The following is a 121,896-nucleotide window of genomic DNA, read 5'->3' as shown; positions in this document are numbered from 1 at the left end:
CACATACACAGCCTGGGCGCATCAAGAAAGGCAACACTTGATTTGAAGTCCACCTTGTCAACAGTATGGTTGTCCTTTTTTGACAAACGGTATTTTTAAAAGAGCGAGGAGAGAGAAATGATACTAGTTGCTGCGCCGTGAAAGAGAACAGAAAACGTTGGGCCCTTGAGTCAGTCACACTTATTTCTTCTTTCCTCCATCGATATCTATCGATGTGTCAAATAATCGCCATGGCTAGAAGCTTGAAACGTTTTTTGCTGAAGCTACAACAGCTTTAATTTTATAGCATAGCAACACTGGAAATTGTCATCTGTCAGATCAAGCTGTCAAACATCCTTTTCTCTCTTTTCGGTTTTCTGTGCTGTCAGATCGGAAACATGGCTGAGGTTAGCTTATAAATTCAAGACTAAAATCCGTTTTTGCTTTCACAATCGTGTTACCAAATGCGTTACTAAGTGCAGTGTATTCTCAGATGCAATAAACATATTAGTTTCAGTGGTTATTTCACGGAAGTGATCAACAATGTTTACGTTTTCCAGGTCGACGAAACTCTTAAGAAGAAGCGTACCTTCAGGAAGTTCACCTTCCGAGGGGTTGATCTCGATCAGCTTCTTGACATGCCCAAGTAAGAACACCCATAGAATTACATATATAGTAGTCTGAATCCGATCTACCTACCAAAACATGATTTATAAATTCGCCGCTGATGAGTGTCATATTCGTGGTGATTTTAAACAATATTCCCTGTTACTTTCTAAATGCAGAGGCTCCTATTAAAAAAAATGCTTTGTTGTACTTAAAATAGCATCATAATCATTTTTTAACCTAACCTCAAAATTATTGTTTTTTAGTGAGCAACTTATGGAGCTCATGCACGCCCGCGCCCGCAGGCGGTTCGCCCGCGGCCTGAAGCGCAAGCCGATGGCGCTGGTGAAGAAGCTGCGCCGCGCCAAGAAGGAGGCACCGCCCAATGAGAAGCCCGAGATTGTCAAGACACATCTGCGCAACATGATCATTGTTCCAGAAATGGTTGGCTCCATAGTTGGTATCTACAACGGCAAGACCTTCAACCAGGTAATATTCAATATTGTTTACATACCACCATTGACAAAGATAATGGTCGCATTTGTGATAATTGTAGAAGTTCCTAATATTTTTGATATTATTACCTTTACTTACCAGATTAAGCCCTCGTATGCTGGAGTGCGGATCCGCGTACGAGGAAAATAGAAAAAATAATGAATGAATGAAATTAATTTATTCCAGAATGTGAATCCATATGTGATTAAAACATTTAAAACTAATTACATAATAAAATATTATGATTAAATTAAATTAAATTAAAGACGTACACAAACACAACAATTAATTATAAGGACTGGAGTCTCGGGTCACCCCGACCCCGATACGACAGGCTCAATGCACCCGAGAGGTTAAGACGGATTTGTAGCAATCAATATACATTAAGTATTAACTCTGCTATCCCCATAAACCCTGGGGGGGTTTGTCTTATTGCAACTGAATAATATGTGCTAATCTCCAATCCCAATGTTGTTTGCTGCTGTAGTGCAATGAAAAACTGTCCTGCACAATTTTAATTTTTTCATCACACTTGCTTGAAAAATATCTTTCTTCATGCAGGTGTACTGAAGGGTAAAGGCCTATATTGTTCCCGCGGGAGTTATGCATTATGAAAAAAAAAGCTATAGCTCCCTAGGGAGATATAGCTTTTGATTGCATATTATATTGAGGTTGTTAATATGACTGTTATTTATACATCATAATTTCATAGAAGTTTGACGTTTAAAATAACACTTGCTGTATGTGTGCTATCAAAATCATCTTGGTCGAACGCCACCACTAAACTGTCTAAGATACAGCCAAACCAACCAACCAACAGCAAGCTCAGCCTTTTTGTGTATCATTTCATTAAAAATAAATCACTTATTTCCAGGTTGAAATCAAGCCCGAGATGATCGGCCACTACCTGGGCGAGTTCTCTGTCACATACAAGCCTGTCAAGCACGGTAGGCCCGGTATTGGTGCCACCCACAGCTCCCGATTCATCCCGCTCAAGTAGAGTGGCTCCCCTTTAGGTTAAGTGGAAAAAATGTACAAGGGATTACAATAAAGTATCTTTTGTACTAATATATGTTTTATTTTACAAAATGCAAGCTTTAGATGTACATAGTTGCTAAATTCAAAAACTACAAAATTTAACCCTTTCAACACTGAAAGCCAAAAGGTATACCTTTTTGTAAGGCAGTGAAAGTCCTCCAGTTAACGGAAAAGCCGAACAGGATTACTCCGATTGTCGAGAACAAGTAATGTTGTTGTTCCAGGAGTCAATTATGCTTGCTCCATAACGGATTTGCCAAATTCAGAGTGCTTTTATTTACCTTTTTTTCGAAAATTCATTAAGTTTCGAGTTATTTCTACTCAGAATCATGAGGACTATTGATTTAACCTTTTGGACGCCAATGACTTATATATATTCGTACCGCAGATCCAACGCCAGATTGATTAATCGGTCACAGACATGGATGTAAGTAAAAAGAGGTCATTGGTCACAGACCACAGAGCAACATGGACCTACGTGCATATGCATAGTATAGTTCAATTTCAGTTTTGACATTTCGGTGACGTGGCGTCAGTGGTGACAGCTTTTGTACTTAACATGGCGTCGAAAAAGTTGTCTAAAAAAAACAGTCGAAATCGCATTTTCACATACATTTTGTGTGGACCGTTACAAAACTGATACCCAATATTTGTATGAAAAACTGGGGACACTGGGGATATTAACGTCTGTTATGACAATAAGGATCCTGTAGGCCTGGAGACACTTGTGCCGCTCCTGTGCTAGACCTGCTGACTGACTTGACCATCTTTTCTGCTCTATACGGCACAACAGAGGTTCGTACAGTACCCGGCGATAAAGATTGCCATCAAGAATTTCGGCTTCGTAGTGTTCTCTTTCTCTCTCGTTGTCTCCAATATTCCCTTTAAGACCGATGTGCAATCTTTATCGCCGGGTACTGTACCCACGATTTTTGACCACCACACACATGACATGAATGAATTCGTGAAACTTTTGTGACCAATGGAAAGGTTGTAAATAATAACAAATTTTTAGTTTTCGTTTATTTATTGACAATAATTTCAAAATTACACAGCTCTCACGTAATAAAAATAAATTTAACTTAAGAAACAAACAAAGGTCCACAGTAAGTCCTGAGTAATCTATCTAATATTCTAATTAATTTTTGGGAACCTGAACATATCTAACCCACAAAGTATGTTATTAATAAATCAGTTTGTTTACACTCCCATTTCTGCCGGATCAAAAACTAAATCTGATTTGTATGCTGTCCGATTTTAAAGATCATGATTGGACATGACAAAATTCATCATTATCAGACAACATTATCTTATACCCAGACTGATCTCCCTATTCAAACATAGTAACAATTTGTCACTAATAATAATATTTCCTACATACTTGTAGATAAAATAGGGATATATTATATATATTTGAGAAATATACAACTTACAAACTAAATCTAGAAAATCATAATGTAAATAAAGAAACCAACATGCGATCTCGTCACAGAAGGAACTAAACGTCAAGTCAATACTGCATACTGCAACCTTAATAATAAGCACTCTGTCGCCCTCATCCGCTTGCGGCGGTCCAACTCCATCCCACGACGGCGCCGCGCGCCGCCGCCATCCTGTCTCGCATCCTCATACAGACTTACTACCTAATTACATTAATACGAGACTAAAATTCTATCTAATTTTAAAACACTACAAATATTTTGGGACTGCTATGTTATTTGTGTACTTTTTGGACAGATCTTCACTGAAATATATATCGAAAATAGTGTTACTGACAATTGGTTTAAAACGATATTCTAATCTGTATAATTTTTATCAGTTTACTTTGAATCAGATTATTTTTATTGCTATGTTAATGGTAGATCATACGACAAAGCGCGCTAGGTCGCAGTCAAGTCGGAATTATATAATATAGTAAAGATAGATAATGCACAAGGATGTTAGGTGCGTGTAATGTCGTATGAACTAGATAGAACATGTGTATGTCAGCAGCAACACGCGTCGTCGCGCTTACTTGGCGTTCGCGGCGGTTTCGGAGGCGTCCATTTTTTCTTCCGTCTTTACTACTTTGCCCTCACCTGAAAGAGATTAATAAAGTTTATAAATTGAAATAGATAGCATATTGCATTCAATAAGTGTACAGGGAACATATATTTTTTTTTGAGAGATATTGAATCTATACGTACAATTTAGTATTTATGTAGGCAGGCACATTGTTTTTAAAAGTGTACAGTTGTTACAAGACTGGTACTGGTAGTAGTGTGGTAACAGGTAGAAGTGGGAGTAACTAACCGTTGGGCTGGTCGGACTCGGCGTCGGTGTGAGAGCGCCTGCGCTTGCGCGGGAACTTCCACGGGCCCGCCGGGTGCTTCAGCTTGGGCAGCGGCTCCATGTCCAGCACCTGGATAATACAAAACACCAAGCTGAATAGAAGACCATTTGGTTACAAGTTGCTTCATTATCAAATCCTATACCATGCTTATAAGGTCCAAAGTGCGGACCTTAGTAATAGCACTGATGTTAAACTGGTTTAAACGAAGAAATTGTCGTCGTCAGTCTTGCTGGAACATTGTTACTTATTTCCACTTACACCAATATAACTAACCTAACCAAATGAACTATATTGACGGAAACAGGCGTTAATTTCTACTTTTATTTACCTTGTAAATCTGTCTAAAGGCGATCTGTCTAAGAAACTGTTGCGCCGAAGCGGTCAGGTCCTCACGCTTCTGCGCGGGCAGATTTCCGAGAGCATCCTGTAAACACAATCACATGATGCTATTAATACATTTCTCAGCATAGTTCGCCAATGTGGTAAGTGTCGCTCCCACAAGGCGCATGTAAGGTACTTGCAAAGGTTATATGCATCATGTAAATTTTTATGAGTAAATATTTTGGTGAATGAGGGTAAGTAGGTACTGTATCTTTATGTAACGCACCACTTGCTCCTTCTCGCAGGGGTCGCGCAGGCCGGGGCCGTGCTCGAGCAGCAGGCCGCCGGCGACCGCCTCCATGACGCGGCGCAGCGCCTCGCCCGGCGACAGCGCCGCGCCCGCCGACTGCATCACCCCCGACACCAGCAGCTCCATCGCCTAAGTGGGACCATTCACATACAGTTAAACTTAACCTTCTAGCAATGGGATAACTTTCTGGTAGACTGAATTAGTATATTACTAGCAATTAATGATTTAAAGCGATGCTGCTACTCCATTAAAATTAAACTGATTTTTTTTAAAACCCCAGGCTTTAGGCTCAGCTGAATCGACGCCGTACTACATACACAATACACATGTTGCGACGCGACAACAAATTCATCATTCTTGCGACCTACAGTCAGTATTGAGTTGTCCACCTATATTTTATTTCTAGTGCAACAAAAAAATAGTTATTAGAAAAAAAAACTACATAGCAAACTTATTCTTGGAGAGACCTAGGCACGACTGTTTGATAATAATAATACTCTAGCTAGGCATTGAAGAAAAATTGACTTACGTAGGGATTGAGCGGCGTCCAGTTGGGAATGCGACGGCAGAGGTCGCGCATTATGCGGATGATGATCACGCACGACTGCAGAGTCGCCGCCCTAGCCTACGCACAGAGAAAAGTCAGAGGCGTCCACACACCACATTATTTATTGCTCGCTCTAATGCACAAACAGAGCAATAAACGTGGCACAACTAACGAACTAAAGCTCAAACTGCGTTTCTTTGTTTCTATCACCTCCCATTTTCGGCTCAGTGCAATATCAACGGAAACGCAGCTTAATCGGCCGAGCACTTGTAGCCACATGTTCTAGGGAGTCGAATCAATCCATCGAGTTACTTTTGAGTAAAATTAAAATACTACATATCACAATAAAATAAAACAAACATGTGACTAAATAATAATACGTGCGCACTCCAAGCGAGCCACAAAATAGGTTTTATTAAATTTTTTGAATGGATCGAGTGAGGTCAATAATGGGTAAAAAATCCAATAAATTTTATAGGCCACAGAAATGATAGCATAACAAATGATTGTAACGGTGTTTAGGGAGCGACATCATTTGATGTGACGCACCATAGTCGACAGCGAGTCGGCATTCGAGTTATAATAGAATGAAAAAGAAAAGCTTTATTGGATAAATAGGGTAGTGGAGTGCGCACACGTTCAGTAAATGTGGGCGAATGTACCTGGAACCACTTGGCGTGCCGAAGGGCGGCCAACGCGTCCAAACACTTCTGCCGCGGTAGCACATCCTTGTCGTCTCGCTTTATGTCGCCACCCTCTAGCGACAACAACACAAAGGGTGTTTGACCATCAGAACATCGACGAAAACGGGGCAAACATGACACACTGCGCCTTCATCGATCGCGTTGGTCTTTCGAGGTGCGATCCACAGTGGATCACAGCCCGACACAAACGCTCTACTAACACTAACCATGACAGGGGACAGATATCATAACTCAACAATTAATCCATAAACTCGGAAAATAATAATCTATCATTATCTAAATTATGAATGGGTAAAATTACAACTTACACTATGAGTGCCCTAAAACAGTGGGTAGATGGAAATAGAAAAATAAAGATAATATATACTAGTATAAAATAAAGTATTACTATATAAAATGTTTGCTCCGTTTCAGTAGACAGAAATATACCACTGCGGAGACTGCGCACGTGATATATCATACGAGATGATCAAAAATCCTTTTCTTCTCGGCGCTTCTTATGCTATTCACACCTAAAAATAAGCTCAACACATTGCTCGGCGAGCCGAGCGGTAAACTTTGAACAAATTATCTTTTTTTTTCTATAAAAATCATGATCATCAACGTGTGCAAACAAAAATTTCGAATAATACATATATAATACAAAAATTATGTAGCGCATAGATAGTTTGTTCTTAGAGTTCGTCCTCGAATGTATGACGATTTCGACGACCAATTTCAACCGGCTAGGGGCGCGGTCGGCCGGGATCGTCAACGTCAATTGCCGGAGATGGGCGAGCGAGATAAGTATATTAAGTAAGATAAATTGGCAAGTGGATCGAGAGTAGAATAGCTGAGGGGGTGTGAAATTGGCGCAGTCGAAGATCGCGGCGGGACCTCGGGGGACTCACCTGTGGGCTCGCGCATCACGGCCGACGTGAGCGACACCAGCACGCTGCCGGTGCCGTCCGACACCTGCACGGCGCCCTCGGCCGGCAGCAGGTCCACCTTGTACTTGGGCTCGTCGCCGGGGCCCTGAGAACACACGAATGCACTCCCGTAAGGATAACGCTCTTCAATGGTGTAGGAGTGCGTAAAGGCAACGTAGAAGGTGTGAAGGTCACCTTCACTTTGGCGAGATGCGCGGGCAGGTCGTGCGCGACGCGCTTGAGCAGCGTGACGGTGGGGCGGTCGTGGCACAGCACGACGAGGCGCACGTCGCGGTCGCCCTTGAGCAGCAGCCCCTTGGCCAGCAGCCCCACGCGCATCACGCCCTTCAGCGCGCGCGCGCCCTCGCCGCCCGCCGCGCCGGCGCCGCCCTCGCCCTCGCCCAGGAACGAGAACCTGAATACCGAAACGACATTTTATTTCATCCTAGTTATCATTTTAATATGCTCTAGACCTGGAGAATAAAGTAAAATCATCTATGACGACCCCTATTGACTTAGCAATCAATTCCAAAATCTACGCCGGCCCGAGTACAATTTTCGTTAGTCTTGAAAAATACGATAAAATAACACTGATTTAAACTTTCATGATTATTAAACATTATCAAACTTTCTACGGTTTTTTTTTCTTTCGGCGGATCGCCATTTCTACAGTAGAAAAGTGCGGGAAGCCATTGAAATAAAAAAAACATTGCAATTTTAATTGGGACGAGGGTTTTAAGATCTCATCCACATGGAATCCAGTAATCAGTAAGCGGAAACGAATATCGACAGTCGATATATCGAATATCGTTAGTGTTGTATGTCGACAGAGTAACATCCCTAGTGCGCAAAACGTTCAAACTGATAAACAAGACCAAGTGCGGGTAGTTCGAAAAACTCGCGCGGCTAGAAGATGTTGATGTCAACTTGAACCAGTCTTCTCCGAGACAACGCCGTCCTCGAAACGTCGAAGGTAAATCTTAAAACTTAAATACGCGATTAAGTCCCGTTGTGCAGTTTGATAATAATTACGGTAAAATATTCTAAAATATTGGATACTTCTGTATATTTTTCTCACAATCGAAGTGAAAAAGTAGAATATATCGATCGAGCTACATTGGTAAATTGCATCCGATAAAATGGCTTGCCCTAGTTGCATAATCTACCTACTATTTATTCAGAATTTATTCCGTCCCGGTCTCGAAACCCGTCGCAAGTTCAATATTTCATATGTATGTAACATCCAACATGTTGAATATTACATATGATGAAGATGAGACCCAGATATTAGAAACATATCTCAAGTTGTCGAACTCCACTGAAAGATTTTTTGAAAATGGAAATATAAAATGAAGTGGCGGTCGCGGCTATCAATCAACGGCATTTCTTGACTCCAAGGCTCGATTACCAGTTAAATTTTCAGAAAACCTTTTCTTAACTATTTAACTGGTTATTAACACTTTCGCAACCAGACAAAATTTCAAACAATACCCCAGAAACCGACAGTACTCGCTAGTCGGGCAACGACGTGCAACTCAATGCCGCACGCCGCGAACCCGCTAGTCGGGCAAGCGGCGGACGCTCAGGGCTGTGCCAAGTAACTTTCGTATAAGTACGTGGATAAAATTAAATCTGCTGTCTCATCTGTTTAGGCTCCCCGTTTTGTTCTTCTCCTAATTCTAACTCCTATTGATACATACCCGTGTATGCAATTTCACGTAACCAACTAATAAGAATTTTTATTTTGTAATCGCATTAGGTAAAGTAAATAAAAATACAAAGTGAAGTAATAAAATATAATAATCAACTGTACCAACTTTTCGACCACATAATAATCAGAAGACTTTTCTTCTGTTAGTGGCAGTGGCAGCCCTGAGGTAGTGAAGATGCAATGCTTGCCCGCCTGTCTGGCACTTCGGCGTCGCATGTAGGTTTATAGCTCTTGCCCGACTAGCGGGTATGCCGGCATCTGAGTAAAGTTTACGAGTGCCCGAGAGTCGGGTACGCGGTGTCGAATGTGTTAACAATTAGCAACCACTCCCCTGCTTATAAAATAACACGGTTCGGTTACGCCAATGACTAATGATGAGTGAGAACGGTTGCGTTGTCAAGTACGGAACGAAACCGAAATAATCCGGTATTTTTCGGTGCATTCCAAACCCTGCTCGGCAAATTAAATGTCCCTTCTTTTTATGTGTAAATAATAATTTCAACTACAGTACAATCTAAATATCGACGACACTAACTACATTCTCCCAAACTACAACTACAATACATATGTATATAAATGTACTTTTCCTACTCTACATGTGACTCACTTGTTCTTCCTTTCAATACCATCATCTCCCATTTGATCTATCTCCATCTTTCTATCTTCCAGTTTAACTGGCCGCATTTTGAAGTTGCGACCTTGTTTACTGTGCCAATAGTGCAACAAAAAATAAATAAAAACAAGCATACTCGACTATGAAGGAAATGAGGAACTAGGTATTACATAAAATCTGTGCCTATTTAAAAACAAATAAAACAACCAGTGTTGCCAGATGGTCACAAAAGTCACATTTTTCGTGACTTTTCGCCTTCTCGTGTGACATGTGCGTGACTTACGATCTTGAGGCAATTTTTGTGACTTTTGAAGTTAGTCGAATTTTGGACAAGTTTAGTTCTGCAATTCGTATTATTTAGGAACCCAAGTTGACACTTGCACTGACACCTTGACGTTACATCCACCATCATCACAGAATAATTAATAGTACTACCGTACAGAAAGGAAACTTCCTACAAAAACGAATTTTGACAGCGGTTCAGGGTCGAATCATGCTGTCCCTTTCTAATATATGGCACTATCCCTTTCGGCTATTTAGGGTTGTCAAAAATCAAGTGATTATCTTATCTGTGGTCGTGCACGCAAAAGGAAGTCAAGTGGTGCCAACCCTAATAATTGCTCGGAGCAATGCTGAGCCGAGCGGAGCCGAGTTTGACCGAAGTCAGGAGTTTCGCACCCCTGCCATCATGTTTATTATAATAGTCGTGGCAAAATGAGACTTGTTACCTTGATATGACGGTGTCATTTAGTTTGATAGTAGTAGTTAATTTTTTTTAGTGTAATGATTCATTTCTTTTAGTCTGTATCTATACTAGTCATTGCACTGCATCAGTTATTTTGAGATTTTTGAGCGCTTAAAAAACATTACTGTGCTATTTTTATCCGGGGGTAAATTATTTACGCATATACTTTTTTATTTTCTTTTGATTAAGTTTAATGAATAACCGCAAGTTGAGTACGGTCTTGCAGTCGCGCGAGCGGTGAACAATGTAAACTGTGACTGGGTCCGGCTATTTCACGCTTCGCGCTTTTATTTATTTACCTGTGAAGTTAACAGTGTTTTATCCGAATTCGTTTACGATTCGATAGATAGGTAAGTAAACTTTGTTAGGGTTCCGTACCTCAAAAAAGGAAAAAACGGAACCCTTATAGGATCACTCGTGCGTCTGTCTGTCTGTCCGTCTGTTACAGCCTATTTTCTCGGAAACTACTGGAACAATTAAGTTGAAATTTGGTACACATATGTAAATTAGTGACCCAAATATGTTCATGTTTTTTTTATAATTTTAAAATATATAGGTTCAAGTTATTTAAGAAAATAGCCAAAAAATGACCATCCCCCCCCCCCTTAATCTCCGAAACTACTGGGTCTAAAATTTTGAATAAAATACACAAAATAGTTTTTTACCTATTGACTACGACTCACGCTTGACTTCACATTTATAATGTTTTCCTGTCATCTATATGTAAAGAACTATATTGTGTATTAGAAAAAAAAATATTTTTATGGTGGCTGCCCTACATTAAAGTGGGGATGATTTTTTTTCGCTTCCAGCCTATAGTGTGGGGTGTCGTTAGATATGTCTTTTAAAACGAATACGGGTCTTCACGAACCATTTTTTGATCAACTTAATATTTTCGGAAATAATCGATCTGAAAGAAAAAAAGTTTTGTTTTCCCCTTTAGTTCCCCTAACTTTTGAACCATGGGTCCAAAAAATATGAAAAAAAAACATAAAAAAAAAACATAAAAACATAGCATAGTAAAGACTTTCAAGGAAAAATATCTTTTTCTTTCCCTGTTCCCTTTATTTGGGGTCGGGCCTCCTCACTCTTCTGCGCCAAGCTACTCTGTTTTGGGTTGTCTCTTTTGACATCTGGAATAGTTTGAGGTCTTTGTCTACGTTTGACCATGGTCACCGGGAGGCGGCCTGGGCTCTTAATTTCAGATGTTGTTTGCCCGCTAAATGGGCACTTTAAATACTCGGTTTACTTCGGCTAACTCTAAGACCGTATGTTTCCAATGAATGCGTCCACGTTCAAGGAAAAATATAGCGAACCTAATCGATATAGCTGTTTTTGAGTTTTTGCAAATAGTCTATTTTGACAGACGGGTAACTACGGAACCCTACACTGAGCATGGCCCGACATTCTCTTGGCCGGTTTTTTTTATATTTTATCGACAGGTCGCTTAGCTTGCTTACTCTAAACTAATTTTTTTATTTATGATGAACAATTACGTAAAAACGAAGTTTTCTTAAATCGTCTATTTTTTATCTCTTATTTAACTTTAACAGCCTGAAGCTCCTAAAGTATTGATCGTTTTACTCTAAAAATAAACATAACCAAATTTGTAGGAAATTTTATGATAAAACTTTTGTCTGAAGTAATTATAATGCTATTGGTATCTTAGATATTCGAGATATGAGCAAAAATATGAAAAAGGTACCTTCAACCCCCCTGCACCCTCAGCACACCCCCTACCCTCAAGGGCTTTCAGTATGTTTATCTGGACACCATAAGGTATACCTGTACCAATTTTCAAAACTACACGAATTATTTCCGCAGATTTTTCTAATTTGCTTAGGTTATGGAAAAACTTTATTTTTTAACTTTCTCATTGATCCCCCAAAAGTAGCCCCCATGCTTAAAATTCATTTGTTTACGTTACATGACTTACATGTCCGTCTTTGGGTCACTAATTTACATATGTGTAATACCAAATTTCAACTTAATTGGTCCAGTAGTTTCCGTCAAAATAGGCTGTGACATACGGACAGACAGACAGACAGACGCACGAGTGATCCTATAAGGGTTCCGTTTTATCCTTTTGAGGAACGGAACCCTAAAAAATCATATATAAGGTTAGTAGATTTTTTGTGAAATGTATTATTTTCTGAATTTCTTCTAACAAAATCGATTTACCTACAATAATATAAAAATGTGACTTGGGCAGCAAAAACGTGACTTTTAGGGAAACGAAACGTAACTTATGACTCCAGAGCCCTGGCAACACTGAAAACAACGAATAAAGTAAAAATTAATGAACCCGCACAGCTGTAAGTGACAGCAGGAGTCTTGCAGCATACAAGAAAATTAACCTTATTTTTGTAAGTAACAAGTACTTTTATTTAAATCAAGATTCTCGCTGCCACTCTAAAATTCTGTACTAACAAGAACAGTCGCCACCAGATATAACGGAGCGGGCAAAGTATCTATTATCCAAACCTTAAAATGCTTGTTCGGATATTTTGGAGCACCTTGGGCGCTCTGATATATCTGATGACGACTCTACATGTCACATTTTGTTGTAAAATTCCTCACCAACGGGATAAAAAAACTCGGAATCATCTATCGCAAAAAGGTGTATACTTACAGTTGGTTGTCGCGGCCATCTTCCTTGCCATCTTTATTCTCATCTTTCTTGTCCTCGGTCTTGACAGCCGCTTTGGCAGCACCAGCCTGTTATGAAAATAATGTTGGGTTTTAAACTAGTCACTTTTGGTAGAGTAGCTTTCGGGGTTGATTTTTGCCATTTGATTTGGATGATTCATATGCTGGATGAGGATTTTTTATCGTGCTCCTTCAGCCTCGGTGTTTAATCGGAGACCACCTACACAATCTTCGGTGAAATTCAGTATGTGTAATAGTGAGTTAAGGCTTACCTTAGGCTTGGCCTGGTCGGCGAGCGCGTCGGAGAGCGACTTGAGCGCGCGCTCGGTGTGGGACACGAGGCGCTGCGTGTCGGCCAGCTGCTGCTCGCCGGGGTAGATCTCCGCGTGCTTGGCCACCACGTGCCGGTCGTCCGAGGTCTCCGGCCGCCGGCCCACGGACCCGTAGCCCATGCCCATACCCTGCCAGAGATAACAGCCGATAAGTCAGGTTAAACTAGCCAGTCCACCAACCAGAGTTATGGATGATAATCTAAACTAAATCATCTACACACAAATCGTGTTAGAGTCGGTCCAAATTAACTTTGCAATAACTTGGTAACAAACAGCGTCAAGGCTCATGCCGCCCACCATACAAAATTATAGCTAAGAAAGTGTGAATCGATCTAGTTGTATTTTTAATCTGGTTGGATTTAATTTGATCGAAAATTTTACGAAACAAAAACGCTACTCTATATTAATGAAGGTGGCAATTCCATTGAAACATCGTAATGTACAGTCACCTGCAATATTATGTTACACAACGAAGGCCGCAAAATTATCTGACACGATCTTATTAGTAGAGTCATAAGAGCGTGTCATATATTTTTGCAGCCTTCAAAGAGTAACATATTATTGCAGGTGACTGTACATTGAGCGGAACGAGGATAGGGGTGCCACCATATACATACATTTCCTAAAGATATGGCGTAACACCACGCTGCAGTGTGGGATTTTCGATCAGTTTTGACTATCTTCATTTTTTTTAATTCATCGCATTAACCTCATCAAATTAATGCTCAAAGTGAAGCTTCAAAATTTTTATCATGCATAGTTTTGGAGATAATCAAAAACCCGAGAAAAGTCCATAGAAATCTAAGAAACGTAATTTCTCATTTTATGTTCACCTTTTTTAATTATTCTAATTTATATCTATTAGGGATGTTTTGAAGTATTCATTTCATCAAAAAAAAAGTATGATCCAGAATGGCGATATACAGGGTGGAAAGGCACGACGATCCTTCCCGGAAGTATTAGGTCGTTTAAGTGATACAGAGACTATTGGTAATGGTAAGAATCGTTAATTGAGTAAAAAATAAAAATTGCAAAAATACTACTTTTTAACTGTACTTTTTTCCGATCGTTGACAGTATCGCAATGATGTATGAATGACGCATAAATGTCAAATAAATCAAATGCATGCAAAAATATTACAAACAATTTTATTACTTTCTTAGATAATTACTTTTTTCCAATATTTAATACTATCTTCTTTTCACATACGGTGTTCAAATGTACCTCCGTGTATTACAACGCCGCCGCAGCCCGTACCCGAGTATGTCGATGCATATGCGATATAGTGTATGCTCTTCGTCATTTATCCTCCGCAGAAAGCACCAATTAGCCTTTGTCTCATTTCGTCCGCAGTTTCACATTCCGTTTGGTTTGGTACACCATATCTTTTACACAGCCCCACAAATTTAAATAGCCACGAGCATCTAACATTTTTATTTGAAGAATATGACATTCAATAAGTATAGTTCAATGAAAATTTAATTTCAAACATCAGACGTCTTGTCTATTTCCTACCACGCAAGAAGGTTTGTTAGTTTGGTATTGAAGAAGTATTTATTCTTGATTTATTCTTAGTATTTAATTTTTGCAAGTTCATTTGGTGCAACTAACACAACCTACTTGTTATTTTTAATTATTTTAGATAGTTTCCAATTATTCGAAAATAATTTTGTGAAACGTGTTAAGAAACTAAAACCTTTTTATCAGTCAAGGAAACCAGAGATATTTATAAGACGATTGCGTACTTTTGAGTGGTTGTCAATGTCACCATTTGAACTGTCGTTGTAAACAATGTTGTGGTTAGTATTATTAATATTAAGGAATAACATAACTATTTCATTCAAGTATTGAACAAGTGGAACCACTAAGAAAGCGAAAATCCTGCAATGATTCTTACCGTGCTGTAAGCAGACCTAAAAATGGTTAGATGGCAACAAATTAGCATAATTTCCTGTCGAATACTGATTGTTTACAAGTAAGTTCATTGACCCTGTCACCTGTTAGGGTTAGAACAAAGTAGTTTTTTGCGTGGATGTTTAAAAGGTCATAATTTAGAAACGGTTGCCCATATTAACATAGTTTCTATGGAGAAAATATAGAGCTTAGGCTAAACTATCTCCCATTTCCGGAAAGGATCGTCGTGCCTTTCCACCCTGTATATATTTTTTAACGTATTGAAAAATATTTTTTTTTCTGGATAATCCTACAATTCTAGCATTTTATTTCTAAATAAAACGGTTATGCTACGAGAGGCAGTACTTACTGAAAAAAAAAAAATTAACGAAAATAACGGAGGATTGAGATATGTATTTTTTTAATATTTGGGTCAGGGCTGTCACCTTTATCTCCGATGGTGTACCTACATAGTTAAAATGTCTGTAAATCCAAATGAAACACAAGCGGCCGTAACTGAAAACCGTAGTAACACAATAAAATATTTATTGTTTTAATAATTAAGCATTTATTTGGTACATCAAGTATTTAGATTGTTTAGTGTGTTTTTGTTGTTGTTTGAGTTTAGAGTGTTTTGTTGTTAAGTTTGCCTGAAAAGCATTAACTCTATAGTAGAACGAACGGCCACATGAGCACTGTGATATATCTCTGATGAAGAATATCATGTGGTATTGGGAAGGGGTCCGCCCTCGTCAAGCAAATGCTGAAACCCAATACTTATACTATACATGATATCTGGATGAGCGAGGTTGGGGCGTCATGGTGCCGGTAAAGACCAATGACGCTGCAAGAGCTGACCCATTCTGCTGGGGGATGTCCTTCCGGGCCTCGACCGGAGGACTTAATGCGAGAGAGGCAAGAGGGCGCCAACCCTCTTGTTGGTCACCGAGTGGCAAATGCGGATTACTCTTCACCCTCCAGAAGTATCTTGAGACGGCAACGCGACTTGAGGTTTACAAATCGTTGATTGTGGCAGCAAAGTCGTATGTATCAAAAACAAGGCCGACAGATATCCATATCACAGAGCGAATCGGTGTCATTTTAAATTTCCTGTACCCTAAGGGGATTCCGGAGAAAATTTATCTACACAATGAAGAATTTAAAAAAAGGTTATCAAGTTCACACGTCTGTGAAAAACGTTACACAAACATGTCATGGTTTTGTCAAAAGCAGCAAGATTGAAGAAGGAATTCTTATTCATTTGGATGATGATGATAATGATGATGAATTATGACGATTCTCAATAAAAAGTTAAATTCAAAATTTTCTTTGTCAAAAACTATACCTATTGAAGTATTATTTCTTAAAGTCAAACTTGACAACCCTATTTCCATAGAAATCGGAAAAAACTTAGAAATGTTATAAATCCTAAATCCCACAAGATTAGCTTTTGAAAATTTGAGGAATTACAGTTTACCTTATTTTAAATACACCTTATAAAAAATAAAATTGGAAAATATATCAGAAATAAAAAAAAATGTTAAAAAACTTAGCATCTTATAACTTTTAATTTAATGGCACTAAGATGCTGATTTTTTGAACAATTATTGAGTATCTCTCACTTAAATTCAGTAATAAAACTTGGAGCCATATTGACAATACTTTAGGAAATAAACCAATAAACATGATTTCTTAAGGTCATTGACCTAATCTACAAAAAAAATATTTTACGAAAATTTAGCAAGATAATCACACTGGAGTTTTACAGTGGGATGTAAGATATTATAATGCTAATAATAAAAATATAAAACGATGGTGGTCAAAATCCCACACTGGGCGCTGCGCTCAAAAACCCGCATTGCTGACATAGGCGAGAAAACCGCTAGGCTCAAATGGGACTGGGCCGGTCACGTCTACCGCATGTATCCGGAAGGTGGGCTAGCTTAGGCACCAAGTGGATGCCGGTAGAGGGACGTGGCCGCGGTAGGCCCAAACGGAGATGGCGAGATGACCTGGACAGCTTCCTGAACAACTGGCCGGAGGAAGCACCAAATCAGGAGTCGTGGAAATTAAGGGGAGAGGCCTTTGCCCAGCAGTGGGACACTCAAATAGGCTAGGAAAAAAAAAATGGCGTTTCACACTTTATCGCTGAAAAGTAAGTGTAAAGTTAGCTTAGACGACCTGTCACGGTCCGCGGGAATTATAGAATGGTCTAGCCTCAGCAATTCAGTTACTTCATTATAAAGTGATAAATAAGGTGTTGAAGTTCATGAAGTGCTGAGAGTAGGTGGGTGTGGTGAAGTACCGGGTGGTGGTGGTGCAGCGGCGGCGGCACGGGGCCGCGCGGCCACCACGGCTCCATGCCGCCCTCCCAGTACGCGCGCTCGTCTTCCTCCATGCCCTGCACATAACAACAACGGGTGAGCGGCCGTGAACGAAAGTCCGAGTGTCGCACTGACGGAATCACCACACTTCCGAAACCGAATGTGCCGAACGTCAACTTTCCGATCGCTACAATGTTGGATATTCGCTTGATGTATTCCAATTATTTTCAAATGGTATTGGTAGTATTCAAGTTCGGAGATAATTTATGTCATCGACTCGAGTCGATCCCGCGTCGATAAGTGTGGTGATTCTAGCCCGCCCCAGGTTCGATTCTATAGAAATACTTTAAACCATAGATCAGATTATATTAAAGTGTATTTGAATTTTGACCAACATCAAAAACACTGAAACTATGCTTTTGTATAAAATTTAAATTATAGTAGATCAGATTTAAATTTTGAAAAATGTTGCACAGCATCTAATGTATCATACCCTCTGCCAGTTTTGAAGAAGTCTCAAAAGGTTATTATCAGTTTGTATACTATCATATTATGCTCTCACCACACTACATGTAATAAAAGTGAAACTTAATTTTTTTTTGGGTTTGGACTACACAACTCGACATCGACATCAACCGACAATGATCGCATTTCGTGCTACTATGCGACACTTTATCCGATCCAATTTTGGCAGGATGCACTTGATGGCTTTCAGCAGATTGAGTAGAGTGGTGCGACCCTGTTACGTTGTCAGGCAGTACTTACGTCATGCATGCGGCGGCGCGCCCACAGCTCGTCGCGGACCAGCATGCGCTGAGCCTTGGCCTCGGCCAGCTTGCGCTGGTGCATGGATGGCTTCACCTTCACCTCCAGGTCGGGTTGCACCTGCAAATAATCAAAATATAAACACATGGTTTGTAAGTGAAGTACCTATGATAAAAGAGTTTGTGATCTGACACTGTCCTTTAGAATATGTTATAATGAACTACTTGACCATCCTCATTATGCTATTGTAATCATCCAACGCTCGGATCTCTTGGCAGCTCCAAGTAGCCGCCAGGCTCGACAAGCATCTCAAACCTTTTACTAAATAATCACTGGATGGGATTCATTACTGTAGTAGATCAGTGGTTTTGTGAATTTGTTACATTTTAACACGGGCAACATTAAAAAGCTTGAACCTAGCCTCAAAAGTCTGTGATGGCATACCTTCTTCTTGTACTGCAGACGATGGCGGCGGCCCTTCATGTGCATCTCCTTGGCGTTGGGGTCGTTAAACTTGCAGTCGCACAGCTTGCAGTTGAAGGACAGCGCCTTGCCGTCGTCGCCGCGCAGCTCCTCGATGTAGTCCTGCCCCACGGGCTGCACCTCCGGCTCGTCCGCGCCATCGTCGTCCTTGTCCGAGTCCTTGTCTTTGTCTCCTTGGATGGATTTTTGCGGATTGGTGCCGGCCACCGTGCTAAGTCCTCCGGAAGCCACGAACGCGATCTTGGGCGTTCCGGCGACCGTCTTTTTGGCTGATAGATCGGAAATGTCAAATTTTCTCTTAGAGAGCGAGCGCTCGGCGTCGGCTCGACGGCCCCGATTCGGGAGCGAGCGACTGACGTTCTCTAAAGTACTTTACTTGGCCAGTTGTTTACAATAAATAGGGGTAACATTTATACATGTTGGGCCTTTTCTACAGTTTTAAGAAATTCAATTTTGATTACATGGTATTTCAATTTGATCAGTTAGTGGTGCCGAATAGACGTTTACGGTATAAAAAAGGCCCATAATAACTCACACTCCATATCTGTACCGAGTGTCGATCGTTACGCATACTTTTTTGCATTGTAAGAGAAAATTTGACTAGAAAATCAATCTAACTGCCGACTGTTCGCGCGTGGATACAGATATGACATTGTGGCTTCGAGAGGATTTAGCACAGATGCAAGACAGACAAATATGTTCTCCATCCGACCGTGTATAGTCTCTGGAGATCATATCTGAATTTCATCCATAACAATTATAAATGATGGACGCAATAATCAGTTACATAGTGCAAAATGCAATAAGAAAACCTATAATTTTGAAAAAGCCGTAATATAGGATGACCAAATGACGGTGAAGCATGTTTACGACCTTTTCCGGAAACTAAGTCAAAATCAAGAGATTTAAAGCACACATGTGATAAAATCATAGACTACCAAAACGTAAGTTATATTATTAGTGCTCCAAAAAAAATCGAGCCGTCAAAATTGCATTTTGACAGTGGAGTTTTTTAGTCAGGGGCCGATTGATTTATAAAACCGAAACATAAGTGGAACAAACGTCACTGTCACTACGCCATAAAGTGAAACTACTTTTTATGGAAATCATTTTTATCAATGTCATTCGACTAAATTAGTGTAATATGGCAAGTGGATGAATGAGGTTCAATAAGTAAATCACTCAGATACAGAGAGACAAATTAGGGCTCTTACCCACTGAACATCTTGTTTTTTGCGTAGGATAGGTACGGTTTTCTGCAGAATTCCGTTTTAGTAGGACCCGCAAAAATTGATGTTCAGTGGGAAAGAGCCTTCAGTCGTCAAAGACCTTTCAACGAAACTAAGGTGTTTCCAATGAATATTATGTTAATTTTGGTGGATTACATTTTTAAACAGGGACTACAGCTTGGCAAGGCTGTATTAGTATGTGGGTGACGTGGTCTGGCGGTGCGGTGGGGGGTGGGGGTGAGGTAGACACTAACCTCCTCCCAGCTTGGTGGGCTCGGTGGAGGGGATGGGCTTGCCGAGCATGGTGTGCAGCTTGACGACCTTCTGGTGCTTGATGCCGCGCACGTGCGCCGCGTAGGCGTCGGCGCCGGTGCAGGTGACGTCGCACAGCTCGCAGCGCAGCGCCGAGCCCCCCGCCGCGCGCCCCGCCGCCGCCGCGCCCGCCGCCGCCAGCTTCACCGCCGCCTCCTTCTTCTTGTGCTTCTGCCCCTCCAGGTGCTCCTTGTACGTCTGTGGTGTGCGACATAAAACAATAACACGCGTGGTAGAGGCCTACATGCTTGGCGAGCGTAGGTGTATCACATACGTTCACAGTGGAACCGGTAGGATAAATATTTGCGCGCACTGTACTTGTGCTAACGCCGATTTCGAACCGATCTAATTAAATTAATAGGATTAGGTAAGGACATTACGAACGATCGAACAACGGCAGTTCCCATCCCAGAATGTATCAGATAATCCATTGAGTAAATTTAGATTTTAACAAATATATTCCAGGCTGTTTGGTGCAGGATCCAGAGAAATGAGGAATTACCTGGGGTCCAGCGCACGAGATACGGCACACATCGCAATAATGCAGCTGCTGCGCCTTTGGAGGCGGCTTAGGGCGCCGGGCCTGACCCGCGCCTACTCCGCTCTTGTTGTAATTCTTCCACCCGCTAAACAACACATTTAATAGTACATTACTGCAGACGCCGGGAAAGAAGGGCTTGCCGGGTGAGTAGGTATAGACGGCCGACCGTAGGGAGGCCGGATAGTGATACGACGCCGGTAAGACTAGGCATGTATAGTGCTTTTCTCAAACATGCAATGAAATAATAATAAAAATTGATGATTATGATGATGATTGTTTCATGTCCTAATGTGGAAGGTTGTTCAGTGCGTGTGATTCTGAAGGGGAACGAAAATTTTATTATTTTTGCGCTACGACGCACGGTTTAGGAGATACAGCATTATAAAGTGTTTTTTTTTACGACAGATGGGCCAAAATAGCCACTAGCTGGCATCCCCAGGGTAGTCGAGGCAGAGGCAGACCGAGAAAGAGATGGCGGGACGACCTGGATGCATTCCAGCGGGATTGGCGGGATCTTGCTCAGCACAGGGAGGACTGGAAAGGGAGAGGGGAGGCCTTTGCCCAGCAGTGGGACACACACATGGGCTAGTAAAAAAAAAATATTAATTAGGGGTTTCCTACAGAGGAACGAACATTTTATTATTTTTGCGCTACGACGCACGGTTTAGGAGATACAACCCTAGAAACATTTTTCTTTCTTTTTTTTCTTCTTTTTCGTGTTTTTAAAATATTACTTGTGGGTTTTGAAAGGGGAACGAAAATTTGATTATTTTTGCGCTACGACGCACGGTTTAGGAGATACAGCCCTATAAAGATGAAAAATAAAGAAATCGTACCATAAACCAAATACTGCCTATAGTTTTTTTTTAAAGTGGTAACACACTTTCTCGCTCTCACTTATGGGTGCGACGCTCCAAGGTCGCGGTGCGGTGCGATAGTGTGTTACCACTTTAATGGCTGAATGCCACGATGGTGTGTCACAAATATCTGTGAATATAAAGAAAATAAAAAAAAAGTTACTTCCCGGCCTAGGCCTTCAATTTTGTATGAAATTCCTTTATACTCGGTTTAGACTCTCGCGCGAGCCACGAGAGGAGCCGCGAGCCGCGCCACGAGACGCGAGTGTGAACGGTAGGCTCGTGACTCGTCTCGCAGCTCGGCTCGCGCTCGCCTGGCTCGCGTGGAGGAGCGGTTTTTTGGGCACGAGTCAAAGGGGCTCGCGCGGGACGCGCGCTTGCGTTCACACTCGCGTTCGACTTGTCATTCGATTATAAACCTTATGCCGTGCCGTTAGTGTTTAAAATATATTAGCTCGACGAGCTTACGCGCCATGAGACGAGCCTCGAGCCGAGCCACGAGGTGAGAGTGTAATTATTAGCTCGACGGGCTCATGCGCTCACGGCCACTCGAGGCGAGCCACGAGACGCGCTGCGAGACGAGCCGCGAGCCGAGAGTCTAAACCGGCTATTACAGTTCTCTCGAGTTGCTCCGCCCGAAACGTGATACTTCGAAGCCTGTTATAACGCCCGGAGCGACGACATTTCATTGCATGTTTGAGAAAAATAAGTTGCTATCTTTGTAAATAATAACAGTGGGTAAAAACTGATTCAATTTATTTATAAAGTTAAGATGTTGAAGTTTTATTTTAATGAAAATTTAACAATTACAATATTGTAAGTACCTTATTCTAATGTTGCGCCAAACTGTGAAGCAGTTTGTTGTTGGCGGAATAAGTAGTAGTAGAAAAATATATGTCCAGTAAATCTGAGTGAGCTGCTTTGCTAAGATCACCTAATAAACTTGTAGCAGATTTAGGCACCTAAGTTTACTGTTTGAGGGATGGCCGAACTCAAAGGTGTATTCAAGCATGAAAAAATAACCTAAGCAAGATTGCTCACTCAGTCTTAACTTGGCTATTGGATATCAATAAAATAGTGTTTATTTCACTCACCCGCCGCCTCCAGTTTTGTTCTGCTGGGCCACGTACATGGTAGCGGCGTTGTAGAGAGCTGTATCATAAGCAGAGGTGCCCCTGTTAGCCGTCTCTACAACAACCGCAACGCACACATAGTCACTGACGGGTCAAGCCATGCCGTGCTAGCGTCTACCATGGACTCAAGGGATGTTTAGGGAAACAAATTAATGAACTATTATAAGGAATATATGAAGAACAACTCTTTCTAAGAAGATGGTTAGTAGATTGCCACATATTTGAACATAATATAGGCACCTTGAGTTCACCATGGCAGAAGGAAGATTATTAGAAATAAAGGACTAAATTAAACTAATGAAATTTTATGTAAAATAATTCTCTACAAAATATTATGAGCAGGAAAAATTTAAGGTTAAAGGATGTAACTAAATGGCTAAATAACAAATAGGTACAAATAATGGAGCAAACCAAATATTCCATGTTATGTCTGACTATGATGGTGTGCATTGTGGTTGTTACAATATTATATGTACTCTATAAATATCATATAACTATAATGAATAACAAGAGTAGCACAGGTGTTATAGTAATATATAATACATTAGCTATGTAACAATTAATATTTAATAAATATTGGATCGGATCAGACAATAAATTAATGATGTATTGAAAACATACCATTATTTAATAACTATCATTACTAAATGAGCTATAAGTCTGCTAAGAAACTAGTCACTCTAATGTTCATAAGTAAAACAAATAAATGTGGTAAAAATATGAGTTTGTCCATTCATTTTCTTTTTTCAGTTTGACCATATTATAACTTTGTAACTCTCTTGACTATCTTGCATTTACTACAGATTTGGTACCATTTATATGTTTCAGACTCAGTCCATGTAGACTATGTAAAATAATTAGTTGTGGTGGTACTTACGTTTAGGAGTCTGAGCGGCGGGCTGCGTGTAGGGCTGCGTGGGGTAGGAGGTGGCGGGCGTGGAGGACGAGTACACGGAGCCGTAGGGCTTCGCGCCCGCCGCGCCCGTGCCGCGCGCCCCGCCCTGCGGCCACGCCAAATGGCCACACACACGTTACGTATAATTAATGTTGCAAAACAAAAAATAACCAAATAAACAATAACCATTGCTGGAACTGGTGTATTTGCTAATGCTTATCATAGGCAGTAAACCATTTTTTCTTTCATAAGATTTTTTGCCTGTGGTGAACACCAACATAATCAGGTCTGATTTAAAATTAAATAAACAAAAATTGGATAGTAAATAAAGCAATAAGGAGTAACACAATAAAATTCTACTTTCAGTTGCTGAGAATCAATTCTCTACCTAGTATTTTATTCATAGCTCTCATGTAGCCTTGTTGTGTTACATTTAGCCCACTATTCATCCCTGTAAAATGACAACATCATATAATAGCAACTGTATAGCAGGTCTTTGCCGACGTTGCAATTTATAGACTCCAAAGAGGTTTGCGTTGCCTTAAGCTCTCACATAGCAACTCTTACACTCACGGTTGTACATAGGTACAATAGAACAAGTCTGTAATGAGCTTTTGGAGCACTAGCAACTTCAATCAACAGGGGCCTATTTTATATACAAAATCAGTATTAGCTTGTATTTTATTCATTTTATACGACAAGTCTCTGAAAGATAAATGATGTCATGTGGCAGTCTTACCTGTGCGTAAGTGGCCTGCGTGGAATAGGTGGGCTTGGCAGCCGAGGTGTCGTACGTGGGCTGGGGCTGCGGCGGCGCGGCCGTGGGGTAGGCAGCGGCGGCCTGCTGGTAGTACGCACTCTTGCTGGCGTCGTAGGCCGACGCTGCCGCCGCGGCAGCGTGAGCGTGCGCGTGAGCCGCTGCTGACCATACCATGTGTTATTGTAGAACAATAATAATCAATGTTGGTAATAGAATAGGCTGCAATTAGGTCAGCTGCCTACCTACCTATTTCTACCACCTGCTAACTTTGACCTACTGATTAATTAAATCATCTGATAATCCAAATTAGTTACAGTAGTTACATTTTGTAGCAACAATAGAACGGTAATTATTCTCAATTAGTTCTGCATAAGCTATGCATTGAGTATGGTACAATATTTCATACATACAGGTAGTTTAAGGTATTATTTGTTACTTATTCCACAATGAATCATAACTTCATAACGTTATCAGGGCCAATTGACGATTTTAATCACGAAATTATACACGAACGTCAAACCGTGCGGATCGGCCCGGTCTTTAACACATGTGAAATACCGCAGTTACAGTATTGATTGGTTATTACCTACCGGAAAAAAAGTTTCATTGATTGTTTAAAATTGGCTTCAGAATTGCACCCATACACTTTATAAACAAACATCACAACAACGTGAAATCAGAGTTTTTAACGATTTTAGTAAATTAAATTGCACCAACCTTGTGTAGCGGCCGCTGCCTGGTATGCCGTGTCGTATCCTGTAGCAGCAGCGCGTTGGGTCCCGTACGTCGCGGCGGTCGCAGCCGGGGCTACAGCGTACCCTGTCTGGCCCCCGTAAGCCGCTCCAGCAGTCGCAGCACTAAAATCACATCATCAAAACTTCACAAAACTGAACACTCACGTATCCTAGAAAAGCCCCACGATCAATACATACGAGACGCCATTTTGATTGGAAACATGAGCGAGCACAAGGCCGCCCATCAATCAAATAGATCTCAAACCTAGCTTAATTTCACACTTGATCTAATTTATTAATGTTAAATACACTATTATACATACCCGTACTGTGTTCCGCCGTGAGTAAAACCAAAATAATTATTTGCTGCCATCATTTACCAATTCTCCGCGTTGAAACAACAGACGCGTCAAGACGGAAAAGACCGGCAAGACGACGTAAGTTTTGTCTTTGACAAATATGGCGGCCAATTTGCCACAGACAACAACAAACGGATGCGTTCAGAATTCAAATATACAATTTTACCATTTTATGTAAAATTACTAATGTTAAATAAATAAAAGAAAAGAGGGCTTTATATAACCCAAGAAACGGAACCATTTTAGAAAAATAATTATCGTAGTAAGTATCGTAGTTGGCAGTAGGATGTCTTAATCGGGAGCAAAGAATATAATTGATCGGGAGCTTGCGTAAACTGGTAGAGGGCAGCACAGTTGCCCTCTGAATGCCTCTGAGCACAGTAGTCACTTTTTGCCAATCAAAATTGAAGCATATCACCGAGCATGACAGCTGATTATAGGAAACTAGAGAAAACGGTTTAAACGAGAGCATTAAACCCACCCAAGAACTGTGACTCGCTTGGCCCGATTGTTCCTTTTCCGTCTAGTCATAACTGTCATAAGCCCGCTACACATTCGCGTTCGCGGCTTCGCGCCGCGATTTGCACACGTGTTTGAGCAGGCTATAGAGAAATATGTAAGCTCTGCTCACTCCATACATCAGTTTTCTTACCAAAACGCTTATTATTTTCGTAGTCGACATCTAGCGTCAAGTAGCGGATTTACTGTACTTCTACTCGACAATAGATGTCGCGACGAACAAAAAAGGCTTCCACTCCCTTGCCCCTAGTGATAGTATTATATTATTTTCACCACACCAGCTCGGAAAGGCTTACTTTGCACTTCAAAAACTGATAGCAAAGTTGCATTTTATTCACATGTGAGGCAAAGTAATCAAATGCAAATTTTGAGTTGTTTTCTTATTGTTTGCTGGTAGAATTGACTTTTAAATGATGATTTTGGATGATAAATATTTAATAACATTCATTTGGATTTGATTTGGTTTGATTTTGTTTGATATTTTACATTTAATATTTGCTTCGGGTTGGTGTGGTGAAAATTTTTGTGTTTCACTCGGGGGCAAATTTTGTTTAACCTTCGTGCTTTGAAACCCTCGCAACGCTCAAGATTCCATGTTTCGAACCACTCGCTACGCTCGTGGTTCAATTTTGGAATCTTTCGCTTTCTCGGGTATCAATATTAGCACGAGCGGTTAAACAACAACTTTGCCCCCTTGTAAAACAAATAACTATTGCTTCAACTTGTAATTGTAATATTAGTTGTAAATTGTTGAGCAATGCTTACTTATTTCTCTGACCTAGTTAACAAACAATTAGCGTGGTACGACTCTACGGATAATAAATATTAACACGGAGCGGCTGATCTTAGCTGGCATTTTGTTTTCAGAAGTAGGATCTGATTGGTACACGGAATGGGATTAGGCGAAGAACCCATTTAGCGGCGTGGCGATACAAAATATCACGCCGCGCCATCGCCGGGCCGCACATCGCAGCGGTACCACGCCGCTACGTGGGTTCTTCGCCTTAGAGTAAATCAAACATCATTATTTTATCCAAATAAATATAATACAAGAATACAATCCAGTTCATATAAATAACAATTGATTCTCACTCAAATGATAATCAGTGGAACACTAACCAAATGCATTTATGGACATAAAATCTATCACATTTGCAGATCATAGAATGCTACATTGATTTATAAAAGCGAATATATTTAAGTACAAAGTAGCTAAGTATGTATTAAAGTAAAATATACAACCAAAATTAATTACGTAATTCAGACCTTATTTTTTATTTAATTTTAATATTCAATACTTCATGGAACCTAAGGTTTCAAATAAATCAATTATAAAACTCATAATAAGGAACTATTTTCTTGTACTTAAAAATAAGTTACACAACTTCTAGGAATATTACCTACCCGAAGTAGGATTTCACTGTATTTTTAACAGCTATTTTGAATAAGGAGGCAATCCAACCTGTTAAATTATAACGAAATTTGCATAAGTATGTTGTGATTCATCTTGCATTATTTTTGCAGTTGTATAATTGTATTAACCCTTTCAATGTCACTCTAAAATCTACAATATACTTATACTCGTAGATGTTCTGACCACATGTAGTATAGTTTACTCTCTTGTGGGTATAGATGTTTTGTACAGGACTAAGGGTTCTTAATAAACGTACGTACCGAACTACGACTTTTGTGCGATCCGAGGCATGTTCGATCGAGTGGACTTTGGTTCGCCGTACGTCCGATAAGGACGCAGCTATGGGTTAGAGTAAGAGCTATAGTCTGTATCTTTAGGTATTTAAATAAAAGTACACAAACAATTTGTAAATTTTCGGGTAGTTATAACATTTATTGGTTAACCAACCAAATACAAAACCGCGTTGATCAGTCACTGTACGACTTGACTTTAACCTACATTATTTGATCATGTAATGTTTTCATCTACCCTCAACTGGCTTAAGGAGCCATTTGTGGGTAGATTTTGTTTACTTTTATTTAAATACCTAAAGATACAGAGTATAGAAAGAGATATACGGAGCAAACTAAGATCGTGGTTCAGTACGGTACGTACGTCTATTAGTACTTTAATAGCGATCAAAAAAGGTCAACCATAGTGTGTTCAGATCTAGCGAATGTTTGCTTCAGGTTGCACGTCGTATTAGTGCTCCCATAAATAACGTAATCTATAGAAAACTTGCGCACTCGAGGTTCATTCGCTAGATTTGAACGCACCTTTAACTAAAAATACATTATCATCTTCCTCGCGTTATCCCGGCACTTTGCCACTGCTCGTGGGAGCCTGGGGTCCGCTTGGTAACTAATCCCAAGAATTGGCGTAGGTACTAATAGGTTTTACGAAAGCAATTGCCATCTGACTTTCCAGCCCAGAGAGTAAACTAGATCTTACTGGGATTAGTCCGGTTTCCTCGCGATGTTTTCCTTCACCGAAAAGGGATTGGTAAATATCAATATGGTTCCGAAAAACTCATTGGTACGAGCCGGGGTTTGAACCCGCGACGTCCGGATTGAAAGTCGCACGCTCTTACCGCTAGGCCACCAGAGCTCAAACTCAAATACAACAGATCAAATATATTTTGCAATCTCTTAAGTCTTCTGGCGGACTGTAACCCCAATTTAATATTAATGGGTATCTAAATTAAAACAGTTAAAAATTTGCTTTATAATAGAGTTCTTTAACATTCCATTTCAAAGGTTGCATTTAACTTCTTAAAGGCAAGATGAAGAAAAATATATCCTGAAATATTCAGGTCAAAGTATTATTATATGTATCTACACAAATATCTATACTGGTATTAAGAAACAACACTTACGAAAATAAACATAGAAAATGTAGAAAATTATTTCAGTCTGGAATACATATACCCTCGTTTCAAACTAAATATCTAAATCCGTAATAAATACAAGTAAGAAATGGACGTTGAAATATTTTACCTAATGAAACGCAGCTGTGCAAAAACGTACAAAAACTAACCTAACCTAACCAAAAATAACTTTCTTTATCTTTTTCTTTTGAAATGTCGCCACTAGAAAGGATATGAAATATTGTTTACAGAGCATATGGTCCTATTTTCCCGCACTAGTGCGAAAAGGTAATTCCCAACTCGTGTCGATTTAAAACACTCCCTTTGATTTTCCTCTTTTCCGCACTTGTATCGAAAATAACTATTTCATATGGAGTATTTTATATATGTTCTCAATTTTATAAAGGCTACAAATATAATGACCACCAAAAAATACTTTGGTACCCTAAATAAAAAAATCATTCTTACCAAAAAAAATTACTGAACACCAAAAAAATAAGGCCTAAAAATACAAAAGTACCACCATTTTAATTACGACTGCACTTCAAATTGTATTCAAATACCAAATATATTGAATGATCACCAAAAATCATTAATGATCACCAAATATTGAAGACCAAATTAATGCGATATTTTCACCTAAATAAACCACTATGATTACCTACCAAAAAATGTATACATATTACCAAATAAAGTAAACTGATGCCAAAATTACTAGCCCCTCCCGCTCAACCTCCCGTACCCCGCACCGCATACCTACCTTACCTAATCTACTTTTCTAGTAGCATTTCGTTATGCTACTAGACAAGTAAGTCAAACTGCTATCAGTTAAGTGGGTTAGGTTAGCACTGCGACCCATACAGAAACGAAATGGTACTAGAAAAGTAGGTTAGGTTTGAACTGCGACCTTTACAGAAACGAAATGCTACTATAAAAGTGGGTTAGGTTAGGTTAGAACTGCGATCCTCACAGAACCGAAATGCTACTAAAAAAGTGGGCTAGGTTAAGTTTCAACTGTTACCCATACAGAAACGAAATGCTACTAGAAAAGTGGGTTAGGTTTGCTATCCTATTAAAGCAAATGACTCCAAAATAATCATTCTTCTAGAAACGAAATGCTACTTGAAAAGTGGGTTAGGTTAGGTTTGAACTGCGCCCCATACAGGACCAAACTGCTATCAGAAAAGTGGGTTAGGTTAGGTTTGAACTGCGACCCTTACAGAAACCAAATGCTACTAGAAAAATGGGTTAGGTTAGGTTTGAACTACGACCCTTACAGAAAAGAAATGCTACTAGAAAAGTGGGTTAGGTTTGAACTGCGACCTTTACAGAAAAGAAATGCTACTAGAAAAGTGGGATAGGTTTGGTTTGAACTGCGACCCTTACAGAAAAGAAATGCTACTAGAAATGTGGGTTAGGTTAGGTTTGAACTGCGACCCTTACAGAAAAGAAATGCTACTAGAAAAGTGGGTTAGGTTAGGTTTGAACTGCGACCCTTACAGAAAAAAAATGCTACTAGAAAAGTGGGTTAGGTTAGGTTTGAACTGCGACCCATACTGAAACGAAATGGTACTAGAAAAGTGGGTTAGGTTAGGTTTGAACTGCGAACCTTGCAGAAAAGAAATGCTACTAGAAAAGTGGGTTAGGTTAGGTTAGGTTTGAACTGCGACCCTTACAGAAACGAAATGCTACTAGAAAAGTGGGTTAGGTTAGGTTAGAACTGCGACTGTTACGGAAATAAAATGCTACTAGAAAAAGGTGACGAAGTGGATTAATTAATTTAATAGGATAACGATAATTATATTAAATATTTGCACATTTTTAATTAAAATGTGGTTACAATTTTGGTGGTCATTTACTATTTTTGGGTTTAGAATGATTATTTTGGAGTCATTTGCTTTAATATGATATCAAGATTTAAAAATTTGGTTATAATTTTACATTAAAATGGAGTTCTAATTTTGGTGGTCATTTACTATTTTTGGGTTTACAATGATTATTTTAGTGTCATTTTCTTTAATAGGATAGCAAGATGTAAAAATTTGGTTATCATTTCACATTAAAATGGGATTTAAAATTTGGTAATCATTTACTATTTTTGGGTTAATAATGATTAGTTTGGCGTCATTTCCTTTAAAAGGATAGTAAAATGTAATAAAATTGGTAATCATATCACATTAAAATGGTGTTATAATTTTGGTGATCATTCATTATTTTAGGGTGGTAAAATATATTTTTTTGGTATTAAATTTTACTAAATCTGGTGATCAGTTAAATAGCAGCCTTTTATAAATACCCATGTACCGATGTAGTGCATAAATATATTCCATCGTATTTTCACAGAAACTTACGAACGTGTCTTGTTATTTCAGTCAGTGTCGGTACAAAAGACTGAAGTAGCATGACAAATACGAACATTTCCGAGAAAATACGATGGAAACAATTATGCACTAAATATGTACCCGGGAAAACTCAGGAAACGATTATTTCGCAAAATGAAATTTGGATTAGTCCATTTTTCGTTCTAGTATGTATTGTAATTTTATGGGTCTTATTAGAGCCAATTTACTTTGTTCGTTATAATAGTACATATTTTTGACGTTTTTATACAACTGCGTTAGATTGAACTTAAAAAGTAATAAATGGTATTTAATTTTATTATAAAAATATACAATAACACTAAAATATCCGTAACCGTGCAACATTCATCTAATAGTTACTTTAAAAACTACGCTTAGCCTTAAATTTTATTATTAGCGAAATTCGCTAACAGTAACATTTTATACAATAGAAGTGAGTGTAGATTCCTAACCCGTGGTTTAACATATAAGCGTTTACTATACTCGCATATATAAGAGTGATATGCGTGACAATGATAACTGATCGTATTTTAAACTAAAATTTATCATATTCATAGTATTTTTACAAGAATTAAATAAATGCAATAAAGTAAGTCATACATACTGCTTAGTCTTTTGTAAAATAATCATTGAAATTTATTATATATTCTCATAGGAAAAAGTAAACATAATTACGTCGCTGTCAAAGTCCGTCAGCTTGATACACAATTTTAGATTTCTATAAAAAAACTAGTTTTCGATAAACAGTGAAGTTTTGTTGAATATAAAATTAGTAAATAGGTTTTTCGATTATTTCAGTTGTTTGGTAAGAAATATTGAAAATAAAATTTGATCTATCTATTCAAATTTTAGATTCATAGTTACGGCGATCTTAAAATTCTCATCAGCGTTCAGTCTCTCAGTACATACAACACAAATAGGTTCCTCGTTAAAACTCACGTGAGTGAAAATAATATCACAATCTCGATTTGACAGATCTTATGGCTCCTCTACACGATGGGCCAGCGCCGGCCACTCCAAGGGACGCAGCCATGCGGTAGAATGAGATAGCAATATCACTTGCTCCCTCTAACGCATAAATGCGTCCCTTGGAGTGGCCGGCGCTGGTCCATCGTGTAGACTTGTAGAGGAGCCATTAGCCATTTCAAGACAGTGAAAACGGGTTTATTACGAAGTCAAGGATTAGCAATTAGCAAGGTCTATAGTAGTTTATGTGATTGCTACATTATGGAAGGCATTAAAATATGAATGTGGGTTTATGAAACGAACAAAGTGAGTTTCATAATAGGATCACACGAGTGTTTTAATGCCTAATAATGTAGTTTTATCTACATACATATCATAAACCCTCTGTGACGCGTTCAAAAACCGCAAATTACGACCAGCATAATAAAGATACACTGTATTTTTAGAAAAAATATTTAGTTAATAATTTTTAGGACCAAATTCAAATAATGGAGGTGCTCGGAATTGATTTCATTGGCAATGTTTACCCATTGCTATTTTTTTTACAAATAACTATGTTGACAAATTAGCGTAGATTACGATCCACCTCAGATGTTCCATGCGTTTTAGTACTTTTACAGCTTTATACTAAATCACAAGCTAGCCGCCAATGCAGTACAGTCAGGAGCAGAAGTTGCTAAGCGGGCCAGGTGTTCAAAATGATCTTGACGCGACTTTATTGTTAAGAGAATGAGAGCGTGTCAAGGTAATTTTGAACACCTCGCCCGCTTAGCCAACCTCACGCAACGTCAAATCGGTTTAAAATATTAGAAATATTGTGTTTAGACCTGGATACAAAATTTCCAAATACCTCAAAATGGTGGCATTTTTACCTACACTATTTCACCCTTTTTAATACCTCTCCTAGTGTCCCCTTTTAGCACGTCACGGACTATCCATTCATTGTGTTACAGACACTTCATCAACAAATATAAGTACCTCCCAATAGTTTATTTTCGGTTAGTACCGGTTGTAGCACATCACTATTTATAAGACGTAAAAAACTAGCAACACATGAAATGTCATTTTAGTCTACGGAAAGAAAAAATAGACTTTACAGCCCAATATCAACCTTCGTGCATTTAGTCAAAGTTTACAATGACGCGCCACACATGACCGGCGTGGAGTTCAAAGGGTTAAATTAAAATGGTATCAATAAAATTTGTTTGCGTGGAAATTTTCACGAATGTCTACATGAAGACATATCGAGTCCATACCAATTTATCACAACCGGCACTGATGATTTTTTTCGACTGTATACTTCAAAACAACAACCTGTGCAGGACAACATATACAATGTACACAGCAACACTCGTACCTGTACATCGGTGGACCTTATTACAAAAGGCATAAGGTCCACCGATGTACAGTTAACAGTGTGGGTGATTGTACCTAATGTAGATCAGTTGGTGTTCAGTACAAGACTTCGTAAACGGTGGCTTTCTTGTCACCCGAGCCTGTCACTATGAACTTGTCGTCCGCTGATATATCACAACTGAGCACCGATGAAGACTCCTTTGACTGTGGACAAAAGTTACATTTTGTTATATAAATAAATTAAAATCTGTAGAGTGTGCGGAAAGAGAAGAGTCGTGGAATGTATTGGGCCCAATGCATTCCACGACTTTTCTCTTTCCGAACAGACTCTAGTGATGCAAACCAATTTAATGGATTACGAATAAGAAACATACATTCTCGGCAAATAATTAGTTACAAGTAATTTTGATCGCAGACTGAAGTAGCCAGCTGAAGTGACGTAAGGCCTCGGACTGAACGCACGCGATAGGTGGCGCGGGCAGCAGTGCGACCGCTGTATCAAGTCGCTAGCGGGCCGGCGTAAACGGTAGATTCGAGCGTCTCGATCAAAATGTATAGACTTAAGTGAACCTGTTCTGGCGGCGGCGGCAGCGGTGTGCGGCAACGATCCAAGTTAATGTGCTTGCTACAGTAATCATTGACTACTAGTAAGCCTTTTCTTGTTGCAAAACGGTTTATGAAGTGGCAATTATGTGTACCTGGAATATGCTGGCCCCGTAAGGTGTCACGCCATGCGTTGAGTAAGTTATCCATGCCGCAAGTTAGACGCGCACCACTTTACTGATCTTAGGTCTTATTTCGTCCCAATAAGGTTTAGTAAGGGGCAGGTACTGTGTTGGTTATACCTCAGCCGTCACGCGTTGAGCAGGTTGTCCTTGCCGATGGACGCGAACCACTTGCCCTGATGCGCGAACTTGAGCGTGAGCACGACTCGTGTGTGTCGACTGGTACATTCGACGTCAAAAATATGTTTACACTTTTGCACCTTACTCCTTTGTAACAAGGCAAAAAGTGTAAACATATCTTTGACGTCGACTGTACCGGTCCAGTTTTACTGATCGTCGTATGACGTCGTAATATGGTTTATGAAGGGGCAGTTATAGTGTGCCTGGAATATGCTGGCGCCGTAGGGCGTCCGCCACGCGTTGAGCAGGTTGTCCTTGCCGGTGGACGCGAACCACTTGCCCTGGTGCGCGAATTTGAGCGTGAGCATGACTCGTCTGTGTATGGTTTATGAAGGGGCAGTTATAGTGTACCTGGAATATGCTGGCGCCGTAGGGCGTTCGCCACGCGTTGAGCAGGTTGTCCTTGCCGGTGGACGCGAACCACTTGCCCTGGTGCGCGAACTTGAGCGTGAGCATGACTCGTGTGTGTATGGTTTATGAAGGGGCAGTTATAGTGTACCTGGAATATGCTGGCGCCGTAGGGCGTTCGCCACGCGTTGAGCAGGTTGTCCTTGCCGGTGGACGCGAACCACTTGCCCTGGTGCGCGAACTTGAGCGTGAGCATGACTCGTGTGTGTATGGTTTATGAAGGGGCAGTTATAGTGTACCTGGAATATGCTGGCGCCGTAGGGCGTTCGCCACGCGTTGAGCAGGTTGTCCTTGCCGGTGGACGCGAACCACTTGCCCTGGTGCGCGAACTTGAGCGTGAGCATGACTCGTGTGTGTATGGTTTATGAAGGGGCAGTTATAGTGTACCTGGAATATGCTGGCGCCGTAGGGCGTTCGCCACGCGTTGAGCAGGTTGTCCTTGCCGGTGGACGCGAACCACTTGCCCTGGTGCGCGAACTTGAGCGCGAGCACGCACGACTCGTGCAACAACAGCTGGTAGCGGTCCGGCTTGCCCGCGTGAAGGACTTCTACGTGCGAGTTCTCCATGCCCACTGCTAACCACGATCCTGGAATTACAAAAGATATAAAATGAAGGTGGTTTTTATATTATCTGCTTGGTTATATTTCGGGAATTCTATTTCCACACGTAGATAACCTTTCGATCTCGTGGAAAAACGTGATCGATTTTTGCTAAAGCATGTCGCGATCAGGCAATCAGACAGAGATCAGGGTCTTTTATTCACGTCTATCAAGCACTCATCGGAAGACAGTAGCTTGGTGATACGATTTTTTTACAAAAGCGTCCTCTTACGGTGATCCATTAAAATATATATAGACAGCGTTGAAGCCATTTCTACTAAAATCTCAAATGCACCTTCTGTACCACGAGATTTGAATAAATGATCATCCGCACTACGATTATTTTCCTCTTCTGATGATAGTTCATCCTCCAAATAAATTATTAGGTAAAGCTAAATCAAGGTAGTCCATTTTCTCTCCTGGATACGTTTTGTTTGACGTTGGTGGCTGACGGTGTGTTATGACGCCGTGGAACTTTCCACATGTCGTCACCGTAAAGACGGCCGTCTTTTTGCGTCCGCTACATGACGCACCGCTTTCCTAGGAAACCAAAGCTTAATAAGTGATATTTAAGTACCCGAGTGACAGTAGCCGAGCGAGAAGATCTGGCTGTTGAAGTCGTGCTGGTGCAGCTGGCGGCCCTCGCGGAGGTCCCACGAGCGGACGGTGTTGTCGAGCCCGCCGGTCCAATGGTCCATAGGCGGGAACCGTCGCCGCTGATGTCGATGCAGGATGCGCCGTCTGTTAATAAGTGATAAGTACCCGATGGGCAGTAGCTGAGCGAGAAGATATGGCTGTTGAAGTCGTGCTGGTGCAGCTGGCGGCCCTCGCGGAGGTCCCACGAGCGGACGGTGTTGTCGAGCCCGCCGGTCCATATAAGGATGCGCCGTATGTTAATAAGTGATAAGTACCCGAGGGACAGTAGCCAAGCGAGAAGATCTGGCTGTTGAAGTCGTGCTGGTGCAGCTGGCGGCCCTCGCGGAGGTCCCACGAGCAGACGGTGTTGTCGAGCCCGCCGGTCCATATAAGGATGCGCCGTATGTTAATAAGTGATAAGTACCCGATGGGCAGTAGCCGAGCGAGAAGATCTGGCTGTTGAAGTCGTGCTGGTGCAGCTGGCGGCCCTCACGGAGGTCCCACGAGCGGACGGTGTTGTCGAGCCCGCCGGTCCATATAAGGATGCGCCGTATGTTAATAAGTGATAAGTACCCGATGGGCAGTAGCCGAGCGAGAAGATCTGGCTGTTGAAGTCGTGCTGGTGCAGCTGGCGGCCCTCGCGGAGGTCCCACGAGCGGACGGTGTTGTCGAGCCCGCCGGTCCATAGGCGGGAACCGTCGCCGCTGATGTCGATGCAGGATGCGCCGTCTGTGTGCCCTGCAACCGACATATTTATTTTAGAAAATAATCATTTGGATATCATCAGAATCAAAAGTTATTCTTTGTAGGTCACAGACCTTCAACCCGTAATCGGTTACATTACAATAATAAATTTCCTATTGGCCCGCATCCATTGGAATGAACAGGACGCAACCATCACCAGATTTTGCGTCGCGGAATTTTCTAAATTCGCGATTCAAGTCGACATTTCACATCGGTCAGTGACGAGGTATTTGTACAGAATACGCACCTTGAAATTGTCTAACTAAAGTCTGATTATGAAGGTCCCATACAGCGATATTGCCGTCTGAACAACAGCTGAAGCACACCTGTGAAATAAATAATTTAGTTTAATTCTTTAGGTAGGATCGCTAAGACAAACTGTAATTTCATAGCACACTGATTTCCTACTGTTATCGGCCGTTTGGTTTAATAGGTGTTTTGTACGGCCATACTCCTCTATCTATTTTATCTACTCTCCTCTATGCTTTTTAGGGTTCCGCAGCCAAATGGCAGAAAACGGAACCCTTATGGATTCGTCATGTCTGTCTGTCTGTCTGTCTGTCCGTCCGTATGTCACAGCCACTTTTTTCCGAAACTATAAGAACTATACTGTTGAAACTTGGTAAGTAGATGTACTCTGTGAACCGCATTAAGATTTTCACACAAAAATAGAAAAAACCTGGGCTACGGAACCCTTCATGGGCGAGTCCGACTCGCACTTGGGCGCTATTTTTGAGCATAGAGAGAGCACATTTGATTGAAAAGTGGCAGTAACCTTAGAGTCCGGACTGATGGCGAGCGCATAGCACGCGGGTGCAGAAGACGTTAGCTCGGCACGCATTCGCGGTGTGGGGGAGCCCAAGTCCCAAATTGACAGGTTTGACGCTTCGCCTCCCACTATAAGCGTGCGTCCATCGGGGAGTAGTTTCACACTACGGATGTAGTTATCACGTTGCTGTAACAAAAAGAAATTCCATTATCTTTAAATCCCATACCATTACATAATAGGCGGTCTAAAAGTAAAAGATGACCCTGGATTAAATATGTCTCACAACATTTACACATACTCACATACTTTTCTTTCCCTATATGCGTGTCTGGTTTCATTATTGACAGTCATCGCAACAATGAATAGAATCAGGCGTTACTTTGCGGAAATCCACATCAACAAGTATAACGGGTTAGCAGTGGCGGATTTCCCATAAGGCACAGTAGGCCCGGGCCTAGGGCGGCGAGATATTGGGGGCGGCAAATTCTGACCAAAAATTCGCTGATGATAACTAACTCAAAATTAGGCCAGGCAACGAATTCTCAAAAAAAGGCATAGAGGGAAATGCATGGAACACAATTTTTGACTTCGTAACTTTGTTTGAACTAGTTAGGAGGTGAACATATCAAAAGTCCCCGGCAGTAGCCCTAAGGCCGGGGGAAGAGGGGAGTTTGAAGGTCCCATTTTTCGATTTTTCACTTATATCTCGGAAACTATGCGTTCTAACGGTATGATCATTATACAAAATCAAAGCTGATTAAATTTTCTCCAAGTTTTACTCAGTCAGGTTTTTCGATATCTTGGTGATTTCGCAGTTTAGTTCGCGCCAAGATGGCTAAAAGCATCAGCTGATCGAGTTTAACTGTCATTTATCTACAGGGCTCTCCACACTTTTGCGCGAATCGCGGCGCGAAGGTTGTTCACGCCTTCGCGCCTTGTTCCCCGTTTTTAGTCGGTTTTTCGGCCCGCGTCAGCGGAGCAAGCCAGAATAGTGTGTAATGTGGAGTCTTGCTAGTTCGTAGAAGAAGGCGTGAACAATCTCGTAATCGACGCAACACTCGCGTTCGCGGCTTCGCGCCGCGATTCGCGCACGAGTGTAGAGGGCCCTGTAGATAAATGACAGTTAAACTCGATCAGCTGATGATTTTCAGCCATCTTGGCGCGAACTAAACTGCGAAATCACCGTGAAGTTTGCGAGTGTGGAGTCATACGTCAAAGTTGAAAGGACATTTTAGTCTTTAAATATGATTAGTAATAAATAAAACTACCCAATAAACTGTTAAAATCTTTCGGGTTCCTTTCCTCGTGAGCGCCGTGAATATTATTGTAGGAAATGTACTGCAAAATTACAGACGTTCAAGAATGGATATCTCAAAAAACCGGGAAAGTGCGAGTCGGACTCGCGCACGAAGGGTTCCGTACCATAATGAAAAAAAAAACAGGAAAATAAGCAAAAAAAAAAACGGTTACCCATCCAAGTACTGACCACGCCCGACGTTGCTTAACTTTGGTCAAAAATCGCGTTTGTTGTATGGGAGCCCCATTTAAATCTTTATTTTATTCTGTTTTTAGTATTTTTTGTTATAGCGGCAACAGAAATACATCATCTGTGAAAATTTCAACTGTCTAGCTATCACGGTTCGTGAGATACAGCGTGGTGACAGACAGACGGACGGACGGACGGCGAAGTCTTAGTAATAGGGTCCCGTTTTACCTTTTGGGTACGGAACCCTAAAAACTAAACATGCTACTTACCGGTCGAAAAACTCTACTGTATCAAACTTGTAGCAAATTTAATCAGCTTTCATTTTGTATAATGATCATGTCACAAGGACGCATAGTTTCTGAGATATTATAAGCGAAAAACCGAAAAATGGGACCTTCAAACCCCTTACCCCCCGCCCGCTCAAGGGCCTACGAGTCCAAACAAAGTTACTAAGTTAAAAATGTGTCCCAAGCATTTCCCTCTATACCTTTTTGTTGCCTGACCTAAATGTAGTCCATATGATGGGTGCTGATGCTGAGAAAGGGGGGCGGCTACAGGGCCTGGGGCCTAGGGCGGCAAAGACTGCAAATCCGCCACTGCGGGTTAGCACTGTGCTAGTCAATGCACGTTATATTTTCGCGGATGAGCAAAGTAATATTTTGGTTTTAAGTAGTGATGTACCGACTATTGATTTGGCCGACTAGCCGACTAGCCGACTAATCGGCGCTCGAATGGCCGATTAGTCGGCCGACTAGTCGGCTAGTCGGCCAGATCATTAGTTTCGTATAAGTTCAGATGAAAAGAATAGTTTTGCTCCTTTGGTTGCGCTATTCATCATAATTTAGCTTGGCTAAAAGGTGTTCTCTACAGGTTCAAAGACCTATCAAAAGAATCCTCGTTCAATTTCTGTCTTTAGTTCTTTCTGAGCAGACCGTCAGTACAGCTTGTATGTAGGAGGTATTTCCAAGGCTCTATTTCCCGTACGTAGTCGCCAGTTAAGAACCTATCCCCTGTGGTCAGCGTCTTTACGAGCAACGTGCCCTGACTAAGTCTCTAAATTTTGCAATAACATTAAAGGATGACTTACGTTAGGCCGGGCCGTGTCCGGCCCGGAGCTTCCGGCGCATCGTTTTGTGTGGTCTATGACATGACAGGCGATGACGTGCTGCTCGTGATCGCCTGTCATGTCATACAAAAGTAAGCTCCGGAAGCTCCGACCCGGGCACAGCCCGGTCTAACGTGAGTCATCCTTAATAGTTTCTCATGGCTCCACCATAAAAAGAAAAACTGAATAATAATAAAAGAAAATTAACTATAGAACTTGCACATGAAATTACACGAGAATCAATTGAGATCGACTTGTAGAGGAAAACACCAGCCCACCAACATATGATAACGATCAAACGGTCATGGCTGTTTTCTATGTATATAAGTATGTATTTATCTATATAAGTATGAATATCGTCGCCTAGCACCCATAGTACAAGCTTTGCTTAGTTTGGGGCTAGGTTGATAATGTGTAAGATGTCCCCTAATATTTATTTATTATTTTTTATTTAATTATATGAACAAAAGTTTTCGTATGCACCCTGAATAGGTATTTTAGTAAAATACACATAAAACATATGGTAAATATTGACTGTTGATTTCGTTTTTTTCTGTTTTTCTTTCACTGATAAAGTGCCGACTAATCGGCCATTTTTGCCGACTAGTCGCCGACTAATCGCCGACTACAAATGTGGCCGGATAGTCGGCTTTCCCGACTAGTCGGCGACTAGTCGGTACATCCCTAGTTTTAAGTCATCGCAACATCTCGCCGTAAGGTAAAACGGGGAAAATTCGCGCGCCGAGGGACAAACCCGGACAGACTTTTCAGTCTGTAGGACTGGTCTTAAGTATAAGCTTTAGATCAACTCACCAAACAATCTAACTGCGACAGTGGCTCCAAGGTATTAGGCGAGCCCGGATTCGATATGTCCCACAGCTTCACGCATCCCTTTCCCCCCGTATACGCATGTCTCGTTCCATTATTCACAGACAATGCCACAGCACAGACGACTTCGCCGTGGGGTAGTACGGCGACTTGTCGCGCGCCGCGGGGGATGCCGGGGCCTACGAGTGCGTCGGCGGGGAAGGGGACAGGTTGGAGCGGCCCGCCGCATGTGTGGTACGAGTATGCCCTGGAATACAGAAGAGCCGTTAGCTAATGTCAGCTTTTAAGAGTCTATAGCTCACCAGATAAAATAATATGAGTCTTCTAATCTTGGAAAAAGGTTTTCAATTTATAGAACTTATTGTTCTTATAACATTGCCAAGAGTTCACGTTCAAAGGAGAAAAGTGGTGCTAACTAGAGATGCCACGAATATTCGTCAACTATTCGGTATTCGGCCTATTCGGCCACTTTGCCGAATATTCGGTATTCGGCCGAAAGTTGCCTATTATTCGGCCGAATACCGAATATGTGTTGCACGTACCTAAAAAGAAAAATTACACAAAAAATAAGCAAAAACTAGGTATATTTAATATTTAAAATGTAGTCTTGGAAAGTAGTTAATACGAAGGCACGTTTTTGAGCATTTGTTGATTACAAAATATTTTATTTTTATCATGGGTACTGATTTGATTGACTCTAATTACATTCATTAATTCTGTTCAACATAACAAACATATCTTAGCAAACGTTGTGCTTTGATGGCAAACAGTTTTCATAATAATTGTGACTCAAAATGTTCGCATATCATGCCGAATATTTGATATTCGGCCGAGAGAGAGCCCGAATATTCGGTATTCGGCCAAATTCACTATTCGGGGCAACTCTAGTGCTAACGACAATCCAAAGACAATTGTAGCCGACCCCTCCAGTTTTTGTTGCCGCCATGTTGGTCATCGTTTTAATGTTTTCGTATCAAGTGTGTACGCGGCGGCTGCCGGAGAGCAACACTCACGGCTTGTGCGGCGGCTGGCCGTTGGTGCGGGCGTGGTCGAGGTGCGGCGGGCGGTAGGCGGCCAGCGGCGGGAAGCCGTAGCGGCCCGTCGGCGTCGCCGCCCGCGCCGGCTTGCCGCCTGGCGTGCCCGGCTTCTCCTGCCATCGGAAAACTTATGTTGTGAAGTAGAGCCATTCTCAAAGTGTGCTCCGCGGACCCCTAGGGCTCGCAAAGCCTCTTTGGGGGTTCCGCGAGAAACAGCGAAAACAAATCAATAATCAGCTCGCCTATATCTCTGGTCCACAATAGGGATGATGACACATGTTGAATTTTATAACAAAACCTAGTGAAATAGATAGCAAATGAGCAATTTATCACAATAATGTGGATATTCAAATAATATATGGAAATAATACAAAAATACAGGACCTGAAAGTTCCAAAATTTAAGTTTTTTTTTTACTTCCAAGAAGGAAATAAGTAATGATACCATTCGATTCCTTAAATTTTATCAAAAAAGATTGTATAGCAACTATACTACAACAACTACAACTGTACTAGTGATATGTGCTCCTTCAGTGAACAGTTTCAAAAACAGACTTGACAAACACTTAAAACAAAAAAAAAATGAACATTAATCGTTAAAAAAACAAGTGCAGTGATATACACGCATCAGCTTTCAGCTGCTAGTGTATTAAACAATATAATATAATATAATAATATGTACATAAACGCAATATTTCACCGACAAAAACGCAATTATGTTGTTTTTTCCATACAGTCCATACTTCAAGATGGACTCTCAGTGACCTTGACGTCACGGTCACTTATCGTTTTGTTAAGGGGCGTTTTGCGAGTGAAGTACGGTTGTCAGACTTTGACTATCATTTCTGACTTTTGTATTGCTTTATTGCAATGGGTCCCATATAGACATTTGATCCTAAAAACAAACCTGATCGATTGATATCGTAAATGAAAATTTGTCATCTAGCCTATTAATTCGACGAACGATTTTTTTTATTTGGGGCTCCGTCATATATTTTGCTTTCCAAAAGGGTTCCGTCTCCCAAAAAAGTTTGAGAACCGCTCAAGTATAACATGAATCACATAGTTCGTAAAAATAACGAAAGAAATAAAAAAGAACTGAGTTTTCATTCCGATCCGATTATCAAACCTTCTTGCTGATACGCAGCAATCTGCTGTCGCCGAAGCCACGGAGGCATACTAGATTGTGACAAAATCATAAAATCTCCTTCAAAGTTTGCTGGATCAATTCTTCTGACCGAAGTCGGTTCCCGGGCTCCTTTAGGAGTATTCCCACTTGTCTCCGCCCCACGTGACCGTCGCCATACATGAGTCGGGGACAAATCGGAATACACATGACATGGAACCTGTAATGTTGCAAGATGAGACAGAGGTAGAAACGTACGTCCTTGGAGCTCTTGGGCGTGGAGCGGCTGGAAGAAGAGCCCCGGGAGGGCGGGCGCGGGCCGTTGTCCGCGCGCTCCGCCTCGGCGCGCACGCTGGGCGACCCGCGCTCCTCCTGCACATAGCCAATCTTTATATTATCGCTCCAATACTAATATGCATCTGCATTATTCATATAGGTAATAATACCGTCAACAGTTCAGCATTGTAGGTATGTAAAACTAAAATGCATCTAAAGTTTGGTAGGTTGGTTTGCACGACTTTTTCTTCGAACTTGGCCCACATTCCCATACAATGGGGTTGGCCGGTCGAAGTATTTAACAGATGGCGCCGGCATAGCTTGCCCTGTCAATCCCTAGAATTGTGTCAAATTCTTATTTTCTTTTTGGAATTTTATTACCTGTGGATTCCAGCCCTTTAAGCCAAATCTCATAGATCAAAACTAGAGACAGGGGCAAACTATGATGGCGCCATCTATGCAAAATGCAAACCTTTAACAGTTGCCAACACATTCGGACACAATTTTATGACCTTATAGTAGCAGAACCTATAAATTATTAAAAAAATAGCCTTCAAAGCGTGCAAAATAATGCTCATAAAGGTTGACTTTGCAATTCTCAGACGGTAAAACGCTGATGTAAAAAAAAAACATCTCCCGATTTACCTCATTGGCTACATCAACAACTAAGTCCTGATCACTTTTCTCCGCATCACTGTCCTATAACAAGTAAATTAAACGTTAAACATATAACTACATAAACAGTTTTTGTCAGAAAGAATCAAAGCCATATAAAATTTTAAAATATTTTAGCGAAAAAAAAATACGTGCCAACGATAAACTAAGACGAAAACTCAAAATGTAATTTTAAAACTTTGTGCGTTCCAAGTCAATATATTTTTTACAATGACAATGCAAGTACCTATGCACAAAAAGAAACACCATTTTTGTTGGAAAATTGAGCTGTATTATATTTTCGCCGTGCAAACAACTGAACAAGCTTGTATAGTCCATTTAAAATTACCTGATGTGTAACCATTTTTGTTGTTTATTGTAATAAATTGTATAAAAGAGTATTATCTCTATCTTCGTGCCGCTTAAGAATACATTTTTGCTAAGGAAATTTGAATCTGTTCCTATTGTTCACTGGGATGAAATTATATTGTTTGAAATTTAACGAGATAAATGAAATGCTACTTGTGTGTTTTCGCATTTCTCAACCAATTCTCCTGAAATTTTGTGAGCAAGTTCGGTAGTTAGATTTTTGTCGTTTCGTTTTTTTGGAACAGCAGTTTGAAGTGGTGGAAACTGGCATAAAGAACTTAAGTGGCAATACGGTTTATTGGCACCTTAAGACCATTGTGAGTTTGTTGTGATAATGAGTCAACAAAGTTTTTTTTTACATCGCGAGGTCTTCAGCTCAGAGCCACTAGTGTAGGTAGGTTCAGATTCCATTGAACATAATGTATACTGTAATGTACATTTACCGGCAAGGCCCGAGGCTATTGACTGACGGTCACACGGCAGGCAACTAATAACGGACGGTATAAAAGACACGACATACACTAGAGAGAGAGACATGGTGTACCTTCTCCTCCTTCCGTCGCTTCGTGTCGAGCGCCTCCGGCTCGGCCGGCGAGCGCGGGCGGTACTTCTGTTCGCGTTCGTGCGGGGACACGGAGTGCCGCTGGGGAATTTAAGTTCGTACGTTATAGTACTCAATTGTAGAAGATTTGTTCGCGTTCATGCGGGGATACGGAGTCTTGCTGGTGAATTTAAGTTCGTACGTTATAGTACTCAATTGTAGAAGATTTGTTCGCGTTCACGCGGGGATACGGAGTCTTGCTGGTGAATTTAAGTTCGTACGTTATAGTACTCAATTGTAGAAGATTTGTTCGCGTTCATGCGGGGATACGGAGTCTTGCTGGTGAATTTAAGTTCGTACGTTATAGTACTCAATTGTAGAAGATTTGTTCGCGTTCATGCGGGGATACGGAGTCTTGCTGGTGAATTTAAGTTCGTGACATGTAACGAAGCCATACGATAAATAAATAAATAATTTAAGTTCGTACGTTATAGTACTCAATTGTAGAAGATTTTCTGTCTATAATTCCACCAATATTTTGTTAGTAAGCGACCAGTTTGTAGCCGTACGATTAAATAAATCAGCGGTCGGCAACAGTCGCATTTTGTATGTAATATTGACAAACGACGATGTCTGATAAAGTCATAAATAGTAACAAAGTGCGGCGCGCGTCAACTTCGTTAACTATTATGTGGCCCTTGGCTGCTAAAAGGTTGCCGACCGCTGAAATAAATGAATAGAATTTTTTCTTTTGTCTATAGTAATGTTGATGTATAACATACTCTAGTTGGTTGTTTTATTGTAAGTATTGTAACTACTCCAAATGCTCTTACATCATAGTCATGGTGTTACGACTAAAAATTGGCATAAGTACCTACCTATGATAGTCTGGTCTTATAGGTATTTAAATGAATTGAAAACAAACAAGATAATGACACAATATTTTACTATCAGCTGCATTTTATGGTATTATTTCATTCGCTGAACGACTTAGTCGAGTGGATAATAGTGTTTGCTTTCCTGTAGAGTATGAAAAGACTAAGCGTTTTAGTATTTTTCAACCATCTACATATTGGAAAAAAAATTGGTGCTTGAGACTGCACAGTACTTCAGAATTTACCCTTGGCAGCACCCTGGAGTCGAGCAGGCGGTCGGTCTCGCGCGGCCCCGCTAAGAGTGGCGGCGCGCCCGGCAGCACAGGTGGCTTTATGTCCGCCGGCGGCGGAAGCTCCACCTACGGCACAAATTACGAGTTAAGTATATTAGAAAAATGTTAAAAAAAAACAAAAAAAAAAGAAAACTGTTGGCAAGGGATTTATGTAAAAAATCACAATTTTTGTTTTTGTATGTCTAAAGTAGGTACCTGTAAGCAGGTAAGAAGCGAAACCTGTCATTTCATAAACTAAAAGTGAACAGGTTAATTTTGCGAACCCGAGGCTCCGAAACAGTAGCTGAGAGACCTGGATAAAAGCTAAGAAGGAAAGCTAAAAATTATAGATGTAGAAGATGGAATTATTTATCGAGGGCTATAACTATAAGGACCGTGTGTAAACTTTAGAGGACAGCATAGTTAGCATAGGAGTGTTAGGTATGTTTATTAGCGCGAAGTAATAATGTCAAGTTTAAGCTTCTGATGGCAGACCGTCCAACGCGCGCACATTATTAGGAGGCACCAAATGCGACTTATTGTCAACCGATTCTCGATAAACATTGTGAAGTTTTGTGATTTTAGATTTTTTTTTTCGAATTGGCGGAGCCACAGGAGTCGTCGATATCTACAGGTCACAGAGGCACTAGTCTGTAACTGTAAGGCCTGAGTGGACGCTCGAGTTGGGCGTGCAGCGGGGCTGGGCGTGCGGCGTGCATGTTAAACAAATGCAAACGTTTAGGAGCGGTCTTAGTGCACGCTGCTCAAATTACTTGTGAGCCCGACGCCACGCTGCACGCCCCGCCGAACGCTCCGCTCCGAGCGTCCACTCAGGCCTTACACTTAGCAGTACCTTATGCTGCGGCGGCTGGTGCGGCGGCGGCGCGGCGCCCGGGAAGGCCAGCAGGCCGGCGCCCAGCAGCCCCGCGCCCGCGCCGTGCGGCAGCCCCGCGCCCGCGTGCATCTGCTGCTGAAAACAAACATTACTTCAGACTAGCCGAGCCGAGCCGCAAAGAGGACGCCTTATTCGAATATGCTCGGTGCGAGCGAGGCGGAATCGGAGCCAGAGTTAAATTTCGTTGATTTTGGATTCAAAAATACGTCTTAGCTGTTTAAAAAAATCTGTGAAGAAAACTAAACTCTTATGGATAAGTGCAGGATAGAAGACAAACATAACGTGTGAAGTAAATTGTTAATCATGCGAATATAAAAATATTTCTACGCAAAGTCCAGACAATAAATACACTAAGTATTCGAGTATAAATTAATATACCTATGTATATTTTAACAATAGAAAAATGGAGCAAACAGGTTACTCTATGGTACCCTAGAGGCTGTACTAGAAAGCAAGCACATCCAATCACAAGATGGAAAGATGACATCCGTCTGACTCTGGGGCCATACTGGATGAGGGAGGACTGCAGACAGAGCCCAATGGTGACAGTTGGAGGAGGCCTATGCCTTACGGCCACCGAACTTAGGGATATATTATAAATAAAATAAAAAAATATTCAATTGTAATTTCGTTCGGGAGAAATGGCTTTATTGTTATTTTATATTTTAACTATTTTTTAACTTATTACCTAATAGATATACTTGTTTTACTTATAAATATAATTTATTTGGTTGTCTTGTTCAAACTGTGGGAACTCTAATCTAACTGACCAAGAAAACTCGTGAATACGAATTATTCTCAAAACTGAAACCTACCTAAACCCATTTATTGTCTTGTTGGAAATTTTATCAAAAATGATATTCCTTGTATATACCTATGAATTGTTAATAACACAACACAGTACTACAGATGAAGAGATTCTACCATAAAGTTAGTTGGGGCAAGTACCCCCATAAGACAATTATGGCTAGAAATACAAGAAGGAGGGTAAACATCACAGACATTTCAATCTGTGATTGCACTTTCCGGGGGTGCAAAATGTGCATGGTATGATGGTAGAACTGCATACTGTATATAAAGGCCTGTCTCCATATTGCGCGGCAAACTATCGAACATATATTGGCTCGCGACTCAGCCGCGCGCAATGGATACCGGGTTGGCTCGCGAGCCAATGCGATTTGATCGAGTTGGCTCACGAGCCAACCCGGTATCCATTGCGCGCGGCTGCCTCGCGAGCCAATGTTCGATAGTTTGCCGCGCAATATGGAGACAGGCCTTAACCTCTTGTACTCACCTTGTATTTCTAGAGAAAGCATACTTACTCCAACTGCTTTAATGCTAAATAAGCATGATTAATTTAGAACAAAACATCAAAATGAGCAACACAAGAAGTGCAGTGCAGTGATTAAATAAACTCCACTAGTGAACAATGAAATAAAGGTTAATCACAAAATAGTAAATACATGTACCAGAGATGATCTGAACTTACAAGAAGCTGTTGTAGACCTTGTTGTTGCTGTTGCTGTGGAATGTCAACAAGTAATGCTCAGTGTCTATTAATCTAGCAGATTTTTGAACGTCCCTCCCAAGTAAAGTACATGGGCAGGCACTTTTGTGATAAAAATTTGCAGCGTTCAAATGTTACAGCAATGGTTTTTATAAATGTTTGATATCAATTGTTGTACTACAATATTAATTATATTTTAAGCATATGGTTTAGTACAATTGATACTTAAAAATAATTAATGTTACAAGATATTAAATTAACAAGTAATTGTACTCAGTCAAATAATTTATGAAGCTTAAATCTTTGCCAAAAGTTATGAAAGCAAAAAATCATAATTGTATAAAAAATTATAATGTTATAATTATAACATAACACTGGTTGTTATTTTTTTTATTCCATATTAGAGATTTGGAATTCAATGTTACTTTGCATGAAACCTACTTCCGGAAGAGCTCTATGGTGTATGGAATTAAAAAAATACAACATACCCCAATAATAGCGTTAAGTTCAGACATAGTGACCTGCTTGGCTCTCTCGACGGCTGAGGCTACTTGTTGCTGGTGTTCCTGAGCCAAGAATGGTGCCACCTGGCTTATTATAGCACTCAATCTCTTTGCTATCTCCGTCTTGAACAAAAATGAAACAATGTATTTTAAGGCTGTGATTATTTGTACTTATAAAAAAACTATATTAATTCTCTTTATATAGAAAAGAGTTGTATAAATTGTGCTACTATTAATAACAATGCAATTAATTTAGCATAAACTAGGTATATGCTATGATGATGAGAGCGCTACATAGTTGTAAAAAACTTAAAACTAATAACATACAGTCAGACATACCTGTTTATGCATTTCTACATTAAGGCCATAGGACATTTCATAATACTGAAAGAAAACAATTATTATCAGTAAAAGATCTTGTAAATATATGTATATTATATTGTAATTGTTTGTAAAAACAAATGTTTACCATAACATAATGCCTCTGCATTTCTGTCTTCTCACTAGCTAGCTTTTCACATTCTAATTTCAAACTGAAAATGAGAAAAAATATTAAGAAATTAATGTATTTAATGAACCATGTTTACATTAGGTATGTATCTTTTAATTGAGTAAATATTCCATTACTAGATTCTGCCTGCGACTTCGCCTGCATGGAATGATGATGATTATTAACAAAAACTACCTTATGTCCTTTCTCGGCGCCTAAACTATCTCCATACAAAATTTTGACCAAATCAGTTCAGCAGTTTAAGCGTGAAGAGGTAAGAGATAGACACACTTTCCCATTTGTAATACCCATTTATATGGATTGTTTTGTATATTTTGCAAATGATCAAATATATACACTGAATATACGAAAACAGTTATCAGCAAGCAAGTAAAAACTTAAGAGGATACTAAATACTGATACAGTGGTAGTTGGTTCACAACATTTTGTTATAAATGGATTTATATCTGAGATTATTGTTTATTTCTTCTTTTTACCAGCTTTGGCAACACTTACCTATGATATTGAGCTTGTAAAAAGTTAAATTCTTCTTTTATACGTTCTAAAGTATCAGCTACTGTGAACTTAATAGGGCCTGATGAAGGTGGTGGTCCCTGCAAAAGAAAAACAGCAACAATAACAAATTCGTCAAATTCTCCAAATAAGGGGCAAAAGCAAAGTGACATATATGATAGTAAACAAACATAAAGCATCATGAAGGTAGAAAATAACACAAACCCTTACCGCGGCAGCCGGGTGCCGCGTCGGCGCTGGATACATGTTGACAACAAAAACTGCTCCGACTTTCGATCAAATGAAACTATGTTTCGGTTTTAATAAAGTAAGCACTAATGGCACCATTTCATTCAATGTTTTCCACCACTGCTATAACTCGATGAAAATAAGAGAAACACTCGGCGCTACTAACGATGATATGCACAAACTTTGCTCCAAAACTTTTGAAATATCGGTCATTATCTTAGGAAATAAAACTTTAAGTTATCTTTACTAAAATCCCTATACAATATAGGCATTAAAATCTCATTTTCGTAACTAGTTCATAATAAAAGCAACAGACAGTTTGCTAAAATTTTAACCCATAAATCCACGCCGTAATTTTTATTCGGCTGTCAATTTGTCATTCATCATTCATCCAAACATGATCCAAACGAAGCCCGTCTTACGTTACGTTTCGTTCGTTTACTTATTTGCAATGATGAAAAATAATTTGAGTTTGTTGTGTTGGCTAGCATGCAGTTATATGCAATTTTACACTGTCTGCAAATGCAATAAAATTTCCACTATAATTTCCTCAATAAAATTATAATATCATAATTGAATAAAATGTACAGAAACAATGATTATAAATTCAATTTTATACTTACGACAAGATTTTCACTATGATCCTTCATTTATTTTCTTGGCACGTCAGTTGGCTAGTATTTTGAAAGACTGGCAATATTATAAAAAAACTGCGGAGACCGTTGTATGTTGACTGACTGCATTTTGCGATTATCAATTTTATTTCGTGTTATTTCCTCAAATTTTTTGTGTTTATGCCAGTACAGTATTATAATGTTTACTTATTAAATCTGAAAGTAACTGTACGATTTAGCTGTTAATCGTATACAGTTCACCATGTGGGAATTCGAGGATGTGCTTGAAGAGGCGCTCGAGGATGTACGAGTCTTCCGCCCAGAGTTACTTCACGTCGCGCGCCGTGAAATTTGTACGTCAATAAATTATATGTAACTTCCATAACGCATTTCTTGACCAGCTAGCTTGGTCATCGAATATAAAACCTCTTTCTTTTCAGATGCCCTAAATTCGAATCTTGATATTACACCATACGGTTTACGAAGTGTACCCACTCATACGGAAGATGGTATACCCATTAGGAAGCTGTACGTTTCAAACCTACCCCCAAAGGTAATGCTAAGAGTTACAGTTACAGCACAATTACTATTCTGTTTACAAAAAAAAAGTTCATGTTATTTTATCTTTTGTAATGTCAACAATCCGAATTAACTGTTATTGTTTACAAACTTTCCAAGATATTTTGGATTATTTGAGTACAATTGCAACTATCATTATATAATTTAATAATATGATATAAAATTAAACCAGAGATGTAACTAAATATAATATTACATTTGATTTGGAATTATGGAGGTTTTCTCTACTATTCAATGACATATTTGTAGACGTCACGGACAGAGCTGTTTGGAGTGTTTGCTCAATATGGTTTCATTAAAAGCTGTTGGTTGCGGATGGGGGACCGGGGCCCCAACAGGGCTCCTACCCCTACATATGCATTTGTGACCTTCAGTGATCCTGCAGATGCACACAAGTAAGTACAATCAATCAACAAGTTAAGTCAACACAGGTTAACAAAACAAATGGAAGCACCTTATATTTTAATCCTTACTTACTGACTTTCCTTTGTTATGTATGCCATATAATGTTTAAATATTTGTAAAGCAAGAGATTCAAACCGCTATAATTTAGCTGCTTCAGTATCAGTAATTAGCTACCTCATGTGGTTGTGATTAGAGATGCCATGAATATTCAGGCAGTATTTGGTATTCAGCCTATTTGGCCACTTTGCGGAATATTTGGCGCTGCGGCTGAGAGAGGGGCCGAATATTCGGTATTCAGCCAAAACCACTATTCAGGGCATCTCTAGTTGTGATCCTCAGTCATGAGCAACAAAATAATTAAACTTAAAATAAGTAAATAATATGTGGTTTTCCATATATTTCTAAAAATACTTGTTACAGAGCCCTCATGGCACCAGATCAAGAGAAGATACTCAAAGGTTACAAACTGAAAACATCTCCCGCGGACAGCTGGCACCAACCTGCCGAGGATGCTGATGGCCAAGTCACATGGAAATCTAGGATCCGGCAATATGGCAGTAGTCCGGCACCTGAACAGAATGGTATAAATCTTTGAAATTTCTGTATTATTTTTATTCATTAGGTTGAAGCAGAATTTTGCATGAAGAAGTTTTCATGCAAAATTTCAACATTTTAGATTTAGAATCAACATCTTCATGAAAAGTAAATATATATGATGTAATTCAAATTAAAAGTTTCAGTATTGTTCCAATTTTCCAAAATTACAAACTTGATGCGCCACCTGGAGATGTTGATGTAGATTTGTAGAATGTTAAAATTTTGCATTAAAACCTCTGCCACTATAGATGTTTGAATAATGATAATGGGAATGAAACAAGCACCACCCACCATTATACTAATTCTTTTTTACAGGCCAAGTTCCCCTGGAATCTTCAACTGATAGTGGTGAAACTGGAACACAAGAAAATAATGCAGAGGCAGTAAGTCAACTGTTTTGTTTGGTCTTGCTATATTTATCTGTTACTTCATCACTACATATGTGCAGTGCGGATTTGCCCTAAGGCCCAGTAGGCCCGGGCCTAGGGCGGCAAATTGTGACAAAAAATTTGGTAGATGATAACAAGAAATAACTCAAAATGTAGACAATATGATGGGTGCTGAGTAAGGGGCGGCCACAGGGCCTGGGGCCTAGGGCGGCAAAGACTGCAAATCCCCGCCACTGCATATGTGACGAAAGCCCATTAAAAAAAATAGATTAAAAATAATTATCTGTTAAAAATTTATTGCACAATATAATGTGTACAGTCAGCATCGAATAGATAATGATGGCCGAATATATTGTAACACACCTTTTGTTACCATATAAATAAGCATGTGTACTGATATATTTGGCTGTTACAATATGGTATGTGGTCATCTTAATGCCCTAAGCGCCATGAAGGCTTTTTAGGGTTTCGTACCCAAAGGGCAAAAACGGGACCCTATTACTAAGACTCCGCTGTCCGTCTGTCTGTCTGTCAGCAGGCTGTAACTCAAGAACAGTGATAGCTAGACAGTTGAAATTTTCACAGATGATGTATGCCCTTGGCGCTATAACAACAAATACTAAAAACAAAATAAAATAAATATTTAAGTGAGACTCCCAAATCACAAACGTGATTTTTTTGCCGTTTTTTGCGTAAATGTAGGTACGGAACCCTTGGTGCGCGAGTCCGACTCGCATTGGGACGGTTTTATTCTAATATAACTGGGTCAAAAATAAACTTGTAGTTAATCATACGTAATAGAAGTAATAGAACATGCTAGCTCTGCCCCAACATGGTAAACAACAGTGTGGAAATGCCACCATAAATGTTATGCTATGGAAATATGACGTTTGTTGTGGCACTGTCACACATTGTTGCTGCAAAATCTGTGCTGAGCTAACTTAGATGAACTAAATATACTCTAAGTTCTCAAAACATTTTTGTTTTAGAATGCAGAAGAAAACGAGAACACGGAAAAGACATACACAATATTAGACATACTGAACAGGGACTGTCTAGCGCATGTGCTCAACTTCGTTCCCATCATAGACTTGATCCGGTCAGAGCGAGTGAGCAAGCGCTGGCAGAGCTTGGTCCACGAACATATTAATGGTTTGTACATTATGATAACTTATAATATATTTTTGTACTAAGGTTACTATCACATAAATGTCGTATTAATATAGATTCTATTATTTGTATAATTATATGAATAATCCAACAAAATGAATTCTTGTAATTTGCAGGGTAAAAGTTATCATTATTGATGAGTCATTCGTTGGACTTTACACGAGTGATGACTGATGAAATATGAAATATATTAGTATTTGTGTTAGTAACGTGTTAATAGGGATACTAGTGTTCCTTAAACATAAACCCATTGTTTTAATACATTTATTGTATGCTAATGTAAGATTGCTAATGTTGTAACATAAAACACATTTGTCAACAATAAACATTATGAAGTTAGACTAATTTGGGAGAACAATAGCTACAGATTTTTTATTTAAGTAATTAAAATTCATAGGTATTATGGGGTTACATATGATTGATTAACTAGACTAAAGTTCACTAAGCAAAAGTTTTAAAATGTATTGCGCAGTTCACTCTGATTTTCCTAGGACTGACAGTCTTTTGTAACTAAGAATCTGTTTCTCTTCCGGTTCTATGGGATGCTTGAATGCCGTAGCCCTTGAAAAGAGACAAACAGAAATCTCAAAATGACGGATAGGGACAAACGATTATCAACAGTTTGTTTATTAAGTCGTCAATGTTATTTTTTACCAGGTATTCGAAAATTCAAGACGTCATGGTGGCAACACGGTACGGTGACGCTAACGACGGCGGTATTACGGCGGGTGCTGCAGCGATTGGGCCCGAACCTGACGCGATTGCACATCGACCACCACTGGTCGGCGCTTAACGACCGCACGGCGCACACGGTGGGCAAGTTCTGCCCCAACCTGGAGGAGCTCAAGGTGATGTACTGTACTATGTGGCAGTCAACAGGCACGGTAGGCTGTAGGGACTGGGCCCAAACCTGACGCGCCTGCACATCGACCACCACTGGTCGGCGCTCAACGACCGCACGGCGCACACGGTGGCCAAGTTCTGCCCCAACCTGGAGGAGCTCAAGGTGAAGTTCTCGTTCATGTGGCTGGTATATAGAGACCGTGCGCGTTTTTGAATCTGCCACCTCGTGACCTGAATCGTTCAGTTCTACGAGGCCGTGCCGTACAGCTGCAATCGTGGCCCACCAAAATGGACTTGCCGGAAGATCAGCGCCGACTCTCGGGTCAGCATTATGCTGAGGCGAGCCCATTTCGTGGTAAACAATATGTAATTATGTTTGTATTAAACCTTTTATGTTACTTTTGTATGTACACTAAGTTTATCACGAAAAATAAATTATTTATGATTTATGAATCGAACACTTTAACAATTTATACCTAAAGTTGCTACCCCGTACAGTTCATGCATACTCCCTTGAAGTGATGGCAGCGTGGTATTAGCTAGCTGATACATTGACCGGTTCTACCACAGACAATTACATCTGTGTTGGTGACTTAATTGACTTGATGATGATGATAAGCCTTGTTATTCTGAACTTCTCTTTTGTGTGAGTGCTAGACATGTTCTTGTTTGTTATAATATGTCACGAAGCTCAGTTTGCCTCTTGGCATAGGCAATTGACTTGAAGAAAATGTTAAACGTTTCCACAAGAACTTTGTCACTTTGCCACGTACGTAACTTTTAAAATTTCCCGTAGGTTTGATTTACAAAAAGCCTAATTATAAACAAAGAGGAACATACCTATATATCATATTGATTTCGTTTTTTTTCTCATTACAGGTTGTCGGGATGTATACTAAAAATTGGAATCCACTTCTTTATGGATGTAAATATTTAAAAGCCCTTTCCTTTGTATCTTGCAACAAGGTAAGTTGTTATACTATTAGTAAAATACGTCATTTTTAGAAGTACAATCCCAATCTCAATCATCACTGACTTTATAATGCTCATCACTATATACATAGTAATCAATCATATTCATACTTTCGTCTTTAAAATTGACGCACATATTTCAGCTGTCCGATTCAAGTTTAGTACGAATAGTGAAAAGCGAAGCGAGCATAGAAAGCATAACAGTAGCCAACAACACGCACGTGACCGGGCTCTTCCTCACCGGCTCTAACCCGCCGCGGCTGCACACGCTCTCCTTCTACAACTGCTACAGCCTGCAAGGCACCGTCATATGCGCCGCCATAGACACGCTACCCAACCTCAAAACACTCAGGCTAGATGTATGCCCCGTCACCATGTGGAAAATAATACCACTCATACTCAACAAACTACCGCAACTAGAAGAGCTATCACTCAGCGAATACACGTCTATGGATGTCTGCTCAACGCCACAAGTCAATATTGACTTTTGCGAATCGTTGTCCAAGATGACTGAGTTGAAGGTTTTGAACCTCAGTCGGAATATCTACATAAATAACGCGATATTGAAGACGGTCGCGCAGACGTGCAGCAAGTTGGAGTCTCTGAACGTCTCTAGTTGTAATTCAAGAAAGATCAACCCTCAGCCAGGTAATTGTTTTAATATGCTTAATTTTATTTCTTCAATTTCTTGTTGAAAGGATCTATGGTCTGAACATTTTTGGCGGCGGACGAAATGTACAATATTTTACCTTATTCTATTTATATAAGAGAAATGTAACAATACTGATGACTGATCAGCATAATATTCTTATCAGTTATCTGGCTGGCTGTCTGCCAACTAAACCATGTTGCGGATCCTTGATATTTATCCCACAGCTGCTTCCTGACATTTTCTAATCCAGTAAAGCAAAATATGATACCGCACTTGTGGTAGCATTAAAATAAATACGAGTACTTATACTGTTATACCTGCTGCAAATGCTTGAAATGCTGCAAACAATGTCAGCTTTTTGAGTCAAAACGTTAGAGTTAGAGCAAATGTGCTCAAAACGTCTGCGACACCTTTTCGAACAAGTTTTTTATCTGTCGTTTGTTACTTCGTGACCTCTTTGTCCTCTTTAGGAACCCCTAAAGGCATTCCACACTAGAGGCATTCCACATAATGGTCTGCTATGTCGGGGGCGGGCCGTGACGCGTATGGCAGCTAGCCTAATAACCTGTAGAAATCTGTATTATATACCGTTGAATTTAAACAGCTTTAAATAATCTTCTGCTAAATAAATAAATAAGCTTCTGATAAAGATCAGAAGTGTTAAAAAAAAGCATCACGTACCCAACACTTTTCTAGAATGACCCTTAGTCGCCGAGTTTGGGAACATTGGCGATAATGCTCAGGCCAGTGTGGTGTCGCTATATTGCTCTAAGTCTAACGTTTTGACTTTGAGAGCCTAGAGTTAGCGCCACTTATGATGATGTTGCATGCGTTGTGCATTTTGAAAACTGTACTTTCACTTTAGATTGGAATCACCTCCATAATTCATTAAAAACGTAGCCTGATGTTTTGAAGACATTGCTTGATTGTGTTGTGATGTTACTAATATTCTTAAAATTTATTAATCAATTTGAACTACCAAGCTATAAACTTATATAATCGTGTACATGTGTTTAAGCATACTTGCATGTGCATGTGTTATATGTACGCAACGTATTGTCGCACTAAGCCACTACCTATGCCAACCTTCATTTATTGCCAATAATAATTATATTCTTTTCTTACGTATCCTTGCTTCAATACCCAATCTCAATCTATTACCTGCACTCACTTCACGAGATTGTAAGAGACTGTTCACATAGGCATTTCTCGCAGGTAACGCGGTGACAATTTCATAAAAGATCGAGCGCCGCGCTCCGATTTGTATGAAACCGCCGCCGTCGTTCCAACGAGAAACGCTAGTGTGTACAGACTCTAATAGACAATGGCATGCTCTCTTCCCCTCTACGAATTTCCTTGCTGAATTTATATAAAATATTTAATCTCTATAATAAAATGGGTTGTTTTTCTGTGGCTTGCCATTGGATGACCCACGATCGAAGTGAGTTTGTACACGTGGAGGGATCACAGTTCCAAGGAAGGTACCTATTAACCCACACCCCTTTTGTTTTGAAATCCATCAATAATTCGAACCATAATCCCATGTAATGAGAATACACAAAACTAGTATTTACTGAATTGATTAGTGTACACTACTTAGGGCCCCTTAGACGATCTGTGTATTATTGTACATGTTAGATAATGAAAGCCTTCGTTGTATTGTATCATCTATCCATAACTCATTTCGTTGATTCATTGGCAACACAGCTGACTTGACGTAGACCTTATTACCACGAGATAATGTCTACCTATGATATGATTAGTGAAATGTAGTGAAATGGAAGCGGTGTACGCATACGCTTTTTACGTTGCTTACTATATCATTCAGTAATCAAAATTGGTAGCTGTGCTAAATGCTAAGACTGCTAAGCGAGTGTGTATTTAACTTTTTGGAGTACAGATTACCATATATACAGGCTGTTTGTGCGTGCTTTGATTTAAGTATGATACACAAGGAATAGGATGTCTTTGTAAATGTATGTTTTTATGGCTAAACGCGATGTGCCTGATGGCAGAAGTTGATCACAGCACACATTGTGTCATACATTTTAAACTTTTTTGGATCGAAATTCTATCGATCCATTTGAATGAATCTCTTTATTTGTCAAATAACTAACCTGTCGTTCTGTGATGAAATAATTATAACATATTCCCCAGAGCAAATGTAGGATTAAAATGCCCTTCAAACAGCTATTTTACGATTATTAATCGAAGTCAGAATTGACGAAATACAATATCTAACCCTAATGCATTGCGCGTATTAGGAGTGCCTGCACGGAACAGATTAAATATCGAATGGAAAATCACTAATCAATTTTGTAGGTTTGCCACAACAGTAAAACACTGCACTTGCAATTCTAGTCGTCAAATTTCAAATCGGAGGTACAATCCCTAGAATATAAACCGCATCACTGCGTACTTGCGTAGCAGCAGTGCGTATACTTCGTGGTCCAATAATTATTTCTACAATTTGACAAAAAAATGTGTGTTATTGCTCAGTTTCGTGGAATATATAGGACCTTGATAACGTGGACCTTATTTAGATGGGTTTTATCCCATGCATTCTACACGTAAATATTTTTAAAATACATACACGGAATTTCAAAAATTTCAAATGATAGCTGACTAAGGGCTCGTATGCGTCGATGCCAAATTATACTTTTCATGTAACACTAAACTTTTCAATAAGCATTGTAATTTTTAAGAATTTTGTTTAACGTTTATTCTAATGATAGTGCCATGCAGACAATTCAAAACATCACATTTCAAAAAAACAGTCCTAATTTACTTATCAATCCTTACAAGAGTTTGCGGAAGTGGCATACACACCAGAAATAACCTACAATTTATTAATGGTAAGCGGTAACCCCTCAGGCGTGAGCGACGAGGGCATCCTAACGATATGCCGGTCGTGCAGTATGCTCCGCAAGCTGGACATCTCGTACATCGCGCTGCTGACGGACGGTGGCGCGGCGGCGGCGGCGCGGTGCGCGCGCCTCGCCGCCCTCACCGCGCGCGGCAACGCCGCGCTCACCGCCGCGCCCTTCGCCGCCGTGCTGGACGCCTGCGCACAGCTGCAGGTGGGTCACACTGGTCACCGGTACCGTGGACGATCATCAGTTAGCATTTGTTTTAGACCTCCCCTAGGACATATCCACAGAAAGGAGTCGCTTGCAAGACAAATTACCAGTTTTGATTTTGACTACTAGTCGCTTTCTAATACTGCTCTGCACGACACTCGTAACATCCATTAAAAAACTAGATCAACAATTGAACGAGGTTTCCAGTGGGTAGTGGGTACTGTTACCGAGTTTTAATTTTTCATACAAATTGACATAACGTACCTACTGATGACAGACGGTTAAGTGCAAGTAAATTATTATCACCATATGGCTATGTGTTATGTGTTCAGGAGCTGGACGTATGCGGTTGCGACAGCGTGTCAGAAGAGCTGGTTGAAGCGGCCACGGCAACCCTCGCGCGGACCCCGCGCCCGCTCATGCTGCGGATGGGAGGCACCGCGGCCATGGCAGAGGTACCTTACTAACCTAACTTTAAGTTAAATTTTCACTGGCAAATTTTGGAATTTTTCTTGTATGGCGTATGGCTGGGCTCGGGCTAATCGCAAGTTGTATGTACAGAGTTACCCGTCGCACAAGCTACTGGTAGTAAGCACCGAGGACCTGAGCAACCCGCACCTGCGGCCGGACTTCGTGGACCGCATCTTCGAGGACAGCTCCGACGACTCGCTCGACGACCCCTACGATCACGACAACTTTGACGACTTCTTCGGCTCCGGTAACTACAACTACTCACTCACGTCTACAGTTACCCGTTAAGCTACTAGTGTAGACACGCAGGACCTCAGCAACCTACGGCCGGACTTCCTAGAACGCTTAGCTTGCCCAAAGTTCCTTTTTGGAAATTAGTGCCTCTTACTTATTTTTTTCTTAATCCATTCCTATATTTAAATTAAACAGTTGGATGTTCAAAAACTGTATAAAATTGTTCACATTGTATTATTATACAGGGTGGGTATTACTCAGTATAATCCCAAAACCCAAAGGCAACAGGAATGCAGTTATTTTTTAGCCATCGTATATACAAAACAATTTTACTCAATAAGAGCTAGCGAGCTAGCGTTTATTACTGTTCAATATTGCTATTAATATCATTACATTTCAATTTTTAGATGGAGACGAAGAAGAGTGGGAAGATCTCGACTACGATGACGCGATGTACGCGTATGGGCTGCACCCGCAGAACCTCCTGCTCATGTAACACTGCTGGGCCCCTTCCGACGGCTCCGCGGAATGTATATTAACATGTGTTGTACGCTTATTATTTATTTACACACAATCAGTGCCCAATTGCATAATAAAGTACAAGATTTTATGCAACCACCTCCAGGTTATACCTCGCTTCCCGAAAAGGATGGCAGAGTCAACTTAGAAGTCTTTATCTGTGATTGTTTTTATTTTATTATTTCCATGTATATTTAGATAATATAAATCACATCTATTTTTTTAATATCAATGTTAATAGGAAACAGGTTTGTTTCTCACGTCCACTGTATTGAGTGTTGGTGAAATTTTCGTTTAAAAACTGATGCCTAACCTGTGATGGATGGAGCTTGTATTGTTAATTCGAGTCCTTCACAGCGCCCTTGTAGTCATTATTATATTATTTACCCACATGTCTATGTAAAAATATTTATGTAAACTGTAAAATATGTTAAGTAAAGTCTGAAACAATTGTGATAGAATACTATTTAATTTTTAATTTCCCTTGCAACAGCAGCTTAGTTTAACTGTAACATTTTAGCAGGGAAATTTTGTTTACATACCACTTAATAATATTTTTAATAGAATAATTGTTACTGCCCTTATGCCTTGCAGAATTTGTTATATTTGTCAAAACATTCCTATAGTATCCAACCTCATGAGACCATGTCCACTATATCTCTTTACATTATTGAGAAGAACTTGCTTATTATTTTATTTGTATTCATCATTTTGGATTACTTGTATTTTAATTCAAGAAGAACAGTCAATTTCTCTAATTTGTAACTATAGAGTGTGATGTTTATTTCCCAATTTAGACATTGTTTTAAGTTTAGACTCCTTTTTCAGGATTTTATATGTTATTATATTTTTCCTTTTTAAGATCTTAATACATTGCAATCAAAGATGATTTTATTTTTCATAGATAGAACGAGGTAAGTTGTGGTTTGTGATTACTTGAATAACAATCAGTGCTCTAATTTATATACTATATTTATTTTTTTAATTTTAAAGGTGTAATTCTGTGGTGAATTGCTAATGATTTCATATGAATAACCTTTTTGTTGATTCTGATTGGATTATCTAATTTCTATTTAGTGACTCACTAGGATGAGGGATGGTTTGTTATAATATAAATACACAAGAACCCTCGAATTACAACAGAGGAATTGTTTTTTACAATATTTTTGTTGAGTTACCTACTTATTTATTGTTTTAGTAAAGGCATGTTGTAATGAATGACACTTGTCAGTTACTAGCATGAACTTGTTTTTCTTTTATATAGTAACTGGGTCATTTTACTTTCAAATGTTACTAGAAATGATTTGTTTTTGTGTTTTAGGATAAAGCTCATTGCATGAGATACTTTGTGAAAAGATCTTAGTTTTTATACATTAATTTATCAATAAGAAATTAAATATAAACATTATCGTCCAGAATTACTAAGTTTTATTTCTTAAACTTTGAACAATATTTATACTAATAAGTATTGTTGTATATAATAATATATATGACATCTAAATTCACACTAAGCATCAATCTAAGAACAATAATTTCAGAAGTTCACATCATAATTTGTCATTTTAATATAAATGTTCCACCAGTTGCCCATAAACCCAAAGTCAACTATTCTTGAAGGAAAACTAAATATTGATGGTTGCATATAAGAACAGTGTGCTTTGTAGATATCACATGATTCACTTATATCTGAGGTGTACATAACTGAAGCTATTCCAAAACTCTTGTAATGGATAGTGCCCTGGTTATAGCAAGTTTCAAGATGTCGTAGGTGCGCGTAGGATTTTGGATTCAAACAGTCTTCGCTGACCAATGCGACTTCGTTGTGTATCTTCCTCAATCTGTCTTTAAAATCTAATTCATCTGGGTTGTTCTTTGTTAAAGCGTAGACTGTTGTTAGTCCTATCGTCCATTTTAGAGCTTTAATCGGATCATCCTGAATGTCTGTGCGTAGGTCCTGGAGCATTTGACGATAGTCGATGAAAAGATTCTTCCAATAGTCAGCCCATTTTTCAACAATCGTTCCTTTAAATTTCGCAGGAAATTTAACTTTGTCCCCAACTTTATTAAAAGTTACTGGCAATCTAGATAATTTGTTTATCGACATGGTTAGTTGGTCCTTGAGGCTATATTGCGGCAAAAGCCAAAGTCAGTAAACTGACCGTCTGACCGATAATGTTTTTATTCCAATTCCAACTAAAATATTGTAGGTTAATTAGGTTATTCCTATTTGACATTTAACTGTTAGTGTGACGTTGACAGATGTCAAATGTTGACGTTACAACCCTTTTTTTATCAATAATGGATGCGAGTCTTTTAAGCCAAGAATTTTGTAATGGGCAGAGCAGAGGCGTTTTTCATTTGTCTGTCTGGCCGTTTCCGGCAGTAGAAAAAATCGGGCAAGTGCGAGTCGGACTCGCGCACGAAGGGTTCCGTACCATATAAAAAAAAAAAGCAAAAAAAAACGGTCACCCATCCAAGTACTGACCACTCCCGACGTTGCTTAACTTTGGTCAAAAATCACGTTTGTTGTATGGGAGCCCCATTTAAATCTTTATTTTATTCTGTTTTTAGTATTTGTTGTTATAGCGGCAACAGAAATACATCGTCTGTGAAAATTTCAACTGTCTAGCTATCACGGTTCGTGAGATACAGCCTGGTGACAGACGGACGGACGGACGGACGGAGGACGGACGGACGGACAGCGAAGTCTTAGTAATAGGGTCCCGTTTTACCCTTTGGGTACGGAACCCTAAAAAGCGGCAAATTTAAAAAAGGTAGTCGCGGAGGGTTAGGGGTCATCCATTAATTACGTCACACGAATTTCTAGGTTTTTTGACCCCTCCCCCCTCCTTGTCACACTTGGTCACATTTGGCAAACCCCTCCCCCCTAGTGTGACGTCACATTTTTTCTACGAAATCGCCAAATCGAATTAAGTAAGTATTTTATTAATAATTTATCAAAATATTTTTGACGATATAAATATTAGTAATTTTATAACCCAAAACTGCTGAAAGAAAATTATACGAATAAAAACGATTATCGTTTTAAAAACTTGTTATTTAAATGTACAGCGAATAAAATAATTTAAATAAATTTTCGGTTACTGATGAATTTAAAGTGACGTCACAAAGTTTGTGTCTCCCCCCTCCCCCATGTCACAATATGTCACATTTTCTTGACCCCCTCCCTCCCCCTAAACGTGTGATGTAATTAATGGATGACCCCTTATCGTCCTATAGAAAATTTGAATTTCGTGCCTTTTCAAACTGACCAAGTTGTTTGACCGGCGATAAAACCCAAATTATATTAGATGCACCACAGAAACTAAAAATAAAAAAAAAATAAAAAAATAAAAATAGTTTATTTCAGATCATTGATCCATAGCGTTATTAGTAGGTATAAACTTAAAAACTATGTTAATTATTAAAAATAAAAGAACGAATGAAAACTATAATATAAAAATAAAAACGAATGACTAAAAACTAGTATTTGGCAGATGTGTGGCCATTGCGAGACGAGGAGCGTAGGTTGCCATGCTCTATTTAGCTCTCCCAATTGCCACCTCCACCCAAAACTTTGTAATCGGGCAGTCGAGACGCTCGGCCAACACCCTGAGAAGACTGTTGCTGCTGCCGCGCACCCGCCTCAGCATGGAGGCGATTCTTTTCCGCCTGATGGCGAAAAAGTCATCTATTCGCGCCTCGGCGAACATGCCGGACGCACTACAGTGCTTCGGCAGCCGCAACAGCATCCTCAAGATGTTATTATATTGAACGCGCAATGCGTTATAGGCTCGTTGTGTAAACTTCACCCACAGGCTGCACTAAAGAGCGTCAATTTCATTCTCAGAGCGTCAAAACTAAGCAAGCAATGATCAGATAATTAATAGAAACAGATCGCTGGAAAAAAGTGTAACGTGCAGGGACAATTTCGACTGCGGGTTAATTTCAACTAATCGAAATATCTTCCATGTTTTACATTATTATATCGATGATGCCGATATTGAGAGGGAACGCAGGGCACTGGCAGTTAGAACAAACATGTTGATCCGTAGGTTCGCTCGTTGTACGGCTGAGGTTAAACAGACACTTTTTAGAGCTTATTGCCAGTCGTTCTATAGGAGCAGCCTATGGATTAACTATACCAAGAAAGCTTACAGTGCCTTGCGTGTCCAATTCAATAACGGGTATAGAATGCTATTGGGGTTGCCGCGTTTTTGTAGCGCATCCGGCATGTTTGCTGAGGCACGCATGGATGATTTTTATGCAATAATGCGCAAACGAGTAGCCTCTCATGTGTCGCGTGCGAGGCAGCGCCAATAGCTTCTTAGCGGCAATAGGAGAGAGGCTAGATAACCCTTTTAAAAGACATTGGGTGTGGCTGCATGCCCCTAAGAGTCCTAACTACCAGGACTGTAAATAGTAATTTGTAAGTTTTTATTAGGATAGGACTAGGATAATAATAACTCCACGGCCGATTCGGCCACGGCGACTGCTATCAACTCCGTTGCTGTCTCTGGTGTGCTCGCAGGTGGCTGACGTAGCCTATCGGACTAGGATAAACTAACATAGATATAAGTAAATAGTACTGTACATAACTAACAAATATGGACTGTAATTTTGGTCTGAAATAAATATATATATATTGATTGATTGATTAACTAGAGTGTCATATACACTCGCGTGCAAAAGTATTGCATCACTTTGCATTTTTTCAACTGCACCCAATATATTTGTAAACTGGTTAATTTCGCTAAATTATTTTAATGTGATCATGTTTCTTGAAGTTTTAGCTTTATGAAAAGTAAAAAAACATGGAAACCGGCCCAGTATTTTTCAAATTATCGGCTTTTTCCCGATTTGTGAGCGGTTTCACGTTATCACGCGCACGAGTTGCGCTACCCTTGACCCCTATAAAACGGGGGGTAGAGAAGGGGTCGTTATCAGTCACTTATCAGAAGTTGATCGTTACATATCTCCGCATATTATTCCGTGAAGAAGACCTGGAAAAATGGAAACCACTGAAGCTGAAGTCCGCCAAATCGTCCAGCCCCTGCAAACAGGGCGTAGCCAACGTTCAGTAGCTGCCGAGCTCAATTTAAGCCAATCTACAGTTTGCAGAGTTTACCAGATGTTCCAGGGGACTGGATCCTTTACTTCAAGACCAAGAAGCGGCCGCAGAAAGTGTACATCAGAGAGGGACGACCGCTTCTTTGTCACAATATCTCCCCGAGATCGACACCAGACAAGCATTGCCATCCAGCAGCGTCTGCGTGAGGTACGAGAAGTGGCTGCGAGTGAGTGGACAATAAGAAGAAGACTTAAGAAAGCGAACTTGACACCCAGGAGGCCTGCAGATTGCTGGCGCGACACCGTACAGCCTAAAGAGAGTTTGCTGAAAATCGTAACGACTGGACCATTGAGCAATGAACCCCAGTTCTCTTCTTGAATGAGTGCGGAATGTGCTTGAATGGATGTGACCGAAGAGGAAGAGTCTACAGAAGGCCAGAAGAACGGTTCGCTCCATGTTTCTTCTCCGAAAGGGTCGCCTATGGCGGTGGATCCGTAATGTTCTGGGGCGGCATTTTCTACGACGAGCGGACAGCGAGCACAGAGCTGGTTTTCGTGCCTGGCGGGGGCCGTGACCATGGTCTAATAAAACATGATCTTCCATTCCCAGAGTGACACGGGCCTACGTCACAATAACATTGCCACTTTATTTCAACATAACATGTTACATGGGTACATTATACCTATGGTTAATAAGTTAAAATATTTCTTTATAATTTTATAATTTTCATTTATATGTATTTTAGCTTAAATTTTACAATAACACGTCATTTTTAATTACTCGTTAGCAATATCTTCCGATTCACGAAAGAAATTTCAGACTTTCGGGTAATTCTGTTTATACTACTGGCAACACAGGATAGCGCTGTGCACATTTGACAATTCGGATCTAGATAACTTCATGCCCTGACCGTTATCCTTGTCGAACGCGTGTTAATTGTTATTTCCTTCTCGCTCAGTGTCAGCAGTCGCAGTGTTTTCCAAACTTTTCACGTCGTAAGCTTGGTAATTAATGTGTAACTGTGAATTAGTTTTTTAAACGTTTGTCTTGTATAGATAAATAAAGTTTAATTTAATACATTAGATTTGTTTTATTTTACTATGTTTCTACATGAATAACTTAAAATTAATGCCGTTAAAATAATTTTCACCGTTGGTTAAAATTCTCCCACATTTCAAAGTTTGAGAACCTGTAAACAGCATGATGACGTAGGCGCGTGTCAGTTAGGTCATACGCGAATCTCGGAATGGAGTACCAGGCGGAGTATATTATTATACCATGGCCGTGACAGTGGATTGACCGCTGCCAAGTACATCACTGATATCCTGGAGGAACATGTTGTTCCTTATGCCGGTATTTTTGATGAGGGGTTCATCCTAATGCAGGATAATGCCCCGTGTCATACTGCTAGGGCCACCGCAGCCTACTTTCTCGAAGTGGGCATCGACATCATGGACTGGCCAGCGATAAGCCCGGACCTTAACCCCATTAAACACGTGTGGGACTACCTGAAAAGGAGGGTTCGGAAGCGGAATCTTGCCCTGGTCAATGTTGAGGAGCTGAAGGTCGCCTTGCTGGAGGAGTGGGACGCTATGCCTCATTATCACATTAAAAAATTAATTAGGTCTATGAAAAACCACTTGATTTGTGTAAGGAGGGCTATAGGTGGCAATACCAAGTATTAATTTAATAATAATAATTTATGTTGTATTAAAAAAATGACTTTTATCAACTTTCCTGATTTATTTTTGGAGCATTAAGTATGCGACTACTTTCAGTTTTCTGATTTTTTTAAGTCTTCAGATTCAAAATTTCAATGAATTTTTATATTGCGTTAGATTATAAGCTTTCAGTTGATACCAACATTTTCAGAATCGGGTATAGAATTACAAAGATACAGATTGGGTGCAGACGAAAAAATGCAAAGTGATGCAATACTTTTGCACGTGAGTGTACATATGTCCAGATCGCGAAAAAGATGTGTTGTGTGTGACTCTAGCAAGACTCTAGTTAGTAATGTAAAACATGAAAGATATTTCGATTAGTTGAAATTATCCCGTAGTCGAAATTGCCCCCCTGCATCTTATATACAAATTAAAAAGGCTGATAAGACTTAATGTGGATTTAATGTTCATATAAGAAGGAATTTTTGTCCAGTCCACTTGCAACGTTTATTTAGCCGCGCCGACGACAAAACGAGGAGTCCTCATCGAGGTCTGCAGTAGCTATAAAACATTTGAAGTATTTAAACTTACTTACAGAACGGTAACTCAGTTTAACTCACCCTAATTATTAATGAATACTATTGAATACCTACATATTATAAGTAATAGGGACGCAGTTATCTGAGTTATCTGTTAAAAAAAATGCAAAGTATGCACTACTTCCTTCTACTATACCTACCTATCTTCTAAAAAAGGCCAAAAAGACCTTATATTAGTGGCCGCTTCATCAACAAGTAATTATGTAATAATTCCTACTTTTACAGTGCTTATTTAGAAGAATAAGTACATCATCAGTAATCATCACTATCATCAGGTGCACCAAAGTTTGAATTAAACACACTTTTAATTGCTCAAACTTAATTTAATAAACGTTAATCAGGTATCCATACATGCATGGTCGTCGTGAGGTCGTGACGTCAAAGCGTGTAATCAAATAAAATATATAGTTTCAACAAAACTAGCCTTTTCTTGTAGGCATGGCACCGCCGCCTTTCGCCTCTCGTCTGTTACGCGTAGTAGCACCTAATATACCAGCGATGTTTTCGTACATAATAGAGGGTTCTAACATACCCGGCATACCACTAGGCATCTCTGGAGGTGGCGGCGGTGGCGGCATCTGTCGGGCGACCTGTTCAAATCAAATGTGTTATATTAGGTTCTGTACGTTTTATCTATGCACAAAATATTTATCATAATTAAAATTTAAAACAACTACGAGGAACTCACTGGATAGGATATCATTCACATAGAGACTCTGGCAAACCAACTTTGTCAGTAGAAAAAGGAGTGAAATTTAAAATTTGTACGTATATATCCTTTCGCGCTTACATTTTTCAAATTTACCGCCTTTTTCTACTGAATAAGCTGAATTGTCAGAGTATAGGTACAATATAATATGTAAGTACATACATTATAGTGTAGGTTGCTAGGTTGTGACTGTGAGTGAATATCATATTATTAGATATATTATATCCCATCCACACCAGAGCTTTCTGGATCCACGTCCTTAAATTCCGTCCAAAAGAGAGGTATGGGCACTGCAAATGTCATCTCTCTAGGTGTTGTAGGACACAACACAGCGGATGTCATTCCAAATCTAGAGCAGAGCCCAACTGGCTAAGTAAGTACCTCCACCTTACAGAAAAACGCAGCCAAATATGAAATAACACTAGACTAGACACTTGACCCTACTCATAGTGTTGTATTCCTGCCGATGAGTAAGTTTGTGAGAGCTCAACGAGGGTGCGGAGTGTTAGGGTCGCCAACGCCCATGTAACACCTCCGGAGTTGCAGGCGTCCATAGGCTACGGATACTGCTTACCATCAGGGGGGCCGTATTATGCTTGTTCTTGTTTCCCGTTTAAAAAAACCGGGCAAGTGCGAGTCGGACTCGCGCACGAAGGGTTCCGTACCATAATAAAGAAAAAACGGAAAAAATGCAAAAAAAAAACGGTCACCCATCCAAGTACTGACCACGCCCGACGTTGCTTAACTTTGGTCAAAAATCACGTTTGTTGTATGGGAGCCCCATTTAAATCTTTATTTTATTCTGTTTTTAGTATTTGTTGTTATAGCGGCAACAGAAATACATCATCTGTGAAAATTTCAACTGTCTAGCTATCACGGTTCGTGAGATACAGCCTGGTGACAGACAGACGGACGGACGGACGGACGGACGGACGGACAGACGGACGGACGGACGGACGGACAGCGAAGTCTTAGTAATAGGGTCCCGTTTTACCTTTTGGGTACGGAACCCTAAAAAGTTTAGAGTGGGGACTTGTTAAGGGGACAATGAAATTTATCTAGAATGAAGGGAGGATTATGCACACCATACACACCAAGCGAATGATGATAGCGTTGGTAAGTAGGAACCCTTTATCTTATGGCGCTCCCACTCCGGATTCAAAAAGCGTCGTCGTAGAGCATGATAACTGATAACTGATAACAGTGATAACATGAGTATGACATAGAAAGTTTATGATAATATTTATATTTTATAACTAAGTATACGGTGTGCAAAAAGAGTGCCTGTGATAAAATAAATCAACAAGATACTCACTCGCTTCAAAGGCATCTGAGCATCCACAGAAGACGAGGGCGCAGCGCTGACAATAAGTGCTGGCTCCATCACTAGGCAGAGGCACAGGGCAAAGACAGCCAAACAAAACGAGTGTTTCATCTTTACTGGTCACTGCTTCATTGCGTCCAGTCCACCTGGCTCCATCTTTATACGACCCATCGCATGATCCCGCGGCGGAAACCTTTGACAAACAATACAACTACTTCCTGTGATGGACGCGCGAGATGTACGAGATAAAAATGTAATAATAGTGCTGATTATAATTAATTACGTGTCACTTACGTGTTAGGGGCACCACACAGACTTATATGGGGCAGCTTTATACTGGATGGCAAAATTTATTTGTACAACATAAAGCATTAAAATAAATACATAGATAGATAGTTTTCACGGTCACGGTTGACTGGCCAGACAATAATCCTATTTGGAGACTCAGGCGCACACTTAGCTGTTATACCTGGGCCTGGGTATGGGAATGTATTAATCCTATTTATCCTCAGTTGTCACCTACCTCAGTTTAGGTTTAGACCATGCGCCGTTTTACCCTAGGGCCATCCGGGCCATGGCCCGGGGCGCTAATCCGCCAAGGCGGATTGCTTTATGTTTTTCTTCCTTGACTTTAGGGCGCCAAATTTCAAAATACGCCCCTGATAACGTCCTAAACTGGACTTGTATCCAGGCCGTAATTATTAAAAAAAAGTCCTAAACTGATTGGTGGAAATTTTAGATATGAATGATGGTCAAGCAAATCTGGTCAGTAGAAAAAGGCGCGAAATTCAAATTTTCTATGAGACGATATTCCTTCGCACCTACATTTTTCAAATTTGCCGCCTTTTTCTACTTACAAGATCTGCTTGACCAAGTATAAGGTAGGTATGCCATTTAGTATCTTCTTTAGTAGTTTGTGGTCCCGTCCCAGCTAAATTGGTTGTACAATACCTACTTACTTGCGCTAGGAAAGTCCTAGCTGTGGCCTATTTTATAAAGCTACAAGTTACAATTTACAAGCGGAAGTCTCTTTCTAACCCTATGTGTTAGAACGAGACTTCCGCTTTGTAAATTGTAACTTGTAGCTTTATAAAATAGGCCACTGGAATCCTAAATGGCTCAACAATCACGGAGCTTGACTATATTATACAGTATTGTATGTACCCACTAGTCACTACCCAATAATTATTTATTAATATAAATACATACTTAATTATATTTTAATTGACTTTTCCGGATAGGTTTATTCCTAGTTGTCCCCAGTGGTAACAGCTGAATATTTTTGTCTCACTTGTCCCCATAAGTAATTTTTCGCAAAATTTCAGATGGAATCCACGCTTATCCAAAGGATGCCTATTCATTCAATAGTCTATTACGTGAGTCTAACTATAAAAATCTTTAAGCACGTGTCGTTCTTGTCAACTAGTATTTAAACAGCTATATAAACCTAGAATTAACATTCCGCATTAATAATGCCAAAAAAAAAACATTGTGCAATGTGCCTCATAATTCTCATAAACACTTGAAACTAATTTAAACAACGACTAACAGTTAATAGTTCAGAGATGCTTATCGTTTCAACATGAAAATTCTGACCTATTAGTGGCACGCAATGCATGGCTTGGCACATTGTACCAGAGAACAAGTTATACTAAAACTTTTAATGTTTTAATAAAATTGTAATTAAATCAAATCTACATATACTTTCGTTATAAGTTTTAGAGTTTATTGAAGTTATCCTAAGTAGTATAAAAGTGGATCAGGCATGAGGGGTGGGGGAAATGACCGAACGGACGGGATAGTCTTAAGGCTCCAGTACACAATGGGCCATCACCGGCCACTCCAAGGGACGCAGCCATGCGGTAGAATGAGATAGCAATTACACTTGCTCCCTCTAACGCATAAATGCGTCCCTTGGAGTGGCCGGCGATGGCCCATAGGGTATTTTAGTATTTTCCTACTAGTCAAATCAGTTACTTTTTTAGAACTGTCAAAACGATTTGCTAATATGGAATTTATATGAAACATTACATCGTGACGTCACGGTCAACTCACCTACTTTTTATATTTCTATCCGATTTATTAAATAGAACTTGTGTTTAAAAATAACTTCTATCTGTGTTTTTCTAATAATTATCTGGTGCTTTATTTCATGCATGGTGTAAAATAATTTATTTTAAATACAGTATAATACCCTATTGTGATTGCGAGTCAATTTTTGGCCAATCTGATTAAATTGTGCGATTGAATCAGGCCGTTCGGACGCAAACGCCAATTTGGCTCGCTGATTATGACCGATATTACCATGATATTACCGATAAAATGGGGTGCGGACGCAAGAATACCAATTTGTGACGCCAGTATTTTCATTTTGGGGCATTTTTTCAATTTAGACGGCTCTAATATCACCATAAATCTAAAATTGGTGAATAAATTGGAAATTGACACCACATAAATTTCTGATCAAATCGGTCGATTTGATCACCCCCTCGGGACTCCACTTTATACTCTGGTCTCTGGCACAGCCACCTTGTTAGTAGAAAAAGGCGGCACATTTATGATCTGTCAAGCCATTTCCAACTATAGAAAAGAGCGGCAAATTTAAAAAATGTAGGCGCGAAGAGTAATTTTGAAAATTTGAATTTAGCGCCTTTTTCTACTGACAAACTGGATGTTTTAATTTTGAATTTCGCTTGTATAATTATATTAATTATCGAAAATAGCATGAAATTATCGCGACGTTTATAGAGCCCTTAAGACATTTGGCATCTTGCAAGCAGAAATAAAAAACGTCTTAACTATTTTTTCTTCTTCTTGATCTTCGTTATGTCTACCCGCTAAATATTTGATTGTGTCATCAATAGCAGCTTTTGGGCTTATTTCAGGAACAAAGGAATGTAAGTGATATTAAAAATTAGGTTTTTTAATAACTTGTTATGGGGCAAACTTCTTTACAAAAGCTCTATGTTCGTGTCGTAGGAAACCAGCAATGGAAACTGTCACGGCTAAGAAAGCTACTCCAGTAGCAGCGGCAGCTGCTGGTAAAGTTTACAAGGTCGGAAGCCGCGTCGGGCGTGGCGTACCCGACATCGCTGAAGCGTATACGAAGAAATGCTTGTGCAAAAGAGATAAGGCCATCGTGTTTTGCAGAGCATGTGGCTATTACTGCAACGGTCGCACTCGGCGGAAATGCGAACAGCATCCAAGAGTAAGTACTTTTATTTGAGAAGTTATTGCTGTAGAGTGTAGACCATTTGTCGAGTCACCATGTGAAGTTATTTAAAGTAAAGTTTGATGAGTGGTGATGATATTGATACTTGAAATGACCATAATACGAACATTGTATATTCAATTAGAATCTTATTGTCTGGACAGTGAGGTTGATACATGTATGGATTGGTTTAAAAGTTAACTGATCAGATTTTTTATGAATTTCAGGTAACCTTCTTGTTAGACATTACTGAGTGCCCTCGGTGCCACTGCTCAACCTTCCTGGATGAATATAATATATAAAGCTTAGTCACAAAATTATAAAGTGTTCAAGATACTGACTGTTACTACTAAATATGTTAACATTTGAAAGATTTTATTATTCTCTTATAAGATAGGGTGTATGATTGCTATTAGATAAGAAACTGGTAAGATTTATATTCTAGAAATAGATTTTACCACTTTCTTGACAAAATGTCGAAACAGTAAGAGGTGATTTTTAAACACTTAATTTGATTTCTAAGTGGATAATAACAAGTACCTATACTTCTGTTAAAATGTGTATGTTTAAGTTTTTGTTTTGTTTTTAATAAGTACAAGAGGATAGACTGCTTTTATGTTATGTAATCTGACTATTATTACACAGATTACATTTTGAGTAGAATAATGTGTGAAACCAATAGTTTTTATAGTAAAAACAGTTTTGAGTTTCAAAACACTCAAATATTTGTAATCTTTGTAGTACAACTAAACAAACCATTTTTCTTTTAATATAATAAAAAAATTAAAGCAAAAACGTTTCATATTTTAATCTTGATCTATCCGTTGATGGCAACACCCTGACAAATCTGGTATTATGTAAATTCTGACGTGAATGGGCTCAAATGTGAGTTGCGAAAATGACTTTTTGTTTTAAACTTCTGGCCGCAAGATATGCAGTAAAGCACACTGACTGACTGGGTGACTGATATAATACAGTCAGCATCAAATAGTGACGGCCAAAGTGACCAAATACAGGATGATTCATGAGACGTGAGCAGGACTAATCCTGCACACTCAGTAACTGATAATTGAGCGATCACCTTCGTATTTAGGAGAAACAACAACACTTTTTCCTATTTTGTTACTTTTTGGTGAGGGCAAATTTAATTCTCAACAATCATGGTCACCCTACCATGATTGTTGAGAATTAAATTTGCCCTCACCAAAAACAGGACCTAATTAATCAACATAAAACCTCTTTAACCGTAATGGCATTTTGATTACGAAGAAAATAAAATGTCAAACTTGAGTGAGATACGAGTTTTCAAAAGTAACCAGACCATGATGACAGTAATGACATTCAATTTGACACAGAATATCGGTAGTTTAGTATTCTAATTTTAGGGTGACCATGCATGTCGTAAAAAAATTAATAACTTTTTTTTTCAACACGACTAGAAAATTAACGTTAACCTCACTAATACGCTTATAATTAACGATATGCGCAGTGTTAGTCCTGCTCACGTCTCCTGAATCACCTGTATATTGTAACACAACTTTGACACCATAGAAATAAGGGTGTGTTCCGATATTTATTTGGCCACTTTAGCTGTCATTATCTTATATACCTTGTGACACACCTTTATCAAAACAAGTTTAAAAAAGGGCATGTAGATGATAAAAAAAAATTATGAATGTGAAGCTACATTCCAAAGATAAATCTTAAAAAATTTAGGAATTACTAGAAACAACTATGACATTCGGAATTAGAAGAACTAAATTGAAGCAAATATATACCTGACTTGACTATGACCATGACCCATTTCATTGAAATAAAGTTTACCTTCCTGTTGAATGAAAAACTAAGCTTACTACATTTCTAACATTTATTTACATATCTTATTCTAATAAAAAGCGAATATTTATCTAAGTTGTACATTTTATATAGAGAACCAACTTGGAACATCAGATCTGTCCTTGTTCCGTTCCAAGTACCCCTTGAAGGTTTTCTTGGCTTCGTCCAAGGATTTGGCGTCCTCATCCTCTGCTTCCTTTTGGTCCACAAACAACTTGGGGTACTCAAACTTCATATCTTTTGGCTGGAAAATACAAGATGAGGAATGAGGATGGTTTACCTTTATTAAGGTCATGTGGGTTAAGAGAAACAGTTTATTTAGCTTGGGCAAAGAGAATTTTAAATAGAGGAATATTGTCAAAGTAAATTATGTAGTCAGTACATATAGTGCCATCTTTCGACACAAATGATTAAGAACACCATTTGACTTTGAACATTATTTTTCACTGATGTGTTAAACGTCAAAAAGTATCACCATCTACTCCACGATAGGCCAAAGGTACGGTACCTCTTTTCGAGTGATGGTGCCACACCTTTGGCCTACTCTCCTTTCCTCTAGTCTAAATTCTCTTTGGCTTGGGGCAATAGAAACTGTATGAGGAGAATCCTACTAAAGTATTTTAAAGTAAATTTTATTTATGCATTACTTTTATTTTTAGCATCATTTAATTTAGGTTTAAGTATTAAGTTTAGGTTTATTTTAACCAACATAACCTTATCTTGTTTTTATTGGTACAAAATTTTGTCTAATAAGTAAAATAGGTTATAATAACATTATCAATATTATTTTAACTCTAAAGAATCTAGGTAACAGACCATTTAACAAAAATTACATGGTTTATACAGGTAATTCCAAATATATGTACTGTAGATTGTTAAGTAATCCTAAATATTGACACTAGTATGATGGTCTTATGTAGGATTTTTGGAATTACCAGACATTCTGAAGTATTTGGAATAATTACTCAAATAAACATTCATAAGATATGAAAATTAGGATGTGTCAGCACAATAAAGAGACACTTTCTACATAGATTTTTGTATATTTTCCCGCCTGTTGCTATCTCTATTGCATACACATAGGCTGGTCTATGTACGAAAATCTATGTGGAAAGCGTCTCTCCTTTACCATACCACTAATTATCTCAAACTTACCAGGGTAACATAGGCATATTTGATATCATCGTCTTTAATAATGTAACCGTTTCCCACATCCCTTCTGAACTTCCCCATGGTAATCTTTGTTCTGACATCAGCGGCTGGGACATCGTAAATCTTCTCCAGATAATTTCTTATGTCATGCTTTGTCATTTCCATAGAACATTGGAAGTGAACTATGTTTGGTAGCTGTTTTATATGAGGTTTAACAAGTTTCATCCAAAAATTTGGTAAAAATACTCTCAATTGGGGATTCCCTCTTTGGTATAGTGGATACCTGGAAAAAGGTAGAGAATTTATGAACGTGAAATCAGGGTACACGTAATGCACAAGATATTTTATGATATAAATTTTTAAAAGACAAAAATAAATATTACCATCGGGTGGACATTTTTCTGAACCCAATCGGTTACTGTTAATAATATACAGACTCGCAAGATTGAGAAATCGAACGAGCTGTAAAATAACACTTAAATAAAATACCAAATATTAAAAAATAAACTGGGTTTTAGATAATTTTGATTAACAAAGGGTGAGAATTGAGATAACCTACGAAATTTTGACAGCTGTCAAAACACACTGACTGACAGACCAAAATCGATTATTTTTGGCGCGCATAGACCCTAGACGAATTAAGCTTGCTTTGCACGTATCGCATAAACTTAAACCGATCTTAAAAATTTTATTCAGATCTTTTATTTGTTGACTCTTTTATTCATACGCCAGAGCGGCTATGTTAGAATGCAATAGATATACAGAGTAAAATGATAATTCGCAGAATCGTCCATTTGTCAGGAATGTTTGTTCAACGTGTGCACAAACCGACTTTTGCCAACTGTTCTACGGTGTAGAACTTGTAGAAGTGAAGCGGAAGCTGCGAGCTGCGAGTTGCAGTGATCGAGGTGCTCTTGATCGTTTTTGCTTGCGACTGTCTTTTGAATGTGTGTCGGAGAGGACTCCAACCAGCCATTGAGCTTGTTTGTCATAAAGAAAAATGGCGGTGGCCCTGTCACCCGATCAGGAGGTGGTAAGTAAATTAATATAATATAAATGATTTTACGAAATGATTCTTTATTAGCTTAGGTCATGATGTCTGTGTGTTGAGATTCTCTACTTATTTAATACAAACGGCACATACTTTACACGGGAAATCGCGTCATACCATTACCATGTCATCAATGTTTGTTTTGATTCAGTCGTGTCCGCTTGTTTTCGCTTATATTTATTCCTCGTAAGATAAAAAAATACTTTTAATCGCGTCATAAACATATGCTATCCGAATTGAATATACATTTGGAATAACACGTAGGTACAGTCAATTTTCTTTATAATACGAAACTATCAACTTTTTCAAGTAGGACCTTAAGTGGGTGTGGGTTTTGTGGAAATAGATTCCTACTACCAACTCCTTTGTTTTCTTATTAATATTTAAAAGCCGGTACGGTAGTACTTTTAGTTATTCTGTGCCGGTACCGTACTATTTTTAGCAGTTTCAAACTTAGCCTTTATTCATTATTTATTCAGTATAAAATTTTCCGGTTGGACTGTAGCAAAGGGGGGGCTGGGACTTTTTTTTGACAAAGTTGGTCATGGTTTGGTCATTGTTTGATAACAGTTTTGTCAATGATCCTGATTTTAAGTGCGGTAGCTTTGATGCTAGGTTTTGATTAGATTTACTTGCCGGGCTAAACCTACCTTCCTAAAATAAATATACTCAAACAAGTGAATGACTTTTTTTAGTATTCCTAGGTTTACAAACTTAATAATTACATGTATAGGTAAGATTCTAAGATCTGCATAAAAGAGTGTACAGGTTCTTAAAGGGTCGGACAAGCACAAGTACTACCTACTGTTTACCATCAGGTGGGCTGTATGGTAAATAACCATACAGCTCATGTGGTGTAACAAAAGACTAACACCATTGTTGGTTGTATGTGTGTCTATGTATACATACAGACAAAAATAGTTCCACAAATACCTAGTGCTCAAAATTTAAAAATAGTTTGTGCAAATATATTTGAACAAGTTTTCTATTAGATATATTATCCGCAGCAGATTTTACATCATTGTGATTACACAGCACTTAGGGTTCGGCTTAGGAGGGCAGTATTACTATTAAGTAATTAATGGTAAGTATAGTTCCAAGAAAATTCACAATAAAGTCGTGAATTCGTGATGTAAGTATAAGTATGTAATATGTTTGAAGGCACGCCCCCATTACCGGCACGCTTCCTTGAACACATGTGTCACATTTCGCCAAGTCCACTAATGTCCGTCATGTCTCGCTTACGATGAAAAGCTTCCACCTACTATTTTTAGTAGGGTAATCTTGGGTAATTTCGTAACTGGCTGAATGCGAAGTACCATGTTTCATTATGTTGTGGAGTCCTATTTATTTACTCGTGACAAAGCACTGTCCCCCTCTCCCTTCTCTGAGCTACATCCGGCCAAAAATATACAGGAGTCCGAGTTATCCCTCTGTATACTTAGACCTGCGAGATCTGTTGCGAAATTTACGCCTCCGTTTTGGTTCTTGTGGGTTTGGCTTAACTTTTGCTTCATCTCAACATTCTCAACATCAGGTTATCTTTTATGGAATTTAGTATTATTTAAGAGCTATGAGAGTCCCACTGATGGCATTGTTGGGTAAAAGCCTCTTTTCCACATAACCCAGTCTTAAATAGTCTCTCCCAGTTATCCCGAAAGCGTTCCGACATCTTTTCGACGACATTTTTTCATCAACGGTCGGTACCCGGTACCGTTAGCTAGTTAAAATTATAGTTGCATGCCTGAGTATTGTAAATTCGTAAAAAAATACATAATATATAGTATTACGAAATTGGGCAAGTTTACCCTACATACGACACCGTAGGCGGTGTAGCGTAAACAACAATAAGCAAAAACCTGCCAGGTATTCCCTCGCAACACCTAATAGAATTGCTGTTCAGCGGGCGTGTAAATTCACTTTTTACTATCATATAAGTATTATAAGTTAATATGGTAGTTAGCAGCATTTAGCAAGAACAACAGGTTATTGTTCGCTAATAATGAGTTAGATTTCGTTGTTTGTCGGCAACTACCTATGAAATCAAAGGGCTGATTATTCTTATAATCTTGATATATTACGCAGATTACGTTATTCCAATTGAAGTTACTAAAATGTACTAGTTAGTTTTGGTAAATCTAATTCTTGAACAAAGCCAGATAATAAACAACTTAACAAGTTATTCAGAATGAGCGAGTGAGTGAAGTGAATCACCGATTACTTCAAATCCCATCAGATCGGTCGGGCAACTCGGGCAATTGAGGGCACTCTATCAGCGAGCGCAGCGTCCGGCCGCTCTCCGTCACTCAAACTTAACGGCTGATTTATTACGCCGATTTCCGATCCGGCGTTCCCACACAACCGCAAATTTAATACCAAATACCTGTTGGTATTTATAGACATTTCAGCGGAAGTGTCGTAAACATGGCTACCATGAAACGTGCGGACGTCAGTCCCCCGCCGCTATTTTAAGCGCCCGGCGCGTGTAAACCAAGTGTAAACAATCATACTGAACGTAATGTCATCTTGCATGTCTACTAAATGAATCCTCCCACTACTATTACGCATGCTACGTTGTCTTGACTTAGAGTTATGTGCGGGAGATCGTTGGGGTTTTTTGGTCATTGCGTCCTGCTTTTCTGTATTAGTCAGTTTCCTTCCCTCATTACATGTACCTACACTACACTTATAATACCCGTCGCCGTCTGCCTTTCTTTGATTATTTCTTATATTATAATACACTCGTGTAAAGGGTTTCGGATCGTGTCCTTGTGTGTGTAAGTCTTTAGCTGCACATATTGATATAGACCTTTCAGTTATAAAAATGATACTTTGACGTGATTAACTATCTTTCACCGTTAAGGTGTGAAGTCAGAAGCTGAATTGCTTAAGTAGTGTGACATTTAAAAGTGTAATAAACCCGTGACAAAGCCGGCCGGCGGATGCGCGGTCGACGACCCACAATCGATAGCACTCTATTTCGGAAGTTTACTGCACATTGTTACCTGGAGGCTTTGCACTCTCATCTAAATTTAGAGAGATCAGAGACATGTACACTGGAAGGGTTAAAATAGTCCGGTCAATAAACGTCGATATTTGTGACTCAAAGAAAGTTCCTTGATATACTACATGTTATACAAAAATCTTGTCCTTTAATTGCTTGGTTGCAATAAACAATATAAGCAACCAAAAGTTGCTGTTGTTGATCATAAAATAATTCTAAAAGGTATAAACAAGGGTCTGGCTGGTCTGACTCACAAGTAACAGGAAATCGGTACCCTGTCTGAGAATCGGCAAAGTATACTTTTCTCGAGGCGTATGGGTGGGAAGAACAGACCTGTTTTACTCATCTCGATTGAATGCACCCTGTGAACCATTAAAGTGTGACCTCCGAGTAGTTAAGGCCGTTCCCTGAGCCAGAAATGTAAAAATACCCCAATAATTATCCTATTTTTCTAAGAAACGGTGATATTTGTAGACGTGGGAAAAATAAATATAATTCTTGATTATATTATCTTTAATAACACAGCTTTCGATACACGATTCATAACACTTCGCTCGATACAATTTATTCCCAAAGTAACCTCCAATTCGAATTTATACTCCAACTTTACTCGTTTCTTTACTATGTGACACTATGAAACAAAAAAAGGAGAAAAATCAATCATAAGTATAACAGTAATTTGACAGCTTAACTTACAGCTTAGCTTACTAAGGATCTCGAAGCTGTAGTTATATTGGTAAATCTGAGGCGAGCGCCCGCGTTCGACAGCGAAGGAAATTATAGTCCCGTGCGATCAACATCCGTCGCGGTGTTAGTAAATACGGGATTCCCGAATTAAGACTTGTTGAAGGTAAATTAATAACAGCCTAACAAGTGCCTAAACTAAACCCTGACAATGAGATGAGGCCTGCTTGTCAGTTGGATGACTTAGCCTTGTGATCTTGAATAGACAGACATTTACACCGAATATTTAACAAATAGGTAATACCTAATCAATTTATCGGGTAGGGGGCCTCTCTAACCAATGAAGATTGGCAGCCAGTTCCAAATACCTAGGTACCTACTCCGGGCTTTCGTTAACGACGAGTGGGATTGGTAACACTTGTTGTTTGATGACTAGGGACATTCAATGGCTTACAAAGTAGTTACAGTTTGTGATAATTGTTTGGCATTTCAATTCTACTAATATATTTGACGAATGACGAATAAACGAGTGGTCAACACCACTAGATTCCCAATTTCTATTGCTCGTGTTTCAAGTTCGTTTTCCACAGATGATCGAGCGCTCGAAATTAAAAAAATCGGCCCCCAGTTACTGTATTTAAAACACCCGGCGCCCGCATTTCATTAACCCCATCATTGTGGTAAACTAAGCATTCCACGTGTCTGCTCCGCCAAGCGTATTGAATTTATCGTGGCAGGGGTTGTCTGCCTCCCGTTAAAATAGGTAGAGGTAGGTATTAGGTACTTGTTACCTACAAGTACACAAGAGGAAATTATAAATTCTGCCAGTGATGTAGGTAGGTTTTTGACGATAATAACATTTTGCCTACTGTGTAGAAAATAACTGGTATGCTCCACTACAAACTGATTGTCTTCTGGCTTGGCTATATGAAGCTGATTTGTATTATTTATGTTAAGTACCGTCAAAATGTTATATATGAACTAGTTGTAGTCCTAAAACACAGCTATCTTATTTATACTACAAAATCACTGCACATTTGCACAACGTCTTTACCGACCGCCTGAGATACGAGGGGCGTTCAAAATATTCTCGGTATTGATATCTTACAACCTCTTCTAAAATTTCTTTCGTTACTGGCCGCTAAGGTTTATTCGTTGACATTAAAAAAAAGTATAATTCGAACCGAGATGTTCTTTTGTTTTTCTGCAATTGCTGAACAAACACGGACATCATGTGCGAATTGACAATGTTAACAAAATTAGAACATCGATGCGTCATAAAATTCTTGACAAAACAGGGTAAAAATCAAAAAACCATAAAAGAGGAAATGGATTGTGTTTACCGCGAGTCTGCTCCTTCTTTATCTACCATTCAAAAGTGGTCAAGCGAGTTTAAACGTGGAAGGGAGAGTATTGAAGATGACCCTAGACCTGGCCGGCCTGTAGTAGCTACTTCACAAGAAAATATAGATAAAGTGGAAAAACTTATATTAGAAGATGGTCGAGTGAAAGTAAAATCTATAGCTCAAGTAACCAATCTCTCTATTGGTACCGTACATGATATTATCCATGACCATCTTAATATGTCAAAAGTAAGTGCAAGATGGGTTCCGCGAATGCTGACTCGGCTTCAAAAAGACATGCGTGTTGCTTGTTGTTCCGATTTTATTGACCTGTGCGGTGAAAATCCTGATGAGGTGCTGCAAAGAATAGTTACTGGAGATGAAACCTGGGTTCATCATTATGACCCAGAGAGTAAACAAGAGTCCATGCAGTGGCACATTAAGGGTTCAGCTCATCCCAAGAAATTCAAGGTCATGCCTTCAGCTGGCAAGGTCATGGCCACGATATTTTGGGATTGTGAAGGAGTATTACTAATCGACTATAAAGAAAAAGGTGTCAGTATCACAGGACAGTACTACGCTAATATTCTACGTCAGTTAAAGGATGCAATCAAAGAAAAGAGGCGAGGAAAGTTAACCAAAGGTGTTCTGCTTCTGCATGATAACGCCCCCGTCCATACTGCTCATATTGCCAAGGCAGCTATTGTTGAATGTGGGTTTGAAACTGTTACTCACCCACCGTATAGCCCGGACTTAGCCCCCAGCGACTTCTTTTTGTTCCCCAATCTTAAAAAGGATCTGCGTGGAAATAAATTTTCTGACGATGAAGCATTGAAGGCGGCAGTGGAGGAGCATTTTTACACCAAAGATAAAAAATATTTTTATGAGGGATTAAAAAAAATAATTGATCGATCTCTTAAGTGTATGAACATAGGGGGGGAGTATATTGAAAAATAAAAATATCAAACTTTTCGTACTTGTTTGTTTTCATTCTCATACCGAGAATATTTTGAACACCCCTCGTAAGTGGTAGACTTATTACTGTAAGACCTATTTGCACCATTCCACGATCCCGGGGTTAACCGGTTAAACCTGGAGTTACCATGGTTACCAGTACATTGACACATTTGACACTGGTTTTACGGTTTAACTGCTTAACCCCGGGTTAGTGGGATGGTGCAAGTGGGCCTAACATAACTAAGTATACCTTGTAGAAATTTGGCGCAAGCAGGAATCGACCTGTAAGCCTGGGTACCAAACTAAGTTGCTTGTTACAACCTTTCATATTTTAATGATATCATATCATTGACGTCATGAAATGCTTAGTATAGGTATAGGTAGAAATTTATTGCCAGGCATATAACATTTTTAATCATAGATATTATTCGGCAAGTTCGCATTACGGTAAATGTTTCGCCCACGCCCGTTCATCATTAATTGTTACTTGAAAGAAGACGGTAACATGTGACTATGATGGCATAGACACGTGTGATATTGTACTATCGCACCGCGGTAAGAGCGCGTGGGCTCATTCAAATATAACTTAGAATAGAATAGAAAATATTTATTTGCTTAGACTGGTTTGCCGCCATCGAATAGCGAGAAACGATCTATCTATTAAAGATAACTTATTTTGGTCGTATAGGTCGTTACAAAGTTTCAAAACCGTCATATTTGTCGTTTGCGTACAGTCACCTGCAATAATATGTTACACAACGAAGGCCGCAAAGATACACGATTTTATTTGTAGAGCCATAAGAGGAGCATTCCACGGGCTGTCCCGTACAAACAAACGCATTTTATTTCCTGTGTTGCGACTTTTTTTCGGCATTTAAAGCAGGCGATTATTATTCTGTGCATATTATTGACCATTTGTCATAGAAAAGGAAACTCTTATACCTACAAATAAGAAAATTCGCGTTTGTACGGGACAAACGGTAGACAATTTCATGGAATGCTCCAAGAGCGTGTCACATATTTTTGCGGCCATCGAAGAGTAACATTTGTATTATTGCAGGTGACATACATATTTACGAAGTTCCATTAGTGTTCTAGGATATCAACAAGTGGAAACGCTGAGATACGTACTAAAATTAGATACTAAACGTTCGAAATGCAACCACTACTGTGCATATTACCGTCAAGTGCTTTTGTTTAACAAATTTTTCAAATCAATTTCCCCTTGCGAAGGTTATAAGAAGATTATTCAGATTATTCAATTGCTCGGACCATATAAGGGGAGCATTGCATTGTTATATTGAAATGGCATTATTATAATTCTTGCGACGCTATGTTTGGAGGCATTGTCGTCGCGTAAGTGCGATTGTTTCGCGCAGTCCACAGTTGCACTCCGGAGACGTTTTCGCACGATCGTGCGTGTCAATCATTCTTAAACTCATTCGGCGTTTGTACCTAAATTATTTTACGCCAAAAATAATTCCTTTGCTAATTGATTCAAGCCCTGCAATATAATTTTTTTGCGTTGCTTGATGCGACAAACAAGTCTTCAACGTCATGTGGTTTAGTTGTTTAAGTTGAGGGGTCATGTTTCCTTAAATCTATTGACAGGGACGCTTCATATCAGTCATTCATGCTTTACTGCAAGTTTAATGCGCGTGTTTATTCTTAAACAGTATATTATAACTTTATTTTTATTCAAAATAGTTCAACACTTGTTCAAATAAGTGGTTCAATGTGTTCATTTTCTTTAGTGAAGCACTGCAATAAAGTGTTACCAAAATGCAGAACTTTATCTTGTGAAATGGCTATACATCAAGAGTATAAAAGGTCGTATTAGTGTGAGAGCTCCAGTAATCATGTGCAGAAATCGGTAATACCTATCGAGCAATTCGTGGGTCAATAAATCCGGTTATTAATGTGTAACGTAATTAGTTTCATTACCTAACAAATAAGTAGTTGATTTATTGAAGTTCAGACTAATTTTCCGCAAATCGCAGGATAGTAGTATCTATATGTTTAATCGCCGGACATTGTACAATTAGTCAATTAGTAGTATTTTCATAGCGTAACTGAGTAACAAAAGTCTGTACAAGCCAGAGAATTTTCCCTGGTCTACGGTACGAACCACGGGATATGTTCAATTAAGGACGATATAATCGCAATTAATTCTAATCACGCAATGCTTTCAACTGAAATTGTCTATACCGATTTATTTCACGCAAAACCAACGATGTCTGACATATGACATCTTGGAGCGGCGGTGAGGTGCGTGTGCGCTCATACTAATGCGACCGGCGCGCGCGCAGGAAACACATCCCGGAAGAATTAGCGCCCCGCCTACTGCAACTTGTTTGCATTCAATTTTATTTGAACTGCCAGTGTGTCCCGCCGTCCTTATCTATACGGAACCAAGTTATCTTTCACCGACATTAATACCCGTTTAGGATTCAGTCGCGCGAACGCGCGTTAAGGCTCGACTGCCAATGAAAGTGTGGCGAAATAGTGAAATCAGTTCGTATTTAGTAATAAACTATGGTTGACGATTAAACAAAGTGAGGATCTGTTTAGTCATCATGCGGCCGGCGCTGATCAAAATGGAGACGACGTTTATATTATTCAGACTACGAGTATCGAGGGTATTACTTTTTGATTTATTATTTTCGTTAATCGACCTATTAACAGTTGAATTTCTTTAATTTCGCATATTAAGCTCTATCCAATTTCCCCATTATCACAGCCTTTATACGTCCCATCATCTCCCACTACATGTCTGAGGAGACACTACTAGTTCTTGGGAGGCCAAGTCTTAGCGGAAACAGGCTAGTCCCCTTTTAGCTGTCTGTATACTTAGGGCCAGTTGCACCAACCACATTTGACAGACTGATCAACGTCAGCCGGCGCGCCCCGGCTAATGTAGTAAATAAAGGTAGTGGACCCCGCAGTAATTCCTCAGCCAGAAAAAACTTTACAGTATGATAAAGTATCAATAAATAATAAGTATTGTATAAATATCCAAAGAATAATAATAATAGAATTAAAGTAAATACCTAAAGTCTCAAATCGTTAATATCTTTTTACAGAAAAATGCTCCGTTCAAACTTTCTTCACCGGACATATTCATGTAACGTCCAACAATATATGAAATATCCAAAAAAATATCCCAGCAGAAATACCAATATTAATAAAATATAATTTTTTGGTGTGTCTTGGACCGGAAAATTGCTCAGTCTAATTTTTTCACTGGAATGCCAGCTTATTGCCGTTTTATACCTACAAAATGAAAATCCAAAAAAATTACCATGTAACTATACTATTTTCAGAAATTGCCTTTTTACTCGCTGTGGAAAATTTCTCTATCCATTTTATTTATTGAATTAAGTTCACAGTTTTCTTTCCATTCATCTATAAAAACATCCAAAAAAATAACGAGCGCATTAAAAACGAAACATAACGGGAACAGTGTGTAGGGAGCGGAGTACAAGCGGGGTGCGTGAGCGGTACCGGCCGCCGCCCGCGCGCGCGCCGCGCCTCGCCCTATACTACCCGGCGGCGGTGGCGGCTTGCTGCTTTTCTATACTAAAAAACGTAATTCAAGACCAAAAAAACTTACTACAATGTTGCCACTGCTGCAATAATTTTTTTGTAAAATATACTTGGTCAAGCAAATCTTGTCAGTAGAAAAAGGCGGCAAATTTAAAAAATGTAGCGAAGGATTATCGTCCCATAGTTGATGATGAAGTGTCTTTCAGTTTATAGTGCAAGTTTCATCAAAATTGGTTCAGTAGTTTTAAAGATCTTGACGGTTAAGTTTTAAGATATCGCAATTTATTAAGGCTACAAATATAATGACCACCAAAAAATACTTTGGTACCCTAAATAAAAAAATCATGCTTACCAAAAAAAATTAGTGAACACCAAAAAAATAAGGCCTAAAAATACAAAAGTACCACCACTTTAATTACGACTGCACTTCAAATTGTATTCAAATACCAAATATATTGAATGATCACCAAAAATCATTAATGATCACCAAATCTTGAAGACCAAATTAATGCGATATTTTCACCTAAATAAACCATTATGATTACCAAAAAATGTATACATATTACCAAATAAAGTAAACTGATGCCAAAATTACTAGCCCCTCCCGCTCAACCCCCCGTAGCCCGCACCGCATACCTACCTAACCTAATCTACTTTTCTAGTAGCATTTCGTTATGCTACTAGAAAAGTAAGTTAAACTGCTATCAGTTAAGTAGGTTAGGTTAGGTTAGCACTGCGACCCTTACAGAAACGAAATGGTACTAGAAAAGTAGGTTAGGTTAAGTTTCAACTGCTACCCATACAGATACGAAACGCTACTAGAAAAGTGGGTTAGGTTAGGTTTGAACTGCGACCCTTACAGAAAAGAAATGCTACTAGAAAAGTGGGTTAGGTTAGGTTTGAACTGCGACCCATACAGAAACGAAATGCTACTAGAAAAGTGGGTTAGGTTAGGTTTGAACTGCGATCCTTGCAGAAAAGAAATGCTACTAGAAAAGTGGGTTAGGTTAGGTTTGAACTGCGACCCTTACAGAAACAAAATGCTACTAGAAAAGTGGGTTAGGTTAGGTTAGAACTGCGACTGTTACAGAAATAAAATGCTACTAGAAAAAGGTGACGAAGTGGATTAATTAATTTAATAGGATAACGATATATTAAATGATTGCACATTTTTAATTAAAATGTGGTTACAATTTTGTGATCATTTACTATTTTTGCGTTTACAATGATTATTTTGGAGCCATTTGCTTTAATAGGATAGCAAGATTTAAAAATTTGGTTATCATTTTACATTCAAATGGAGTTCTAATTTTGGCGGTCATTTACTATTTTTGGGTTTACAATGATTATTTTGGTGTCATTTTCTTTAATAGGATAGCAAGATGTAAAAATTTGGTTATCATTTCACATTAAAATGGGGATTGAAATTTGGTAATCATTGACTATTTTTGGGTTAATAATGATTATTTTGGTGTCATTTCCTTTAAAAGGATAGTAAAATGTAATAAAATTGGTAATCATTTCACATTAAAATGGTGTTATAATTTTGGTGATCATTCATGATTTTAGGGTGGTAAAATAGATTTTTTTGGTATTAAATTTTACTAAATCTGGTGATCAGTTAAATAGCAGCCATTTATTAACGGTAAGCATACGATAAGTAATCTTTATTACGTGGCAAAAATTCTAGTACGGCTACGACCAGTTTTGACATTGTCAATGTCAAAACTGGTCGTAGTGGTTTAGTAGTGTATTTGATGTCGGTTGTTATTAACGTCTTTAGCGTGATATTATTCTAATCAAAGTTATATGAAACTACGTTAATATAATTATATTATTCGGTACAAAGAAAACGCAAAAAATCACTAAATGTAGTGTAAATAATCACACACTAGTGACAACGACAACTCCCTTCTTATGGCTCCTCTACAGCTCTACACGATGGGCCAGCGCCGGCCACTCCAAGGGACGCATTTAAGCGTTAGAGGGAGCAAGTGATATTGCTATCTCATTCTACCGCATGGCTGCGTCCCTTGGAGTGGCCGGCGCTGGCCCATCGTGTAGAGGAGCCATTAAGTGCAGGCTGCGGGTCACGCGGTCGGGTCGTACTAGAAGCACAAGGACGCTAATCTGCACTAAACTGCTAAAGGAAGACGGTACATTATTGCGTAACCGCGGGATGGATTTATCTTCGCTTCCAAAATTTCGGTGTCCTGGATGATATTTCTTTTGGATATTTTGGATTTAAGTGTATACGTGACTACTCAGTATATATTTAAAAAGAAATCAGGCTGAGAAATTTTCCACTGTCAGTTTTTAATAGTTCTAAAATACATAAATTTGGGTATGCATTTTTTTTTGGATTTTCTTACCCTCTACGCTAAATTATATTCTAAGATCATATAAGAAGAAAAAATTGACAGAGCAATTTTCCGATGAAAATGAGCACCAAAAAAAGGAATTATCATAAAAAAATATTCTCATGTTTGACAAAAGTTTTTGATTTTTTTCTAGTATCACATGCTGATACAAATAACTTATTTGGTAAAATAATTTTGGACGGAGGAATTACTCGGTTCAATATATAAACAGATTTGTATTTTTACGTATAAAAACCTAACTTAGGAGTGTTTTTTTTTTGGATATTTCATATGTTAGTTTCGGCTCATACTATACAATAACCAAGCAAAATTTCATCGACTGAGGAATTAATGCATGGGTCTCCATACAACATCTTGCTTCGTTTACTCCACTAGGCGCTTTACTATGAAACATTCCATACATAAAAATTTAGCGAACTCTATAACGAACAGTTTGGTGCAACCGACCCATAATCAATGTTTTTTTTAATTTATTTTCAGGCGACGAAAGCATTCCTTGATGCCCTGAGCGAGTCCGGCGCGGCGTGCGTGTCCCGCGCGACCGCCATCAAGTTTTTACTCGCACGCAAGTTCGATGTTACGCGCGCACATGAGCTGTGGAGGCAGCATGGCGCCACGAGGCGGCGCGAGGGGCTCAACAAGTTCGAGCCGTTTGAAGATCCGCTCAAGAGCGAATTGGAGACGGGGAAGTTTACTATACTGGTGAGCATCTCAGACTATTATTGTCTACTGTTAAACCCCACAGTCATCGTGTTCCTGTTCGTGCGCAAGTTCTATGTCGCTCAGGCCCACGAGCTGTGGAGGCACCATGGCGCCACGAGGCCGCGAGAGGGTCTTAACAAGTTTGAGCGAATTGTATACAGGGAAGTTTACTATTCTGGTGAGTAATATAGTAATCCACTGCTAAACTGTACAATCATTAAATCGTCACGTTCTTGTACGTGTAACAAATCATCAAGTGAGCTGTAGGTGTGGAGGCAACATGGAGCATCACACTGCACTGATGAGAGTCTTAGCCATGCATCTGTTACAATAATGCAAAATATCTACTATGAGTAATAGACCAGCGGTGGAACAAAAATGGGTTTTGATAACATTAAAGTTTTTTTCTTTTTTGATATGTTATTGCATGCATGTTAAATAACATTTATGTAAAATATTAGAAAATTATAGGTGGAGCGTTCGGCCATATTTAAATATTTCAATTTTGCTAAATAACTATGTAAATATAAAATTAAAGTTACAAAAAACTGTAACATGTTCAATAACACTTTAATTTATTCACAATATTCGGTTTTTAGAAATCTGGAACAGCTGCTTTCTGGTGAACGTAAAAACACGAATTACTTTGTCAATAAAGAATTAAAGTAGCTGATATTGTAAAATTACGATATTATCTATCAACTTAGTATACTTGTAAAAAATTAGAAATGTAGACAATGTGCTTGTCTAGATATTGATTTCTGGTTAAGCAGTATAGCCAATATTGAATTAAAGTTTGTAGAGTTAATATTACACGGTCATAATAAAGATCTTAGTTCCCACACAAAATATTAGAAATATAAAATCACGGCGACACTAAATACTGATACGTAAGTATGCATTCCGCGCTTATATTGAGTTACATTTCAAACGCGCGGCGTTTTCGCGCGCCGCGCTGTGCGCCGTGGCAGGAGGCAGCGATCGACGGTGGCGGGCTAGCGATTAGCGCGGTGCCCGTAAAAAATACGCAAAACGTTTATAAAATTATTATCAATGGTAAATAGTTATATTGTTAATAGTAGGTACACTAATGGAAACTTACCTACACTTATTTATTTCTATATGTACTAGGGATTGCCCGCGGTTTGGTTTACGTAGAATTCGTTATCGTGTTAAGTATAGAAATAATAGATACATTTGAAAATTATTTTAGGTGCATTGTCATACAGATAACCACCCTTGTTAAAGTATTCTTCAAATTCAATAGACAGGTGTCATTTCAATATAATTTTGCGTAATTTGGCGCTTTTAGGTTATAAATGACTAGCGACATATATTTTTTGTTTAAGAGCGATATCCGATATATATATCTCCGATAATATTTACTTTATCATTTAAATCAATTTCAAACTAACGTTATTCAATATTTATCATTTTAAAGTCAATTTTACCAACCAACTGAGCTTTACGAGTATACCTACGGAAACAACTCAAAATTTGCATCAAATTAAATGCCACTCTTCTTATCCGTTTCGAACAATCAAGAGGGCCTTTACGAGCTGATGTAGTGAAAATTTTATTTAACCCTCGTCCCTTGAAACCTTCACTACGCTCGAGGTACAACTTTACGAACCACTCGCTACGCTTGTGGTTCAATTTTAGAATGTTTCGCTTGTTTGGGTATCAATATTAGCATGATTAATCAACAAATTTTCCCCTTGTAAAACAAATAAATAAGGTAGGTGAGGTGCAGGCATATGAGGCCCGGCGGGTAACAAGGCCCAGCATTCAAAAATAGCAGTTGCTCCCTATTATTCTGAATTTGTACTTGTTGCTAAGAAGATCCACTGTCAGTGCAGGTAAAAAGGTCCAGTCCCGGGCCTTATTGAACGTATGAGATGAAATAATAGATTAAAATATTTTTAGATAATTTTGAATATTTTTAATCTCTCATTAATAAGGCCGATTTGAAGAAACTTCTATGAAATTATGACTTATAAATAACACCTTCACTGCGTGGGCTGTCCAAATCGCTGCAGACTTTTCTTGGTCTAACTCTAATAATTTTTCACTTGCTTTATTGACCTAAAGACGTTTTAAAGAATCAAAAAGTCTAATAACATTTAGACACTTATACTTTTTAAAGGCAGTAACTACTTACTTATATAGGTAACTTTTTTTATTAATACATAGGTAGTTATTTACGATAGAAGTGCGAAAAATTGAAATTTTGCAACGAATGACGAATTTTAAAACACGGCCAAAGGGAGTGTTTTAATGTGCTTATTATAGCACCGGTGTCGTAATGTAGCACCAGGGCCCTATTTCACCAACGTGACATTGTTGCTGACGTCACAGGCATCCATGGGCTACGGTTATAGCTTACCATCGGACGGGCCTTATTCCTGTTTGTCACTATCATTGTATTGTATATTCATCCTTTTCTTTTGGGTGCTAGTACTAGTAGCAGGAGATCTAAGGTCCACCACCTTGCATTTTGGAGACAAAGCAAACCGCTTGGAACAGGTATTCCTGGGGTTGATCTGACCTGATTAAGCCCGGTTGCCAAGAGGTTCCCCCCAGCAGGTGGGCAGGGGAGGGGGGGAAAAAGTGCCTCCGGCGCGCCTCACTCTAAGCTTTATATCTGCATACATCTCGCAACTATATCAAGTTTGGTGTCTTTTTCGTGTAATTCGAGGATGAAGAATTCATTTCTGTGACTAAATTTTCACTCACCCATACAAAAAATTCGAGAAATTCAAAATTCAAAAAAAATCTTTTAGTTTTTTCTTTCGTAAATCCTTTAAAAAAATTAAACTATGAGGATTTGCTCTAGAAAAAAAATACCTGTGAATATCCCAGTTATCCCACTATACAGAATAGTAAACTTGTCCAACATTTTTTTTCATAACTCTGTTAAAAAAAAATGTTTTATGTCGCGCGGCGTACCTGCATTGTAAGAGCGGTATGCAGCGTTTAGGATTTTTAAGTATGTTTAGATGATTTCTGATACGTTGTTATTCTTCTGGTTGTAGATTACATTAATAAATTACTTCTGGACGTGATATATATAAATTAAATATATAAATAAGTATGTTGGGAAAACCATCGCCAACAGAGTTAAAATAAAATAAATAAAAATAAATAAATATTATAGGACATTTTTTACACAAATCGACTAAGCCCCACGGTAAGCTCAAGAAGGCTTGTGTTGTGGGTACTCAGACAACGATATATATAATATATAAATACTTAAATACATAGAAAACAACCATGACTCAGGAACAAATATCTGTATCATCATACAAATAAATGCCCTTACCGGGATTCGAACCCGGGACCATTGGCTTCGTAGGCAGGGTCACTACCCACTAGGCCAGACCGGTCGTCAAAATCAGTCCGTTCCGTCGTCAGTTAAGTATTATAAATGTGATAAAATTAACATTATTATTTGTATGTTGTTGGATATTGGAACGGGGAGCACAGACAAACGCAAGGCGGCCATTAATGAACTAATATATTCACGAGAATGACGGTGGACGCAGCCATCGTTTGCATGCACTTACAACTACCCTTTACATACATAACATCCCTCCCTTATAAGATCAGAACACATATTCAAAATAAACATTAAAAGAAAACCTTATAATTAATTTTAGGGCGATCCCTTTTTTGTTTGGCCGTCGCATTGGAACCCTGTACGGTTGACGGGTTAACTGGAGCCACCGGTGACGATGAAGTCGCGGCTGCAGCGCTCTTGGAGGGTGCGTGAGGCGCGGGCGGTGAAGTCGGCGCGGCGGATACGGCCGGCGGAGGCTGCTCAGCTGACGCAGCCGATGGAAGATTATCGACATCGCCTATATTCGGGACCTCTCCTCCCCCCGGCTCTGTTCCAGCCTCTAGTACAGTCGGAAGAGTAAACAGGGGGGGTGCTGATTTTGTAGGCACTAATCGCTGTTGGCCTTGATGATTAGTACTAGTATTGGTTACTGGCATCGTAGCCTTATCTCTTAAAACTTGATTAAAGTGTCTTTTCACTGTTTCCTGCGATATATTATCGCGTATAAGGTATAATAACTTGCCGATACGTTTGATAACGCATCCGTTGCGCCAGCAGAACTTATTCTTGTTTGCATAGGATTTGTACAACACCGCGTCGTTGGGTGCGAAATGTGTTCTGCTGGTACCTCCGTAGTGATTACGCTGCGAGCACTGGTTGTTTTCAACGAATGAGGCGAGTTCAGTGGACGAGGGCGATGACTGTGGCTTAAGTAAGTCTAGCCTAGTCCTCAATTGCCTACCGAATACTAAGCGCGCTGGAGACTGCCCCGTTGTACTATGTCGCGAGTTGCGGTAATCAAAAAGATATTTTAACAAAGTATTATTGACATCCTTGTTTGTACTCGAAACCAATAATGCACTTTTTATGCCTTTTTTAATAATTTTAGTATATGATTCGGCCTGTCCGTTACTGGCTGGGTGGTATACCGGCGAAGTTATATGCGTAATACCATTTGTGGCACAAAATGATTTAAATTGCAACGCTACAAACGATGTACCATTGTCACTAACAATTGTCTGGGGTACGCCAAAACGCGACATGAAATCATACAATTTTTCAATAACTTTTACTGACGATATATTGTTTTTCATGTCGTAGCATTCGACCCACTTGCTATAAGCATCAACTACAACGAGATACGTGTGTTCGTTTACCGGACCCACAAAATCGATGTGTAACCTCATAAAGGACTGCGTTGGATATTTCCACGGAGACATAAGCGCGCGCGGCGGAGAAGGCCGTAGCTGCGCGCACACCGGACACGCGCCGATCAGCTGTTCGATTACCGAGTCTATGCCGGGAAACCAAAACCGGGCGCGCGCCTCTGCTTTAGTCTTTACAATGCCAAAATGAGAGGTATGTAATTCATTAACAATTTGGCGTTGCAAAGACTGAGGAATGACAAGTTTGTGTCCACGCATTAAACAACCGTTATCAAATGACAATTGGTACCTGCATTGATGAAAAGGTTTCATAACTAAATCATTTGTTTTGCGTGGCCACCCCTGCAATATGCATTGAATAACTTTATTCAAGGTGTTGTCATTCTTAGTTTCTTCGCGTAACTTATCCAACGTAACTGGCAAACAATTACCCTCCAATACAAAATTGATGTACGTCGCGCGGTCGGCCATGACGGCCCTACCACCGTCGTCTACCGCACGGTCTGGCAACGACGCCCTTGATAAAAAATCTGCGCTGTTATTTGCACTTCGAACATACTCAATTGTGTAAGTGTATGCTGATAAGAAAATAGCATATCTTTGCAACCTGTTCGCCGTTATTTCTGTTACACCCCGCTGTGGTCCAAAAATCGATAGTAGGGGCTTGTGATCAGTGCGTAGTATGAAAGGAACAGAACGTGCGTATAAATATTGGTGGTATTTTTTTACCCCAAATACGATTGCAGTTGCTTCTTTTTGGATCTGCGCGTAGTTTTTTTCGGCTGAATTAAGTGTCCGCGAAGCAAACGAAATAGGACGCTCCGAACCATCCTCAGATAATAGGGACAAAATTGCACCTAAGCCCTGGGGAGATGCGTCAACTGTAAGAATTAGGGGGGCATTAGGATTATAATGCGCCAATACCTGGTCTGAACCCAGACTTTCCTTTATTTTAGTAAAAGCCTTGTTATGCTCCTCGGTCCAAACCCATTTGGCATCTTTTTTTAAAAGGTTATACAGTGGGCTCAATATAGAGGACGCATGAGGTACATAATTTCGTCCTGGAAAAATGCACATTTATCTTTTTGAAGTGTAAGCCCGGCGTCCTTGAAACGCTGCAACACTTCCCTAAGTCTCCTCTCGTGCTCCTCTCTATCGCGGCCCGTTATCAGTACATCGTCGAGGAAACATAACACGCCGTCTATATTAGCAAGTATGCTATTCAGAGCGCGCTGAAAAATCGCGGGTGCGCTAGACAACCCAAAAATTAAGCGGTTATATCTAAATAAACCGCGACAAGTGTTAATACAAGTTATGCTCTCCGGATCTTCTATTGGAAATTGGTTGTACGCCATAGACATATCTAGTTTAGTAAATTGTACTCCACCATGAAGTTTTGAAAAAAGTTCGTCTATTGTAGGCAGAGGGTATTTATCAATCAATAATTGTTTGTTAATAGTTTGCGAATAATCTGCACATATCCTAACTGATCCGTCTCTTTTCAAAACTGGTACAATCGGGGAGGCGTACTCAGAGTGATCGATTGGCTCAAGTATCCCTAACTGCACTAACCGCGTTATTTCAGCGTTAACTTTTTCTTGCAGTGCAAATGCTACCGGTCGACTTTTGAAAAACACCGGTTTAGCGTTGTCTTTTAATGGTAATTTAATTTTATACTTATTAAAACAACCCAATTTTTCCGCAAAGATTTCCGAGTAATCTGACATAATTTTTTTCACGATATCAGATTCTAACTGAGCGCAGTACTTTATAGATACGAATTCTAAATTAAACGCTGTCAAAAAATCTCTCCCTAAAATGGGACACCCACCATCTTCGATAACTTGGATATCCAAAGTTTGTGTGCAATTGTCATACGTTACTGGAACTCTAATTATACCCAAACTTTTAATAAAATAACCGTTATAACCTGTTAGGCGCTTATATTTGTTTAACAATGGTACATCTTTGAAGTGTGATTTATAAAATGTGTCCGATATCGCCGTAACAGCCGAACCACTGTCAAGTTCAAACCGTCAAATTTTAATCCATTGATAACCACATCCGCGCACATCGGGGCACCGTTTACAGAGCGAATGTTAAATAACTTACCGTCATCGTCCTCGCTCACCTCGCCCGCCTCCATGTACTTGAAATTCTTGCACATTTTACGAAGATGGCCTTTTTTCTTGCATTTTTGGCACTTATATGACGCGAATTTGCACTTATTCGATTGGTGATTAGCAGAACCACACACTTGACACTTAGCACGATCTGTTTCCGTTGCCGAAGTATTCGCGATCTTGAACAAATTATCGGCTTCGGCCGACGACGGTCCTGGCGTCGCGGTCGTGCTGGTGGCGGCGCGTGCGCACCGCACGCTTTCTGCCAAATCGATGGCCTTCGCTAACGTGAGTTCACTGACGTCCTTTGAGAATAGCTTCTCCCGCTCTCGACCTGGCGTCATTCCCATGACGAACTTATCCAGAAGTGTATCTTGAATGTGTTGGAAATCACAATGCGCTGCGAGTCCCCTCAGCCGCGCAGCCCATTGCGCGTGGGTCTCGCCTGTTTGCTGCGATGCCGAATAAAAATGAAACCGTTCAGCAAACACGCAACGCTTTGGCGTGAAATGGCCATCCAGGGCCTTGACCACGTCATCGAAGCTCTTTTCCTCTAACACACCCGGTAACACGAGATGAGTCGCTAGCTGATACGTATTCTCACTCAATGCGCTTAATAATATTGCTCGTCGCTTGATCCCCGCTTTGTCCGTTTCTTCACTGATATTGTTCGCGATAAACCATTGATTCAGTCTGTTTTTATAAACTGTCCAATCTTGCTGTTGGTGATCAAAACTCGCGAACAATCCCACAGTATTATTACTGGACAACATATTTCCTTCAAAATCACGCGTGAATTACTCGAATCGTCGCCACTGTTGGATATTGGAACGGGGAGCACAGACAAACGCAAGGCGGCCATTAATGAACTAATATATTCACGAGAATGACGGTGGACGCAGCCATCGTTTGCATGCACTTACAACTACCCTTTACATACATAACATATGTCTTTTCCATATCTCGGGACCATGGGGTCCCGGACCTTTGGGAGGCGTACGTGGGGCCGAAGCCAACAGCGCAGAGGCCCTTTAAGGCACTTCAATCTAAAAGCAAGGGATACATGTGGTGTATGTATACTATCCCCGAACGCACAATGTGATACATCCGGAGATGGTCCCCGCCATGTGCAAAGACTATTGTCTTTGCACATGGCGGGGAAAAGCAATGCTGCAATAGCAGTGCAGCACTTTTGTGCTGCGATGGGAACTAAGGTCATGGGCTATAGATTTGAAAGTTGGATGGACTGGATAATGGGCTGTGGGAGAGACTAGCGGACACCTGCCGTGACAATCAGTCTCAAAATTGTAAATGACAGGTGGTGACTCGCCAACTCATTGAGTGGGCCCCGCAATGGCCGCACGCACAGTGCGACAACAGGGCAACACTTTGGAGTGGCTGTGAGGTTGTCGAGAGGTGAGTCTGCGGTAGCCAGATCCCGGTAATCCGTTCAGCAGGCCGCCGGCGTTATGACATTTTACACTTCCAACCTGGAGCATAGGTCCCGCTCTTGCGACTCCATTCTGGCCGGCCAATCAAGGCAAGCACAGAGGCGAGGGCCAAATGACAGGGCCCTCTGGAATAGGGGTCCGCGGTGTCGCCACTCACCGTCAGCTCGCCACAAGCGGCCCCCGCGGGACATTATTATTATTATTGTGGTGTTGTGGGCCTTTGAGTGGCGCATTGACCAGCATTGATCTATTGTAACGGCCTTTTAAGTTCATTACTAATGCCCGTTGCATCCAGAAAGTTCCAGATTCTTTGGGCCGTAATGTTTTGTACCTCATAGGGTTTGCATTACGTGTCGCCCTAGGTAGGTACTTCTTTTTGACATTAGTGGTCCACAAGAACAGAGAATGTGCATTGCAGTCTCCTCTGACTCCTGACAGAACCTGCATGTCGCATCTTGTTTCTTGCCAATTTGAAACATATGTTTGTTCAACTTGCAGTGTCCAGTCAGTATTCTGGTCACCGCGCAGGTTTTGTGCCTTTTGAGTCCTAAAAGCTCCTTAGCAGTTTTGCTGTTGAACCCTTTGATCAGAGCTTTCGAGTGTTCTTGTCCTTTAACGAACTTCCACCAAGCGATTGCTCTCGTTTTTTCTAAGTTGCTGAGCAGAGAATATGCATCCCGTTTTGTGATTCCACAGAACGGTTCTGGGCCGACCAGGGGTGTGTCTGCGCCCTTTCTAGCAAGTTCGTCCGCCTCTTCGTTTCCGTTAATGTCGGAGTGCCCTGCTACCCATCTAAGTGTAACTTTGTTGGAGTAAGCCAGTGCATTTAGACTTCTGCCTGGAAGATTGAGGCCAGTGTGCCCATGCTGACGCTAGCTCTGAGCTTAGATCTCTCACCATAGATCCCACATCCTACATCATTGCCTTTCTTGGAACCATCTGTATACCAGATGTGGCTTCCCTCTTCGACGTACATTTGGTTGTTGATCCATTTGTCTCTAGGAGGTATTTCTACTGTGTACAGTTTGGTGAGATGACATTCGGTTTGTGTGTCATCAGTGGGCATGCTAAGGGTTCTATTCGCAAAAACCCAGGCCTTTAGATTGGTTAATGCCTGAGAGCGCCATTTTGGCCTGTTTAGCGTGCATATTCTGTAGACGCACTGCTTGGCCTCCTTTTGCACCTGCAAGTGGAGTGGTATGATGTCCAGCAGTGCATCTAGGGCCGCTCCCGGTGTCGAGGAGTAGGCGCCTGTTACTGTTAAACAAGCCGTGCGTTGCAGGCTGTTTAGAGTGTCTATTGCTGTCTTTTGGCTGGTTTTGTTACACCAGACTGCGGAGGCGTAGGTGACAATTGGCCTCACTGCCGCTGTGTATAACCAGATAGCAATTTGGGTCTTAAGCCCCATCTTGCTCCTGCCATTCGACAGCATGACCACATGGCCATTTTCGCTTTTTGTATAATGTTTCTCAGGTGAGGGTTCCAAGTTAACTTTTGGTCGAAGGTGACCCCTGCCGAGAACAGTATTATTTGTCCATGAAGTCTTGGTTTTGTGAGTTTATCGAGCTTCCGTTTCCTTGTGAATAGTTAAATGGCTATTACAGTCTTGCTCGGGTTAATGGACAAGTCATTTTCTCTACACCATTTGAATAGATATTGTGTTTAGAGCTCTTTGCATTAGGTTGGATATTGTGTTGAGGCAAGGGCCTTTGACGATGACTACAAGGTCGTCGGCATATCCTTGTGTATCAAAGTCTTGGCCTGACATGATTGCAAGAAGTTGGTCCACTGCTAGGGTCCATAATAGTGGGGATGGTATAAAATTCATGCTCTATAAATAGTATTGATGGTCAGAGTGGCTACTCTGTTCGAGAACATGCTATGTACCCATCTGGTGGTTTCGTCTACTCCCTTTGATTTCATACCATTGAGTATGGTCTCTGTGGGCGTATTGTCGAAAGCACCTTCAATATCAAGGAACGCACATAGAGCGGTTTGCTTTTCCTCTAGGGTTTTCTGCACCTGGTTGACAAAGTGCAGAAATTATTTCGGCAACACGGCGGTTTTCAGTTGTGTCGCATGTGTAGGATTTGGTCTATGTTTGGGGACAGATTATAGCCCCTCAGCAACAGCCACCATGCCCTGCTGACTGGGGCTGGTCCAAACAACATGGTTATTGGGAGCCCATATGGACAAGCCTACCTGCGGCGGCTGCTGCTTGTTTAGAGCTTATTCGTTGCCGCTGCAAAACAAAATGCACAGGAAGGTGCAACTGCGTTAAAAAAAACCTAAAATGCACAGTCACATGGGCATGTAATGGCAATTACGAACAATATATATATCTTATTTTAACCCGCATTTTTTGTCAAACATCTCCTATGTTAATTTTATCACATTTATAATACTTAACTCTATTAGCGAAAGTTTTCTCAACATCTTTATTTATATATTTAATTTATATTTGTAAATATATCACGTCCAGAAGTAATTTATTAATGTAATCTACCACCAGAAGAATAACAACTTGTACAAAATCCTAAACGTTGCATACCGCTCTTACAATGCAGGTACGCCGCGCGACACAAAACATTTTTTTTAACAGAGTTATGAAAAAAAAATGTTTGACAAGTTTACTATTCTGTATAGTAGGATAACTGGGCTATTCACAGATATTTTTTTTCTAGAGCAAATCCTCATAGTATAAATTTTGTACAAGATTGTCGAAAAAAAAATTAATTTTTTTTTTTTGAATTTTGAATTTTTCGAATTTTTTGTATGGGTGAGTGAAAATATAGTCATAGAAATGAATTCTTCATCCTCGAATTATACGAAAATGACACCAAACTTGATATAGTTGCGAGATGTATACAGATATAAAGCTTAGAGTGAGGCGCGCGGGAGGCACTTTTCCCCCCCCTCCCTTGCCCACATGCTGGGGGGAACCTCTTGGCAACCGGGCTTAATCAGCTCAGGTCACCCCCTGGAACACCTGTTCCAAGCGGTTTGCTTTGTCTCCAAAATGCAAGGTCCCCTTAGAAAACGGGACCTTAGATCCCCTGCTATAGTGTAAGTCAAAGATAGTATGATGTTGATGATTCTCTCTATGTTTGAAATGAGACAGTCCTTTGACAAACTATGGTAAAAAATAGTTGTGAATATCATGTACATTTTTATTACAATTTCGAAATTCAAATGTTCTTCCTAATCAACTCGGCCACTAAACTAACTGATAACTTGGTATCCGATCCGCTAACTCGGCGAATGAATCGCCAATTCGCCAACTCTCCGAGCCGAGTCAACGCTATCAAACTGCTACTAAGGCCATTCAAAAATAAACCTTAATTCGAGAGCCCGAAGGTTCTTATATGACAAACAATACATTATGACTTAAAACTTTATGGGAAACAAAGGGACCCCTTTAATTTCACGTAATATCCGCATCTAATTTATATATGTCCACAGTAAACAAACAAATGAATGATAAGAAAAGACAGACAGTGCTGTGAGCGGCAGGTGGGGCGAGGCGAGGGGCGAGGTATAGGTAGGCTATGATAGGGTCTCGGGCGCCGCGCCGGCGACACTGACGGACCAGCGCGGCGTATGTATGAATTTCGCGCCTTTTTAAATATATTTTACTATTACAATGCAAGCTACACACCGAAATTTCTTATTTTCCATAATATGGCTGCGTATATTATTTTATAGTAATAGACTTATTTTTACAGACTCTAATTCAATATTAGATATTATAGGACAAAAAACGCATATTAATTCTAAAGCATATATCTTATTCTTCTAAATTTTTAGCTTGCCTATTAACTTAAGAATTTAGATATGTTGTTGTGGATTTATTAAACTTTAATTCAATATCGACAAAATAATAAGCTAATTTGTAGTTTGACTAAGAAGCACATTAAAAAATTTCTAATAATTTTACATTATAAAGCGTCATACATATTATAAACGATGGAACTTAAACATTGCACTTTAATTCAATATTAAAAAATCATTACTAAAAATATATAAATACCTAATTTATATCTAACGCTCGTTCTAACTTTTCGTCATATTTTACAAATATGCTTAAAAATATGTCCCATGTCAGATAAGTATCACTTTTTCATCTTTAGAATTATCAAAACTTTTAGTGCAAAAATCCGGTCCCACTATTGGTCTATAATTGCTGTGGTGGCAGACGAGACGCCGCGAGCCACGCGACGGTCTTATAAATTTCGAACTCCACTCTGAAAGTAGTCACTTTTGTGGTAAGACCCTAACCATTAGGGTCTCTATAGAGAGGCCTGGCTATTCAGCGACGCCCTTATTTATTCGCATATTCTTCTCTATGTCTATTGTCGCTAGAAAAAATCCTGTATGTACGTTCTATTAAGGTCCTATTTCGTTTGATCCACAGCCAACCCGCGACGCGACGGGCGCAGCCATCGCGGTGTTCACGGCCAACAAGCACTTCCCCGCGCAGACTACGCACCAGATTACTTTACAGGTACTCCCGAACATATCACATTCCTAAGCTGTAGGTACGATACTAGGATAAATGTCAATAATATAAAAGACCTCCAGCCTCCTTCGAGCGAGAGTAGTGCTTCTCCGAAATTAAAAAAACCGGCCAAGTGCGAGTCGGACTCGCGTTCCAAGGGTTCCGTACATTACACAATTTTTACAAATATATTTTTTGATGTGAAACGTTAGTGAAATGTCTTTAAAAAAACCCGTAAGGGTCGGATCAAAAACTAAGTAATTAAGTCTGACTCACGCTTGACTGCACATTTCTAATAGGTTTTCCTGTGATCTATAGATAAAGACCTATTTCGTGTATTTTTTTCAATATTGTAGACCCAGGAGTTTCGAAGTAGTTTCGGGGGGAATGGTCATTTTTTGCCTATTTTCTTATATTACTTCTAAACTATTGATCTTAAAATTATAAAAAATATATATTTGAGATTCTTACAATGAGCTCTTTCATTTGATATACATATAACGCAATATAGTTCGCAAAACTATGTTTTTTAACTGTCTCATTTACCCCCCAAAAGCCCTCCGTCTTCGGACAGACTTACATCATCATCATTATTCTTAAGAGCCTAGCTCTTGTCGGTGGAGTAATCGCCATTCCGTTCTTCTCTCTGCTACTGTTTTGAGCTCCTGATACGTCACTACGTGAATTTTCTCTTTGGCCTGGTCAATATATGCACGTCTCGGTCTTCCTCTGCCTCTCTGTTTTTCTATATCCCGAAACATCAGAAAGCGATTTATCAAGACCTACGTCTGGAGTATAGCGTTATATGGAAGCGAGACGTGGACATTAACCCAGCGTGATAAGAGACAGATTGAGCGCTTTTGAAATGTGGACATGGAGAAGAATGGAAGGCATAAGCTGGAAAGAGAGGAAAACAAATACGGAAGTATTAAATTTGGTAGGTGAGAAGAGATCTCTGCTAAGAACAATTGAAAACAGAAGGGGAAACATGTTGGGGCACCTGATACGTCACGATACATACATAAAGTCTATAATTGAAGGCAGAATAGAAAAACAGAGAGACTTACATATGTGTACCAAATTTCAACTTAATTGGATCATAGTTCATTGGTTGGCAGTTTCGGAGAAAATAGGCTGTGACAGACGGACAGCCAGAGACACGAGTGATCCTATAAGGGTTCCATTTTTTCCTTTTAAGGTACGGAACCCTAAAAAGGATGATTTTAAAGTTAGTTACTTAGCCTTGATAGATGTTTTGTGATGTTTCTGAGGTGCTCTGACTGTGTATACGAAATGGGAAATAATAAACTGTTTATAAATACCATTGCAAGGCCTTACTGCAAAATGCTCTTCAAGCTGTGTTGTAATTATACTAACGTCACAATAAACAAAAAAAGAATGGATCACATATTTCTATTCACTGACGGATTTCTGTATGTAAACAAAATAATAATGTTTACATTCATACTTGTACTGTTAATTAATCAACGCAGTTAAAACGCGGGCCGCAATAAATACGAGTATAACACGAGACGGGTCATCGCTTCCCGCACCCGCACTTGATAAGCTTCGCGCTTTATTATCCCATTAGACACATGCACGGGTGCATACAACACACATAAGCTCATAGCATGCTACCGTGCATGCGTGTCTGACAATTGATAGTCTGAGTTCCCTTGTAAATGAATACTTAACGCAAATTGACCTAGTACTACCATTAAGCTCTGAAAACCTTATACTGTGGGTACGCATGTGGGTGTCAAACCCATAAACGTCATGCACATCTCTGGCATAAGCTATTAGCAAATATAAATCGTAGTAGAAACATCAAATGTTACTTTGACAATGTATGCCATAGCACTTAGCAGTTCTTAGGCCACGGACACGATTTCTTGGCACTTGGCGAGGTGTTGAAAAGATCTGCACATAATCTTATTCTGGGTTAACAGCAAAGTTGTGTTCACCTCATTATTCATTCTTCAGCCGCTTATATACATTTGTAGCTAACCGTTCAAATAAATGCCCTTATCGGGATATTCGGGATTAGCAACCATGTCTTCCACCATCGTAAACAGCGCTATTACCAACTAGGCTGTGGAGGCTCTTTTCTTCCCTCTCTTATTGCATATCACAATTTTACTAAGTATTCATTTTGTTTGAAGTTGTAGCAACGATGGTAGTAGAGCCTGATTGTTATTCTGTTATACAGGGTGGAAAGGCACGACGATCCTTCCCGGAAGTATTAGGTCGTTTAAGTGATACAGAGACTATTGGTAATGGTAAGAAGAATGGTAAGAAGAAATTAATTGAGTAAAAAATAAAAATTGCAAAAATACTACTTTTTAACTGTGGTGATAACCCTATAGCATGTGCACATGTCGGCTAGATTAAGGATCTCCGTCGGGAAAGCTCGGGACTTTACACTTTTTTCCGATCGTTGACAGTATCGCAATGATGTATGAATGACGCATAAATGTCAAATAAATCAAATGCATGCAAAAATGTTACAAACAATTTTATTACTTTCTTAGATAATTACTTTTTTCCAATATTTAATACTATCTTCTTTTCACATACGGTGTTCAAATGTACCTCCGTGTATTACAACGCCGCCGCAGCCCGTACCCGAGTATGTCGATGCACATGCGATATAGTGTATGCTCTTCGTCATTTATCCTCCGCAGAAAGCACCAATTAGCCTTTGTCTCATTTCGTCCGCAGTTTCACATTCCGTTTGGTTTGGTACACCATATCTTTTACACAGCCCCACAAATTTAAATAGCCACGAGCATCTAACATTTTTATTTGAAGAATATGACATTCAATAAGTATAGTTCAATGAAAATTTAATTTCAAACATCAGACGTCTTGTCTATTTCCTACCACGCAAGAAGGTTTGTTAGTTTGGTATTGAAGAAGTATTTATTCTTGATTTATTCTTAGTATTTCATTTTTGCAAGTTCATTTGGTGCAACTAACACAACCTACATGTAATTTTTTATTATTTTAAATAGTTTCCAATTATTCGAAAATAATTTTGTGAAACGTGTTAAGAAACTAAAACCTTTTTATCAGTCAAGGAAACCAGAGATATTTATAAGACGATTGCGTACTTTTGAGTGGTTGTCAATGTCACCATTTGAACTGTCGTTGTAAACAATGTTGTGGTTAGTATTATTAATATTAAGGAATAACATAACTATTTCATTCAAGTATTGAACAAGTGGAACCACTAAGAAAGCGAAAATCCTGCAATGATTCTTACCGTGCTGTAAGCAGACCTAAAAATGGTTAGGTGGCAACAAATTAGCATAATTTCCTGTCGAATACTGATTGTTTACAAGTAAGTTCATTGACCCTGTCACCTGTTAGGGTTAGAACAAAGTAGTTTTTTGCGTGGATGTTTAAAAGGTCATAATTTAGAAACGGTTGCCCATATTAACATAGTTTCTATGGAGAAAATATAGAGCTTAGGCTAAACTATCTCCCATTTCCGGAAAGGATCGTCGTGCCTTTCCACCCTGTATTACTAAAATAAGGACGCTAAGCACGAAGAATTTCGTATATTGACCCGCCAACTCCTGTCTCTATCGCATGCGCATAATTATCTTCTTTTCCCGTTCGCACGGTGGCATTGACCGCCGGCATCATCAGCGGGACAACAATATAATTGTGCGCGTGCGATAAATATAGTATGTAGGAAATTGTTCGTGCTTAGGGTGGTATTCCATCTGTCCAATATCTTGGTCTAATGTCATTGCGTCTCACTCTCTCATTAAGCAAAATGTGAGACAACATACACATTGGACACATAAATTGGACAGGTGGAATTTCACCCTTAGCGTCGTTAGTTATGGCTGATTTAGACGACTCGCGAACTCGTGTACGATTTTAGTTACATTGAAAACTATTGGTTACGCAATGTAATGAAACTGGCATGCGAGTTCTCGCACCATGTAAATGGGCCTTTTACATGTTATTTATCTCCTGGTAGGGCGTGGTGTACCAGCTGGACGTGGCGCTGCAGAGCGCCGAGACGCAGCGCGCGGGGCTGGTGTTCATCTACGACATGACCGACTCCAAGTACACCAACTTCGACTACGACCTGTCGCAGAAGATCCTCACCATGCTCAAGGTCAGTCACATTACTAATGAAAGAGGGAAATGTTTCTACCATAGTGATTTTGAACTTTGCTTGAAAGTGATAGGGTTTAATTTTGTGTAATTTCTTCCTTTTACCTGTTGATGTGTTGTTATCGTCTAGCGTCCCACGGTTCTAATACTAGTATAAATAACCTCCAATGAAATTCAAATCATTATTAAAAGGAACAGAGTTGCTTTTGTTTTTTTTCGTTTGATTTTAAAACGAAACAAATTCATTTTTTTTTAAACGAATGATTCATGCTAGGAGCCAATGTCACTGCGAGTTTGACAGCAATATAATTGAAGGGATATTTACAAAAACAACATAACTGACTACACTGGTTGACACCTGAAACGATTAACAATGTTCTTAAAAAAGTGTCAACCGCTCTAAGCAGTTATGTTGTTTTTGTAAACATCCCTTCAATTATGCGCTTGCAATAGAGATAGCAACCGACGGGTACGAAATGTACGAAATCTATCTAAAAGCGTCTCTTCTTAGTAGCATAACCTTCCCTTTCTTCTGCCTAATTCCAAACTTTTATACTTAAATTACGATCGACAACCTATATCAACCGTCACATTATCCCCTCCCCACGCTATCCTTCCCAAACGCTGAAAATAACTTTAAGCATGCATTAAATAAAACTAATTGTATAATTTCAGCTCGGACCTCCGCCTGTTCCCTGAAGACCGCTCCCTGGTCATATCCTGACCTCCTCGAAATGTGTATCTATTACCCCAAGACCTTATGGAGCCCTTCCATTGTGAACATGTTAATTCCTTTCCTATCCTTTGAAATGCAAGATGGACTGTCAATATAAAAAAAGGTTAACTTAATTTAACAGTACTTTTATATTTTAATTTGTATACTTTTTCGTATGGGTATACTGTACACAATGCAATCATTGGTACTGCAAGATTCGTACTGCCATTGGCAATTATTTTTGTAGGAAAGTAATCGCTGCTGCCTTAAAATAATGGTGAATGTGCCAACCATTAGTAGGCCGCCCGTGCTGAAAGCGAGGCCCTACAACTAGAAAAAAAAACATAAGTAAAGGCCTACAATAGGGTAGTTTACCTGCCATATTCATTCAGTGGTGTTACTATACCAACTGAGGATCGTGGGAACGAAACAGTAAAATTATGATGGTCGTGGTTATCGTCCTGATATCTTAATACTGACAGGATTGCCTATCTCAATTGTGCGGTGTTAAAAATTTAAATTTAAATAAAATAGAAATATTTATTTGGTAGCATACAATGTTTCGGTAATTGGGCTAGTATCTCTTTTTAAGTATTTCAAATACTTGTATTAAGAGAATACCTCTCTTCCACTATTTATGTTTGACGACCGGTCTGGCCTAGTGGGTAGTGACCCTGCCTATGAAGCAGATGGTCCCGGGTTCGAATCCTGGTAAGGGCATTTATTTGTATGATGATACAGATATTTGTTCCTGAGTCATGGTTGTTTTCTATGTATTTAAGTATTTATATATTATATATATCGTTGTCTGAGTACCCACAACACAAGCCTTCTTGAGCTTACCGTGGGGCTTAGTCAATTTGTGTAAAAATGTCCTATAATATTTATTTATTTATTTATTTATGTAAGTTACAGAGTTTTTAACAAGCTTTTATTAGGTCGACCTGTATGTAACTAACTTGTAATGTAATCTAAGGTAACTAATTTAACCATCTTCCAAGGATCGTAGCGTCATGAAAATTGGCAGCTGTATGTAGTTCTGATGACAATACAATAATATGGTACTGTCGAACTGATCTGATGATGGAGACAGGAGGTGGCCATAGGAACTCTGTGGTGAAACAGCTCAACCTAATTGTGTTAGGGGTTTTTAGAATTGTCTCGATGAGTATTAGTTGTCTGTCGTATGAAAAGTACAGTCAGCGATAAAAGCTTGTACCAAAAATGAAATTTTTGCCAAAAACTTATTTTATGCTATTAACATTAATTAGTTAGGGTAAAAATTTACAATAACAATTTAACATTAAAATAGTGATGTTTACGTGGATAACCATAGATTAATCAACGCTGACGGAATGCATAATGTTCATAACGATGTATTCAGATTGTTGGCGTAATCATTTCCAAAGTTGCCTGTATCAGCCACATACTGCCATAAAGTTGCTGCTCGGTTACACGTGCCTTACAAAATTACTTCCCAAGTACATAATAACTAATTACCAGGCGAAAGTTCCTGCGGAATGTTCCAATTTCGTACCCCACGCATGTCGCCGAACATTTGTTAACTAAAGTGCCAATATAGCGTGTTTCGTGTAACAAGTGGCTCGTAAATATCGTGGGTGGCCTATACAGATATTTAGGTGTCTATTTGTCTTTTCTGTTGGCGACAAGTCAAGGACAAGATAATATTAAGTTAGGGTACCAGAACTACCAGAATTAGTAATACAGACTAGACGAAGGGTACCATTAAAATCAAAAATTAAGGCCCAGTGTCCTTATTGTTCGCTAACGGGACACGTTTTCGTTCGTTTCATAATAGCGCCATCTGCCGTGTATCTGTTAAACTACGCGATCGGGAGATAGCTTCGCTTCAACCAGAAATAGGTTCCCGCTAGGTGGCAGCGCGGTCGTGTGTCTCGTGTAAGGGTGACATGTAATTTTGTTAACCCCCAATTGCATGGAGATTGCATTATTGAAAATCTGGTAAAAAAGATTTCTTTTCGCTTTTGAAAATGTGGCGGTGATTGATTGGCCACCGAACAGAATGGCCAAGGTCTTGTTTCTATATGGGCCATTAGGCGTAGATGTACAATTTCGGCAATGTCATTGTTTATGTTTGGTCACTTTTGCAAATTGGTATCACTTTATTGCTAATTTAACTAATAGTATTTATACATTAATCCATCAGAGTCCCGCGATATCGAGTCGGCTGAACAGATATCTCTAAGTCCTACGGATACGATTTCATCCACAATCTATGAAAATATAAAAACGCTTGAAGTTCAAAGGTATTTACATATCTTTTGCTGGAGGGGTTAATCTAAAAAAAAAACACTGACTGAATGACGGATAGCGGAAAACACAAGACCACAGACAATAAATTCATTTAGAACCAATTTCCCAATTGCCTTTTTAAACGCGAATAACACATATATAATAGGCGTCCTTAATTGTTCTGCCCCATGCGCCAAGATAACATCATACGTGTGAAGGCGTCCGGTGACATAGTAGCTTCAAGCTTTCAATATAAGTACAGATGGGTATACACCCACTTGCCAGAATTTCATTTGCCATAATTTCATTTGCCATAATAGTCAACAGCCATTATTTTGTTTCCCATAATTACATATGCAATACTTATTGTTTACTATATTAGTCACGTGCCAGAAACTTTGTTTCCCATAAAATCAATTTCAATAATATCATTTGTCATCATCATTGTAAGCCACAATTATCACTAGCCATAATTTAATTTTTTTACAGAAACCAAATGCTACTAGAAAAATGTGTTCTAGGTTAGGTTTGAACTGCGACCCTTACAGAAAAGTAATGCTACTGGAAAAGTGGGTTAGGTTAGCTTTGAACTGCGACCCTTACAGAAAAGAAATGCTACTGGAAAAGTGGGTTAGGTTAGGTTTGAACTGCGACCCTTACAGAAAAGAAATGCTATCAGAAAAGTGGGTTAGCTTAGGTTTGAATTGCGACCCTTACAGAAACCAAATGCTACTAAAAAAATGGGTTAGGTTAGGTTTGAACTGCGACCCTTACAGAAAAGAAATACTACTGGAAAAGTGGGTTAGGTGAGGTTAAATATTCTATTAAATAGTATTATTACAATTAATAATATGGACAACAACACGTATGGCACTCGTACGTTCTGGAATCTAATAATCGGGTAAACAAAGAGTATGTCACATCATTTTTATGGTAAACAAACAATTTGGGCAAATGAAATTCGGGCAAATAAAATTCGGGCATATGAGTATTATTCTATATAATTTTCGGACAAACAATAGACAACCGTACAGATGTAATGCATAACTGTTTTCCACCGTTTTTTCTCGGAAATGTTCGTATTTGTCATGCTACTTCAGTCAACCTCAGTACTTATTGTACCGAGACCGACTGAAATAGCAAGACACGTTCGTACGTTTCCGTGAAAATACGATGGAAAATAATAATGCACTTCATCTGTAAGATTTATATTGGATCCCAGCAGAGTATCCAACATATTGGCGTAAATGTGACATTTACGACGAATATGACGAATGGCGGTGAAATGGATAAACCTCGGCGGAGATATCATGCGGAGCTCGATGTAAATCTTGCTTAGAGATAAAGTGAGAAAAACGATGTAGGTGCAGCATATCATGCCAGCATTTGTGAGATCGAAATTTTATCCAGTTATAATAAGTAAATACTTACAAAGTGCAAAATTATGGTTTTATGGTAAACGCGCTACGCCATTTTATATAGAAATTATAATAATACCTCGGAGTTACTGACTCCAGTTTACGGAGGCTTGATAAAATAGGGTTATTCCCACTAGTTACCACCAAGTTGTTACCAGTGGTACTACTGGGAATTTTTCCCACCTTTTACCACTGGTAACTAGTGGGAATAACCCCTAAAATATGGCATGACGTAAGACATCCCTAATTTTACGTATCCGATATTTGTGGCACTTTGATAGTTAAGAAATGGGCCGAATATGGAGAGAATATTCGGTCGAATGTTCGGTTCAGATCTTACCGAAACCAATATTCGGACGAATTATTGGGTTGATCTGAATTATTCTAACAAAGTACGTATTAGAAAACGCTTCAGTTAAAGGTAAAGCAGCTAAAGTTGAATCGCTTCCGAGGCAATTCCCTAGAAACAAACAGGTCAAAGGCAAGGGACTCGCTAACAAATCACCACTCTCGAAATAATTAAATAGTATTTTATACAATCGTGATATAATATAGAGAGTTTTTCAGTCGAGTACCGTGTTTAGGCAACGAAGCTTGCTGAGTTGCCTAATTAAGGTACGAGATTGAAAAGCTTGATTATATCACTATTGTATACAATACTTTTTCTACGCGTCAACAAAAATAATACTTTAAACTAGTAGAATCATACAAACAAACCAAACCAAAAGCTAAGATACACAAGCAGCCGCGATACCTTTCATACTGGTACGGTACGCGCCCCGGCGGGCTGGTCAACGACACCTTCTCGTAACTCATGAGGCCCTGGTACTCGCTCCACGCTAAATTCAATTTTTCGACAGCTGTTTTCTCGATTTCGGCCACCGTAGCCTATGGAGACTAACAAGCAACGCTAAGTGGTTTTCGTAGTCTATGGATGTTGCTATATTAAGGGTGTCACATGCGCATTTCTGACTTATGAAGCAATTGTTTCTACTATACAACCTAAAATAAATAATTATTTTGTGCTATGGTTTTGTTTCGTCCTCTTGATCGCGGCGAGCTGTGATTGGTCAATTTCATTATAGTTGACTAAACTGTATCGAAATGAATATTATAGTTGAGTTGGGAGCCCATACATTAAAAATACCCAATTGCAGTTTGGTATAAGAAATCTTAATTCAAGAATTACAGTCGACGAGTAGAAATAGTATTTTATACAATCTTTTCAGTCGAGTACCGTGTTTAGACAACGAAGCTTGCTGAGTTGTCTAAGTAAGGTACGAGATTGAAAAGCTTGATTATATCACTATTGTATACAATACTTTTTCTACGCGTCAACAAAAATAATACTTTAAACTAGTAGAATCATACAAACAAACCAAACCAAAAGCTAAGATACACAAGCAGCCGCGATACCTTTCATACTGGTACGGTACGCGCCCCGGCGGGCTGGTCAACGACACCTTCTCGTAACTCATGAGGCCCTGGTACTCGCTCCACGCTAAATTCAATTTTTCGACAGCTGTTTTCTCGATTTCGGCCACCGTAGCCTATGGAGACTAACAAGCAACGCTAAGTGGTTTTCGTAGTCTATGGATGTTGCTATATTAAGGGTGTCACATGCGCATTTCTGACTTATGAAGCAATTGTTTCTACTATACAACCTAAAATAAATAATTATTTTGTGCTATGGTTTTGTTTCGTCCTCTTGATCGCGGCGAGCTGTGATTGGTCAATTTCATTATAGTTGACTAAACTGTATCGATATGAATATTATAGTTGATTTGGGAGCCCATACATTAAAAATACCCAATTGCAGTTTGGTATAAGAAATCTTAATTCAAGAATTACATTCGACGAGTAGAAAATTGTACATTATTGTCTCTGGAGGCTCGGAAGTAGCTACTTGCAGGCTGAGGATTCGTATTAAACGGACGACCTTGGGAGTCCGTTTAATTGAATCCGAAGCCAGCAAGTAGCCTTCCAGCCGAGTCATATATAGTGCTTTTCTCAAAAATGGTGCAAGAAATATAAATATACTAGAAATATTTTACAGAATCAACGTTCTTACGTATATATTTTCACAGAAAAAAGTAGAAACAATTGAAAAAATAAGCTTTGCCGCTTTTTTATTTTTTTAATTAATAAATAGAAGTGTATTTTTCTGCCGAAAATACGCCAACCTATTTGAGACAGCTAAATAGTCGCGGTACCAACATTATAATTATAAGTACTAATCATCTCTTTGGCTGTTTAATGGGCCTGTGTCTTTATTTGATATGGCCATTTCAACTTTTAAAAAGTTTGGAACACGACAAATAATGGAATTTGTATGCAACATTGCAGTCCCAAAATCGAGACTGCAATGTTTTTAACTTTTTAATTTTTGACTGACCATAAACTACGCGCTTCGCGACCAATTTTTTAAACGTCAAAGTCGACTTTGCCGTCCATTTTTGAGAAAAAAACATTTGCCGACTTTATCCGAATAATCGGCCGAATACGAAGATGGGCCATCTCAAGTTAAAAACAAGGTCAACTGGATAGTACAAAATTGGGTCGGTAGAATCTCCGAGGTTGAACTGGGGGAAGTTAGTTTTCGCAGTGCAGTTGACGCCAAGAGAAAACGTTTTAAAGTTGGCGCAAATTCCTAACCCGGTCAGGGCCTGGCCTCGATGGGAAATCTTATTGAGGTCTAATAAAATTTCATTCGTATTGCGCTGAAGATTCTAGAAATGTTTCTTGTTGTGTACGACGCAAATGCTTACCGTTTAGTCCTTTTAAATCAAGGAATTTTAATATTAACGTCTAATGATAAAATTCAAGTCTTGATGGGTTATTTTTTCTTGTACATTTGAGACTTTAGTTAGGAAACGGATTTTTGTTTATAAACGATTTTTAACACATTCAATACCACTAAGTGCTACGGGTTACGCTCGTAGCGCGTAGCCACGGTTTCGTCGTATGTAGCGCGTAGTCGCTACGAACAGTGTACCCGACAGTCGGGTTCTTGGTGTTGAATGTGTTAAAAGGGCGAACAATTGAAAAATAAATAAAAAATAAGGTTTTTGACAACTTGGGACTTAGCGCGAATTGAAAATGTATTAACATTTAATTAGTCTTTTAAGATTACGGCACATTGTCAAATTATCAGCTTGCTCAAAGTTACGAACCACATTACGAACTTTATATTGAAATGTGTGAAACACGTTGAATATTAAAATTAATCGACCGTTTAGTCTACAAACCGAGCTATTCACACTGTATTTCTGTCGAAAAACAGACTCTCTTCTCTTCCATTCGGATAAAAACATGTTTTACTTTATTAAATCCATATTTGACCCGACTTTTTTCCAATGTAGTAAAAAAAGTTGGCTACCCAGTAGTCGCACTTACATGATCCGACACCGGCCACTGGGGTTGCGGGTTTTGCATTTTCAGCGATTTACTCATTTATAAATTAAAAGTGGTACATATTAATATTCAGTGAAGTTTTCTCATGAAGCTTTACGTTCCGGCTGTCGGAGTCTATAGGAAGGAAGGGACGTACCTCTACACGTTGGACGGTCTGCCACCTTGTGGTCTAAATCGGAAACTTGAACTTGACATTACACTTGCCGCTAGGAATCCTTTACTCTCCCTATGTAGTCCACCCACGAGCCTTGGTCTCAAACTGTGATTTGCACAAGGCCTTGTTGCATTGCATAAAACAAATAGGTAGGTATAGTTTTCAACCCCTAATAACACATGTATCAAACAGGGTTGTGGGGGCGGAGTATATTATTATACCATGGGTTGTGGGTATAGTACAGTCAACGTCCAATACGAGTATATTACCACCATATTGTAATGAAACAATTACCGTGATACAGATCAAAATTGCTGTCACCCTCATACATTTTAAACGGTGGCTGCAAGCTTATTACTTTACCATATTAATGGTTAGTACTTGCTTAATCTAACGTCGTACAAATCCCGTGTAATACCAAAAGTCCTTACAACAGTTTCAAACCGAAACATGAATAGAAACAATCGTAGCGGGCACAAAACACCGCGAAGTGGAGCGCGGACGTGCCGGCTCACACTTTTCCGTTGTTTACATCCGCCAGGGCCGGATCTAGGGCAGAGGGCGCCCAAATACTGTGAGCCAAGGTAGTTAAAGAACTCTTGTGCGAGGTTAAACTTTGAACATAAAAAAAACAGTTTATTTTTAATGGAACGATTGAAATAGCTGAATGACTATTTTTAGTTAGCAATGTTTATATTGGCCTTTATGACATTTTTGGTGGGAGACTTCTCAGGATAAGGATAGGCGGAAGAATAATGACTTCGCCCAAGCAGTGGCACACTAAAGCCTCATAAATTAATTAATAATTCTGGGATTCTCATTGTCACTTGATAAGTTCATATTCTGATCTCATTAGACTTTGTATAAGCAGGTAGTTGGTTACCCTTATCTGTTCTGTTCTCTGCCATGGACCCGTCACCACACGCCACTACAGTTCAGCGTTGCATACATACGAAAAAGCAAAATTTTGTATTGTTCCGTACCAAAAAGTGTTGTGTTCTTAAGGCGGTAACACAACGGCGCACGGTACGCACGAATAAACGTTCTTAGTTCGCAATATCGGGCAAAAGATATTGCGATTTAACTAACCACGTTTATCTTGCTAGTTCCGCAGCATCCGGCCCTGTTCAAATGCCCCGGCAATCTGAATTTTACGAATCCGACTTTGTGCAATCAACATTACCTCGTGCTGGTAACGCCATCACGAGACGGGAACTAAACGGAGCGCTGCGGGCATTCTTTTTGTACGAAGTTTAGGTAATAGGAGTAGTGTAGTCAAATTCCAAAATAGGCAAAGCGGCACTTTAAATTCACAAGTTGGGCCGTGTAAATACTTATACATAACATTATTATATAAGCACATATTTAAACAAACCGATTGTTTTTCATGGTTGATGCAGAAAGCGGTAAGCAGCGTAAAGTCCTGAGTAGTTTTCCAAGTTTGCTTTTGCTCCTATTGCTATGAATGCAAGCTATATCCTGGCCTAACCTACTTTTATTTGTAAATGAAGGGCACAACACGTAAAAGTTAAATACATCTAAGAGCTGATTTAGACGGCGCGCGAACTCGCATGCGATTTTAATTACATTGCGGACTGTTGGTTACGTCCAATTCAACCGACCGATCAAAAACCGCAATGTAATGAAACTCGCATGCGAGTTCTCGCATCGTCTAAATAAGCCCTAATGGTACTAAAGCAGGGGATAAGCTTCGTGAAAACTGAAACGAAGGAAGAGGAATTTTGTAAAACCTTTTCATCTTAAATCGCTTTCATAGTCGAGCTAATTTAACTTCAATGTGTCGGTCGACGGCTCCAATTTCGCTCCAAAGCTCTGTTTATGTCATGCTTTATCCGTATTGATTTTGTTTCAAAACACAATTTGTATTGTCTGCTGTATTGTAGATGTCCGAGGGTAGGTACTAAAATAAAACAGATACCGCCTTGGCACAGAAAACTTCTAGAGCTTACAGAAGTTGGACTTCATGAGAGACTATTAAATTTCACGTGCCTTCAGCCATGACGATTGGCGAACGTAAAATAAGCACCAGCGCTTTATCTCCTAGAGCTCTGTAGACTTTGAACGTCAAATTGACGTCAATGTTAACTTTATAGTCGCTTTGAACATCAATGTTAACTTTTATAGTCGTGTTTCTGCATTGGAAATCCTTGTAGCTTAAGTTTGTGGGAATAATCCCCCGTGTATATTGCACCTTTATGAGTTCGTCGCATTGCTGGTTTATGCTATCATGCTACGCCTTTGATATTGATATTGATATTTGTAAACAAGGTTCTTTTCAAATAAACATTATTCTATTCTATTATTTTGCTGGAGGGCCCGTTTTGTGAACTTTACGATGCTTGTTTGCGAGTTTGACAAGAAGAATTCACTAACTTCTAAGAAGTATTAAATCTTTAACATTTAACAAAGTTTTTAGTATTAGTAAACCACAATTCTGAAACATTTTGATTAACTTGATTCTCCACTTGGTCGAAAATTTCCAAGTAAATTATTATTCTATCTAATTTAACTTTCCTATCCTCATTTAGTTGGTTTCCTGATTGTGACGGTCGAGGGTCTTAGAATATATAAATAAATAGATTCAGGCGAGCAACTTTCAAACGTGAGATTCTGAGACTTCTAAGAAATTCTCGCTTGTGCGGAATGTTCTCGGAATACCATATTACCGTAACTTCCACATTTTCTGGGAAAAAAAAAGTCCTCAATAAACCGTTCCATTTTTCTCTGGGTTGAAAGGTCAATGTCATATATCCGTTGTAATGAGGAAATAGTGCTGCCGCTATTCTTGGGTTGGGTAGCGGCAGCACTCTGGGTTCCTTTGAATTTGACACATTGCGAAATTGCTAATTATTTATTTATTTTTTATTATTAATATCACAAGAACGGTTACAGTACTTATACCAATTACACTTGCTACTACTTATACAATTATATCAATAGAATTTAAAAAAAATTAACCACATCATAACATCATTAAAAATTATACAATTATAACAATAAAATCTCACATTACAAGTTTTCCATTCATCATCTATTATATCACATATCACACGTTCATAAGATGAGTTCTTCCTTTACGATGTGCCTTCAGTTGTTTCTAAATGTAGTCTGAGTTACGATTGTAATTAAATTTCTCCCATTTTCGCCAACTTATTCTATAAATATATAAAACAGTTGTGTTAGTTCCGTTACTTATATATTTATTGATAGACAGCGCACAGTACTTGTAATACTGTAGAATATTCATCTTTATAATACTCGTATTTGTTGTTACAGCGGCAACAGAAATACATCATCTGTGAAAATTTGAACTGTCTAGCTGTCACGGTTCATGAGATACAGCCTGCCTGGTGACAGACAGACGGACAGTAGAGTCTTAGTAATAGGGTCCCGTTTTTACCTTTTGGGTACGGAACCCTAAAAAGAGCTTAGGTTAGTAGTTATAAATCTTCAAACGTCTGCAACAACCACGGTAACTTTAATTGACTGGTCCTCTCGTTGCTTACGTTGTTGTACCCACTTTATGCCGTTTTGCGAGTTTTGCAACTTTTGGAGTTTTAGAATAGAATAGTTTTTTCACCTCAGCAGCTCGAACAAGGGTACTTTGCTTCGTAAAAACAGTGAGCAAAATGCGATTTTGCTCACTGAGTGAGACAAAATGACATTCAAGTGACCTTTATAGTCAAATGTCATTTCAACATGCGGGGTATAATACAAGATTGAAATACTTGGGTTCTATTATCTCTATCCCTTTCACACTGTTAGCAAAAAGAAACAGACAAAAAAAAGTTAAAACGACATTCAACGCTATATTGACGGTTTATAATAGAACCCCGAAAAACTTCAGACCGCATCGTTCCAAACCACGTACGAGTATGAATTCTTAGTAATAAATTAATAAAAATAAAGTTGTAGATTTGATAAAAACTAATAAAATACTATATTTTAGGTATTTTATTGTACAGTTAAAATAATTAACTCAAAAAATACACAGACTATCATGCAAAATTAATTATTTTACTTTTAAGAATTTCTACCATAGTTGACAAATAGTACGTATCCGCAATTCGGACCGTATCATACAAAGTTTTTTTTTACAAAAAAAAATTGTCGATTGAAGTGTCAGTTGGTGTTCGTTATTTCCATATTATTTTACTGAAATTTATTATTAAGTTTTGTTTTTGTGTTCGATTGCGGTAATTAAACTTAACACTTTCGCAACCAGGCAAAATTTCAAACAATACCCCAGAAACCGACAGTACTCGCTAGTCGGGGAACGACGTGCAACTCAATGCCGCACGCCGCGAACCCGCTAGTCGGGCAAGCGGCGGACGCTCAGGGCTGTGCCAAGTAACTTACGTATAAGTACGTGGATAAAATTAAATCTGCTGTCTCATCTGTTTAGGCTCCCCGTTTTGTTCTTCTCCTAATTCTAACTCCTATTGATACATACCCGTGTATGCAATTTCACGTAACCAACTAATAAGAATTTTTATTTTGTAATCGCATTAGGTAAAGTAAATAAAAATACAAAGTGAAGTAATAAAATATAATAATCAACTGTACCAACTTTTCGACCACATAATAATCAGAAGACTTACAATTTTTTCTGTTAGTGACAGTGGCAGCCCTGAGGTAGTGAAGATGAAATGCTTGCCCGCCTGTCGGGCACTTCGGCGTCGCGTGTAGGTTTATAGCTCTTGCCCGACTAGCGGGTATGCCGGCATCTGAGTAAAGTTTACGAGTGCCCGAGAGTCGGGTACGCAGTGTCGAATGTGTTAATTGTTTATATGTCTTGAGAAAACATGAGTGCAGGTATTAAGTGATGAAGAAGGATTACATTTTTCAAGTTGCCTAATAGGTATGTTCTCTCTGCTGAGATGAAAAATTTTGTGTACTACACGAGATCAAAGTTATTTACATCTCGTGCGCTTTTGAGTCCCTTACTACGCTCAAGATTCGAAATTAGATTTCACTCGCTACGCTCGTGAATCTACTATAGAATCTTTCGCTTGCACGGGACTCGAAATAAGCACTCGAAGAAATATCAAGCTTTGATCTCTTGTTGTACAAATAACTATTTATTCGTAAACACACAGACAATAGACATTCATAGAAAAAACATAGTGAAAAATAAAGTGTCACGAAATGGTCCCATATCAGCATGTTGCTGGCGACTTCCAGCGCTGATCTTCCGATGAGACCATCAAGTGAGAAATTTTTCGACTTGTTTAACTGAATACAAATCACGGCCTAAACCTTTCAAAGTAGTACTTTGGCATTTGTAAAGCAATGCTGTAGAATGTAGAACTAGAACGTAGTCGCAGGCGGAGGCTAGTGTTTACAGAGTTCGTCTAAAATAACTCTGCACCGACTTGAACATAACAAACTGAGGCAGCTAGAGGTCGGGAAACCGCGGCTCTTTGACATACCAGAAACAGGCGACTTCTACTGCGGTTAGCTCTCTCAAAAGATTGCCGCCCCCTGAACTGAGGGAGTGTCATTATATCAACGTCACGTTTTCATAGAACTTCACATTTTGCCATTGCAAATGCCATCTTGAGTTAGCTTGGTCCGACTCTATAAATCTTGAAACCTCTGCAACAAGCATTGTAACTTTAATTGACTGGCCCCCACGCTGCCAACGTTGCACTCTATACCGTCTTGCGAGTTTTGCAACTCGGGAGTTGCGACTTGGTTAACTGAATAAGTTCGGATCGCTACCAGGCCGGGTCAGAATTAATTACAGCTACAACAAACATCCTACATTATAAGTTATTATAGGCATTCATTTAAATTGTAATAGGCTTTCATTTAAATTGTAGTGTGTTGTTGTCTAAGCTAAAAATATTTCAGCCTGTTTATAATAACACTAGCTTTTGCCAGCGACTGCGACCTCCGTATAATGAGTACATAAGGAATGCTTTTCGTAATAAACACTATATATGTCCTTCCCGAGACTCGAGCTATACGAAATTTCATCTAAATCACAGACAACAGTCATACCAACAACAACAATATAGTTTATATTCATTCGTATATACACACGGTTTACAAATTCATTTACTTTAAAGACACTGCACCTACTTAATCTTTCTGGTTTGACCCATTGGTTGACTGGTAGAGAATGCCTATACCTTCGTGTATTGTGCAATAAAAATGAAATGAAAATGCTTTATTGCCACAAAAAAGATAAAGATTAAAATAAATTAATAAATAACAGTCAGACAGTCAGTTTCGTATAAAGCGGGCAAGTAACGGTCATAGGTACGAGTATGTACTATAAAAACAAATAGTTTTTCTAATTTACAAGAATTTATAAGAGATTTAGCGGGCCGAACTGAACTGGACGTATCCTACAATTTACAATGAAATCCGTTCGTCCAGTGTTTGCTATAAATCCGTTCGTAATATTTTTTTCGCGAACAGCTTTCCCAGAGCAACATGAACAACACAACACGTTCATAGGAAATTAAATGTTTAATCCGGCACGGCACAAGTTTCAACCGAGTATTATTCAGGGGAGTGCTTTTCAGTCAGCTGCATTTCAATTGTAGCGCAATTAATGTTTGCTTACTAAGTAGTTCTGGGCTATAACCGCGGAATCTGAACCGTCTAATTCCATCTCTATCGCTCTTGCATAAATCAAGTAAGAGAGATGGAGATAGAATAATTTTAAATTCGGATTTCGCAGCGCGCCGTTGCACCTGTAGCATTGTCGCCTATGCGTCAAACTTAAAGCTTTTGTCTCTCGCATATATACTCGCGTATTTGCAGGTAGGAAATAATGGAGTGCAATCTGGTTTATATTTCGCTACTTCAGTTTCA

General features: G+C 39.3%; 7 protein-coding genes and 1 pseudogene across 13 annotated transcripts in view; 3 read left to right on the top strand and 5 right to left on the bottom strand.

The window, feature by feature from the left end:
* The first annotated feature begins 246 nt into the window (after window positions 1–246).
* On the top strand, window positions 247–2,148 carry LOC134798761 (small ribosomal subunit protein uS19). The gene is made up of 4 exons (XM_063771136.1): window positions 247–386; window positions 540–625; window positions 852–1,074; window positions 1,955–2,148. The coding sequence occupies exons 1-4, from the start codon at window positions 378–380 to the stop codon at window positions 2,078–2,080; spliced, it is 444 nt and encodes a 147-aa protein (XP_063627206.1). The 5' UTR covers window positions 247–377; the 3' UTR covers window positions 2,081–2,148.
* Window positions 2,149–3,126: 978 nt separating this feature from the next.
* On the bottom strand, window positions 3,127–25,694 carry LOC134798760 (zinc finger RNA-binding protein). 5 transcript variants are annotated; one of them, XM_063771131.1, is made up of 20 exons: window positions 25,540–25,694; window positions 25,200–25,339; window positions 24,462–24,643; window positions 23,705–23,828; window positions 22,789–22,882; window positions 20,799–20,922; window positions 20,239–20,494; window positions 18,717–19,024; window positions 18,273–18,392; window positions 17,489–17,584; window positions 13,231–13,419; window positions 12,942–13,027; window positions 7,436–7,655; window positions 7,223–7,346; window positions 6,291–6,385; window positions 5,611–5,706; window positions 5,058–5,210; window positions 4,779–4,874; window positions 4,411–4,519; window positions 3,127–4,196 (listed from the first exon to the last, which is right to left on the bottom strand). In XM_063771131.1, exons 1-20 carry the CDS (start codon window positions 25,590–25,592, stop codon window positions 4,129–4,131), a joined length of 2,733 nt encoding a protein of 910 aa, XP_063627201.1. In that variant the 5' UTR covers window positions 25,593–25,694; the 3' UTR covers window positions 3,127–4,128. The 5 variants fall into 5 exon arrangements, with proteins under 5 accessions (XP_063627201.1, XP_063627204.1, XP_063627203.1 ...); XM_063771134.1 differs by having other exon boundaries at window positions 18,717–18,928; XM_063771133.1 differs by having other exon boundaries at window positions 22,789–22,846.
* A 7,767-nt stretch (window positions 25,695–33,461) lies between these two features.
* LOC134798811 (protein groucho-like) lies at window positions 33,462–50,400 on the bottom strand. The gene is made up of 18 exons (XM_063771198.1): window positions 50,359–50,400; window positions 50,137–50,234; window positions 49,600–49,663; window positions 49,470–49,514; window positions 49,116–49,253; window positions 48,610–48,642; window positions 47,079–47,195; window positions 46,199–46,312; window positions 45,058–45,180; window positions 44,160–44,213; window positions 43,497–43,610; window positions 42,090–42,226; window positions 41,062–41,323; window positions 37,664–37,843; window positions 37,136–37,214; window positions 36,718–36,882; window positions 35,296–35,495; window positions 33,462–33,799 (listed from the first exon to the last, which is right to left on the bottom strand). The coding sequence occupies exons 1-18, from the start codon at window positions 50,398–50,400 to the stop codon at window positions 33,692–33,694; spliced, it is 2,073 nt and encodes a 690-aa protein (XP_063627268.1). The 3' UTR covers window positions 33,462–33,691.
* Window positions 50,401–51,084: 684 nt separating this feature from the next.
* LOC134798787 (F-box/LRR-repeat protein 7-like) lies at window positions 51,085–68,282 on the top strand. Of its 2 annotated transcripts, none has more exons than XM_063771162.1 (13): window positions 51,085–51,349; window positions 51,437–51,549; window positions 51,825–51,970; window positions 52,401–52,561; window positions 52,893–52,960; window positions 53,956–54,118; window positions 54,794–54,984; window positions 55,859–55,945; window positions 56,095–56,599; window positions 59,478–59,683; window positions 60,016–60,138; window positions 60,245–60,401; window positions 68,122–68,282. In XM_063771162.1, exons 1-13 carry the CDS (start codon window positions 51,259–51,261, stop codon window positions 68,265–68,267), a joined length of 2,157 nt encoding a protein of 718 aa, XP_063627232.1. In that variant the 5' UTR covers window positions 51,085–51,258; the 3' UTR covers window positions 68,268–68,282. The 2 variants fall into 2 exon arrangements, with proteins under 2 accessions (XP_063627232.1, XP_063627233.1); XM_063771163.1 differs by lacking the exon at window positions 68,122–68,282 and adding an exon at window positions 60,796–62,325 and having other exon boundaries at window positions 51,086–51,349.
* LOC134798804 (mitochondrial import inner membrane translocase subunit Tim29) lies at window positions 62,319–63,181 on the bottom strand. The gene has a single exon (XM_063771192.1). The coding sequence runs from the start codon at window positions 63,009–63,011 to the stop codon at window positions 62,442–62,444; it is 570 nt and encodes a 189-aa protein (XP_063627262.1). The 5' UTR covers window positions 63,012–63,181; the 3' UTR covers window positions 62,319–62,441.
* Window positions 68,283–75,334: 7,052 nt separating the features above from the next.
* On the bottom strand, window positions 75,335–77,048 carry LOC134798805 (large ribosomal subunit protein uL23m). The gene is made up of 3 exons (XM_063771193.1): window positions 76,857–77,048; window positions 76,477–76,756; window positions 75,335–75,565 (listed from the first exon to the last, which is right to left on the bottom strand). The coding sequence occupies exons 1-3, from the start codon at window positions 76,868–76,870 to the stop codon at window positions 75,407–75,409; spliced, it is 453 nt and encodes a 150-aa protein (XP_063627263.1). The 5' UTR covers window positions 76,871–77,048; the 3' UTR covers window positions 75,335–75,406.
* A 313-nt stretch (window positions 77,049–77,361) lies between these two features.
* The window catches only part of LOC134798790 (tyrosine-protein phosphatase non-receptor type 9), a 117,873-nt gene continuing 73,338 nt past the window's right edge, over window positions 77,362–121,896 (top strand). Inside the window, exons 1-4 of one of the 2 annotated variants that reach the window (XM_063771173.1) lie at window positions 77,362–77,506; window positions 89,920–90,141; window positions 102,855–102,944; window positions 106,933–107,073. In XM_063771173.1, coding sequence (XP_063627243.1) covers window positions 77,474–77,506; window positions 89,920–90,141; window positions 102,855–102,944; window positions 106,933–107,073 — 486 coding nt within the window. In that variant the 5' untranslated portion in view covers window positions 77,362–77,473. Of the gene's footprint in view, window positions 77,507–85,790; window positions 86,152–89,919; window positions 90,142–102,854; window positions 102,945–106,932; window positions 107,074–121,896 lie in introns of those variants that run through there. The other variant, XM_063771172.1, reaches the window with a different exon arrangement.
* Window positions 93,597–97,928, bottom strand: LOC134798758 (uncharacterized protein K02A2.6-like; annotated as a pseudogene).

Source organism: Cydia splendana, chromosome 17 (assembly GCF_910591565.1).
Source record: "Cydia splendana chromosome 17, ilCydSple1.2, whole genome shotgun sequence".
In the NCBI taxonomy this organism is placed as follows: Eukaryota; Metazoa; Arthropoda; class Insecta; order Lepidoptera; family Tortricidae; genus Cydia; species Cydia splendana.
This window is presented reverse-complemented; position numbering and strand designations above follow the sequence as displayed.

Coding starts and splice junctions, on each gene's coding strand:
- LOC134798760 (XM_063771131.1), bottom strand. CDS start 25,592: ATGATGGCAGCAAATAATTATTTTGGTTTTACTCACGGCGGAACACAG. Junction 20,495..20,798: donor TCTCGTGCGCTGGACCCCAG/GTAATTCCTCAT, acceptor CGCACACCACAG/ACGTACAAGGAGCACCTGGA. Junction 4,520..4,778: donor CCTTTAGACAGATTTACAAG/GTAAATAAAAGT, acceptor TGTATTATCCAG/GTGCTGGACATGGAGCCGCT.
- LOC134798804 (XM_063771192.1), bottom strand. CDS start 63,011: ATGTCGATAAACAAATTATCTAGATTGCCAGTAACTTTTAATAAAGTT.
- LOC134798811 (XM_063771198.1), bottom strand. CDS start 50,400: ATGTATCCAGCGCCGACGCGGCACCCGGCTGCCGCGGTAAGG. Junction 41,324..42,089: donor GGCCAGCCGCCGCACAAGCC/GTGAGTGTTGCT, acceptor TCTGTATTCCAG/GGCATACTCGTACCACACAT. Junction 37,844..41,061: donor TGTCGCAGTTAGATTGTTTG/GTGAGTTGATCT, acceptor TTTTTGTTACAG/CAACGTGATAACTACATCCG.
- LOC134798805 (XM_063771193.1), bottom strand. Junction 75,566..76,476: donor AATATGCCTATGTTACCCTG/GTAAGTTTGAGA, acceptor TGTATTTTCCAG/CCAAAAGATATGAAGTTTGA.
- LOC134798787 (XM_063771162.1), top strand. CDS start 51,259: ATGTGGGAATTCGAGGATGTGCTTGAAGAGGCGCTCGAGGATGTACGA. Junction 52,562..52,892: donor TCCGGCACCTGAACAGAATG/GTATAAATCTTT, acceptor TCTTTTTTACAG/GCCAAGTTCCCCTGGAATCT. Junction 60,402..68,121: donor TGACGACTTCTTCGGCTCCG/GTAACTACAACT, acceptor TCATATAAGAAG/GAATTTTTGTCCAGTCCACT.
- LOC134798761 (XM_063771136.1), top strand. Junction 626..851: donor CAGCTTCTTGACATGCCCAA/GTAAGAACACCC, acceptor ATTGTTTTTTAG/TGAGCAACTTATGGAGCTCA. Junction 1,075..1,954: donor ACGGCAAGACCTTCAACCAG/GTAATATTCAAT, acceptor ACTTATTTCCAG/GTTGAAATCAAGCCCGAGAT.